The 144,179-nt window shown below is 44.7% G+C and overlaps 1 protein-coding gene across 2 annotated transcripts; it reads right to left on the reverse strand.

The window, feature by feature from the left end:
* Positions 1–10,850: 10,850 nt before the first annotated feature.
* On the reverse strand, positions 10,851–117,889 carry MAP6 (microtubule associated protein 6). Of its 2 annotated transcripts, XM_086933861.1 has the most exons (4): positions 116,051–117,889; positions 18,054–18,267; positions 14,584–14,780; positions 10,851–12,734 (listed from the first exon to the last, which is right to left on the reverse strand). In XM_086933861.1, exons 1-4 carry the CDS (start codon positions 117,451–117,453, stop codon positions 12,644–12,646), a joined length of 1,905 nt encoding a protein of 634 aa, XP_086789987.1. In that variant the 5' UTR covers positions 117,454–117,889; the 3' UTR covers positions 10,851–12,643. The 2 variants fall into 2 exon arrangements, with proteins under 2 accessions (XP_086789987.1, XP_086789988.1); XM_086933862.1 differs by lacking the exon at positions 14,584–14,780.
* Positions 117,890–144,179: the final 26,290 nt, after the last annotated feature.

Here is a 144,179-nt window from a genome sequence, read left to right on the forward strand (position 1 = left end):
AACTATGAATTAGCCGAAGTCCAACGCACTAATGCACTTTGTTGTACGTGGGCACTATTTGCACTTTATCTGTGGTATTAATTTGTCTACTCACTCTTTTAAGAAAAGTGTATGATGTATGAATTATGATTGACTTTGTAAATTTTATGGTGTTTTTATTATGAAATGTGTAATGATTTTGTGCTTTTATGGATTGCAATATATCCGAAATAAAGTCAATTTGAATTTGAAATTTGATGGAGTATACCCCTTGGTATTTTTAATTGAGTTTCCTTGTCTAAATAACAGAAACTAAGACATTGTCATGACAATAGATTTCAAAGAACTCTCAGGGTCAAGAATAGCTGCCGTCGGTTGAGTCCGCTGGAGTGGCACTGTTCCTACCCCAGTGTAAGAGGTCATCAAATGATGAAGCATGACTTGATAAGTTAAGGGTGAGATGACCTCTCAAAAATCTTTTGATGATCCTCACTCGTAGAAAATCAGAACTGCGAGATATCAGCTTGGACCCTTTGCTTTGGGTTGTGCAATTTGTGTCAGGGGGCATATTTGAGTGTATTACCTCCTCCTCTCTTTATTTTTGAAATATAGCATGTGGAACAGCTTAGCTCCGAGAGGTATTAGCGACATTGGTAGTTAATCGACTAGGGACATTGTATCCCAGTTGACAAAAATAGAATCATGGCACTGCAATGTTGATACTGCCATAGATTGTTCGGAATCATATGTGAGAGTGCCCAAAATGAGGTGCTCAGCAGCATTCTAAACATCTTGCAGGTGGTTCATCAAATATCTATCCAGATACAGAGAGTTACCATGAATCAGTCTGGATTCTACCAGGGTTTTGGTGGCTGAGACACCTCTAAATGGAAGAAGACATGGTAGGTAGAGTGCTTTACAAAAGCTTCACTTGAAAAAATACAAGCAGAAGAGATGGACGCAATCTGAGACTCCCATGGGAAACAGGAGGATGGATAAGTGTGTAATGAATGAGTGAGTGCAAAGATTAAAGAATGGGTGAGAGCATGAATAGATGAATGAGTGCATGAATTGATAAATAGATGTTAGAATGACTGCCTTTGTCCTCCCCTGCTGCAGCCCAGGAGTTGCACCCTGTTAGACCTGGCACCATTGGCGTGGGTCTCCCTTCAATTTTTTGCTGTTGCTTCTTATGTTTTGCTGGTTTTAGATGCTTTTGGGCACTGTGCCACTGCTGTTCAGTGCCACAGTGCAAGTGCTCCCTATGGTAAATTGAGGTATGGAATAGTGATTCCATGTTTGGCTTGTTTAGTTTACTGTCAGACCCTGGTACAGTGCACTGCATGTGCCCAGGGCTTGTAAATCAAATGCTTCTGGCGGGCTTGCAGCACGGGTTGTGCCACCCACCGGAGCAGCTTGTAAAGTGTGTCTCAAGCCTGCCATTGCACAGCCTGTGTGCAGTCTGGTACTGCCATGTTGACTGAGCAAGTGCACCCACTTGCCAGTCCCTAAACCTTCCCTTTTATACATATTAGTCACCCTTATGGTAGGCCCAAGGGCAGGATGCATTGTAGGTAAAAGGTAGGATATGCCCTGATGTGTGTGGCATGTCCTAAAAGTGAGTTACAGCCATTTTCATTTATCTCTATTGCAAGGCTACCTGTTCCCCATAGGCCAGAATTGGCAGTTTGATTATAACATCTTATAATCCTAACTGACTCAGGGAACTAGGTAGACATTCGAGTTTAGTATGCCTGAACTCAGAATGATTAAATACATCTTTTAGTGAAGTTGGTTTTAACATTCTGTGCTTGAAAATACCACTTTTAGAAAGTAGGTATTTTCTTACCTAACTATTCAAGCCTGCCTCTGCTAGGTTGTGTATTCCTTGTCTGAAGTATGAGTGACAGATTCCAAGAGACAGGGTGAGTCAGCACAGAGATGAATAGAGAGATCTGCATGCAGATGGGAGGGAGGAGTTGCACCTGGGACCTGCATAGGGCTGTGCCATTCCTCCACAATACTGCTCCACCTCCTGTGGTGTGCCTGATGTCCCTGGCCTGCACTGTCAAATGAAGAGAAGGAAGCCTGTAAACAAAGTGCCCCAGGACTGACCAGAACTGGTTTGGACTAGGCAAAGGCCCTATCTGCCCTCAGAGAACAAAGAGAAAAGTAGTATAAATATTGGGACCCAGACCCAAGAACTTTAGATCACTTCTGGGAATCAAGTCAAACCTTTGCTGAGGAGACGAAACAGGAACCTGAAGGAGGAGACTACCCCTGTGCTGTGTGTTTGGGGGTTGGACTGCAGGGGTTGCTTCATTGCCAAAGAGAGGAGAAAAGGAATGAGTGTACTTTCTATCAACTTGAAGAAGAATCTTCTAGGGCTTGAACTAGAGCTTGCCTCCTGCCTGAAGTCTCAGGGATGCAAGACTTCATCAACCAGCTACCCCTGAGTTCCCTTGCTGGGAATTGAAGTGCCTGCTGTTGTGCTGGGCCTTTTGAGAGACTGAGTGCCCTGGGAGCTGGAAGCGCGTCGCAACAACGAGAAGCGTGTCACCTCTGCAGTAAGCATGGGCGGAAAATCTGTTCCGCTCGTGGATTTTGCGGATTTTCGGTAAATTTGCAATCCGCGAACGCTCGCGAATTTACCGAAAATCCGCAAATTCGCACGCAGCGTTTTTTTTTTTCTTGGCGATACAATTTTGCGGCGTGCGGTGTAAGTTCGCAATTGCGAACATGTAGGTGCGGCGGGCAGCAACAATCTCGCACTCGCGAAATTACAAAAATTGCAATTCTGCACAAGAAATCTACCAGCAAGCAGCATAGACCTTCTGAAAATGATGATTTTTATCAGAATAACTCCTCAGGTTGACATTTGCCTGCACTTTTTTGGATTTGAGGCCTTTTGATTTTCTTTGGATAACTTTTGGATTAGAAATCAACTTTCTCATATAAGCTTGTTTGGGGCATTACAGTTGCTGTAATGCTGTTCTGCAGAAAAACGAGTTTTGCAAAAGTGAAAGCATTCAGCAGGTTCAAAAGTTCAAACTCATCATTAGTAACCATTCCCTGTAGTGCTTCCTGACAAGGGCCCCTCCAGAGTTCAGTTGCTAGTTGCAACAATTGTATGACCCTGCTCTGACCCTCACAGCAGGCTCATAGAATAGCTACAAGTAGGCCACAAAGGTCCTGGAAAAAAAAATTGCACTGCAACAGAAAGCAAATTACAGATAAGGAAGCAGGTGCCAGACTGGAATTTTAAAACAGTGACACATTAATAAATCAACCCCAAATTAATTCATGTCAGTTGAAGCAGGCAGGTGTGCTTGCTTTTTCCCCCCATAATCTACAGTGATGATGAACCAGAGGGTGGCATTGATGTACCAGAGGGTGGCATGGGTGAAACAGAGGGTGGCAGGGGTGAAACAGAGGGTGCTGGGAACCTGTGATGATGAACCAGATGTAGAAACAACATAATCGTGACCGTTGCGAGCCGACATCTAAGTTCGCAATTGCGAACTGGTACAAAACCCTCGCGAACTGGCAGAAATCCATGCGAACTGGCAGAAATCCTTGCGAACACAAAAAAAAAATCCACAAATTCGCGAGAATTCGCGGATTTTGCGGCTTGCGAGTTCGCAAATTCGCAAAATTCGCGAACGCCAGATTCGCAAAATTCGCCCATGCTTACTCTGCAGCCGCTGTCATCGCAATGCAGAGGAAGCGAGCTGCCGCTGTCATCATCGCATCACTGAAGCACGGCGCATCGCCGGAGAAGTGAGACGCTGCCACAGAGGTCACTGTTGCATCCCCGGAGGAGCGCGTTGCAGGGCCTGTCACGGCTCCAAAGATCATCAAGTCGCTGCACTGCCATCGGGCATGCATGCATCCCACCAACATTGTCGCATTGCAACCAAGACGCTATTTTTGTCGCATCGCAACCATTACGCCATTTTTGTAGCATGGCACCAGAGAAGAGTATCGCATTGAGGTGCCATCTTGTTGCTTCGCACCTGAGAGCAGTAAGAAACCGACGCATCAACTCCCCACTCAGTAAGTAAGCGAGCATCAACTCCCCTGCACACATCCACTTCCCTTCGTGTAAGGAACCGACACATCACCTTCCCAGTGACCCTTTTGTTTTCTTTGCATTACGCATCTAAGGTACATTGAGAGTAAAGTGTTGCATTTACATCTTGAGAGAACTGAGCTATTTTACAACATTTAAAGTCTATTTTTGAGTACAGTATTGTGGATTTTTGTCATTTGGTCTTGTGTTAAATCTATATAAACATACTTATTTTTATATTACAACCTGTGTGGTGTACATCTGAAGTGTTGTCACTGTATTATTGTATGTGTTCACAAATGCTTTACACACTGCCTCTGAGATAAGCCAGCCTGCTGTGCCAAGCTACCAAGGGGGTGAGCAGGGGTTATTTTAGGAGTGTAGCCCCTTACCCTGACTAGACGCAAGGGTCCCTATTTTTCACAGGTACCTACCTATGCCAACTAGAGACCCCCAAATCTAACACACCATTCTGCATCCCTTAGTTCATGTTCGGCCTTGTACCATCACTCATTATTCCTAACTACTATTGCAATTTTGCCCCACCACTCATCCTTAATTTAAACCAGATTTACCCCCTCCCTCATCATTCATTACTGTGTGCTCAGACCCTCAATTACTCCTATTAGTACTAAATGCATGCAGATTTGCACCATGCAAGTTTGTCAAGATTTGCACATCACCAGAAAAGCTGTATGTGGCCATGATTTGCACCATCACCAATTAATTCATAGTGAATGTTCAAATTTGCCCAATCACTAAGTAATCCTTAGTGCAGGTTTAAGTTTGCCTCATTACTCAGTAGGCCTTAATGCTTGTTTAGATTTTCACCATCCCTCGCTAATCTATCTATCTATCTATATAAAATTTGTAACGCGCGCAGTTACACAGGGGCATCCCGGCGCTGTGAACACAGGAAAGGAAGGCTCTCACTCAGTCCTACACCGGAAACAAGTGTGTTTTCAATAGTTTCCTAAAGTGCAGGATATTGGGCTCAGCGCGGATCTTAAGGGGCAAGGAGTTCCAGTGTGCCGCCACTTGCACCGAAAAACGTCGGCCCCCAGAGCGAGCTCTTTTTACTCTTGTAGTCTGCATCAGATGTCTTTGATCCGAGCGCAATGGGCGTGTGGGCTTGTAGGGGCGTGCCATAGAGGACAGAATAGAAGGGCCCCTACCGTGCAAAATTTTATGGGCCGTACATAGCGCCTTAAATTTCACCCGCTCCTTAACAGGGAGCCAGTGAAGCGCTTTCAGGGCGGGGGCAGCTGACTGTTTTCGCGGCACTTCCATCAGAACCCTCGTGGCTGCGTTCTGCACCTGCTGAAGGGTTTTAAAAGTCGCTTCGGGTGCGCCCAAAAATAGCGCATTCCCGAAGTCGAGCCGCGACAGAATTAGACCACGGATCAAAAGCTTCCTAGATGGATTAGGGAGCAAAGGTAGCACCTTGCGGGCAGATCGCAGCAAGCCAAAGCTTACCCCTGCGGTTTTCCTAGCATGGGTCCTGAAGGATAAATCTTCCTGTAACCACACCCCCAAGCTCTTGATTTCCTTCTTGGGGGATGGCGGGTCACCCAGGGACCGAGGCCAACAGCTAGTGATGAGAGAGGGACTGGCCTTGCCCAGCACCATCAGCTCAGTCTTGTCACCGTTGAGCTTCAAAGCGGACTGGGACATCCAGCGATGAACATTAGAAAGACAGTCATGAAGGACTTCGGGTTGTTCCTCCAGCTGGGTGAGGCCTACAACCAGCTGAGTATCATCAGCATAGCTGATGATCTTCACTCCTGAAGGGGAGACCACTCTTTCAAGTGGAGCCATATAGGTGTTAAATAAGGTAGGGCTCAAGGATGAGCCCTGCGGGACTCCACATTGAAGAGGGAACAAGGTGGACTGGTCTCCCCCTTCCCATACTTGATAAGACCGGTCTGAGAGGAAAGATTTCAGCCATTTCAGGGCCATCCCTTTAACACCCACCTCTGCCAGCCGTTGGAGGAGCACCTGATGATTAACGGTGTCAAAGGCCGCACTCAAGTCCAGGAGGATCACTGCCACTGACCCCCCTGAATCAAGAATGCTCCTTGCTTCCTCCACCACTGCCAGTAAGGCTGTGTCTGTCCCCTGACCAGGGCGAAAACCCGTCTGGGAGTCCCCTAGCAGATGGTGGTCTTCAAGATGGCGAGAGAGCTGGTAGTTGACCAGCTTCTCTGCGACTTTTGAAAAGCCGGGCAAGAGTGAAATGGGCCTGAAGTTGGCCAGATTTGATGGGTCTAGTCCAGGTTTCTTCAATAGTGCTTTGACAACAGCGGATTTCCACCTTTGAGGCACTGTGCCCTGGGCAAGCGAAAGGTTAATAAGATCCGCAAGCGGAGTGGAGAGAACATTTGCCACCTGTTTAAGGAATTTCATGGGCGCTGGGTCACTTAGAGACCCGCTCTTCATCCTTTTCAGGACTTTTTCGACCTCCTCCTCTGAGAAGGGGCCGAACGAGGGCAGCTCAACGGGGCTTATAGTTGGGCTGACGTCCGTTTCCAAGCTCTGCGACGTCGCAGGCAATGAGGACAAAATCTTCTCGATTTTCAAGTGAAAGAAGTCGGCCAGCTGCTCACATTTCTCCTGCGGGTTGTCATGGACAACTGGGGGGACCGGAGCCTTCAGCAGCTCTTTAAAGATCTTAAAGGATTCCCCTGGAGAATTGCTTGCCTTCTCAATCCTATCACTAAAAAAGTTCTTTTTAGCCTCTTTCAAAGCCACTTTGTACTTCCTCATCCCTGTCTTGTAGTCGTTCCGATTTTCGTCAGTCCGCTCTCTTCTCCATGCACGTTCTAATCTTTTGCATGAAGTTCTAAGAACCCTGAGTTCGGGAGTGTACCATGGGGCGGAGCCAACTCTTCTTTCTCTGAGAGGCCTCCTCTTTTTCGGGATCAGCGAATCCAAAGTATTAGTGAGCCAATTGCCCACCTGCTGATCCGCCATAGTGGGGTCAGTAGCAGGGGGAGGACAGGTTCTTGCCAACTCGGCTGCCCAGCTTTCCACTGGTAACCTCGACCAGAGACGTTCCACTGTGTGCCGTTGAGGTACCGGGTCTCTCTCCTTCACCAACTGCCACCTAAAAGGAACCAAACGGTGGTCAGTCCAGGGAAGAGCCAAGGGATGTAGGGCAAGCAGGTTTTTCGAGTTCGCAAAAACAACATCCAGCTGATGGCCTCTCTCATGGGTGGCGCCGACATTGACAAGGTGAAGATCAAGTGCGCCCAGCGTGCCTTGTAAGTCTTTCGCCCATCCATCGTGAGGGTCATCAAAGTGCACGTTCAGGTCCCCAAGAACTACAAAATTAGAGGATGCAGCGGCTAATGGTATCACCGCTTCAATAAAGGAATCTACAAAGTTTCCCATAGTAGCAGGAGGCCGGTAAAGAAGGAGGCCTGATATGGAAAGAGTAGAGGATAATCGCAGCACAATTTGACAGCTTTCTGAATTATTGATGCCGCAATCTACAGCCTTGCACATGTAATTGTCTCTATACAGGATGGCTACCCCTCCCCCCCTCCCATCTGGCCTGTGCTGATGAAATATGAGGTATCCCGGCGGGAGGGCTTTTACAATATCCAGACCAGAGCTAGGGGTTAGCCAAGTTTCTGTAAGAAACAACACGTCCAAATTATGGTCTGAGATCAGAGAATAGATTTCCGTGGCATGGCAGGGTAAGGACCTGCAGTTGAGCAACGCCATAGATAACTGTGTTTGGTCCCTGGCGCCGCAGGCCGAACAACAGAGAGCACATTTCAAATAGGGGGTACCCTCTACCCAACAATAGCTACAACCTGAGCGTCTGGGGGCATGCAGTGACATCAGAGTATCCCTAGAATACCTGATAATGGGATCCATGTGTCGTACAGGATTGAACAGAGTGACATGCCCTGTGCCCGTCTGGGCACGGACGGGCGCAGATGGGCTGGACTCAGGCGCGACTCCGGCGCAGGTCCGGCGCGTCCGCTGCCCGCGTCCGCTGCGCGGAAGCATAACTGACCGTTTAAGTAGAGCGACTAGAGCGCTCATCCAATAGCGCCCAACCAAAGATGGCCGCCAACTACAGCAACCCGGGACCCGGTGATCTTAGCCCCGAGGACGGCCAAGCCCCACCTGGGAAGCGGGGAAGACTGAGAAAAGAGCTAGCGTGTCAGTGAAATAAATGTCAGCCCCTAAGGTGTGCAAAATCTGGCTCGAGGGGGGGGGGCGGACACAAGGGAAATTCTATAATGACAATAAGTATTATTCAAATAATGAATGCATGCTCAGATTTGCACAATTATACAGCCAAACTCAATGCATGCTGATATTTGCACAATCATAAATCTTGATTGCCTGCCCAGGTTTGCATAATCAGTAATTGTGCTGAGAACAACATACTATGCAGGCATCGCTCAAGTGCTCTCTCATAAATTTGCCCCACAAAGAGCTTGAACGAAGACAAGGGCCCAGTTCCCTTTTTGGGTGAAGTATGTCTGGGACCTATGAGAACAGGAGCATGTTTTGGGATACCTCTATCCTCACATTTGCAGTGACAGCAAACGCTTGGCTTTTGTAAAGTAGAATCTGTCACGCAGATCCCAGAAACCTTGCTGTACAGGTAACCGCCTATTCTAGACACAGCAAAGAGCTGGCCTAGGCTCACATCCACCTTTGACCAGGGCAAACAGAAAAGCAGTGCCCCCAGAACTCATAGGGAACCAGGATAGGACACAGCTAGCTGTGATTTTCCCCCTCCTCCTTTTCCCTTCTGCTCCTACAGAGTGTGCAGCACTCCATTGTATAAAAATAAAAAATTATATTTCTCATGCCGGTTTAGATACCATTTGACGGTTGCAATCACATGATGTCTGATCCAGTGGAGAAGAGGCGCAATGCAGTTTCTTGCAATGAGTCCATTGTACATGATGTTGCCTTGCAGAGAAGAAGGCAGGACATGTGTTGGTGTGAAATGCAGGTGGTTGGCCATGCCAAGTCCCACACATGTTGAAAACAAGAACAAGGGGCAACCTACTCACTAGGAAATAGAGTATGTCATGAGTAACAGAAACAACGGTTCCAGCGGAAAGTTAGGCTAATCTATAATAATAATCAAATGCACAATCGCAATCACAAAATGGGTTAAGGTGATGTCAGAAAGAAAGAGGGCCTTGCAGACTTTACGTTCACAATTATTCTTTTTAGCAGATTTGTCAAATTGAAATTGATATATACACAGACCAAGAAAAAACAATAGTGCTTTTGCGTCCCCAAGTGAAATGGAACCATAAAACAAACAGTGAAAAACATGTCACGTGTACAGCTTGGTTTCCACAATTTTTCTAAAAGGCGACCAAAGATTAACTTAGTAATGATTTCAGCTTCTGTTTACAATAGTCAGAGCTGTTAAACTGGTTCGCTTTCACATACAGTCAATGGCGTTTTGACCCTTTTACAGTGCAGGGTCTCTTCAGGACCAAGGGATATGGGGACAATCTGATAGTGATTGTTCAGCCTCGTGAGACAGTGAAATAAGTGAGACACCGGTAAAGTGAGAGAGGAAAAGGGAATACTCACACTGGGACCTGGTCGGGTGCCCCGTATGAGAGACGAACTGGTGGGCTGACAAACGGTCTTAATCATAGGTTGCTCAATCGGGGTGGGTTGCAGAAGTACATGACCCCCTTTGGAATGAATCTGTCAATTCCAACTGCTCCGGTCGTCTGCCTGGTTACAATGATAGGTCGACTCGACTGTATTTGAAAGCAAACCAGTTTAACAGCTCTGACTATTGTACACAGAAGCTGGAACCATTACTAAGTTAATCTTTGGTTGCCTTTTTAAAAAATTGTGGAAACTAAGCTGTACACCTTACATGTTTTCCACTGTTTGTTTTATGGTTCCATTTCACTTGGGGACACAAAAGAACAATTTCTTTTTCTTGGTCTGTGTATATATCAATGTGAATTTTACAAATCTGATAAAAAGAATTAATGTGAACATAAAGTCTGCAAGGCCCTCTTTCTTTCTGACATCACCTTAATCCGTTTTTGTGATTGGGATTGTGCATTTGATTATTATTATAGATTAGCCTAACTTTCCACTGGAACCGTTGTTTCTGTTAAACAAGTCCCATGCATGTGTCTGCTCCATTAAAGTTTCAGATATGTCATCTATGTTTTTGACTATAGAAGAGTTGGGCAAAACACAGCTGCTGCACGGATATACACCTTGTTCTTCCACAACTCAAATAACGGGGCGGAAGATTACGTGTGCAGCAGGTATACTCCATACGTTGTGAAAGGCAGTATCAATCAGCCAATGATTGATCACTGTCAGCTGATCAATATGTGAATGGCACATACGAACCTCAGTGTCTGAAGGGGGATGATCCTTTCTCTGTATGGAACGTAATAAACACTGTGACAACTAAGCTGGTATTTAACCAGACATAAAATTGATTAGTGCAATGTTTCTTGATAGAGATCTAGGGCCAAATAATTTCCTTCAGGCAGTGTTTCTATGCTATGAAAACAAATTTGAGGGCTTTTGTAAATTTGAACTTTTGTTGCCCATACTGCGAAATAAGGCTATGACTAGTTAGCAGGGAGGTTGACATTTAATATTGTAGTAACTGGAGCACAGTGGCAATCCTGCTGACTCATATGTCAGATTACACGTACACTGAAATATCAAATTATAACAATAATATTATATGGACATAAAAAATAACCTCAATTTTCAATACCGAAAAATGGAAATAAATAGGGTGTGGCAGCTAATGAAATATGGATCAAACATTTTTAATGTTATTAGACAGATGAACGAGGGACATTTCTGGTCATGTCAGTACATTAGTGCAACCATAATTACCACTGCACATTGATCAACTTGATGTGTTTACAATACACATTTGCAAATTATTATTTCAGCTCATCTTAAACTGCCATGCTGCCCTTTTCAGTGCTAAATGCAAAAAGGGCAAACATATCCCAGCCCTAAGCTGCCAGATATTGACCTGGTGTGTGTAGTGTCTTCTCTCAACAAAATACAAATGAAAGTCAGACATTCATCTTCAGCATTTATTTATATTTGAAATTATTTTGGGCAAGCAAATCTCACAAGCACGTCACAATCAGTTGGTTATACATTAGTATCTTTAGTCATTCTCATACTTACAAGAATGAAATAGCACCAAGAGTGGTGTGCCCAACACATTACATAGACAATCTGTGATATGCCACCAAACCTAGGCCACAAAATAACAATTAGATACTTCATATCTGCTGCCAGGATGAACCATGGAGTAAAAAAAGGATTGGGTGTAATTTTTATGTTACGTGGCTTTGGCATGAATAGACATGTGGGAAAACATTGAGTGCTTGCAAATGTAAAAGGTGTAGCATTTCAATAAATAAATAACAATAAAATAAATATAATACATATAAAAATCTTAAATAAGCAGCAACAAGTTTAACATGACATAAATATTAATTACTTGTAACAAGGTGTGGTTACAGTGTAATACAAAAAAAATTCTATACCACAGACATGTAATGAAAAGTAATTGCCTAAGAAATTCTAAAGTAGAAAAAGGGTAACCTTTTGTTTATTGTTTGATGGATAATGTTTTACCGTTAGGTAAACCATGCTACTAACTGCTCAGCATTTACATTTTCATACATGTAATTAATGTGCATTTTATAAATATATGTACAATACTTACAGTACATTGCACTTACACAATTTATTGAGTTACAAAAGGGCATGAATGCTCAAAGTACAAATCTGTGTGAGTAGCTGAATTCAACCATTGTGAAACAGAGAATGGCATATTTAATAATTATACCATTACTAGAACAATCACAGTCAATCTGAATGCCTACAGTGTGTGTCCTCACTTCTATCACATCCAACAAATTAAACAAGCAATTACCAATCAATAAAGCTTGGTACAGAAATTAAAATAGCGTTTTTGCTTCTATGTATGTGAAAACTGTTTCCCCACAGCACAACACATACCTGAGGAGTCCATTGGAGACCTGGCCATCCTCAATGTAAGTTATGTGACTAAATATTTGCGCATGATTATATGGGAAAAATATTTGAACTTCCATTACCAAATATCCCTTTTGTTTTATGCCTGAAATTTGAATCAGTTGGCAATATATTCAGGTTTTATCAATTTCTATAATGAATATTGGATCTGTAGTAGTTGATGGACAACAGGTATATTCTTATAATGATTAATCATTTTACATTAACAGTATTCTTGGATTTTTTTAAATCCACCTGAACCTTGTGTTTCACCTGTTTGAGTTACTCTACACCTTCTTCTGTTTAACAGTCCTCTACCTCAGAGTCCGGAAGCTCTTGAACCTATAATCAGTAAATAGAAGAAATGCCTGTTTAAAGAGACTCTTGAATATGAAGATAAATAAACAAAAATGTGCAGATCTGGGATCTTCCTAAACATTGAAAATGGATTTTGAATAAATTAATGGTGGACACTGGCATCCTAATTCAGAGTATTGGACAAAAAGTGATATTCAGTTTGTAAAATATGCATGAGTCTCAGGGAATTGATTAAAGTAGTTGGGCTTTATCATCAAGTGGCCCATTTAAGTCCTTTTCTTTCAATACTAGATCTGTCGGATTCCGAGGTTCATTGTTTGTTCTGGAAAAGAGAGAATAATTAATATATTTACTGCTGAAATACAATCAAATCAAATTTGCATCCTGATGCGGTATGCAAAGCAGTGTTCATTTACTGCAGACAGGGCACTGCATTTAGGTTTTGACAAATAATTTGGTGGGAAGGGGAATTCAAAATAAAAATGCATGCAATGAACTGATGCTGTAAGGCAGTATAGATACTGTGATCAAATGCATTTAATGGATCTTGGCATGCTTTAGGTAGAAATGACCACTGTTGATATTTCAAACAGGTGTTTCCCAAAAGCATGCATTCCTGGATAAAATATGAAGTGATCCCAAATTTAGTAGAAATATTGGGTATCTATTAGGAAATAGGCAAGACTTACTAGCATACACTGTACAGAGACATTCCTGCTACTTTGTACTATAGTATACAGCTCTACCACAGACACAGTCGACTCTAGGAAACACACCACTAATCTTACATATTCACATTTTAAAACCTGCCATAATTTCCCAGCTTATGGTATAAAAGCACATTACACAACACCACCATGCTTTGGGTGACTCCCTTAGTTAGGTCTGAATCATTTGCTCAAGGTTTCCTCATTAAAGGGGAAGGACTAGATTGTATATCTGTATTCTTTCCCTTCAGAAGCCTTATTATTCAAGTAGAAATCCATTTCTTTCAAAGTACTTTACATTTCTAAATGATTAACCAACGTAAGAGAGAGCACCTGTGTTACCTAAGATCAGACTTGGAATTTGACTTAGGATGAGAAATCCTTTATTAAAGCTACTCAAGTACATCTAATCTCTGCCAACCACAGAAAACAAAGTCTCAAAAGTGTAGACACCACATCGGATACTACATTCTTGCAGAATGGAAACATATTCAAATTGCTATTTTTTGTCAATGGTTCCATAATTAGCATATATCTTGCTTTTGCTACTAAAATTGATGAAGGGCCTCCTGCATTTATGCTGCTTCGGTGTGCTTTTCCTCTATTTAAAATAGACTGTGCAGATGCATGGTAAAAAAGAAAGTATGCCTCTTTCTTTGACCTGTTATCGAAATCATCCAGTTAATAATTCCTACTGTGTTAGTACACTCACTCTATCAACTGGCAAGTATTGTGCCCCCCTATAGGATCGACAGGTCAATTTAGGAAAGGATCACATTTTTATCCCATCAACATTGATTCTGCAATTTTAACAAAAACCTAGAGTGCAATAGGCTACATTTTCATCCTGTCAGCAAAAAGATATTTTGCTTTAAATGCATTGGTTTGCTGAGCTGTAGAAACTCATAGACGTACAAACCTCAATAGAATAACTAGAAAAATGTCTACCATTTTGATGTACAAAAGGAAATTACAGATAAAAAATCCTTGCTAATAAAATCACAAATAATTTTTCTCTTAGAACACCAATTCATTGCCAAGAACAAATCTTTCCTCCAGTTTCAAGAAAATGGAAAGCAACAGGGAAAGTTAGAAAAAGTGGATGATCCGAACAGTGCGAAAAATCTAATTTAACCCACCCACGAGTGATCTTTTTCAATGCCTTGATTTGATTTCAAGTATTCTTTCTTTACACATGCTCTTAATTCACAAAGAATTGTGCCTGCTGCCACGAGACCTTCTCAAGATTCTCTAGACATTCACTTTCCTCTATCATGGGCTATATAGCATGATGCAATCAAATCATTTTACACTATACCTGTCCTCTAAAATGAGGAATTCTATTTCCCCTTTTGGAAAAACAAATCAATACATCAGAATAACAGCAGGTTTGAAGCTTCTAATAGGTTTTGCGGCCTTTGTCAAAAAACAGAACAAAACAAAAAAAAAGTGCAGTGAAATTACTCTTTAGCCTCTGCCAATTTATTGTTAATCTCTTTGCTTTTCTCTTTGTCTTCTGGTTTTGCAGGGGTGGCACCCTCAGCACTCTTTTTCTTGGTAGCACGGCCAGATGGAATCAGCTTTTCTTTGGCCTTTTTCAGAGGTTTATGGCTTGTTGTTGTCTTTTTCAGCTTTGGAGTCTGAACGATAGGCTTCTCTACCTAGACAGACATGCATAAAAAAACACAAACACAGAGAACACACAAGAAAGGGTGGAAAACAGGAAGCAGCATCAGAATACGAGTTCACCACAAGCAAATTATGACAGTAGTCATAAATATCTTTATAAGAAGCCTTATATTTTACTTAGTTTAACATAACCACAAAAGAATATTTAGCACACCAGATCACCATATCCCCAAACATCCCTTTTCCCCAACCCTTCAACCATTTCCTACACATTTCCTCATGTCACTTCAATTAGGGCTGAACTCCACAATGTTGTAATATGAAGTCATTGCTCTATTTAACAGCCATCTATTGATGCTGTGCATCCAGATACCTAAACATCCATCTCCTTACTCCCCTCCCTTGATGGCCACATTGCTGAGAGAAACAGTCACAGAGGAGCAGTTACACTTTTTTGAGGCTTCGGGTTTTCTTGACCCTGCCCTATGTAGGGTTTCAACTATCAAGACAAATATAATTTGTGCTGCAAGACATACTATTGGGATCTTTGATGATGCTGATACTGCTGTAATATAACATGCAGAGTTACTAATCAGTGCATCAATTCCATTACATTGTGATTTTCTATTTATAGATTGGATCTTCTGTATCGCTAATGACACTGAACTGTATTTCTAAAATGTATTATTGGTACAGCTTTATGTCGCTAGAATGAATATCATACAACACAGGTTTTTCATACATTGTTGGACTCTGCTTTGTTGTGTAACTTTTTAGGACCTTTTCACAAGAGATTGTACTTTATGAAGGCCCCTAAGCACTGACTTGCATTGCTTTGCTTCACCTGGTACCCTGGCAGAGACATTTTCATCTTACAGTGCACAAACATTTCTTCTATTTTCAGGAATTTTCTGTTAGGTAATGTCAGCTACAATAAGTACACAACTTTTACTTCTGCCTAAATTGTTATGTTTTTAAATTCAGACAACCTTAATCCTTTTTTGAGAATTTAGAGTTTTGCCTGAGCTGGAGTGCAAGTAATGGCTATATTTTATCTAATCTCCTTAGCTGCTGCATCTTTCCTCTGGTCTGCAAATCTCCTGAGCCTATTCCTCTTTGCTAATGGTGATTTTCATTTCAATGTCCTGCATGGCCTTTCAATTACCCACTTGTCCTTAAAGAACCCAGTGGTTATTATTTGTTACGCTCTCCTTGTAGCTTGGCTTCAATTTCATTCGCATATATTTGGCGTGACATTCCCTCGGGTCCTTTACCAACAATTTTCCATTTTCTAACTAATTCTTATTTGTAGGTCCTCACCCAAAATGACCATCAATAATAACAGCAGTTGCTCAGAAGAAAGTCATTTCTTTTTATTCTTTCACTGTGTTTGCCTACATTTTTCCCCAATTGATGTTAGTCTTTGGGGGACACATCACGATTAAATATTGACTCACTGAAGTAATAATAGGAGTTCTCACACCACTGTTGGATTTACGGCTTGCTAAATTTGTACTTATGCGATGCATGAACTACAATTGTTGGGCTTGGTCCTCAGTAACTCTTTTCATTGGACGTCTATCCTTTTGGTGTAATTGACATGACCCTATATATAAGTGGAATATGTTTCAATATGTTGTCTCATAATTCTCAGTTGTCAAACCCAGAAAGGAATGGCAACGAGTACGATACCTGCTACTGCCTTGAGCCACACCCTGTATCATACTTGATAATAATATAGAAATTACGGAACACACGACCTGACCAAGGTTCAGCACAACCATAACATAAATATAATAAGTGTAAATCCGGTGCAGCACACTTCCCGTGCCCGTCGCCACAAGGCACAAAAAAGGTCAACACATTTCTTCAGATGATTGAAGGCGTCTTCCATCATCTGAAGAAATACTTGATAATAATGTTGAAACATGGATATATTCCACAAACAGATTGTTTGATTTCAGACTATGAGGCTGATTTATATGTCGGTAGTAAAGATCCCCTGTCGCAACGGCAACAGTGGATCCTTACAACCAACATAATGGTCCGCCCACCCGTTCTAGATGCGGGTGGACCACAGGTTTGGAAACAGCAATGACTAGTCCATCACCACGATAACCAAACCTTCCTCTCAGATGGAGCCCAATGGAGGAAGTGCTGTCAAAGAAATGGATTTATGTCCGCCTACCCAAACAGGAAGGTCAGATATATAGCCATTTTGTTTACTGTCTGTCACTGCCAGGGAACCCTGTGGGAGGCTGTTTTTGAGAAATGTAAAACTCAATAAAAATATGATAACCAGCCATCCTGTTTGACAGAGCCGTCGGTCAAACCTTTACAACATTGACAGGAACTGCTATGATGGTGGCTCCTGCTGATGTTAAGAGATGTCCATGGAGCTGGAAGATATCTCCAACTTTGGTGGACGACATGTAACATTATGCCAAAGCATAAATCAGGCCCCAAAAGGCCATTTGTCGACCAGGGAGGCGGAATAAAGTAATACATTGCTCTGATGAACCTGCCATTTACCAAAGACACAGTAGGCTCCTTTGACAACATACTTTCAGTCTGTATGCCTCTAAATTACATTTTGGCTGGGAGGGTGCTTCGTCTGTATTCTGGAGCAGACGAACAGTGGGTATTCCTTTGGCTTTGTTGGGTGAAAATAGTAGGTCGGGTGTTAATTGCATTGTCACCCATATGCTGCCGGACTTTAAAAACTGTTAACTGCCTTTGGTTTTATTTTTCACTGATGCTCCACTTAGGCCCATATTTGCTGGGCGGGCAGCTAAATGTTGACCCTGCCAAGTTTGTTAGCACCATTAATGACCTGAGCAGGGGTCAGTAATGCAGTAATGCTTAATAATAAATGTGTCACTTAGGCCACCAAAATTGCATTCAATAGTCAGTAAACATTCGAGGATTTGCAATAACATGACTGCATGATGCGTTTTAAGGCAAGTACCACAGATGTAGGGCTACCTCTATACCAGCTTTCCCTGGTTGCTGCACTTTAGCAGTCTGTGTATTAAGATTTGCTACTCTGGACTTAGTGTTTGCAAAACCAGCAACTTTACACTGTGCTGGCTTGCTGAATTAAAAACTCTTCATTGATTCTGGCCATGGCCATTCCCAGAGGTAAAACAAGAGAAGTGATTTGCACTGTTAGTTGTTGAGGATTGAAATGTGTTTTCTATCATGATGTTAGAAGAGAAGCAGTCTAGTAGTGGGAGGGGCTTCATGTCTCATGCAGACATGCATCTGTGTTTCCTAAAATGGCTGCTCTGCGCCTACACCCTTACCTTGGATGGTTCTTTGTAGGGCTCGCTGTACAGGCTGCGTATTCTCCTGCGCTCAGTCAGCTTGTTATCCCCCGGAGCAGGCTTGATTAACTCTCCCCTGAAGGTGGCCTTGTAACTGGTTTCAAGTATCACTTTGTCCTCAGGAGGCTTGTACTGAGACTGGGCCTTGATAGGTTTCACTGGCTTCACATCCGTCCAGGCTCTGAACTCATTCCTGTAGAGAAAGTACAGGACGCAGTAAGTACATTGAAACAATCTTTGCATTGCATGCTGCTTGCATGAGTTCAGAATCAATCCATTATCCTGTTAAAAGTACAATATTTTGTACAGGTCCAAAGGGGCAGGAATTGAAACTTAGGGCCACATTATGATGGCGGGCGGACAAACGGAAAATGGGACCGACAGCCAGAGGTGCGGCGGTCCCAAGAGGCCAATTAGGATGCGGCAGCCACACTGGCGGGCGCATTCTGGCCTTTAACATTGCAGACGGTGCTGCTGGGTGCAGATCCGTCCGCATTGTTAAAAGTGCATGGTTTGCATTGCCATGCAAACGTGACAGGCACCGCGCAGTGCCTGCCACCTTGTGTATGGCAATGTAGGGGGGGTACCATAGGTACCCCCATGTGCTGCCCCCCACCCCACCGGGGGCCCGTAACAGGCCCCCAAAGTAATCTCCGCCTGCCTTTCCATGGCTTCCTCACGGTGGAAAGGACTTTAAATATGCACATCAAAATATGGATGGCGGTGCCTGCTCTGCACCGCCACCATATTATGCCCCATATCCGCACCCTGCGGGGAGAAACGCAGCGGACATTCTTTTCGTCTGCCGCGGTACCCCCCGCCATACCAATATGGCGTGGGGTAAACAAGGTACTGATGGCTCTCCGCCCGCCATCATAATAGGCCCCTAAGTTAGTATATAAAGAAATGTCACAATATGCTTTACAGCACTGAACTCCCATCAGCTAAAATTAAATATAATGCATTTATAAATACAGTGTTGCATTAGGCGTTCGAGCCAATTTTTTCTGTTGGATTTATGTACCCCTTACATTTGAAACTGGGCAATAAAATAGATTTTTAGATGGCTGTTTTTTTAAAGGACCCATGTGTTAATAGTAATACATACTTCTTTTGCAACCAGCAACATTGTAGTTGTATATTATTTTTTCAACTTGTGATCTTTCGTCTCCTTGGACTATTATCCTTCTCTTCTTTTGTGTGTATCTTTCGCTTCTCTCTCTCTCTCTCTCTCTCTTTCTCTCTCTTTCTCTCTCTCTCTCTCTCTCTCTCTCTCTCTCTCATATCTTTGGGACTCTTACATTTCCATCCGAGTCCACTTTAACTTCTATCACCTGCTTCCCCATATTTCTGCCTCAGTCCCAGATCAAGGTACCCTAATCATCCCTTATCTGTCAATGCCTATTGCCCCTTGTTCAGTGACACACTAGTTGTCCAGACCTACCCAACTCAGAGGCACACAGGTAATCCTTGTATCATATGGCCATTGTGCCTGGAAACCAAGGACCCAGATACTGCAAGCGCGCTAAAATTCCAGAAGTCTTCTCTTCAGGCTTCGACTCCCAAGGAAAAGAGCCATCGAACAGTGAAGGCTTACTCTAAGAATGTGGTTAAAGGGCAGAACATCTAGTTCAGACTGCACACGTATCACTCTCAATAAATAGTTTGTCCAAGGAGAGTTATACTTTAGTAAGTGCTCCAAGCAAGATAGGGTACAGTGGGTGCACCAACACCGCATTTCCAGGGACTATAGTGCTAGAATGACACACACAATGCTGTAAACTCAGAAAAGTAGTAAAAAGCACCATTTCCACAATAACATCTGCATGATTAACTTCAGATCAAGAACACATCCCACATCTTTGCCATCTAAGTGAGAAGATTTGGTGGGATGGGAGGAAAGAAGAGGAGGGAAACAAGACAATGACCCTACCTCCAATCATAGTTCACAAGGACATTCAAAGATGTCACTTCAGCCTTCTATCAGAGAAGTAAGTTCACACCCTGCCCAACATCAACAAATCCTAGATGTAGATTAAATGGTCATATAGTACCTCATTCAGTCATTCTGATCATGCTCTTACAACTTTTCTGGAGATCAAGATGTTCCGGGCCAACAACACCATTCCCAAATTAGCTTTCTTTCTCCATATTTAGTGGGTACGTGGGTAGTCCTCGGTGCAGTTATTTCAACCACCCTGGCTCCCTCATGAAGCACATGACCTTCATTACTTTAAGGAATTATGAAAAGTAACTCAACAGAATTATTTGACTGTATACCTTCAATTACTCTGTCACTCAACAGTGAACTAGACTTTAACGCGTAAAAGAGTTTGCAGGCATCAACAGTTATACTGTCCACTGGAAAGCAAAGTTCAGAATATCCTTCAAAGTGTTAAAGATTATTACAGAATGCCAACTGATATTTCTGCCAGGATATTGCAGCGATGCCTGAGTGATCGCGATATGGGCAGCGGGCGCATAGGTCTTTGAGAGCTGTATTATGGATCACTCAGGAGGACAGATAAGGGTGGAGTGAGCAGTGGGCACACAATTTCACCTAGAGAGCTAGCCCATCTGAGGATGAAGTGGGCAAGTGGTGGCAGCACAGGGAGGAAGACTGACCTCTCATGCTCCACCATTCTAAAAGTATTAACATACCACCCAATGGTCAAGACACAAGCGTGATGCACAAGTATTAGTTATATAGGAAAAACAGTGGTTCCTGTGGAATGATATATTATGAGGTTATGATACATAAGCACAATCGTAATATAGAGGGTTAGATAATGGCAGAGCGCGAAGGAACTTCTAACACACCGATTCCAGTGTAGTATATTTTATGGATTTTTTTAAACAATAAATTTAGGAGTGAACATTATACATCAAAACAACATTTGCGCATAGTGTCCCAAGTGACAAAGGGAACCTAAACCTAAGTGATAATGTGAATATTATATACAAGGTTTCCACAGTTTGTACAAGTCGACCATTATCAAAATAATTCCATTTGAACAGAAGCTATATACAATGATATGTGCTGGGAACATGCTTTGCTTCTTCTGTTTGTCGATGGCGTTTCGACCCTCAAAACAATGTGGGGTCTCTTCAGGACTATTGATGAAGGGACATCTGAAGTTATCATTGCGCAGCCTTGTGAAAATGATGTGCCACACGTGAAGAATAGAGGAAAAGGGTTTACTCACATGAGGACCAGTCTGGGTACTCAATGTGAGAACAGGCTTTCACTGTCACTGTCAAAGAACAGGCTGTCAATCCAATGGGGTATGTAGGTAGGCCAGAGGGGCTCAATTCATTTTATGCCACAGCCGTAGCGTTGTAGAATCCCTTTGTGGATTAACAGTGACAATGCACTGGGAGTTTCTCTCGGTAGAAGATTGGAAAAGCGGGACAGCGTTCTGCGTGTAGATTCTGAAAAAGCTGCGTCAGTTAGCTTGATCGGGTACAGTGACACAAGTATTAGTGGCTGAAGAAATGGTGCTGTGCATGAAGATGTGGGCACACAGGCAACACGTTGCTAGCACTAAATAAATTATGCAAAGATGCTGAGTTCAGGCATATGGGTGGCTTACTATAATCAGGCGCAGAACAGGATGAAGCATACTGGCTTAGAGATTGGTTGGAAGGGAACAAACATGGTAGCTGAGCAGCATTTCACAACTCCAGGTCTCGGAAGCCTCTGCTTTTTCACCTTCCTCACAGAAAAACGTTCTACCCAAGCTCTTGATGAGCAGGTTGAGTCTCTCGCTACTGGGAAGTCCACTTCTAGGATCCATCAGCAACAGTAGCAACACAGATTCTTTTCAGCAGCAAGGGTATAGGCATTACTCAAAATAAGAGGGATAGCTGCAGATTCTTCCTCTGGTCCCTGCGACAACATAGTGCATCTTAAAACTTTACGCAGTATATACATACAAGTGAGGCCCCAACATGGGTACACAACTTCATGTTACCCAAGCACACACGAACAAGGTTGAGCACACGCCATATGCCAACAGGGGAGTGAAGCAGGATCACGAAAACATGATCTATGGATTCGCCGGAGACAGCCAGATGGCAATCTCTGCGCTGTGTTCAGGTAAAATGGTCTACTAGAATCAGGTAAACATAAGGAGATTTTGGATGGAGTGCTGTAGGTTTTCAGACACTCGTCCCCAGTCACAGATCTGGGTTGAAGCGGTTATCGCCACCCCAGTTCAGACACAGTTATATGCAAATCAGTCTTGACCCTGTGCCTCATGGGAACAGTCCAACTCGAACTGCCAAACCATGTCTTCCCTGAACCGGAAACAAGCATCCTGGGACCCGTTCGGGCTAACACCCTTCATCAGCCAGGCTAGCTTGAATCCAGTGACAAAGTGAGCAAGGGACCTACGTCTGGGCATACCCTGGCAACTTAGGGCGAACAAAGCAAACACAAGGAGATGATGGACGGAGCGCTGGAACTTTTCGGACACTCACCCCCAGTGTCTACTAGAATCAGGTGCCGCCAACTTTTACAATTGCAATGGACTGGTCCTGGAGACAGTAGCCACCCATGCTAAAAGGAGTGCCTCTCTAGGTGTTCCTCAATATCCCCAACAGAGTCTAGCCCTCTGTTATTCTCCAAAATGATATAATAATAGTTCACACTGGTCAAGGGTCTAGTGTCAGTGATCTCTTGCATAAAAAACATATCAAGTTTGGGAAAACCGAAAACTGAGCACTGGGTTGTCACACAGACACTGCCCCAAGAGTCTTTACAACCCATAGTCTCCCAAATGTGGGTTTAGAGCCATTTGCACCATTTAGAGTACTTTAGTTCTTTCCATGTTTTGGATTACTTTGTTTGGATGATGACTAATGACTCTTTGAGAAACTCTCATCCTTTGGGCTTTTCTATCTACTTTCCAGTGTATCAACCTTCTTCAAGCTCAGAGTGGATGCACCATTGTGGTTGGGGGTGTACCCTGGGGTCAAATCCTATAAATAATAGTTGGAGGACAAATTAGCATTTGCTACGATGTCATATTTAGTAAAGTCACAAAAAGTGACATCACACCCTGTATTTACCCCTATGTAAATGGAAACTATTCTTCTTACAGTCAACCCTGAGACACTGTTTTTGCTATTTTTAAGCAGGCAACTATACGTAGATAAGCAATGTATTCATTGCGAAAATAAACATACATGGACTTCAACTTTTTGATTGTGAACACAAAGCAGTGAATGTTTTAGACAGTAAGGGAGACTACTTTGAAAGAATATTCTTTATGTAAAAACATTTACGTAGTATGAAACATTGGACAAATGTATATACACATAACAATATAATAATACTTTTATAGGCCTTTGGTGACCAGGCTATTAGCTATACTGAGCATATAAAAGAAATAACGCAATAAAATAAACATTAAAATAAGTCTGCTGAGTTATCAAATTATATCTTCCACATTAAAAAGTGCGTTACAAATTCACCCAAAAATGTGTGTGAATACAAAATGTGATCCATCCACAGAAAAGATCATTATTAATCACCTCTCTGTATATCAAAACATGTCATATGTAAGATACAAAACTAGAGTTTCAGCACAGCTAGTACAAAGTTTATGACCCTGTAACACTTCTAACTGTTATAATCTATTACACTGACTTAAAGAGCCGTAACACACACTTGTTCATTTGATACATTTTTTAAAATACTGACTTCTTAAATCTTTCAAACAAAGATTTTCAAAATATGAGATCAGTGGTGGCTCGCTTAGGGCGTGCTGAGGGGCGGCGGTCGGAGGAGGGGCAGGGTGGGGGTTAGTGAACTCGGACATGCGATGGAACAGAGGATAGTAATGATTACTATCCTCCGTTCCGTCGTATGTCTGAGTTTTCTACCCCCCACCCTGCCCCTCCCCCCCGCAGCACACCCTATGCGAGCCGCCACTGTATGAGACAGACTTTCATCATCTTATTGTAGGCATTTCCTATTCTGACTATTAGTGCTTCTCCAAGAAGCAGTTATGTCAAGAACATTGATATGTCGAAATTGTATTTTCAGTAAAATGCCTCTTATAACGAGAGAAAGGCCAGAATTGAAGTAGTTCTAAGCCTTTAAGCTGCTAGAATGTTACATTAATAATGAGTCAGATCTTTTGTTTATTAACAGGCCAATTTTATCTGTGGATAAACTATCTTAATTTATTATTTATTCTATTGTTGCCTTTAAAAGAGCGTTTCCCCTTTGCCACAGATATGCGGCTGAAGACTTTATTTTGCCATTTACCAATTACATTTCAAAATCATTTATGTCAAAACTCTGAATTGTAATAGCTTTACTTATGGAAGACCCCAAGGAGTTACTGACCCCAATTTTAAATCTGCTATAAAAACATAAACTTACCTTATATGATCTCTTTTGAAACAGAAACAGAAGTATCTAATATTGTGGTGTTGATGTACTCATGCCAAACAACTTACTTAGTCAGACACACTGTCATCTGTCTTGCTCTTCCTTGGTGTTCAATACAAATACTCACCGTGCCATGTTTATTGTGAACAACTAGCATTTGCATCTAAAATTGAATTTCTGAGATTCATGTTTTATAGTTTTTGCAAAACATGCTGCATTCCATGGCATTAGTACTTCAGCATAGTTATTATACTTCACCCTATCTTGAGTTTGATCTAAGGTTTTAGATTTGCTATCAAGTTCAAAGCACCTTTTACCCCAACCAAATATTCGTAAGTTCCAACTTTGATATGGGCGATCTAGAATGTGTAGTCAACTAGGTTAATTAGATGCTACATGTATCTGGAGTGCCTGACTTTTCTCATATGTAAAGTTAAATTCATGGTATTCCTTGATAAGTGAAACAAATGTTCTGGTTTGTAAACTCGACCCTCAATAACATGCAACATTTAATGGTTTTTGATTAAAGCTTAAGGTGTACATTTTGCTGGTTTATCTGCTTTGAAGATAGTAAAACTTAATTGAAATTTTTAGGAAAGCAGCTGTTTCAATAATTATTCATGTTCCTATACGGGATTTACAAAAAGTGATCCTTATTGCATCTTGGTGAGAATTATCATCATTGCTTCTCAGTGAAAATGTAATAAGATTACAACAACACAAGTTCTTGAGTTCTTGTAATCTTGTTAGATTTTTAAAAGATGTCCCCTACAGAGGTAATCATGCTTCCCAGCTGAGAAGAACATTGGTACAAATTTGATGAATTTAACTACGTCACACGCCTCAAATTACCTAGACATATTATGTAGCAAATGTTCCTTTGATGCCATTCCTAGCCAGGTGATGGACCTTGTCTTCAAAACATAGGTTAATCTGTTCATATCATATCATACTCAGCCTTCTGGGTGGTGAACTCCACATGCTAAAGTATAGGGAAAATAAAAAAGTTTATTTTAACCGAAAATAAGTATTAGACATGTTTTGATATTATATAAGAATGTAAATTAATGGTATGTATTTATTTTAAATGTAGAACAACAAACAAATGCTACAGCACAGTTAAAACTTTGATAGATGTTAATATAAATACACAAATGCTACAGCATCATTACAACTTTAATAAATGGAAATCTATTAACTTAAATTCAAATTATTTTTCTGAAGCTTAAAATAAAAAATAATTTCCACCTATAGAATAAATATTTTTTAGCTTACATTATTAATCATTAAAAATTGTATTTCATTTTCTTAATGACACTACTTTAAAATTGTATAACTAAATAATTAATACAGACTATTGTTTTAAAATATTTTAGCATTACATTTTATTTATTCATATTTTTAACTATTTTACATTATCTAATTTAACATTATTTTATATGGAGTTATCTTTTAATTCTCTACCTCAACTATTTTCTATGGCAGGGTTTTGCTGTGCTAGTGAATGTCCATCTGTGGTGCTGAACTGAGTATTGTTTTTTTTAGTAGCAACCTACTCTTGGATTTTGTGAAAAAGCCAAAAGTAGCAAATCATGTGTTACCTTTTCTGTGTGATAGAGAAGCTTTAATTGGTGCTACTTTATATGTTGTACCTGTTCTGTATTTGTTGGAATCTTGAAAACCTGTTGCCCAAACTTGAAATGTGTTCCCTTTGCTGCAGGTGTTCCAGATGGGCAGGAACGGTGCACTGGTGATGCCTATGATGCAGCTATTTTCTCATGTAGAAGAAGGTGTATACACACACTTTGTGTATGCACTGTCTACATGAGAAAACCTTTTTTTTACAATAAAACAAACATAAGTATTGGCTTTTCAGTACTTGCTGGAGTTTGGTGATGGAGGTAGTTGATAGTCCTACACTGCTAAAAATATTTTGCGCGGTAGCCATCAGATTTGATGGGGTGCAGATGTGTCTATGTGGGTATTTTTGAGGGCAGGGATCTGATGCTGGTGCATGTATCAGTAATTTGGCAATGGGGCTCGTGCTCTGATTCCTTCTGTAATGATATTGTTGACCTTAGATAAAATTTCACCGGTACAGATTCTTTTTTTATTTGAAAAACATGAACAACAATATACTACTAATCATCAATTAAAAAGGAGAGTAAAGAAAGCATGCTATATACATTCCAAATAGATAATTTAATAAAATAGTTTAATTGGCTGCTAGCCCTAACATGAGAACTTGCGCATCTTTCCCTTTTCCAGGCCAATACATAGCTCCCTACACACAAGGGGGGTTATATTTGTGTGTGTGGGGGGGGGGGGTAAGGTCACAGGAGACACCCCTATTCCACTCATACACACAAAATCCCTGGACCGGATACCTTCATATATTGTAGAATGAAAAATGAATGAGATGACAGAGAATCCTAGCGATAGGACGGATACCCCCTACCCACCATGACAGTGGCATGCTTCTTCATTATGCGTCTCTTGCCACTGTTCAAAGAGTTCCAAGTACAACCTTCAACCATAAATGGGAGCTCTGGAGGATTTTTGAAGCCAGAAAGAATCAGGGTACCCGTATAATGTGAAGTCTCAATGGTGGTGCTGGGGCTCGTGATGCAGAGGGGTGTCAGGAATGATGGTAAAATTACCTTTTCCGTTGAAAGACGGGGAAGAGGGAGAAGAACAGGTACCACTCAACAGGTTCACTGGAGAACGCTGCTCTCACCATGCAAGATGAGAAGGCAAATGATGAACAATTACTTTGAATGAAAAACAGCACTTAGGGGCCGATTTGAATGTCGGTCGGAAAGCCTCCAAATGACATCCGCGGTTTGTATTCCAACTGTATACCACGGTCAGAATACAAACCGGTCAGTCATCCGTCTGGATTCCGATAGGCTCAAGGAGTCGGTCAACCAATCAGGGTTAGGCCTGTAATCCCTATGGACGTCGTTTCCGCCATTAGGATTATGTTGTCGGTTTCTGACAGGCTTTCCAATGCGGGCTTTCGGACATTGAAAGCCTTTATGAAAGTGATATTGGGCACTCCTAGCAGGACCCCCTTCACCCTGCTGCCTCCAGTTGGGGACCCGGGGGGGCACCTATTGTTCCTGCCACGTGGTGCCGGGATGAACAGATCCTCCCATTTGTCTATGTGAGCTTGTGCTGCAGCTGGTTTATCGCTGCAGCACAGGCTCTCATAGACAAATGGAAGTATATGAACACACCATGTGCCATTGAAATTGCGGAGTCGGGACCGCCGACCAGAGGTCGGTTGGTCCAAAGACCATGATGGTGTTGGCCGGAGCCAACTCCGATTTACATTAAAATGAGGCCCTTAGGGGTTAATCTCAGCAACTACAACCTCTCGGAACCAGAGAAGAAACTTCAAAATCAGGGCTTGGTTCTATACCTACACACAAAGTAGACTGGTTTACAGCCAGGTCAGAACTTGCAGGATCCACTTGAATCATTTCTTTACCACCTATGGACAACAAAGGCCCAGAGAAAAGAATACTGGGTTAATAACGAAATCCACATTCAATCCACACACAAATTGTGCTCCACTGGAAATTCAAGCCTTTGGGCAGAACATCATCAAGACCATTTAGAATGAGAAGAATGCAGAAAAATAGATTTTCCAGAACATATTTAAATAAGAAAAGACACTAATCAACGAATTGGCAAATAACTCTTCAAACACCAGGAAGCTAGCGGACAAAAGAGGACTCATGATGGTATGAACATTGAAGTATACAGACAGGAGTGCCTTAGACAATTTAATAATAAATCATTCTCCAAGAGGATCTGGATAACCCCCACAAATCGACTAAGAAAGACCATAGACACAATGACTGGCCATAGACATAATGACTGGCCAGGTAGTCAACAACCATTGGATAACCAAAGCAGAAGCCGAATTCCTCAATTCATAAAACTCGTAAATACCATATTTTATATACCACATTTTATATACCACAAAAAATACATAAGACTGTACTAACTCCACCTAGACGGCTTATAGTGCCAGAGATTGGCTCTATTTAGGAGCTTCTTTTGCAATCCACAGATTTTTTTTGATAGAAGAAATACCATCATACACAAAACTCATCAAAAACAACTGTTCATACTTTAGAAGACACACCATTCAATCCAGAAGAGCAATTCCATATTGGATTAGAAGGGGAGTCACTGTGCACCTGCATCCCACGGACCGATACACGGGTAACAATTGAGTGTCTACTAAACAATACATATAGAACATATATGAGCCCAATACAGTTTATAATGTAATGCTCATGAATAACCCTAAGTGAGTATATCTGCAAATTTGAAAACCAACTCTACAACTCTAGTTACAGAAGAACAGGACCTCCATGGGAAGCACGTTCACGCAAAGCATGCAAACGTCTACAGCCACAACTTTAAAACCAAATTCATATATGCAAACAATAATTAATTTCCTCAGAAGGTCTGTTTGTGGAGATGGTACATTGATTACATTATTATTATATGGCAATTGGAGACATATTCTATAGGGGAGTTTGGATTCTTGATAAACAACCTTGACCCCAACTTAAAATGTGTCTGTACCCATACCATCCCTTGACTTCTTGAATTATGCCACAGCAAGGAAACTATATATAGAGGACTTTCATAAGCCCACAGATCTGAACTCCGCTGTGATTTACAGTAGTTTGTATTCCATAGCACTCAGTAACAACTCCCTTTAGGTCAAGTCCTATGATTACAAAGGAACTCTGATTTGTATAGTTTTCAGAAACATGCACATCCTATGTAAGAATCTGCAGGAATGTGCCTACACCAAGAGGATAATCACCCAGGCTAGGAAAAGGGCAAACACAACAATAGATTGGCTCTACTGAAATCCCATGAGAAGATAGCATTGGAACAATGTTTCTGTATAATGACGTTTTCCACACTCACGGACAATATTACAAAAGTAGTCCTAAAGAATTGCCACATTCTAAACTCGAGAAATGTTAACTTTGAACGGTCATTGTTTGCCTTTGAAAGAAGTAAGAGCTTAGAGATTAGTTGGTCCAAACCATCTATGACAGAGAACCTGTGGAACATCCCTAGAGCTGTAGGACATTTCACCTATGGTCCTGTACTGTTTGAATTCAGACTAGACCTATGACACCTATAGACATCGGATTTAGGACACCCTGGAAACAGCAATCATTTACCAATTGCAGTAGTAAAGGTGTAAGATGTATGGTTGCTTGTCCGTGTGGTTTATGCTAAAGAATATTAGAATCAGAATTATGGAACATAGGAGCACAATCAAGTGTCTAATGTAATACTACAAAAAAGACCAATCCCTTTCTTATGAAATGACATCCCAAAGAGATAATACACTGGACAGTGATTGACAAACTTGTACTTGAAGGATCACAAAAAAGAAATCGGACACACTCCTTCTATGGGAACAACGTTGAGTTTTCAGACGGAAAAAGATCAGAATGGTTTGAATGATTACATTACATGGATATCACTGCAACAACTAACCTAACTGTACATAATAACCTTGGAGAGGAGAGAAAAGACCTCTCTACACCCTACTGACGAGGGTGTACTGTCCCACCTCTGAGTGGTGTGGACAAATAATTTCCTACTGCAACAATGCCATGACTTGATGGAGATTCTCTACATTGAAATTATCCAAGTCTGGAAATAGGACTCTTGTCCCCATACAGTAAATGTATGTACTAAAATATGCAACCACAACATGATGATGGAATGAATGATACAATGTATCTCAGCCACTGGCAATTAAGCATGGGCGAATTTTGCGAATCTCGCGTTCGCGAATTTTGCGGATTTGCGAACTCGCAATCCGCAAAATCCGCGAATTCTCGCGAATTTTTTTTTTTTGTGTTTGCGCGGGTTTCTGCCAGTTCGCGAGGGTTTTGTACAATGTCGCAAATTGCGAACTTACCTGTCGGGTCGCAAGTTTCGCGAACTTGTTGTTTCTACGTGTCCAGCCTGTTTGGGACACTCTTCTTCATCACTGCCACTCTCTGTCACCACTGCCACTCTCTGACTACTCATGCCACCCTCTGGCCCACCCATGCCACCCTCTGTTTCATCACAGCACCCTCTGGTTGTCCAGTCAGTGTACATTATTGTGGCAACGCAAGCACACCTTCCCTGCCTCAAGTGACCTGAATTAATTTGGGGCTGATTAATGTGTCACAGAATATTTTTTTAGCTGGCACCTGCTTCCTTAGTGCTTCCTGATTAGTGATCTTTTGCACTTGCTAAGTGCTTTCATTGTTGCAAAATTAGTTACAACACCTGCCCTGCCCCAACTGACAATAATGAATATGGGGCTGATTAATGGATTTGAACTGCCAGCCTGGCTCTGCTTGTCTCCCTTAGCTGTAATTCAGGACCTTTGTGGCATATGTGTAACTATTCTGAGGTTCAGAGCAGGGTCACATAATAGTTGCAACTGGCAACTGAACTCTGGAGGGGCCCCTCAGGAAGCACTACAGGAAATGGCTACTAATGATGAGCCTGAACTTTTGAACCTGGTAAGTAGTTTCAGTTTTGCTAAGATCGTATTTCTGCAATTTTGCACTTATTTGCGGGGCGCGAAGTTGTACTGGGAAGCCGCGAACTCACGCGAACAGTGCGAGCAGTGCGAGCAAAATCCGCTGCTCGCGGATTTGCGGATTTTGCGGGAGATTCGCGAATCTCGCGGATTGCGAATTTACCGAAAATCCGCGAGCGAAACGGATTTTCCGCCCATGCTTACTGGCAATCCTACGGGCTGCACTCCAGTCCTTGGTTTTTAATTCTCCATGCCACGTCTGATTGGACCCAGCCATTTGCTATTAAGACTGGATGCTGCTCCAACAGGAACAGGTAAATGTAAGGCTTCTTATATAGCGCACTAATCACCCCAAAGGGTCTCAAGGCGCTTGCTTTGGGAGTCCGTCCTGGTTTTTCCCTGTGAGATAGCCCCTACTGGGCACCCCCAAGGTAAAAGCCAGGCATCCCGCTGCGGGGGGCCGTAGTGGAGATTGAGCAAGCTATTGCCCAGAGTTGCAGAGTGTGAGCCCCTGATTTGAGTAGACACCGAAGCAAAAATTATCGAGTCCGTGGACATTTTGAGCTCAAGACCCTGCCACGTTGGGAATTGAACCCTGGTACCGGTCTGTCCTCTGGTTCAGGGTCTGCCTCCTCTAACCCGTGAGCCACACTTCTCCACTAGGTCAGCCCTCACACAAGCTAAAACATTCCCTTTATCATTTTACCCTTGTGTCCTTGTGTCCTTGTTGTACTGGAGGTACACACTTTTGGTGGGAACCATGCAGCATCTCAGGTAAGTTCGGTGTGCTTTATTTCAAGAGCTCAGTAGTTTGCCTTAATGTGCTGCCTTGCTAAACACCACTGTAACTGACCCTTTTGACTTCATGCTCAGCTATTTAGCTTTGACAAGGGAGGTCAGACTACTCCTCAAAGGACAATATGCTGCCTATTTCCCATAGTAGTGTGGATCCTACCCTCAGCAAATAGTAGAGGCAGCCTATCCTCAATACGAGGGGTAAGATGCTGTTTACAATATTACACAATGAGTGTGCAGAGCCTGCATGACCCAAATGAATTCACATATGGGGACAGTTATTTTGTGTACCTTGCTTGTGTTTTTGTCCTTTTATAATCATTCCAGTTCGTCAATATTACCAGTGAGATTTGTCTGTCTTTGCTTTTCAGAACTAAGACTCCATTACCGACACATGGAAATACAACACAGTCAGACTGAAGCAGTGGGTTGTTATCACTTTCTTTCGTTGATAAATAACTACCAATTTCACAGCAGACAGGGACTTTGATGGTCCTGATGAATGCCCACACACATCTTGAAAGGGTTAAGAAGGGCAAAAACATGCTGAGCAGAAATAACTGGTCAAATTAGACACACCTCCTATCAGGGACCTGAATAAAGCTTACCCGCCACTCTACTAACAAAGAGGTTTTAGCATCACACCTGACACCCATCTGTATAACGAATCTCTGCCCCACCATTGGAACTTCACATTATATAGGTACCATGATTCTTCCTGGCTTCAAAAAATCTCAAGAGCTATATATTTGAGGTTGTAGCTCGCACTTGAATCTGTTTGACCAGTGCAAGGAGATGCCCGATGATGAAGCATGCCAACATCATGGTGGGCAAAAACATAGCTCCTGCATCTACTCAGTGAACTGGCAAGTTTCAATGTGCAAACTGATCCTTTATTCACTTAATCTGAAGAGACTTGTATCTAATTTATAAACACACAACAACAAATCCAGAATGTTATCAACTATTCCTTCCCAATAAATAAAACAGGGACAGTATAATCAAATAGAGCTAAGTTACCATGTCCTGTAACATCTACAAAAGAGATGCAAAATCACACTAACATCTTGTATTAGGTTGTTTTTAAATTATAGATGCCACTTCAATTATTGAGGCAATGGGGAACTCGATTCATCCTCGTTCCTTGACCCATTCCAATTAGATACTTACCTCCCTACTGGTTACTTTTAATTCTAGCTGAATTAATGCTGTACTGGTTGAGTTGAATAATACTCATTAGGATTGTACCCACAATGCTGGTGTCTCCTTTAATCTTCTGTCCTGATGATGGCCCTTTTTCTGATTTATTTGACATTGCAGGCCGAAACGTATACCATTTTCAAGTGTGGACTGTTTTAAATTTGAGTGTGGATTGTGAGACTCTTAAGACTCGTGTCTTTATTGGCATCATACTATCCTTTTCAGTCACAGGTACATAGTATTGTATATAACACCAGTGCCAGTGCACTACTTATTCACGTTATCACTTTTCACTGCGCCATCACAAGATACGAGCAGCTTGATTCAGTATTAGATATTACTTGATTTTGAAATAATTATTTGTTGAAATGAAATAAAATGCATTACATGTATGAATAATCCTTAATTGTAAGAAGGGTTCTTTAAGAAACGATTGGCATGTAAGTTAAGGGCTACACTTCACCTGTTGGAACCATTTGTGTCTTTAATCTCTGTTTTACCCAGGTCCCTGGGTTACTGTATGTCCCAACTTTTTAGGTCTCGGCTAGAAGCGAGCGAAGCTCGCTCTCGCCAGAGACCTTATTGTTAGCGGCTCAGCTTCCCAGGACGACAGCACTGGCCGCGCGCAAGGCGATTTGCGCCGGCCACGCGCACTCGAACGCGCTGTCCTCCTCGGAAGCTGAGACGCTAGCAATACCTCCCGCTGCTTGCGCATGCGCCGTGCCCAATGGAAGGTTTCGGGCTTACGCATGCGCCGTGCCCATTACTGCAGGACCGGCCGCGGCAGACCCGGGGCTGCGGCCGTCAACGCCGGCTGAACGCGCGGAAGGAACGGGGACTGTAATGCTTGTCATTATTGTTATTGTTATTAAGAGTTCGATACTAAAAGGAGGCAGAAGCAGACGGCCATTACTCCTTCACAGGCTGCGGGTTTGTTTTAAAAGGGACAGAATGACAATGCAGTATATTCTGTTTTGACAAAGATTATTGATTGAAGCCCCCACACAATAGTGCAAAGCTTTACACTCGAGCAGAGCAGGCTTTTCTGTCATGAAGGCATAATGATGTGTTTGCTCTTCCCTGCACTGCGTGGTCTGTATATTTTACAAACACCACAACAGAGATAGATAGAAGCGCCGGCATGCTGGGGAAATGTGTTATTTCGGAAATGGGAGAGGGAAAGTGCTTTGTGTCTGAGATTCCCATGCCGATAGAGAGGCTAAGTATTAAAGCGGCGCAGGGATGCCTCGCCGTGCCCCAGGGGGCTCTCGTTCTGAGGCGAGTGCAGACTGGAGTCTGGGGAGGGTGACAGCAAACAACGACCACAAGACATTTACAGCAGGTCTGTCAGAGAAAGGTCGCAGGGTTTTGGATTCACAATGTTTTCAGTCACAGCCGAGCACTTGGTGAAGCCACTTTCATCCGACAGTGGGCGCTAAAGACCGCTCAAGTCGTGCAGTCCATTTGTGCTACTAACACAAGAACAGGGGGAACTAAAATGTTTATGTTCCTGATGCTAATCACAGGAGGATAGAGAGTATGCCATGCAGCACAGGCACACATTTGCTATAGCATCATTGCTCCATTTCCCGCCAATTTGCTGTTGGATATACTTTAAGACACTACGGCAGATGAGACTTCTTTTTGTTGCACCAACTCCTCCGTTATTAGTGTTTAACAATTTCTTCCAGTAAGGTGGTCGCCTCCACCATCGTAGTGAGTGCAGAGCAGTGAGTTCAGAGCAGTGAGTGCGGAGCAGTGAGTAGTGTGTGCAGAGTAGTGAGTAGTGAGTGCAGAGTAGTGAGTGCAGAGTAGTGAGTAGAGAGTGCAGAGTAGTGAGTGCAGAGTAGTGAGTAGTGAGTGCAGAGTAGTGAGTGCAGAGTGCAGAGTAGTGAGTGCAGAGTAGTGAGTGCAGAGTAGTGAGTACAGAGTGCAGAGTAGTAATTGCAGAGTGCAGAGTAGTGAGTGCAGAGTGCAGAGTAGTGAGTGCAGAGTGCAGAGTAGTGAGTGCAGAGTAGTGAGTGCAGAGTAGTGAGTGCAGAGTAGTGAGTGCAGAGTAGTGAGTAGTGAGTGCAGAGTAGTGAGTAGTGAGTGCAGAGTAGTGAGTAGTGAGTGCAGAGTAGTGAGTGCAGAGTAGTGAGTGCAGAGTAGTGAGTGCAGAGTAGTGAGTAGTGAGTGCAGAGTAGTGAGTGCAGAGTAGTGAGTGCAGAGTAGTGAGTGCAGAGTAGTGAGTAGTGAGTGCAGAGTAGTGAGTGCAGAGTAGTGAGTGCAGAGTAGTGAGTGCAGAGTAGTGAGTGCAGAGTAGTGATTAGTGAGTGCAGAGTAGTGAGTAGTGAGTGCAGAGTAGTGAGTGCAGAGTAGTGACTAGTGAGTGCAGAGTAGTGAGTGCAGAGTAGTGAGTAGTGAGTAGTGAGTGCAGAGTAGTGAGTAGTGAGTGCAGAGTAGTGAGTAGTGAGTGCAGAGTAGTGAGTGCAGAGTAGTGAGTGCAGAGTAGTGAGTGCAGAGTAGTGACTAGTGAGTGCAGAGTAGTGAGTGCAGAGTAGTGAGTGCAGAGTAGTGACTAGTGAGTGCAGAGTAGTGAGTGCAGAGTAGTGAGTAGTGAGTGCAGAGTAGTGAGTAGTGAGTGCAGAGTAGTGAGTGAGTGCAGAGTAGTGAGTAGTGAGTGCAGAGTAGTGAGTAGTGAGTGCAGAGTAGTGAGTAGTGAGTGCAGAGTAGTGAGTGCAGAGTAGTGAGTGCAGAGTAGTGAGTAGTGAGTGCAGAGTAGTGAGTGCAGAGTGCAGAGTAGTGAGTGCAGAGTAGTGAGTGCAGAGTAGTGAGTGCAGAGTGCAGAGTAGTGAGTGCAGAGTAGTGAGTGCAGAGTAGTGAGTGCAGAGTAGTGAGTGCAGAGTAGTGAGTGCAGAGCAGTGAGTGCAGAGTAGTGAGTAGTGAGTGCAGAGTAGTGAGTAGTGAGTGCAGAGTAGTGAGTAGTGAGTGCAGAGTAGTGAGTAGTGAGTGCAGAGTAGTGAGTGCAGAGTAGTGAGTGCAGAGTAGTGAGTGCAGAGTAATGAGTAGTGAGTGCAGAGTAGTGAGTAGTGAGTGCAGAGTAGTGAGTGCAGAGTAGTGAGTAGTGAGTGCAGAGTAGTGACTAGTGAGTGCAGAGTAGTGAGTGCAGAGTAGTGAGTGCAGAGTAGTGAGTAGTGAGTGCAGAGTATTGAGTGCAGAGTAGTGAGTGCTGAGTAGTGACTAGTGAGTGCAGAGTAGTGAGTGCAGAGTAGTGTGTAGTGAGTGCAGAGTAGTGAGTGCAGAGTAGTGAGTGCAGAGTAGTGAGTGCAGAGTAGTGAGTAGTGAGTGCAGAGTAGTGAGTGCAGAGTAGTGACTAGTGAGTGCAGAGTAGTGAGTGCAGAGTAGTGAGTAGTGAGTGCAGAGTAGTGAGTGCAGAGTAGTGAGTGCAGAGTAGTGACTAGTGAGTGCAGAGTAGTGAGTGCAGAGTAGTGAGTGCAGAGTAGTGACTAGTGAGTGCAGAGTAGTGAGTGCAGAGTAGTGAGTAGTGAGTGCAGAGTAGTGAGTAGTGAGTGCAGAGTAGTGAGTGCAGAGTAGTGAGTGCAGAGTAGTGACTAGTGAGTGCAGAGTAGTGAGTGCAGAGTAGTGAGTAGTGAGTGCAGAGTAGTGAGTGCAGAGTAGTGAGTAGTGAGTGCAGAGTAGTGACTAGTGAGTGCAGAGTAGTGAGTGCAGAGTAGTGAGTGCAGAGTAGTGAGTAGTGAGTGCAGAGTAGTGAGTGCAGAGTAGTGAGTGCAGAGTAGTGACTAGTGAGTGCAGAGTAGTGAGTGCAGAGTAGTGAGTAGTGAGTGCAGAGTAGTGAGTGCAGAGTAGTGAGTAGTGAGTGCAGAGTAGTGAGTAGTGAGTGCAGAGTAGTGAGTGCAGAGTAGTGACTAGTGAGTGCAGAGTAGTGAGTGCAGAGTAGTGAGTAGTGAGTGCAGAGTAGTGAGTGCAGAGTAGTGAGTGCAGAGTAGTGACTAGTGAGTGCAGAGTAGTGAGTGCAGAGTAGTGAGTAGTGAGTGCAGAGTAGTGAGTGCAGAGTAGTGAGTAGTGAGTGCAGAGTAGTGAGTAGTGAGTGCAGAGTAGTGAGTGCAGAGTAGTGACTAGTGAGTGCAGAGTAGTGAGTGCAGAGTAGTGAGTAGTGAGTGCAGAGTAGTGAGTGCAGAGTAGTGAGTGCAGAGTAGTGACTAGTGAGTGCAGAGTAGTGAGTGCAGAGTAGTGAGTAGTGAGTGTAGAGTAGTGAGTAGTGAGTGCAGAGTAGTGAGTAGTGAGTGCAGAGTAGTGAGTAGTGAGTGCAGAGTAGTGAGTGCAGAGTAGTGAGTAGTGACTAGTGAGTGCAGAGTAGTGAGTGCAGAGTAGTGAGTGCAGAGTAGTGAGTGCAGAGTAGTGAGTGCAGAGTAGTGAAATGTGAGTGCAGAGTAGTGAGTGCAGAGTAGTGAGTGCAGAGTAGTGAGTGCAGAGTAGTGAGTAGTGAGTGCAGAGTAGTGAGTGCAGAGTAGTGAGTAGTGAGTGCAGAGTAGTGACTAGTGAGTGCAGAGGAGTGAGTGCAGAGTAGTGAGTGCAGAGTAGTGAGTGCAGAGTAGTGAGGGCAGAGTAGTGAGTAGTGAGTGCAGAGTAGTGAGTGCAGAGTAGTGAGTAGTGAGTGCAGAGTAGTGAGTGCAGAGTAGTGAGTGCAGAGTAGTGAGTGCAGAGTAGTGAGCAGTGAGTAGTGAGTGCAGAGCAGTGAGTAGTGAGCAGTGAGTGGTGAGCAGTGAGTAGTGAGTGCAGAGTAGTGAGTGCAGAGTAGTGAGTGCAGATTAGTGAGTGCAGAGTAGTGAGTAGTGAGTGCACATCATCAGAGCTGTATGAATAATAACTGTATCAGCCCCGTGTGTGAGGTGCATCATCCACATTGCTCAGGTCACCCAAATTCCTGCACTCTCTACCACACTGCTTTCAAGAACAGCATACTCTTGCACACACACTAACTGCTCACCAATTCAAAGTTTGCTAAACATTTTATGCAACGCATTGTCATACACAATGCCAATAACTCAAACTTTAATGCTGCGAGCCCTATTGCATTGTAAATGCATGTCTTTCTTCGGCTCCTCCTCACGTCGCTTGGCCATGTTTGTCCCAGTCATATGACCGCAAAGAAGGAATAAAGAGACAGCCCGGGTGAGTCATAAGAAGCCGAGCACGGGCTGCTGTGTGAGCAAAGGGCGGCAGTGAGGCCACCGGAGTTTTCCGGGACAGATTTAATAGCGACTAAAAGTATGGCTTGTTTCATATCTAGGCAATATGAGGAAAAATGTAAAAAAGGGAAAAGTCTAAACAATGCATGACTTGGCTATTTACATATTTGTTTGCACAGAAATGCTGAGAGCACTGATCTGATGGTGTCTAGTCTCATTAAATCAATATAAATCAACATCCATTTGGAGGGAAAATAATTAGCGTGCGCTTTGTGAGCGACGAGATCTTACACCAAAGTGTTTAAAAGGAAAGTTGCACATCCCATGAATCTGGTGCCAGTTTCGCTCCAGCATATTGGCCCGGAATCTAGCACATCCCAAACAATGTAGAAGGGGCAGTTAAACTCACATAATCCAGTAGTAAACAGTAGGCCGTAGTTTAGATCCATTTATTAACCCAAGCCATTCAGAGCTGTAGGGAGGTGTGCGCAGGTCTACCTTTTGACACAACACTGAGCAGACCGAAAAAGCTTTTCTAGCCTCAGCAAATGAGGGCAAATGCACATTTCTAATTATGAGGGCTCCTTTGGCCGTGAAGCCTTTCTCTACTCTCGTTGATTAAATGGTCTTGTATTAACAAGTATTGTGGATTTTACGAGGTCACCATGGTACCAGACTCTTGTGAGTGGAGGGACGACAGCTAAAACCTGGCTTCACGAGATTCCTCATAGTAAAACCATCAGTTACCTAATTGTTTTATTTCGTGCAGAGTGGTGAGTGCAGAGTGGTGAGTGCAGAGTGGTGAGTGCAGAGTGCAGAGTGCAGAGTGGTGAGTGCAGAGTGCAGAGTGGTGAGTGCAGAGTGGTGAGTGCAGAGTGGTGAGTGCAGAGTGGTGAGTGCAGAGTGGTGAGTGCAGAGTGCAGAGTGGTGAGTGCAGAGTGGTGAGTGCAGAGTGGTGAGTGCAGAGTGCAGAGTGCAGAGTGGTGAGGGCAGAGTGCAGAGTGGTGAGGGCAGAGTGCAGAGTGCAGAGTGGTGAGTGCAGAGTGGTGAGTGCAGAGTGGTGAGTGCAGAGTGCAGAGTGGTGAGTGCAGAGTGGTGAGTGCAGAGTGGTGAGTGCAGAGTGGTGAGTGCAGAGTGGTGAGTGGTGAGTGCAGAGTGGTGAGTGCAGAGTGCAGAGTGGTGAGTGCAGAGTGGTGAGTGCAGAGTGGTGAGTGCAGAGTGGTGGTGGTGAGTGCAGAGTGGTGAGTGCAGAGTGGTGAGTGCAGAGTGGTGAGTGCAGAGTGGTGAGTGCAGAGTGGTGAGTGCAGAGTGGTGAGTGCAGAGTGGTGAGTGCAGAGTGGTGAGTGCAGAGTGGTGAGGGCAGAGTGGTGAGTGTGCAGAGTGGTGAGTGTGCAGAGTAGTGAGTGTGCAGAGTAGTGAGTGTGCAGAGCAAGTGTGCATTAGCAATGTTAATGACAATGCCCATTTATTTTTGATTTAAAGAAAAAAAATGTCATGAGCAATGCCAATAGCTCTACCTTTAATGATGCCGAGACCATTGCATTGCAAATGCTTGTTTCTAAAAGTCATAGAATTATTGACACATTTGTCCTCTGCCTGGAGGATGATGGAATAAGCATCCTGAATGTCTGATTCAAAACACATTTCCTTGAGCACTACATCTTTCAAAATAAAACATCTCCCTCCATGAAGGACCCATATTAAAATATATAGGGAAATGAAACAAAGCTATATGTTTTATTTTTACAATTGAAGGAAATGGAGATGCACTCAAACAAATTAGTATGTCTAGTACACTGAACTGGGGGTCTAACGGTGCACTTGCATTAATTAGTCAATTATCTCTTATCATGGCCAAAGATATTGATCCTCAAAGATTCTATATACATCATTGACAATTACATTACTTTTGTATTCCAATGCATCATGGTGAATTTATTTTTTGGGAATGATCAGACATTTACTTTACAGGTGCATGGTTCCTAATGATTGTTTTGTATTTCTTTCCCCAATCACAGAAGAATGATATGTGCATTGTGTGCCAAATGCATGCAGTTATAATCAAAAGCTTAGGGGGTCATTTATGGCCAGGCAACCAGACAGCTAGGTCAGCCTAGACACAGGCTCCCCTTGTGGAAGACCACCCACTGAACTGAGAGATCAGTGAGGTTGTTGGATGACACATCAGACGTTTCTTGACAGATGCCTCACATCCGCCTACCTCTAGTGTCTTAAGTGCCTGCTAAACCAACAGCCTGCTGTGCATGAGGACATTCTCCTCTGTGTTTTCTCACTTGGATCTATTGATTGCTCAGCATAGTTGCAATTATAGAAGTTGTGGCCGTACTCAAATCAATCAGCATGCTAAATGTTCACCATATGTGCTAACATCAGTGAGCCAAACCTTATGTAGTTTCTATACAGTAATGCAGCCACATTTTCTTAAATCAAAGTTATTTTTGAGTCTGAGTTGACAGAACAGCTGTTGCCATACCTTATGTGATCAACAGAAAAATAGCTTGATGAAGCATTGCTCAGAGAGGGACTTTGGCCCCACACAAATGTTGATCACCAAGGGTACAGAATTTGATTGAGCAGTAGTTGTGTGCTTCCACTCTGTGCCTTGTGGATTATGCTTAGCACAGCAGGACTAAGTTGCTTCAAAACATGCAGGTCTGGCTTATTTATTGTGAAAAGTAGTAGGCCTGGGTGGATTGTAATTTTTTTGTGTTAAAGCACATAGGCAGATATTTTGTTACCAAGAATCTCATAGATTGTCACAGAAGGCATGGGTTTCAGTATTAAAATCCTCTATGACAAACATTAGGGAGAAAAGATTTGCACTTTAACAATCCATGCCATGCCATTTTAGGAAGGGTTGTACATTGTTTTGACGATTATAACTTTGCATATATTTGTGATTTCAAGACTACACATATCATTGCCTTTTTGAAACATCTTATATAGAATCAATGGAACCCTGTGTTGATTATTGTGACAAGTCAGTGATTGGTTCATTGGAAACATTATGTCAGAAGCAAGAGGTCAAGTCTTATTATTATAAAACCTGACGACAAATATTTATTTGTTGCAAAGATAATAAGTTAAAGTCAATGGGCCTTTTTGCATGGATTATTATTACGCTGATCTGAAGCTTGTGGACTGATATAGTGTTTCATGTGTTATCACAGATTAAAGTACTAGCCAATGGTTGTTTCCCTCTCTGGTTCCCCTTCTAACAAACCCTTTGGGTCGAAGATATGCACCTTGACAATCTGTATTATGCTGTTTTACCAGCTATAATTGTGTGTATATTTATAATTTTATGACCATGTGCATGAGGGATGCCTTGTAGAAAAGCTTAACCCCTTCGATGCTGATGACGAGCTCAGCTCGTCATCAGCTACGGCGCTCGTATGCTGATGACGAGCTGAGCTCGTCATGTAACGCGGTATTTTTAAAAACGCCGCACACAGCGGGAAAAGCAGAAGCAGCGATGCGGTTAAGTAGAATTCATTAGTCTTGAGTTGGTTAATGTGACAAGCTTATGATAAAGGGTATCGGCCTGATTTGGTATTATATAAGACTTTACGCTGTATTATTATGTTTAAATGCTACAGCACATGAATATACTATTAACGGGGGTAGAACCAACTAGTATAGCCGAATCTCCATCCATCCATCAAATGGTGTTGGGCAGCGAGGCAAAAAAATCGTCTTTTCATAAATCTTGAAAGGAGCTACTATAAGCATACTAGATTCAAAGTTTTGAATGCTGCCTACCGGGTTTGGATAGCTATTAGGAAGAAGTATAATATGGAAAAGGTATCTTGGTATACTCCGGAAAACGCAACAACTCTTTTACCATCGGTATTTTGGGATCGGGTGGTTGACAATTGGTGTGACAAAGGGCGACTTATTTGATAATGAGGGGAGTCCTCTATTGCGACCAGAGCACAGCGCGAGGAGAAGTACACAGGGGCCATTACCTGCAGAGACGCTGCCCAGGAGGAAATCGTTGCGAAGACCGCGAGCACCAGGCACGCCACCGCCGCCTCGGGACTACAGGTCCCGGCAGCCTTTGCGGCGGAGGCGCGTTCCCTGACGCCGATCCTAGGCGCCAGGAGGGGCTACAAAAGCATCTAGCCCTCGGTGAAGCGGGGGGAGTCCTCTATTGCGACCAGAGCACAGCGCGAGGAGAAGTACACAGGGGCCATTACCTGCAGAGACGCTGCCCAGGAGGAAATCGTTGCGAAGACCGCGAGCACCAGGCACGCCACCGCCGCCTCGGGACTACAGGTCCCGGCAGCCTTTGCGGCGGAGGCGCGTTCCCTGACGCCGATCCTAGGCGCCAGGAGGGGCTACAAAAGCATCTAGCCCTCGGTGAAGCGGGGGGAGTCCTCTATTGCGACCAGAGCACAGCGCGAGGAGAAGTACACAGGGGCCATTACCTGCAGAGACGCTGCCCAGGAGGAAATCGTTGCGAAGACCGCGAGCACCAGGCACGCCACCGCCGCCTCGGGACTACAGGTCCCGGCAGCCTTTGCGGCGGAGGCGCGTTCCCTGACGCCGATCCTAGGCGCCAGGAGGGGCTACAAAAGCATCTAGCCCTCGGTGAAGCGGGGGGAGTCCTCTATTGCGACCAGAGCACAGCGCGAGGAGAAGTACACAGGGGCCATTACCTGCAGAGACGCTGCCCAGGAGGAAATCGTTGCGAAGACCGCGAGCACCAGGCACGCCACCGCCGCCTCGGGACTACAGGTCCCGGCAGCCTTTGCGGCGGAGGCGCGTTCCCTGACGCCGATCCTAGGCGCCAGGAGGGGCTACAAAAGCATCTAGCCCTCGGTGAAGCGGGGGGAGTCCTCTATTGCGACCAGAGCACAGCGCGAGGAGAAGTACACAGGGGCCATTACCTGCAGAGACGCTGCCCAGGAGGAAATCGTTGCGAAGACCGCGAGCACCAGGCACGCCACCGCCGCCTCGGGACTACAGGTCCCGGCAGCCTTTGCGGCGGAGGCGCGTTCCCTGACGCCGATCCTAGGCGCCAGGAGGGGCTACAAAAGCATCTAGCCCTCGGTGAAGCGGGGGGAGTCCTCTATTGCGACCAGAGCACAGCGCGATGAGAAGTACACAGGGGCCATTACCTGCAGAAACGCTGCCCAGGAGGAAATCGTTGCGAAGACCGCGAGCACCAGGCACGCCACCGCCGCCTCGGGACTACAGGTCCCGGCAGCCTTTGCGGCGGAGGCGCGTTCCCTGACGCCGATCCTAGGCGCCAGGAGGGGCTACAAAAGCATCTAGCCCTCGGTGAAGCGGGGGGAGTCCTCTATTGCGACCAGAGCACAGCGCGAGGAGAAGTACACAGGGGCCATTACCTGCAGAGACGCTGCCCAGGAGGAAATCGTTGCGAAGACCGCGAGCACCAGGCACGCCACCGCCGCCTCGGGACTACAGGTCCCGGCAGCCTTTGCGGCGGAGGCGCGTTCCCTGACGCCGATCCTAGGCGCCAGGAGGGGCTACAAAAGCATCTAGCCCTCGGTGAAGCGGGTGGAGTCCTCTATTGCGACCAGAGCACAGCGCGAGGAGAAGTACACAGGGGCCATTACCTGCAGAGACGCTGCCCAGGAGGAAATCGTTGCGAAGACCGCGAGCACCAGGCACGCCACCGCCGCCTCGGGACTACAGGTCCCGGCAGCCTTTGCGGCGGAGGCGCGTTCCCTGACGCCGATCCTAGGCGCCAGGAGGGGCTACAAAAGCATCTAGCCCTCGGTGAAGCGGGGGGAGTCCTCTATTGCGACCAGAGCACAGCGCGAGGAGAAGTACACAGGGGCCATTACCTGCAGAGACGCTGCCCAGGAGGAAATCGTTGCGAAGACCGCGAGCACCAGGCACGCCACCGCCGCCTCGGGACTACAGGTCCCGGCAGCCTTTGCGGCGGAGGCGCGTTCCCTGACGCCGATCCTAGGCGCCAGGAGGGGCTACAAAAGCATCTAGCCCTCAGCTCAGCGGGACGCGAGCGGGACGCCCGGGGCGAAGCCCGGGCAAAGGGCGGGCCCTCTGAGGCCCTCCGAGGTGCGACTAGGCCAGGCTAGGCCACCCCCCTGAAGACGACTACGTGGGCTTGAGGTACGGCTGTCTGGTACCTTAATGTGGGAGTAAACTTCGGCCATTAACATAGGTTTTTGTCAATTACTTCGAGTCGGCCACCTTATACAGCATTACCCGTCAAGACCAGCAAGTTATTCAGCTAAAGTTTAGCCGACAGCGTGAGTTTATGACTCTATAAACATTATTTTAAAATATGGGTAAAAAATTGGTTCCTCAACCTTCCGAGGCTGTGAATACCCTTGATTCATACCTAGTTCAAGTGGTAACCAGCATCAACAGCAAGAGAAGGCAATCTCTGGGCCTAAGTCAATCACCAGTGCTGCTTGCAGACAGTCCGTCCACAAGCACAGCTATGTCCGATTCCCTGTTAGGAAACGCACAGTCTATTGCTGTAGATTCTGGCCCTAACTCTCCGATCAATCACATTGAAGCCACTGAAAACTCGACTTCTGATAAGGACAGAGCTGATCTTATAGATTTAGCTGATGACGCCTCCACCGAGACAAGTATCCAGACAGACATCATTGATGAGGTCCCTCAGCTCCAGTCTCCCCCTAATCGTGCTGTAAGAGCATGTAGGAAAATGGCAGCCAAGAGAGGGGGGAAACATCAGGGGAGGAAGAAGCCAGCCACCCCACCCTCCAGAAGGACGGGTAACTTCACAGACCATGAGTTAGATCTCGAGTCTAAGCGCATATCTGATGATGATCTCTTCAACAGGATCCAAGAAATGATGGATATCAAGATCAAAACTATTATAAAGCCCCTGATCGGGAAAGTGGACAAATTGACCGCTGAAGTTAAGAAATTGGGAGGGGTTCACGGTAACTTGGCTAAGGAACTTGAGAACCTTTCAACCCTCGTCGCAGATTTAATATCTACGGATGAGGATGTTCCCTCTACTGACAGTAGTGCGCAGCCCACTCAATCAGACTTGCCACACCCACCCCCACCCTTAACATCAATAGCCCAGATTCAGAGTGCGGCAACTGGGGGCCCTCAAGTCACCACCACTGACGCAACAGTGGCACGTAATCAAGAGACCAGCCCAGTTCAGTTTATAGCGGAAGCCTTACCGCTAGTCTTGGTATTAGCCAACGTACCTGTCTTGTCACAAGATAAAACAGAGTCCAACCAGGATCTCAAGGACAAAGCCCTACACTGGCTTTCTAACAACATTTACATGGCGCAAGAAGGGTTTGATAAATTGGCTGGTGCTATAGTTTCGACCAGGAGGGTACCTTGGATTGGCAACAAGCCGAAAAAGTTTCAGGGAGACTGCGTCATCATAAACTTCACTAACGCAGATGTTCTCCCCGAAATCCTGATCAATCTTTTTCCGCCTCAACGACGTAATGGATCCATAGTCCCGTTAACACTCAGATTTTTTAATAACGAGACCCAATCTGCTACTTTATCTAACACCAACAGGCCAACTAAGCTTAGGAACAATAGCAGCTGGGGAGGGGCAATGGGCTCCCGATTCACTAGCCATCGGCCTCTGCCTGCATCGCAGCAAATGCCAGGAAGAACCAACTACCCATATGAGCGGATCATCCCCCCGGCTCACCCGCAAGTGCTGGGACTTAACGGGTGGGTGAACGGCGAACCCGGTCTTGAATACAGTGCACGGGGTATCAGGCCAACACGGTGGCAGAGAATGGACCCGGCCATGGGCCACCCAATCACACCACATTATCAGTGGAATCTAGCCCATGCTGGTCAGATCCACCCAGGCACCCCTTCTGCTTGGGGCTTCACCACAGGCAATAGGTTTGGCCCCTTATCGGACCTTAACACCTGTGATTGACTTGCATTAAGATCTAACCCAAACAATTCTGGACAAATTAATTCGAACCCACGCAAAGAGGGCCAAAACACCGACGATCTCCAAAGTTCTTATAAGTTTAACGCAGTCATAGAGCCACATATACCCATCACTCGTGGCCAGCAAATACTTTCATTTGGGTCAGATGCTGGTCCTGATATGGGCACTATTAGAGGGATGACACAGCATCGCTGTCATGTGAATTCTACTAGGGCCACATTAGCGCAAGTTTCAGAGGAAGGCGACTCTGAGAGTGGCAGTGAACCTACGACCATTAGGGAGTCATGTAGGATTTTAAGCTGGAATGTGGCAGGCCTAAGCACCAAACGCCAGGACCCAGAATGGTGCAGCTTTATTTCAAAGTATCACATCATTGCACTGCAAGAAACATGGGACACTTCCAGCAATATCTGGTGGGATGGGTACACCAGTTTTGCAAGTTCCGCTATCCCTAGTAGAATGGGCAGAGCCAAAGGTGGCCTGGCGCTCTTATTCTCCGTGGATCTAAAAGGAAGTTATAGACAGATCAGGTCTGAATCTGATAACATATTGATCGTAGAAAGGACTATCAATAAAACCAGCAGGACCTTATATGTCAACTTCTATAATTCAAGTAACTGTGCTTATAATGGTCGAAATATCGCTAATTTAGATAGCATTTTAAACTCAGTCCTACAGAATATCTCTTTTGTATTTGAGTTAGTTTTACTAGGTGATTTTAACATTCATTTATGTAATTTAGCCTGTAAGGGAAGAGTAGCATGTGATGGTGAGGATGATGCCTTGGTTGCGCCCCACTTCGAACATACCACAGAGGGACAGGAGCTTGAAGACCTACTGGCCAATCATAATCTTTATGAACCCAATTTTGGTGCTAGAACACCAACCTTCAATGGCAGTCTGAATGGCTCCGTGATAGACTATATTTTCGTTTCTCTTGGTATTCTATCTTTTATTACGGCATATAGGACGGTGGCAACCCACTTCAGTGACCACAACCCAGTGCTACTTGAAGTGGCGTGGGGCAGCAAGATGGGTACAGCACCATCAATCGTAAACTCAGCCTCCTCTTTGAGGACTACAGATCAAGATAGAAGAATTAAATGGGCAAAGGTGATCCCGGAAAACTTTTATAAAAAATGCTTCCCTAAGATTAAATTGCAGACTGAGTTGTGTCAGAATCCAGATACTCAAGGGAGCCTATTGGTTTCAGCCTACGAGGAAATATGTGCACAGGTCTCGAAAGATCTTATAGCTAAACCTTTTTCGGGAACTCAAGTTCACAAGCGTTGGTTTGACACTGCATGTTCGAAGGCCCACAGAGATCTGTTGGCGGCTCTTAAAATCGTTCCAAGACCAAAAGAGGAAATTGCGAGGCTAAGGAAAATCTATAAGTCAGCAGTAAAGAGCCGCAAGGACTCCATTAAGCGCGAAACATGGGAGGAACTCCTCTCAGCGGCGGTGCTTAAGGACAGCAGAAGATTCTGGGAAATTATCAAGCACCCTCTTTTTTCGGAAGACGACAATCTACCAATGGACTGCGTGATTACTGAGGAAAAATGGTTATCCTTTTTTAAAAACGTGTATGGGGGCAATGCAGCCGTAGAGGACACTAAAAGTCGATTACCTTCTAACGGGAATGTTAACCCTATTGTTTTTAATCCCCAAGAAGTTGAAAAGGCGCTTATGGAAACCTCCAAACATAAGGCTCCGGGCCCGGACGGAGTCCCGGCCGACTTTTTTATGTTCTCTCCTAAAATGTGGTCGAGAGTGTTGTCTAACGTGTTTAATGCAGTAAACTTCAACGCAGCACCCGCCTCATGGGCTAATTCCACTATCGTTCCCATTTATAAAAACAAAGGACAGAGGGACGACCCAGCATTTTATAGGCCTATATCTCTGTTGGACTCCACTGTAAAAATTTTGGGGAAAGTTCTTTTAGTAAGATTGAGGGAGAACGTTGAGGGATGTGGCGGGCTGTGCGATCTACAATACGGCTTTAGAGAGAGTAAAGGTACGATCGAGCAATGCATTAATTTGTATCTACTCATCTCTAAGTATACAATGGCTAAGGAGGGCTCAGTTTTTCTGGCCTTCATGGACCTTTCGTCGGCCTTCGACCTCGTCAATAGGTCTAAATTATGGTCGATTTTGTTAGATATGGGAATTGACGAAGCCCTAGTCATGTATATGGCCTCGTTACATCAGGAGCTTTTCGCAGCTGTCCGAGTGTCCAACAATGGTAGGTGTACCTCCTCATTTAAATCCCTCAAAGGAGTACGCCAAGGCTGCATCCTGGCCCCTACGCTTTTTACCATTTATATTAACGGCTTGGGGGCACACCTGAGGGGCAGGGGCACGGACGTACCGCGCGCAGGAGACACCCACATTCCGGCACTCCTGTACGCGGACGATGCCGTGTTGATAGCCCGCACGGGTGTTGGCCTGCAGATTCTTCTCGATGCCTTTGGTTCCTTCATGGAAAATCTGGACCTAAAAGTCAACGCATCTAAATCCCATACCATGGTCATGGGTATAGAGGGTGCAAAGAGAAGACACAAATCATTCTTCTGCAGTGGGACTCCTGTGTCCGAGGTAACCACATTTCCCTATCTGGGAGTGCTGTTCGATCAAAAATGTACTTGGGGCCCACAGATAAATGCAAAGAGGTTGGCAGTAACTAGATCTTCCTCCGCACTCCTGGGCTTTGCCGGCAAATTGGGTGCCAGGCCCATGGAAGCGATGTTGAAGATATACAAAAGTAAGCCTGTTGCCATCGCATCTTATGGATCATCTGTGTGGGGTTATGTAAACCTCGACCCCATTCAGAGAGCAGAAAATAGATTCATAAGATCTCTTCTCTCTGTCCCCCAATCAACCCCCACCTATTCCATTCACAAGGAGGTTGGGTTGCCATATCTGTCGGACCTATTAAGTGTTGCACCACTGACCTTGTGGTTGAAAATGTGGTTAAATGCTGATTTACCTCTGAATCATAAAATCCTGAGGGACGTCCTATCACTGGACAATCAGAACAAAATTCCTTGGCTGGCCTACCTAAGTAAATCATTCTCAGACCTGGGTCGCCCAGAACTTTTTCGCTCCCCAGAGAAAATTACGACCCGTGACATAGTCCAAACAAAAAAAGCCTTTATAGAAAGGAAGGAAGCAAGCCGTGAGGCAGTCGAGCTTCAGAAGCCGGCAGTAAGGGCTCACTTTCTATTGATGAGCGATTCTCAATTGGCCCCTTACCTCCGTTTCGTAACTATCCCTTACCATAGGTTTTTATTAACTAAACTAAGGTTCAACCTTATTCATTTTCACCTAGGCTCTTTCAAGGGTTGGCAGAAGCCAGAACTAGCCGCCCCTTGCAGCTGCGACCATTTTTCTGTGCAGGACACTATGCATTTCGTCATGTTTTGTAGCCTATTCCATGAGCAGAGGAAAAAACACTTGCTCCCCTTACTCAAAAATGCTGGGTTCACACAGGTGAGACCCGCACTGCTCTACCTACAGCTTATGACCAATCCATGCACAGCATTTGGTCTTGCAAATTTTTTAGTCGCGGCAGCTAGGGCGAAAGTTGCTGGCCAACCCCCGTCCTAAAAGTTTACAAAATGTATGAAATTATATCATAGGCACTGTTTTATATATATACATACCTTTTAATCATGTGTAAATAGTATTTAAAATGTGTATTGAGTTAGATGTTTTTAAATGTCATGATCGCAATGTATACTTTTTAAACGTGCTGTTTTAATGTTTTCTTTCTTTGTATGACTTTAATTAAGTCGAATAAAGATATTCTGACTGACTGACTGACTGACTGATAATGAGGGACTAATGTCCTTTGATACATTGAGGGAGCAATTTCATCTGTCTCGGTCTGATTTTTTAAAAATATTTACAAGTTCGGGACTATGTGCTCAAAGCTCGATGGGAAATCCAAGCTAATCCCCTTATTGAGGCAGTAAGGAAGCAGGCCCGGATTGGTACATTATATACTATGTTGTTGGATATTTGTGAGAATGATCTTGAGGCCCAAAATTGCAAATGGGATATCAGGTTCGGATGTTCTGGCACGAGGTTGGAAACTTCGATCGAATTAGCTGGGAAATTGTTTATGCCATCAAACCTCTCTGCTCAGCACTATAAGACAGTTTTTGATCTATATTACACCCCAGCTAAAATATCTAAATGGAGGAGACCTAACGAGGGGAAGTGCTTTCGCTGTGAGTCTGACGCCGCTGATGTGGTACATGCCTTTTATATGTGCAAGCACCTGAACACTCTTATTAGTCATACTGAAAAGTTTCTAACTGAGATTTTGGGGGACCCTTTACAAATATCTGCAGCGCAGGTATTCCTGGGGATGGAGGAGAGTACGGTAATTAATCAACTAGCTCGAAAATCTCGCTATTTGATTTTTCTAGCCACAGCAGTGGCCAGACTTTGTATTGCTTCAATGTGGTTGCAAAAGGAGGTTCCGTCCTTTGAATTATGGAGAGCAAGATTTTTGTCAATATTTAACTTGGAATATAATCTCTATGCTTTTGAAGGGAGACGCAAAATGAAATTAGGCCGGGAGATCTGGGGCCCAGTTGTGGCCTATATGGATTTATAATTATGTTAATCTTACTTTGTTTGAACGGCCTGCTTTGTTTAGTGTTTTGTTAAGCTGTGTCTCCCTTATATGTGTGTGTAATTCCTCAATTTTTGTTTGTTTTGAATTTATGGTTTAAGTAGCTCAAAGTATTACAACATAAATGTTTGACGTGATCCTCATTGTTTCTTTTTCACTGTATTGTTAGGTGCTTTGCTGTGTCTTCATGGATTTTCAATAAAAAAAATGTGCATATATTTGTGATTTCAAGACTACCCCGATCATTGCCTTTTTGAAGCATCTTATACAGAATAAATGGAGGCCTGTGTTAGTTACTGTGAAAAGCCAGTGATTGGGTAATTGGAAACGTTATGTCAGAAGCAAGAGGTCTATTCTTCTATTATAAAACCTGACAACAAATATGTATTTGTTGCAAAGATAGTAAGTTAAAGACAATGGGACTTTTGCATGGATTATTATTACACTGATTTAAAACTTGTGGACTGATATTGTGTTTCATGTGTTATCACAGATTGAAGTACAAGCCAATGGTCGTTTCCCTCTCTGGTTCCCCTTCTAACAAACCCTTTGGGTAGAAGATATGCACTTTGACAATCTGTAGTATGCTGTTTTACCAGCTATAATTCTGTGTATATTTATAATTTTATGACCATGTGCATGAGGGATGCCTTGTAGAAAAGCTTAAGTAGAATTCAGTTGGCTTGAGTTGGTTAATGTGACAAACTTATGATAAAGGCTATCGGCCTGATTTGGTATTATTTAAGACTGTGGGAACTTACCTTGTTATTAAAATTCTGAGGGATTACCATAGTAGGCCAGGCCAGGAGTTGGTTAAACCCTGTGACAAGCAGTTTCAGAATCGCTGTTATGTCGGTTTAGGATTAGGTGTGCCTGGATAGGTAATCTGCTGACAGGATTGGGGGAGTGGAGCTGAGAACTGCCCCAATTAGAAATGTGCGCTGCCTTCACACAAAGGGCCTAACAACCCTGCATTGTTACTGCATTCAGCTTGGAGTAAGAATAGGCGTGGCAGGGAATTGTATGCACATCAAAGTTACTGTCTGGAAGCTTCTCCCACCTTCCAGAACCATGTCACCAGGGTATAAAAGAAGGACATCAGACATCAACTCTTCTGTACACTCTGTACTGTGACAGGAAGAAGGACTGCTGTGCTACTACAAGGCTTGCCTCTCTGCTGGACTGCTGCTCTGAAGAAAGGGCTGCCCTGCTGTGCTGACTTGCTGCTCTTTTGCCTGACGAGGAAGAACTGGACCTGCAACTCCATCTTGAACCCAGGACCCCAGAGTGACTCAAAGGGATAGTTTGCTGGCCTCCTGATCAGAGCCTTAGGGATATAAAAGGCTCCTCAAACAGCTCCGGGACCCAACTGCAGTGGGTTCCTGGCGACCAAGTGATGCCCTTTCAGGTCCTGAACTCTTGCTGTGGTTCACATGTCCTTAAATCAAGCTTTTGTGCTCTTTGTGACCAGTCACAGGCCCTTGCGCACCAGAACCATGCCACTCGCACCGAAAATCGATGTGAGCTGCCTCCAGTCGATCTGTTCACACAGCAAGCCTTGATTGCCCACCGAGGAATGCCACGCGAAGTTCCCACCCGCCCGTCCTTGCTCCATGCAGCCCTCTCCATTGCAAACAGGGCTCTAAGCACAAAACATGAGGAGGTAAACCTTCAGCTGGGCTAATCTGGGACTGTAGCCGACCTGCACTCCATCGCGGTCGGCCTGAACTTTTGACCCGGTCCTTTGATACATTGAGGGAGCAATTTCATCTGTCTTGGTCTGATTTTTTAAAAATATTTACAAGTTCGGGACTATGTGCTCAAAGCTCGATGGGAAATCCAAGTTAATCCCCTTATTGAGGCAGTAAGGAAGCAGGCCCGGATTGGTACATTATATACTATGTTGTTGGATATTTGTTAGAATGATCTTGAGGCCCAAAATTGCAAATGGGATATCAGGTTGGGATGTTCTGGCACGAGGTTGGAAACTTCAATCGAATTAGCTGGGAAATTCTTTATCTCATCAAACCTCTCTGCTCAGCACTATAAGACAGCTTTTGATCTATATTACACCCCAGCTAAAATATCTAAATGGAGGAGACCTAACGAGGGGAAGTGCTTTCGCTGTGAGTCTGACGCCGCTGATGTGGTACATGTCTTTTATATGTGCGAGCACCTGAACCCTCTTTTTAGTCATATTAAAAAGTTTCTAACTGAGATTTTGGGGGACCCGGTACAATTTATCTGCAGCGCAGGTATTCCTGGGGATGGAGGAGAGTACGGTAATTAATCAAAGAGCTCGCAAATCTCGCTATTTGATTTTTCTAGCAACAGCAGTGGCCAGACTTTGTATTGCTTCAATGTGGTTGCAAAAGGCGGTTCCGTCCTTTGAATTATGGAGAGCAAGATTTTTGTCAATATTTAACTTGGAATACAATCGCTATGCTATTGAAGGGAGACGCAAAATGAAATTAGGCCTGGAGATCTGGGGCCCAGTTGTGGCCTATATGGATTTATAATTATGTTAATCTTACTTTGTTTGAACGGCCTGCTTTGTTTAGTGTTTTGTTAAGCTGTGTCTCCCTTATATGTGTGTGTAATTCCTCAATTTTTGTTTGTTTTGAATTTATGGTTTAAGTAGTTCAAAGTATTACAACATAAATGTTTGACGTGATCCTCATTGTTTCTTTTTCACTGTATTGTTAGGTGCTTTGCTGTGTCTGCGATCAGATAGCCACGGTTGGAGCTCTATGCTTTTAGGTGCCATATAGCAGTTTATTCTTTTACAATACCTAACTTCGGTTCTACTGATTGAATCCTTGTTGTTTTGGTCTTGTTTCATTTATTAGATTAAGCTCTATTTTACTAACCTGGTATGGAATTTGTATGTTGTGTTTCCACTGCTTTACTGTTTGAAGCGTTGCACAAATACTTTACACGCTTCCCCTAAATTAAGCCTGTCTCCTCTGTGGCAGCTACCATGGGGTTAGCACAGGTTACTTTGGGGTTTGCTAGTGCCTTACCCTGACTAGGATTGTGGTTGCCACTTAACGAGGTCTTGCACCCCAGTCAACCCTTAACCAGATTTCTAACAACCATCATGGAGCAGTAAATACAGTGATACAATATGCACAGGAGCATTACAAGGCAGCTGCTAAGTAAACACTGCACTGCATGGCCATGTGTGAATGTTAAATTGTAAAGTGTCTCACAGTGGTACTGAACCAAGAAGTCAGCATAGCACTTCTAAACATGGTGGACATCTTGGAAAGGTAAAATAATGATAAACTAGTGACAATGCCGTTCCAATATGGATGCCCAGTTAAGAAACAATAGTCTCACAGGATGCATGATCCATAAAGGGCAAACGATGGAAGACTAAAGGACATGAAAGCAGACCAGACACTGAAGAGCACTGACTTTTAGGCAGATAGGCTCATGTTATCATAGAAAATACTGCTACAGGGAGGACACTAGAGCCAAAGGCAGAAATGGGTTAACCCACTGCTTTATGTGGTATGCTGTCACAGGGAAAATTTGGAACGCCCTCCTCCTGCACATTATGTCACTCCCTGACCTATTGACCTTTAGAAAGGCCATTAAAACTTGTTTTTTTAAACATTTTGTTTTTAGAAATCTTTTCATTAAACATTTATGTGGTACAGTTACACAGCAGTACCTCACGTTTAGCCCACTTGGGCACAGGTTTAAATTACACCCCATAGGCAAGACATCAATGGCCCACTGTTTCACCTCTTTGTACAGTACTTATATCTTCCCCTCCGTCCATCGTTCCGCCCCGCCGTTGCCTCATGAGCTTATGGAGGGTTACATATGTTTACCCTGACTGCACTACACTTTCTCCAGACTCTGTCTTATTTCTGGGGCATGCTCTTTTTTTATATACTTCCGCTTCTGCATCATACACCAGTCCATATCCTGCTTCCATTCAACCAACGTAGACACACCCGCCACCCCCCCCCACCTCCGAGCTATATTATGTTTCGCGATCATCAATCCCATGGTAGTCCACAGCTGCCCAGCACCGTCAAGATCCGTCAGCTCCCACACATTCAGGAGGGACACTGTGGGAGTCAGGGCAACTGTTTTTCCATATGCTTCTTTCATACATGTAATCATTACATTCCAATATCTCTGGATGGGTGTGCACTCCCAAATGATGTGGAACAAAAGTGCCAATATCACCATATTCTCTTCTACATCCCACATCCTCAAGTCTGCCCATTTTAACCTGTGCAGTGCATGTGATATATGACCTGAGGAGTATTTTTAATTGGACAAGCCATAATCTGGATAAAATCGCCACCTCTCGGGGTGACGCTAGTGCCTCCCGACAGTCTTCCTCCTCCAGCTCCCCAACGTTTGCTTGCCACTTGTCACAGAGGTTTAGCAACGGGTCTGGTTGGTTAATATTGATTGTTTTGCACGTCAGCGGGATGGCTTTGCTCTGCATATACTCCAAAATGAGCCTATCTTCCAGAGGAGATGCCTTCAGCACTACCTCCCCTCCTCTAGTATTGCCCCCATAAGAGCGTATTTTATTTGGCAATATCGAAATAGTTCTCTATCAGCTAGTTCATATTCCCATTGGAGCTATGTAAACGGAATAATTGCCCCCTTCACCCACAGATCCTTTACCTTTGAGATACCAATGATATCCCACTCACAAAATCCCCGGCACCTACCCAGTTTCCCCAGGTTCTCTGCCCACCCTTCCACCCCAACTGTTTTGTTACTTTATGCCAGATTGCGATCGTCCGTGATGTCGGTACTATGAGTTGTTGCTTTTTGGGGTTGGTATATAGTGCATCATTGAACCTCCCAAGTCCCATCAGCCACTCGTCCATATGGCACGCCGGATCCGTCTGTCTCCTGTGGGCCCATCTATTGATGATCACCAGCTGCGCCGCCCAATACTATGCCTGGATATTGGAGAGCGCGATACCTCCATCGTACCATCCCCGAAATAATTTGTCAGTCGCAATGCGGGCGGTTTCCCATTCCACAACAGGCTTCGAATCTACCCATCTATTGCTTTAAAATATGATTCTGGAATCTCATAGGGCGTATTTTGCAGGGGGTATAGAAATCGTGGCAGTGCCATCATTTTGAATAATGCTGCCCTTCCCAATAAAGATAGTGGCAGAGCCCGCCAATGCTGTACATCTCCCTTCAGCCTGGCAAGCGGGGCAAGACCGTTCCTCTCGTAAAAGACCTCCTCACTGGAAGTAACATATATCCCCAAGTAAGTGAACCATTCTATCTCGATTTTTGCTTTGCAACCTCTCGGCAAGGCTGGAGCTGCACCCATAGGGGGAACACCCCTGACTTTGACCAGTTGATGGTGTACCCAGAACACTGTCCAAAGGTGGAACAGATCTGAAGGACCCTGGCAATGGAGGATGTTGGCGGTGCAACATTTAACAATACATCGTCTGCCTACAACAAAATTCTATCCTCTCTCCCCGCTGTCCACCTTAGCCCCCTGATTACTGGGTCCCCCATTGTCCAGCTTGCCAGTGGCTTCAATATCAAGGCAAATAAAAGCGGGGACAGTGGGCAACCCTGCTTGTTCCCCTGTTTATGGAAAGGCACAAGATATATGCCAGTTGAAGACCACTTGGGCCAGAGTAGCGGTATATAGAGAACAAAGCCATGACAGGAAATTTCCCCCCAGACCCATACATTTTAGGACTGCAAAATATATGGCCACTCGACCGCGTCGAAGGCCATACGAGCATCCAACAATAGTATTGCTGCGTATTCCTGTACGGTATCCCTTCGGCCTAGAACTTCATTGAGCTGCCTCAGGTTTAAGGCAGTGTTCCAACAAGGCATAAAGCCGAACTGGCCCGGATGTACGAGCTTAGTCACCACTGGGATCAAACGTCGAGCAAGTACCTCAGCTAAGATTTTAATCTCAACATTCAGGGGGGATATGGGCCTGTATGAAGAGCACTCCTCTGATGGTTTGCCAGTTTTATGAATGGCCACTACTGACGCAAGTCTTTGGTCCTTGGGAAGTTCTCCCACATGCTTACTTTCTTCAAACATCTTTAAAAGTGGGGTGCCACCTTTAAGGATGAAAACTTAAGCAACTATGGCAACTCACTGCTGGTCGAGATGAGGGCTTCCAAATTACAAGTGGTCCAAAACACGGCAGCCCATCTTGCCCTCAACAAGCCTGCACGGACCCCCTCTTTACCCCTCCTGCACCAATTGCATTGGCTCCCCATCAGAAAGAGGTCTATCTTTAAACTGTTATGCCTGGTCTTTAAATCCCTTCATGGGATGGGGCCAGCCTACCCGATGAAGAAGATTGAACGGTATCAACCCACACGACTGCTGGGCGGACGAGCATTTTTGTACCTAGCCCCCTCTCATTGGAATACCCTTCCGGATGAGATCCGCGCCTGCACGAATTTCCGTCAATTTTAAAAGCTTTTAAGACCTGGCTATTTTATTGATTCCTCTGCAATAGTGTGCTCCTCTCTCAGGTGCCGAGAGATCCCCCTGGGGATGATTTGTTGTGCCTTACAGATGAGTAACTAAATAAATAAAATAAAGCAGTTCTATTGGGATGCCATTAGGCACCATGCCCTTACCGTATTGTATAGTCTGTATAGCAGTCCATATTTTCTCCGCTGTAAGATCTTCCCGAACCTGTTCCATGTTCTCCTCTGGGAGAACTGGGATTCGGACATCCTGTACTAGGTTCAGCGACTCCTCTATCGTGCTGGAAGCCTCCGGGGAATAGAGTTGCGTGTAATAGTCGGCAAAGGCTTCTGCGATATCTTGTGGATCTCGTAGCAGCTCTCCCTCCAAGCCTCTTATGGTCATGATCCAACTTCTGTCTTTCTCCCTCTTATCTAACCATGCAAGTAACTTGCCCGCTTTGTCTCTCAGTTCATATACTTTTTGCTGTGTCTTGCGGAGTTTACTATTGGCTGACTCACCTACTAAGTTCTTGTATTCTTGTCTCTTCAGATAAAGTGAGTGTTGGGTATCAACCTCAAGCAAGGAGTCTGAGGACCTCTCCAGGGTAAATATTTCCCTTTTAATTACCTCTAGCGCAGCCTTTTTCACCCTCTCATGTCCGGCCGCCAGGGATAGAGCTTTCCCTTTATGACTGCCTTATATGCTTCCCATATAATCTGGTGAGACTTAACAGTCCCAACATTTTCTTTAAAATAATAATCAGTTGTCTTTTCAATGTCTGCTCTGTGTGAAATGGACAGTTACCATGGGCTGATGGATAAGGATCGTCCCGTGAACTTCTTGGTTAGACTATATTTTGCCCACAGTGGAGTATGGTCCGAGATCCCTCTGGCTAGGTGTTTAACTTCCGAAAAGTGCTGTCAATAATATGTGGTCGATCCGGGACATGCTCTCATGTGCTCCGGAATGGAACAAAAACTGCTGCCCATCAGGGTGAGATTCACACCATACATCTATTAGCCCCATGGCCAACAGAAATACAGCCATGATATTACGGGAGAGTTTATCACTACGGGGCGGGAGTCTATCTAGTTGATCATTAAGGGTCATATTCGGGTCTCCCCCTATTATCATTGTCCCTTCAGGGAAGTCCAGAAACTTTCTGCTAATATCCGGTAGAGCAATACCGTGTAGGGTGGGGGGAATATAGACCGCCAGCACATTTATGTCTGTGCCCTTCCAAGCACAATCAATCCTGCAAATCTTCCCTGAGGATCTGTGTGTATGCTCGTCACTGTGAAGGGAAATCTTTTGCACAATAAAATCCCCACCCCTCTGGAACCAGATGTGAACCCTGAGTGAACCACTAACTTATATCCCCATCTATTAAGTGCCTGGCATGTATTCCCCATCAGGTGGGTCTCCTGGAGAAGAACTATGTCTGGGGCTTGTCGATTGATATATTGGAGCACTATGGCTCTCTTAAGTTTTTCCCCAAGCCCGTTTACATTCCAGGAGAGTAATTGGGAGGATGATACTTTCTCAGTCTCCCCCACAATGGTTCCTACTTCATACGCTAATTCATCCGCCATCTATAATGTCTCGAACGGTGGCAGGCCGAGTGGTTTTGCTCATGCCCTGGGTATATTCCACATTGCGCCGGGGGTTGGTCTGATGTCTCGGAGGAGACCTGCCATGTGTCTGACCCTGAGTGTGCCAACCGTGTTGCGGTACCCTGCTGTGTGTACACATTATAACTAACAATTTCCCAAATTCCCCCTCCCCAGACCCACCCCCTCCCTGCCTCCCTGCATGACGGTGACCATCAGAAAAAGTGAATCAGGAGGCAGTGCCTTTAGCACAGCAGCTTCACACCTCTGGAACAAACTTCCACTTGAGATTAGACAAGTGGATGATATTTTGCAGTTAAAAAAAAGGAGAAAAACATGGCTTTATCCTCGAGTATGTCTTTTGCCATCTTGTTAATTTTTTCTTCTGGTAACTGCATTCCATCTGCATCTACGCTTAGCTAGACATTCGTATTACAGCGCCAGGGTACCCATAGGGCATTAGCTGCGCTTTACAAGTGTTGATAACAATAATGTGCCCTCCTCCCCAACTGTGCAGAGTTCCCGTCGCCCTCCCAACCCTGTATTGGAGGAGTCATGAGCCAGACTACCCCCCTCCCCATGCCCCAACAAACATTTTGCTACCGGGGATACACATATACAGTATTCATTATACTCAGCCGCTCCTTTCTCCTCTCAATGCCGGTCATTGTGTCCGCCTATCCCCAGGCGCACCGCAGCAGTTTCTCGTACAAGGCCGCTAGTCTGTAAGGGTGTCCGGGGTGGCCCCTCTTAGTCCCATTGTAAGGCCGAGGAATATGCATCCCATAGTTCCATTACGAACAAGGTGCTGTATTTAAATTCCGAGGCGCAAATTAGAGTCTATATGCAGCTAGCTGGTCTGTGGTTTCCCTGTTTGCCGTTCTTGCCGGTCTCGGTGTCTTCATTCTCGGACTCGCCTCCAACCCTCTAACCAATCCCAGACTTCTCCAGGCTCTGTAAAGAACCAGCTTTTTCCATCCGCCTCAACTCTCAATTTCGCCAGAAATAGCATGGCATATTTGAGTTCCCTCTCCCTGAGGATTTTCTTGACCTCCAGGAAGGAGCGTTGTTGCCTCTGCACCGTAGCGGTAAAGTCTGGGAAGAACTGTATAGTGCTGTTCTCATACTTGAGAGGGGGCGCATTACATGCCATTTGAAGAATAGTGCCCAGGTCTCTGAAGTTAAACATCCGAGCCAAGATAGGCCTGGGGGGCGCACCTGGCTTAGGCCTGCCTCCTGGCACACGATGTGCTCTTTCTATGGAAAAGCAGTTGGAGAGTGTTTTTAGGCTGCAGGTGCTTTGTTACCAATTCCTCAACAAAGGTCCGTTGCTGGTCCCTCAGTTTCTCTGGCACTCCCAAAATTTGTATATTGTTTCATTTCAAGCTACCTTCATAGTCATCCAACTCCGCTGTTAGAGTGTCCATGCAGGTTTGTAGCTCCGAGATTTGTTTCTTGAGAGTTGCCGTGTCGGCAGCAAGGTCCCGAGAAACGTCCTCTACTTCTTTGACCCTGGAGTCCATCTTTCTGAGATCCGCCCGGAGCAGGGATATGTCCGTACGCACCCGTCCAAGGATGTACGCACACTGGTGATCGCCGCCATTACATCGTGTTGCGTGGGGGATTCCTGGTCCATTTACTTTTTTTGCGCATTTTAACAGTCTACAACACTAAGGTTCGGTAAATAAGGGGTTGTGACCACTATGATACTTTCTGCACTGTACTAAGAAATCCAATTTAAGATTCAGAAAATGTTTTCCAAATCGTTAAATGGGTTAAGCAAACAAAAAGGAATAGGTGTATGAAAGGGGTGTGTTTAGACATCCCTTCCAAATACCAATTCCTTATGGTAAATATTAATGCTTTGCAACCAAAATTCAGTGGCAAAATACTAATATTTTAGCAACAGCCCGTAGGAGGTGGAAAGTGTAAGGAATTGGATAATTGTTGAGTGGAGTGAAGCCCTATTCAAGCAGGAACCATGATCTTTATAAGGGTGAAACTACAATCAACCCCAAATTAACCTGTTCTCAACTCTCTGGTAGTTTGGCACAGAGCAGTCAGGCTTAACTTAGAGGCAACGTGTAAAGTATTTAGGCAACAGTAATAAAGTGAAAACACAACAGAAGAAAAATTCTACACCAATTTAAGTAAATAGAGATGCATCATGCAGCGGCAGTTCCGAGGAGCAGTGAGGCTGCAATGCGGGGTGCTGCGTCATCATCGAGTAGGCGGTCGACGAGTAGGCTTGCAATGCAAAGTTCTGCATCAAGGTTGCTTTAGACATTGGCTAGTTCCGAGGAAGCTGCGGGACTTGCGATTTGGAGTTGTGCGTCTCCGAAGATGCTTGAATGCAAGAGCCTGCGCCGGGGATGCATCACATAGCAGCGGTTTCGATGTGGCTGTGGGCTGCGATGCAGAGTCCTAGCATGGAGGAAATTTCACACAGCAGAGGTGATGCGTCAGCTTGCTCAGGGTTGTGCAGCAGAGGAGATGTGTCTCTTCTGCTGGATACACGGATGGGCTGGCAGAGCACCTTCAGGACTACTTTCAAGGGTCCAGGGCTGTGGTGGCACCACGTGGCAGGGTAGGACTCACAGACTGCAGAGGTCAGGTGCTGTAGTCAAGGTTGTTGGAGCCTTCTGTCCCTGAGGCTCTGGTCGGGAGGCCAGACACTTAGCCCTTGGAATCACTTTGCGTGCTGGGTTCAAGAGATGCAGGTCCAGTACTTCTCACACAGGCAACAGGTCAGCATGTTAAAGTTCTTTATCACGGCTCCAATGCACTTAAAGCTGATGCCATGTCTCTCATGCACTCCTTGATAAGCAAAAACTGCAAACCATACGTTGGCCAGATTATTCAAATACTCCCTGAAGCATGGAGTATTTGTTTAGGTTTGTAGCTCTGCTTAAGAGCATTTGAATAAAATAAGCACTGACAAACCATATAGTTTTGGCTTGTGTATGTTACATGCAATCAGAAACATAACATTAAGACCCATATGCACACATAATACACTAATACTGGTGCCCTGATCAGCATACCCACATTACACATTCACACATACAGACGTTTACACGCTTCCCTAATTTTGTTAATTATCCCAAAGCCATTAATTCCGCATATAGAACAAAGAATGCCACCAACATTGTTAATCTTAGTTAGAAACCTACAATTAAATATTGCTGTGAAACATCTGGGGTTCCTTATCACAGCAATAGAGGATGAAGAGACAGTGATGTTTTAGGAAGGAGAGGTGCAGGGGGAGTTATACAGCATGAAAGGTGGATTACATGAACCACTTCAGACGAGGAAGGATTCAAAGACAATCTCTGATTCAGCCCATCAAGAGTTACCTTTTTTCTAGACCAATAATCTATTTAAAGGGAATTTCTAATATTTAAACATTTTTCTGATCTGTTGAGAACGCTTTCTCATTTTCAAAACGTGGTAGATGGTAAAGCTTTTATTTTGTTTTTATATTATCATAATGTGTCCATTTGTGTATTCAAGTTGCATTTTCTACTTTTTGGCATTTTGTTCAGTGGTTTAATGTGCCAATAGCCTCCATTGAAGGTAGGTCAATCATAATAAATCACCCCAGTCTGACCCTTTTACTTGGTGCAGGCAGAATCACTATTAGAGACACTTCATTTTAATCTCACAGCAGTCCAAGTGCAACAGAGTGGTGCAGTCAGGTGCTTTCTTGTGTCTTTCCGGCTACTTAACACACCCAGAGGCATTAGTCATTTATTGCCTGGCTTAAGTTTTCAATATGGGAATCTCGTGTGCAAGAGTGCACACATGTGGCTCTGCATACAAACAGGTGTTATTTATACACACTTGTGTACATTACACTCATGTTCTAGTACAGTGAATCATTGGCACCCAGGCTTGCCTTACTGCACAATTCTATACTAGTTGCAATTCACTTGTATACCAATCAACTAATCTGTTGTGTCGTTACTGCAGAGACATAATGTTGAACAAAAGTGATGTGAATTCTTCAATGGATATGTTCTTTTATTCTAGTTACTCCAAAACGACTCCAGTACAAGTAGACCACAAATCAGCCCAGTATTCCACTGTCCCTAGCAGGGTTAGCAATACGTCAGGCATTGGTAATTCTCGGGACAGAAATTCTCTTGACTGCATGTTTTTGGGGAATGCAATAATGAATCTCTGTTACTGTACCGAACTTATTACCATTTTTCTCTGGGGTTTCATTGTGACACTTCACCTGAACAGCCGTGTCAGGTTGAAAACTTTGAACCCACAGCATTCCCGCACATCTTGTAATCCCAGTTGGATTATTAACAACCAATAATCCTTCAAAGGGATTTATTGGGCAGGTATAATGAGTCACTGGTGTAAACTTAACCTGCAACATTCCGTCCATCATCTTGTGTGTTTTGCTTTTTGCTCTATCTGGGAAGGGTATGCCCAAACATGGGTCCCGTGCTCACTACGCCACTGGAGTCAAGCTATCCTGGATGAAGACGGCTGATATCCAGAAACCGGTCCTAGGATGCTTGATTCCGGTCCAGGGAAGACATGGCTTGGCAGTTCGGTATGGACTGTTCCCATGAGGCACAGGGTCAAGACTGATTTGCATATGGCCATGTCTGAACTGGAGTGGCTTGGTGAGCAAAATAACTATGGATTAAACCCAGATCTGTGACTGGGGGTGAATGTTTTGCCATTGTGCAACATTCCGTCCATCCTCTTGTGTGTTTTGCTGTTCGCCCTATGTGGGAAGGGTATGCCCAGACGTGGGTCCTGTGCTCAATAGGCCACTGGAGTCAAGCTATCCTGGCTGAAGACGGCTGATATCCAGAAACCGGTCCTAGGATGCTTGATTCCGGTCCAGGGAAGACATTGATTGGCAGTTCGGGCTAGGCTGTTCCCATGAGGCACAGGGGTCAAGACTGATTTGCATATGGCCATACCTGAACTGGGGTGGCTTGGTGAGCAAAATAACGATGGAGTAAACCGAGATCTTTGACTGGGGGTGAATGTTTTGTCATTGTGCAACTTGTGTGGTAAACTTAACCTGCACCTAGATATATCATCTAAGCTGTCTGCTACAACTAAACTCTCTTTTGATTAAAATGTAATGTGTTGCTGGCTTCATGTAAACTCGTCAAGTTTTTGTGGCAATTTGTAGTCGTACCCGATTTTAAATACCCAGATCTTAAAGAAAATTACAAATCAGAAGTGCTCCTCTCATTTAGAGTTTTGTGGGAGACACGTCAACCACAGAGAAGTGAAGGTAATAACCTCTGCTGTCCTGTGGGACAAACTCCCGCCATTTTTCCAGATCTCCGCGTGCCTTGTAGGGAGCTCTTTGCTTTCAGAGGAACGTCTGCCATAGTGGCTCCTCTGAAACCATTAGATGTTTACAGAGTGGCTCATAGGTTCCAGGTGTGGTTCAGCAAACTTTTTTGTTTTAACATGACAGTTTGTTTCTGCAAAACAAGAAAAAAGAATGACTGTGACACATAGGAGGTTTTCTGCCAGGGTGTGGAAATCATTTTTCTTTTCTCTTTTTTCAAAAGAGAGAAAAGAAGTAAATCAGACCATCTGCTCTAAACAGGGTGATCAGTTTGATATACTTTTCCCCCATGCTCCCAAGTTCATTAGGCAATCAGCGTAAGGTTCTGACAATGGAGCCGGCGGGGCTCATAAATATGACGGTCCACCTGACGCTAAATAAAGTGGGTGAACGTTCACTTTGGCGGACAGGGTACGCTGCCACATACAGTGTACCCTGTCGACTAAACTCTAATTCAGCCCCTCAATCATTTTGCCATCATATCTTTTGGAGACATATGGCTACAAGTGCCTAGACGAAGTTTTGTAAGAAAAATATCTTATTTTAAGGTAGTTTGTATGGCACCTAGACTAACCATGGGCAAAGCACTACACTTGAGTAGTTTGCGAAGTTTGCGCAACTTCGCACTACACGAACTGCACGTAGCACAGTGCGAACACGCGTAGCGTAGTGCAGCGGTAATTTTTTGCTTGCTTGCGGTCCTCAACGTCAAGTTGACGACGGCGGGCACGCAAAATGACTCCCTGGCAAGACTTTTCCCTCATTCGCGATCAGCAAAATCAAGTTGCCGATCGCGAGCGTGGAAAATAAACATCCCGGCGAGATTCTCAACGCGGGGAGGTCTGGTTTCTCATTGCGAGTGGTCGCGTATGCTCGCGATCGCTCAGGATGAGAAACTAGCAGTCCGCGTTGAGAAAGCTGCTGCTCGAGTAAAAATCTCCTCGAGCGGCAGAAAACTACAGCTCGCACTGTGCAACATGCCGTTTTCAATTATTGCACAGTGCCGGATGCTTGTCCGCACTGTGCAATCATTAAAAACGGCATCTTGCACAGTGCGAACAGGGTACTACGCAGTTCGCTTAGTGCTACACGTAGTTCGCGTAGTGCGACTTGCACTTCGCGCAGCTACGCGTAGTGCTACTTCACGAACTACGCTCAGCCCTAACCTAGACAAGACATAGAATTAAAGCTATTGTGTCTGAAAAAAAGGAACATGGCTCCTTCTTGTAGCTTTCACGTACACATTACTACACCAATCTCCTGGATATTTGCTAGAATGGCCTATGGATTGAAGAGTAATGGTAATGCTAAAATCAGAAGCTGCAACTATTGCATATTCCCATGAAAAATCACATTTTTAAAGGGTTGTTAATTTCCCAAGTTCCTTTTTATGCTAAATTGGGTGATTTTCTTAACTGTAGCGAGTTGACCCCTAGAGGTGATATCTAATCCAAAAGATAAAGTTTCCCAGCACCAGACTATTTAATCAGGCACCCCAAAACGAATAATCTGGGCATCGACACTGGTAGACTCAGAGTTAATCAAACATTTTGGAGACAAAGGGGGAAGTCCCACAAGGGATGGGTTTTTAGTGATGACAGATATGGTCAGTGGTATGGTCATATATTTTTTGATGCAGTGGTTGCTACCACAATGTTGCAGTTACATAAAGGTGCCCGTATTAGTTAAGGGTTGTGACCTCGTGTTGGGAATTTTCTGGAGAACTACACATAACCAGGGGCGTAACACAGGCCCCCGCAGCCCTCTCGGTGCGGGGGGGTCTGAAGCTCCAAGGGGCCCCCTCGGCACTGCACTCTGGTAAGAGAGCTCATGATTGAGCCCGGATGGGGGCCCCTCTACTTACCGTGCAGGGAGGCCCCCTCAGTTTTCTTTACGCCAGTGCACATAACGAGAAGAGATGAAGACTAGATTCCTTTTTTGGGGCTGAACTGAAGTGAAGCCCCCCAGGGCCAGCAACGGCTCGTCTGAACGGACTGAGGGGCCATGCCCCCAAATTTTTCCAGGCAAGAAGAGTGTCTCTAAGGCTGAACAAAGGTCATCAGGCAGCCAGGAGCTAGACATTTGCAAGTTTGCAGGCGCCTGGCTCCTGAGCTGAATTGTGCCAGGCTGAGGATTTCATATCCCTGTGGGCAGGACCTCCACAGCATGGCAAAAGTGCCGTGAGGCTATCCCCTCGTGATGAAGGGGAGCGTCACTGATTGTTTTGGATCTGGGCTACTCAGTTTAAATCCCTGAAACGCCCAGGGCCAAGTGTCGATCCGTGGCATCTCGTCACAGAGTGGGGTGGGGTCAGCAGTTTCACTGGCCCCCTCCCACTCTGTGACAAGTGAGGGGCTGCTGCCTTCCTTTATTGGCAGCAGTATCAACCCTCCTGGGACCTCTGAGGCTTCCCTGTTGGAAAGCTGCAGTTGAGGTAAGTTGTATGTGTTTTTTTTATGTTTGCTGCATGCGTGCGTGTATGTATGAATGTTTGTGTGTTTGTTAGTGAGGGTTGTGTACAGGTATATGTACGTGTGTGAATGAATGAGTGCGAGTGAGCTGGCCATGTGTAACCACCCCTCCTCCCACCGTGGTAAAATTTGAGGCCACCATGGCTGAAGAAAGTCCACACAGGAGTTGGAGGGTGGTCTAACCAAGGGGAAGAAATAAACTGTTTATACATGCTTGGAACAGGGCCACAACCAGAGAAAGGGTCGGTTCAGCACAAGACATGGATTACTGTATTATTTACAGCAATATCAGGCAGTGGAATGATTAGTGGTGGGGTCTTCTAATGTGGGTTTTACAACACCCCAGCCCCTTTCTCCACAAGACCAAAGGCAGGAAGTTACAACAGCATTGTTTGCCACCAGGATTGGGGATTGCATGGCCATGGACACTGTAGGGCCCTTATATGCCTTGTCATGTCCTACCGCCTCCCACTGCTAAGAGCAACTTGGAGGAGGAGCGCTCACTTTTTAGCAAATAATGCTGAATGCACAGCAATTTATACATGTGGAATACCTTTATCTTGGGCACTGCAAAACATTTTACATATTGTGAAAAAAAGGCATCTGCAATATTTTTGAATTATATGAGAACCTTTTTATAAACTGAGAAAATGTTAAATTAATTCAGCTTAGAGATTGACAACTGTGAAAACATGAACTTTCATGTAACAGCATCTGATCTATTAGCGGATAATTAAGACACAATCTTTCAAAGGCAGGAAAAATCTAATTAGCACCTACTAATTGAAGCTAATGGGAACAGCAGCAAAGGTACATTTTTATAGTGGGATTCTACATCTCAGATACAATAGCTCATGAAAATCATTCGTAGAGATGTACTTAGTATAGGGGCCAAAGATTTGTGAAATCTCTTCTAACCATATCTGTGCCCAGAAAGGCGGGAGGCGTGATGTCTAATGGCCGCCTCCTCCGTAGGTGACAACCTGTTCCTTTCCTCCTCCTACACCCTGAGAAAACAGCAGCGACTGCTGTAATTCTGGTCATTTAAACACTCATCATTTTCCTGGAAGCGTTGAGGTTTCTGCTCAGACCATAAAATGTTTTTGGGGAAAACCTTGCCAGATTTGGCTTCCCCAGTCAATCCTTCATCAAGTCGAATTTGTCCATATCCAACAGAAAATGTTGATTACTTCTAATCCTTTCTAGACAGAACCATACAGATCTCTTAGCACTAAACGTGGGAATTATTCTGTCGGCCCTAAAGCAAGAGTGTTATTGAAGATGACTTTATTTATTTTAATGGAAAGTAGATGAGAGAGGAATAACTTTTTCTTTTTGCAACAATAAGCAGACGCAACAGTAGAGTAGTTAACAACTTCAAAGTATATTTGCAGGCTTTCTAAAAAGGAGCGCCTAGAAATCACACAAAAGCAATCACCAGCTGTACTGGAAAGGCATAGTTGAGTAATACGCTGCAGCAAGAAGGATTGTGAGATTTTATGGGAAAAGACTTTCCCTTCTTTACAATATGGAGTCTCAGTACAGTGATCTTCAGACTATAGGGTTTACTGCTCCAGTGGGGTCTTGAGCCATGTCCAGGGGGAAGTGATTCCCCAAGAAGGAAGACAGGCAACATTTAACTGCAACATGAGGGGAAAAGTGCCTGGTTCTAAGATGGTTCCTAAACAGGAAACTAACTGTGGCAAGGGCCTACGAGCCAGGGCGAGGGTTTATGTTGGTTGGAAATGCAAACAGAATTAAAGTGTAATTTCTTCCACGTGGAACCACTCTCCCTGGCTGTGCATATCAAGATCATCATATGGACAGATTGGGAGGATTAATAGAAGCAGCGTTAAATTAATTAATCACACAGTGCAAGTTTCTCCCATCATTCAAAAACCTTCTAAACGATGTCAACACATAGGACAAAGAGATTGCAGAACCTCTTCTCCCCATCACAGAGGCTGGGCAGCTTATGCCTCCTCCCCAGACTTGTTGCCCACAGTAAATTTTAGTGTGGCAGAGAGGCAAATCAGTCAGCTGAGGTTTGCTTATTCTATAACTGCACGATTCGCATAATGCTTGGGGGATGTGGCATGCCAGAGTGCCCCAATCACATTATCCTTTAGGAGGTGGAGGTCACGAGGCACTAACTTAACCAAATCAACAATGAGCTTTGTCAGCTGAATATACCTGGACATCACCTCTTTCCCTTCCCACAGCTGAGGTTCGGTGGAAGATGGCTGTTGCAGCTAGCTTCTGCCTCATCCCACCACCCAATATACAGGATTTCACAGATGAGGCCCCACTAAACAACATTGCAAAACTGAGTACCTGTACCATATGATCACAACCATGCACCTTTCCCCAACACAACATGAGAGCATGCCACTTGCACCACCACCCACACATAGGACCATGCTGCAGTGCCTGTGTGTGGGAAGCGTGCACTCCTCTAAGTCCTGTAACTATCCCGTATGTATAATGGAGATATGATTTTACAATGTTAAAGCTTTGCTGCATTTTTACTTTCGGTTTGTTACTGTGAAAACAAGTTCATCGCTAACGCCTCTTAAGGAGGAGAGCTCAGACTTAGCTTATTCAGGGAGAACAATATATAAACAAAGCAAAGTGTGTCTTCGTTAGAGAAGAAGCCACTTCAGACATCGAGGGTATTGGAGAAGAACAATTTGTTTGGGGAAAGCAGAGGCCCCAGCTATAACCGAACGGTCTTAGCATGGTATTAGCTATATTGACTGAAGCTCTGCTAACCTTAAATCCCTTGACCACTCTAGAGAAGTACAAAATTACTTGTCGTTTTTTTTGGTTGCTGGAACCAAAGAGATCCCCTGGAGAGGAAAAATCACAACACTCGATATTTCAAAGGTTTTTAACTTTTTACATTTAATATTTCATTTTTTCCTCATAAAAGTGCTGGGTTCTTTGGCTGATTCTTGCAGACAGAGGCATCCGGTAGACTGCTGTAAGTTATCACTAAATAATTACATGTAATACTTATGGGGTCTAACTTGTATTTAAACCCATTAAAGTTAGACTTCGTGACTGCAGTATGCATATAAAATAGAGACATTTTATAGTTTTATAAACACCTTAAATAAACGATTACTTAAATGAATAAACCAGTCCATACGCTCAGCAAACAATATGCCATGATGTATGTATCTTCACTTTAGGTGTGTATCTCTTTTGTTTACTATATAATTAGGCCTATATATTGTTTATCTAGGATACTTGCAACTAACTGTATGTTGAAGTATTACACCTTGTTTTACTTCAGATCATTCTTTCCACTGTCTCCCATTTGACAGGCGGTCTCGTCTCATACCGTTTTATGACATTGTATATCACTGTATATATGCCCTCCTGTGGGCTGGATGGTGCGGTTCCCTGGGGGCTGGATTAAAATTTCTAGCGTTCAGCAGTGATATTTGGACCGATTGGAAGGCCGCGTGTGTTATGTCGTACAAAAGGGGGTGGTGATGGACGGAGCATCTGAATCAATCAAACACTCACACCCAGTCCAAAGGTCTGGGTTTAATCCATCACCGTTCTTTAGCCCACTCTGCCACCCCAGTTCAGACATGGCTATATGCAAATCAGTCTGACGCTGTGCCTCATGGGAGCAGTCCAGCCCGAACTGCCAAGCCATGCCTTCCCTGGACCGGAAACAAGCTTCTGAGGACCGGTTTCTGGCATTCCAGCCGTCTTCAGCCCGGCTTGCTTGAATCCAGTGGCAAAGTGAGCAAGGGACTCAAGTCTGAGCATACCCTGCCACACTTATGGCGGCCAAAAGCGGTAAAAAAGGGGGTGGTGATGGACGGAGCATCTGAATCAATCAAACACTCACACCCAGTGAAAAGATCTGGGTTTAATCCATCACCGTTCTTTAGCCCACTCTGCCACCCGAGTTCAGACATGGCTATATGCAAATCAGTCTGACCCTGTGCCTCATGGGAACAGTCCAGCCCGAACTGCCAAGCCATGTCTTCCCTGGACCGGAAACAAGCTTCCGAGGACCGGTTTCTGGCATTCCAGCCGTCTTCAGCCCGGCTTGCTTGAATCCAGTGGCAAAGTGAGCAAGGGACTCACATCTGAGCATACCCTGCCACACTTATGGCGGTCAAAAGCGGTACAAAAGGGGGTGTTATGTCAGCCATTTGGTCCACCGCCCGACAGCCATTTTATGAGGATCCCTGCACTGCCAATGGAAAATCCCCTCTAAGGTATGTGCTATCTTTAAGCCATTCTGCTATTCGAGCAGATGCTAATTATAACAATAACAATTTTTTATATAGTACTTTATGCCACACTTCTACTGTTCCTAGGTGCCATGGATAAGAGGTATTACTATGGTGCAATCAATGGTACTCAGTTTGCCAAATTCTGAAAAAGGAAAGCTAAGGGGTACTCATGGCCTGCAAATCACACCAGATATATCAGCAGTATATACAATTATAGCTGGGTATCTGTGAATTACAAAGATGTTTTTCACCGAGGGATTCTGTGTGACATCAAACAGACAAGGAGTGCGAAGCTTTAGTTGTCTAGGATGTCACCCAGAACCCAAGGTGAAAAATATCCCTGTGAATCTATTTTTATCCATCTATAATGTTATGTAATGTATGGCCCCAAAATCATATGCCCCTGTTTTCAGTGCTCTGAGGGGGGGGAGAAGTAATTGTGGAGCCACACATAACAAGGGCCCCTCCTTGTCCCAAATTAAAAAGAAATAACAGACCACCTTCTAGCCGTCCTCTCCACTCTCTGTGCCTTCCCTTCCCTCTCCTCCAGATGCTGTTCTCACTGGTTTGCATCTTTGCTCTGATAGGCTCTCAGAGCCCCCTGAAAGAGCAGCCCAGAATTCCTCCTTGACATGGCAACAGTGACTCATAAGTTCTGGTACCCACTAATTGCCATTCTTTCAAACTACTGTCTCTACCAGAGCCATACATAACAAAAGTTGTACTTAATGAGCCATCTTGAAGGTTGCACAACAAAGCTAGCTGAGGATGACAATGGCTTCTTCTGTAGCCTTTGTGGAAGTGAAAGATCAACCACTGTCAGATGCATTTCTGCAGAAGTCTGCTACTAATGATCAAAAGGGAGAGGAGTTGGCCTAACGGCTAGGGCGTTCGACCTCAAATCTGGGGAACTGAGTTCGAGTCTCTGCAATGACGCTGAGCATTCTGGGCAAATCACTCAATCTCCCCGTGCCTAACAAAAATGAATGTGTCCTTATGTAACGCAACTGGTGCTATGTTAAAGCACTCTGATACCCAATATCGGATCAAGTTTACGCTATATAAAACACCGCAAAAAAATCAAGGTTTTCCCATTTGTAATAGTATTATTTGCAGATTCTACATAGCTAGGTTATTGGCAGTAAAGGTTCTGCAAATTTTCATCTGTGAGGCCATTTATTCAGTTAGCGTTTTTACACAGTGCTGCATGGTTCCCTTTGGTTACTTCAGAGGACTAGGTGAAATAGACAAAAACAAAAGAAGAGGTAGTTAGAGGCAATTGGTGAAAGGAGGTTCCCATTTCTGTATTCTTCAATCACTGCCTGGAATTATGACGCTTGATTGATGGCACGCTGGAAATGTTCTGAGTTGACGCCTTTACTGAAAAGAAAAATGTGGTTCTGCACTGAAGCTTGGGTTCATGAGCGCCACATTCTGTGACACTGGACTCCACACTCTGTGACACTAGACTCCACACTCTGTATCATTGGACTCCCAGAGATCTGCCTCCATTTTGTTCCATCTGAAGGCTTACTGAAATAAAAGGTCTGCCACTGTTGAAGGCAGGTTCCTGGTAGGAAGGAAGTGGGTGGCCAGCTTCTGCAGGTACCCTGGACCATAGCCACAGTAAACTGTGTGCACAGTGCAAAATATGTGAACTTCATTGTTGCATATACTGAGAGCTGGTGGAGTGCTTCAAGTGAAGGTTTTTCATGGTGTCGCTCCACAAGTTCAGGCATGTCCCGACTGCTTGGTTCAGGAGGCTTTGCTTTTCAGCCTTATGTAAATGATGTTACAATAGTATAAACAGAGCATCATAACGAGGCTTGCATCAATGCAAACTGGTGGGAGGATAAGAGAACTGGAAGGATGATCTGTAGAAGAGAGAGCTGTGGATAGATGCCCTTGATCTCTGCATTCAACCTGGAAATGAAGGAGATCAGATTTGTATATGGTTCTCAGGTTACTGACTTTTACTGTGGCGGAAGGTGCTGCTCCTATGTTCCAATCACCGCTTGGAACGGCCAGAAGACGGTCCGGGGTACCGACGGAGAGAGCGGTGCCTCACGCCCTGAGCTGTCGCCAGGAGTGATGAGGACTTCACCCGCACAGATACGGGTGAAACAAACAATCCTGCTGATCATTTGCTTGAAGACCACAGGTGATTGTAGGTGGTATCGTTCTGCCTACATTTTTTGCACTTCTTTTCACAGTTTGTACACATCTATTTTGCAGTAGCATTTCTATTCTGGTCCTGAGGAAGGCCGAGATCGGAGCACTGTCGCAATGGCCGAAACATGTAGACCCTCTAACTAGACCTACGCAATCGTAATTTATTCAGATCACGTTTGCACTGGTTTTAATGTTTGCCACCCAGCGATAACCATTAAATAATTTTTTCGCTTGCAAGCCAATTTAAAATCACTATTTTCGAGCACTGCAATAACTTTATTTTACACATGCTTCAGAGATCTTGGGAGATCAGACTCACTGTCCCTCTTATTTAAAACATCTGTGAGCTTCCCCCTCATAGTGAGAGGGTTGCAGCCCTTGGTTGCACTGGGATTTGCAACTAAGAGGAGGTCCCAGATGATTAAGCACGCCACCTCGGTGGGTGATGGGATTCCGTCCTCTTAAATAGGACTTTTTTCATTTTTTTTAATCAGATTTAGGTCAATGCTGTTTATGCTTCTTTGGAACCACACAGACCTGCGGACTTTGTCAATAGATGCTCCTATGTTGGCAGGCCACTCAAAAGTTACAGGCTGAGATTCGTGCTCTACCATAATCAAAATGTCTGCCTTGGATCTGTTCCGGTGAAGGAAACACTCTTACATCCAAAAGAAAACTCATATATAAAATGTGAAAAGTAATGGGCTATCAGATAGGCCAGGGAAGATGGGCCCTTCATGAGTCTTTTGAGGGATACCAGGGTACAAATATTGTATTACAGCCGTGGTAAAGAGAGTCGTAGTCTGAGTTGCTTATGGGTGGTTGGTCTTAGTTGTCTGCAACATTTCTAGGGATGAATGACATTGGTGGCACGATCTGGTGCCTTTTCCTTTATGGGAAGTAAATTGAGGGACTTTAAAAGCAGTATTTTTAGGACACAACATTGTTGCTTAAAGATGAGCTGAGTACCTTGGTTCTGCACTCAGTACTAAGCCCCTTTCATGGAGATCTGTGTAGAGGGTGTTGAAATAGACGAGTCTACAGATCGCCAATGCAAGTTACAACGCTGCAGTCTAACTCTGCAGAAGCTGGCACAAAGTTAGTGTCTCATGTACCCACAGAAGGTGGTATCATCTCACATTTGTTGCCTTTTTGGTGAATTGAGGGAGGGGCAGAAATGTTACTATATAAATAATACTGCCTGCATTGCTTTTCTACAACCTATATGAAGTAATTCCTAATACATTGAATGTATGGTGCATTGTAGTTATGCTTTACGTGTAGTATCTTCTTTTTAAAGTTAACACTTTAAAGCCTCTAGTTTATAAGTAAACAAAGATAACAAATAACATTTTGTGCTGGTTGTTCTATTTTTTCCCCTATCTTTTTGGGCACAGTATTACCATTATAAAAAAGGGAAAACATTTTTTCTAATTCGAAAAACTCAACTGATGATCACATATGAAAGTCAAAAGACATTAGAAACTACATGGAAGCTTTAGTGCAAGAGCAAGACACTTTCTTCATTGTTTTAACCCTTCAATGACTTATTAACGTATATACACTTCATCAAAGGGTGTGCACAAGATGCCATTATGAAGTTAACCGGCATCCATACAGGAAAGTGTCCATCTGCCCATGCTGCCATTTTTAAAATGTTTTTTGTCCCCCCAATAGGTAACAACACTACAAATACTTTCATAGAGCCTATTACACCTCGCCAGGATGCATAAATATGGCATGAGGGTGGATGACAGGTGTCCGCGATTTGGGACACGCGAAGCAAATTTTGTGCATCTGATATGGGAGTGCTCTGGTGTCCTGACATTCTGGGAAAAAGTATTTGCTGGGCTAAGTGATATCATGGGGGAGCATCTCACCAACTCCCCTGTGACTGCACTGCTGGTTTACGATAAAGATATACAAAAAGCAGGCCGGAAACTAGCGGCATTAGGCATTCTCTTTGCGAAAAGGAGAATTTCAATGCGCTGGATACAGGGCCCAGTACCTACCCTGAAAGACTGGCACAAAGATTTGGCGCACTGCTCCACGCAAACATATAATTATAACCCCTTAATACCCATAAGGTGCAGGTCCAAAAATATCTGGGGACCCTGCCAGCAGTTGTAAATTGGCTGCATTGTTTGCACCGTCACTGCGTTCCAAAAGTAACACATCCTCAGTGCAAAATTGGCGCAAGGGGCTTGTAAATCTACCCCTTTATGTGCAGACTCCTTTCTCTAGAAAACCCACACTACTTGGTATTGCCGGACTCTGGAGATACTGGGCACAATATTGTTGTTTAGCGTTCTGGAAGTATGGTTCACTATTTAAGAAATGCAATATAGTTATAAAATGTTAAATATACCCACATTTTTATTATATCGTCAGGCTGCAAGAGATATTGATGAGCGGTATGCACCAAAGCATAGCCCTAATGCACAAAGACACTTAAGAGGTACATGAGTGTGAATAACCTAACATGAATGTTTAGATACAGGGGGGCTTATCTACAAGCCCCTTGCGCCGCCAGTGCTTCACTTTTAATATGGGGGAAAATGGTTTGTAAATAAACCCAGAGACGAACAAACACCCCAGCAGTGGAAGGATTCAAATTACAAAATAGAGGCTAACAATAAATAACATCTACTATCCTTACTATCAGAAATACTTCACTGCGTACAAACTTTGTTTATTGAAATATAAATGTTGTTCCCTTGACGCGTGTGGGATTTGAGGACAAGCCAGCTCTGTGCTGACAAATACAATCCACAGAATAAGCAATGGCGCGGGGTCATGGAGTGCAATGCTTCATTGCAGTGCCCTTTCCAATGGCAGCAGCTCTGATTGGCTATTAAGCCAGCCCATCACAAAGCGACTGAGCACCCGTGGCTCGCCAGAGAAGCCCCCAAGGGAGTCTGAAAGGCTCATCTCGAGACAAGGGGACCAGGTGCGCCCAAGAATGGCCATTCCTAATTTGGGCTGTAGCAATAAACAACAGACAAGTGATCCATGGAAGGCAATTACCGACCCTCACTTTGGCGCCCAGTAACGAGCTACTTACGGGTTCCCCTTCAACCAGCCCCCACGTCAACCTCGCTTGGTAAAAGCCTCATCTCAATTCGCCTCCTAATTGCTGCTCGGACCATTCTATCACAAAGCATAATAAAAAGCGGTGATGACACTCGCTGCACCATTAAGTTGATGGCTTGTCATAAATTAATGCAAATGGGGGGTTTGCTGCCTTGCCCTGCTGTAGCCACAGCTGCTTCCTGCTCCCTGACGTGTGTCGCTCTTTGTTTTTGCGTTTCCGGGTCATTTCAATATTTCTTCTATGTCTAGTGGGCTCTAATGTTCTATCGCCTCACTGAATTGTTTCCCGTGTCTGCTTATAGCACTGTTCTTACCGGAACAAGTTTATTTAATATTCAGTCAAGCAGCCACCTTAATCACATGCGTTTTGTTAGTCTACGCGCCCAGTGCGTTAATATGATTCTGTTGCAAGCCACCCCTTGCCAAAGCTGTCATATTTCATCCTGAAGAATCCCCATCCTGACAGAATCAGGCAGGGGTTCCATTGTCCCGAATTTCATTTTTGAAAATAATGTATCGTTTGAGGAAACCATCACAATCTAAGCCAGTTTGGTAAAAGCTTGCGATGGTTTTGCATATGCGTGGGACAGGGGTGTGACGCAATATGATGGGTTCCATGCAGAATGTGAAGAGTGGCTCCTAAATCTCCCATAGCTCACAGATATTCCTAGGCCTTGGGCTGAACAGGGACCCCCTGAAGGGTTAGCGGGCCCTTGATGGGAGCCCCCGCCTATCAGGGGCGGCTCTAGGCTCATGGTGGCCCTGGGCAGGGAGCATTGGTAGGGGACCCCGGAAGAGGGTGTCCGGGCAGGGCAGGCGGGGGGGGGGGGGGGGGGGGGGGGGTCAGGGTGTTTGGAAGTGGAACAGAGGCCACCAAATCCCTGCCAGGGGCCGCCACGCAAATGTGTATCCATCCTCAGAGGATTATTATATTGAGGATATATATTGGCGTGGGGGCCCCTGGGGGTTGGTGGCCCTGTGCAGGAGCACAGCTTGCACATGCCTAAGGCCGCCCCTGCGCCTATGCCGCAGGAGATGCAGGGGGCCGACGTTACGACTCTGGCAGGCAAGCAGCCCACACCCCTGCAAGCCCCCTTCCTTTTTCTCATTCCTCCACACTCCACTGCCTTCATAGAGAAGACTGTTGTTGATGAACCAGTATCTTTCTACAATTTCAACTGTGCACTTTACACATACTACTTCTATAATGAAATCAACGGTTATTGGTCCATGTTAAGAACTCCATTTGGCCAACTGAGAAGCAGTAGAATTCTGGCTCGATTTAACCCACTGAATGGGGGTAAATTATAAGTTATTATCAAGGAGCATGACCAAGTTGATTGCTTTTCCCATTCGGATTGGGGAAGTGCACAATTGTACTGGCCATGCTAGAGTGAAAGGGACTGGCTTGACAGGCCCCAGCTGCAATATATCAAAATGTTCCCATTACAGCCAATCATTCTGTATTTCCAGATGAGATAGACTTGTAGGCATACATGTACTATTCAGCAGGGCACCAGGTAATCCCCCGGTGCGCCACAAGGGCGGGGGGGGGGGGCGTTTTTGTTACAGGGCGGTTTTTGCAGCGTTGCTGCAAAAACGGCCCTGTAACAAAATCGGCCCTGGCAAAGAGCGCAGTTGCACCCCCAACCACCCTATGCGGCCGAGCACTTTCACAGGGCCGGTTTTGGTTCTCAGTCCGGCCTTGCTATTCAGTCATAAAATAGTTTAAAATAGCACCCAAGGAGGAACATGTAAGCTTTGTAAATGTATTGTGACATATATAGCGCATGTATCACCCGAAGGCATCAAGGCACTTGCCTTGGGAACCCGTCCTGGCTTTTTCCCTGTGAGATAACCCCTACTGGGCATCCCCAAGGTGAAAGCCAAGCATCCCACAGCGGGTGGGCTGCCATAGTGGAGATTAAGCAAGCTATTGCCCAGAGTTGCAGCATGGGACCCCATGATTAGAGCAGGCACCAAGGCAAGAATTATTGAGTCCGTGGACATTTTGGGTTCAGGACTCCCTGCCACGTAGGGAATTGAACCCTGGTCCCGAGCCAGACCTCTGCATCAGGGTTTGCCGCTCTAATCAGTGAGCCACACTCCTCCACTTTCAAAAGCATTGAAAAGCATTTATAACAGAATAAAGGCCAGAGGTACATAATATTTAATAGAGACCCTTATGGAAGGAATGGGCCCAATTTGACTTGATAAGTGCAGGAAGCAATAAAACCCCAACAACTCTGTTCCACTGATGCCATCCAATATAGCCAGTGTTTCGAATATTTCCTAATGATAAATGGTGTCGAAGGGGGTAATATTACTACTATTGACTGAATCTTGAGCATGAAAAGTTGGTGTAAACCAGTGGATCGCGAGCTTCCAGTAGCTTGCAGACACCTTCAGAGCATCTTGCAGTCTTGAGTTAATTCTTAAATAAGCACATGGGCACATTTCCCTTTCAAAGTTAAGGGAAGGCTGTCTTTATTTTACATTATTACCATCAGGTTGCAGATAGCAGGGCCTGATAATCAGCAGTGCATAGTCAAATGCATGACCCAGACTGGGGCACAAAGGTGGAGAACTGACGCACTAAGGTATTTAAATCGGAAGCAAAAGTCCTTGTCAACTCAAATTCAAATTCAAATTCAAAATAAGCTTTATTCGATTTTATCAAGAAAATCATAAAAGCGTACAAGTACAATTTATGCACAAGAATTAATAGACAATTTTTTTAAAAAAACTCACTTGAGCAAAGTTACCAAATAGTTAAAACATATCTCTAAAATTTAAAATCTACAAGCAATCATTGGACAAAGGGCCTCGTATTCCACTGGCCGATATTGACGTGTACTACTTAACACATTGAATTTCTAAATTTCATCACTGACTTCAAAAAGCAAGAAACAGCAAAGATAACATCCACATCTTCTAAGAGCAATAATTTCAAATATGCAGGTTTACATGTTCTTATCCCCCAGCGCTTAAGTAGGGGTAGGAGGAATAGTTTCCTGGGGCTGGTATACAGATTACAAAAGAACATGATGTGAATATTGCTTTGTGTTGAATGGTCGTCACATGGACATATTAATTTCAGCGAGGTCCAATCATTCTGTTTCGGTAGAGTGACCATGCGGAAGAAAATCCCTAGGCGCAGCCTAGTCAGAAGAATGCGAGGATAGGGTGCTATTTCGATCCTAAGATAAGATTGTAAGCCTTCAGTAGGGGTAATTTGCTGATAGCTTAGGATTGTACCTTTAAGTTTCTCTATGTCCCATCTTGCACTTTCCAGGTGTGTAATTAGTGATTTTTTAAGGGCCGGCCTAGTCATGCTTTGTAAAGTCTCTGGATCATCGTAAAATTCAGGGTGTCCAATGTTGGAGAACATCGTTTGTACATGTCGCAGCCATTTGACTTTTGCTGCACCATCCAGAACCATGCAGTCTTTAATGAGGTTTCTATTCAATTTACACTCCTCTGTAGTCCAAATCTTGTGCCAAAGTAAACAGGGTGATATTTTTATGATGTCGCTAAGGTATTTAACACCAGTCTCAATGTGAGTCATAAAAGTCGACGTAGTTTTTGACACGCCCAGTAGGTGACAAATGAAAATGTTCTCACAAGTTTGTAAAAAGGACACATTCTCAAAGCCCCAGAGACCTGCGCCATATGTAGCCGTGGCTATGCACTTTGCCCGGTAGATCTGTATCATTTCTCGAATGGGTTTACCCCCAATTTTGCCTGCAAAGGTTCGTAGGGCACCTATGGCACGACTGAAAGCGAGTTTCCTGGCTGACACTGCATGTTTCCACCTTCCCCACCTATCAAACACAATGCCCAGGTAGCAAAATGTGTCTGTTATGGCAATCTTTTGCTGGTCCAGAAATATTGAGCATGGGGGTCTATTGGTCTTTTGGGAGCAGGACATGGAGAAAGTTTTTGAAATGTTCACCTTCAAGTTTCTTTTGCCCATATAAGATGAGAATTTGTTTACTGCTCTCTGCAAGCCTACTTTTGTCCTTGACATGATTGCCGCGTCATCGGCATATGAAAGAATGGGTACGGGCCTACCATTGACAACCGGATAATCGCTTGACAGAGTTAATAAACTCTCAGCAATAGAATTTATATAAAATGTAAAAAGCAAGGGCGCAAGTATGCAGCCTTGCCTCACTCCTCTATTTATGGCAAATTTTTGTGAACATTCCCCCTGAGTCCCAAACCTTACTCTAGCCCCTGCGTCTCTGTATAATTCCTTAATGAATGTGAGAATAGTTGAATCCACCCCAATGTCCTCCAACGTCGATCAGAGCAGCGCGTGGTCCACGCAGTCGAATGCGGAGCTGAGGTCGACAAAGGTTACAAATAGGTCCCCTTTTTTAGCCTGCGTGTACTTAGAGACTAATAGGGACAAATTTAGACATTGCTCAAGTGTCCCTAGTCCCTTTCGGAACCCATATTGGAACTCCGAGATGACCTTTTTCTCTTCTTCCCAGTGTTGTATTTTCTTGAGAAGTATCCTTCCTGCGACTTTCATAAGTCCGTCCAGTAGCGATATTGGACGGTAACAAGCAGGGTCGTCCCTGTTCCCTTTTTTAAATATGGGGACTACAATCGCGTCCGACCAGGTGGTAATGAACCCGCATTTATTTCCCATATTCAATACATTTGTAAGCAAAGGAACCCAAAAATGCGGCTCTGATTTATAAACATCCACTGGGGTGTAATCAGGGCCGGGGGCTTTGCCTGAGGCACTTTCCCTAAGGGCATCTTCAACTTCTAAGGTAGTAAATACCAGTTCAATCGGGTAAGGGGGTGCTGGGGAGACAGTTAGCTGATTATCCTGAGTTATACTATCTGCAGATGAAATCACCCTACATGGGTTCGGGGCATTCCCCTGGGTATTATTAGAATAAAGGTTACCGTAGTGTTCTGCCCAGAGCTCACCCGTTATAGCTACTTCCACGGAGTTATCTCTATCTCTTAAATTATAGACAGATCTTATAACTTTCCAAAAGGCATTGCTATCCTTGTTCCTAGCGGCTTCCCCCAAAGCTTCCCAGGCCTCCTTCTTCAGTGTCGCCCTCCGCTGTTTGATAGCCAGCTTATATTCTTGTCTCGCCTGACGAATTTGGACCCTATTTTTTGGATCAGCGGACAGAGCTTTCTTTAAATTTTTCAATGTAGATGTACATCTAGAGTCAAACCACCCACGGGTATGCCTCCCATTGTCCTTGTAGTTCCTAGTAAGTGCATTTTTTATGTGACGCTGTATGTTAGAAAATGCAGCCATAATGCTCTTTGGATTAGTATCTTCCTCTAAGCAGGCAAGAATGTCCGTGGAACAAGAGGATAGGAGGTTTTGAAAGAAGGATGTTGGGTTCATTTTCTCCCATTTAATTACATACCCGTTAGTCTTAGTTAGGGTAACCTCATATGGGTATGAAACCCTGCTAGGTTCCTTTGCTTTGTCCCCCAGCAGTTTTACCCCGAAGGTGATGGGATAATGATCGCTCATAGGGTCATCCCCAATTTCCCAGTAGGTTATAAAATCAGGTTGAGTTGGTGATATCAACGCAAAATTAATTGTGGTTTTACAACCTCTTCCATTATACGTTGGGGCAAAGGGAACCGGGGGGGAGCTTGCCTGGTTGATAAAAGTGAGATCAAAGGTAAATATAACGTTGTTGAGGAGAGACCCCATGTTGGTGTGGGAGAAGTGCAAGGGACCATCCTCCCCGAGATCTGACAGGCCGCACAAACCTAGCTCACAAGACGGGCAGATGGTACAATTGAAGTCACCCACCCACAACATTATATGATCCCCTGTACCTTGTTCTCTCAGTTTGTGGATATGATGCATCATAATGTTCATATTTGATTCCACTTCACTAATTGGCAAGTTATTATAGAAGTTCACAAGAACCACCCTTTGCGAAGTGCCCCATTTAAATGATATAATTTGGAAATACTGACTGGAGTGGAAGTTGCAAACTTTTACATCCCCTACATTCGAGATGTATGTGCACAAGCCCCCCTTGTTGCGACCCTGGGCTGATGGGACAGCAGGAGAGTGAAAGGTTCGATAGCCCAACATGTGGGCTTCCTCTGTAAGCCAGGTTTCTTGAAGACACAGGATGCCATACTTCTGCACAATCTCCAGCCAAGGTTTGTGGGTGATCTTACTACCAAGGCCTGCTACATTCCAGGAAAGAAGAGAGTGCATTGGGTTTCTATATCCCTGTGGATGAGGCCCTCCATTCCCCTTTGTGCCTTTCAGATCTTGCAAGTGTGCAGGCTCTACCTGTCGTGTAACCTGGGCAGTGAGATCGTGCTGTTCAGGGGGGTTTAAGTCTAGCCCAATGTGACTAGGAACTTGGGATCTAGGCATTGATTTTTCACTTGAGTCAGTCTCCATTGGGGGATTATGGGCATTGGTAAGGATTGAAGCAACACTCATTCCCAGTCAATCCACCTGATCCAGACACTCAAACCTATTCATAGTGGGCGCTCCTTCCCACCAGTTGTTAATTTGTTGCCAACCATCCCCGTGTCCTTTACATCTGCGATTGTGAACTGTTGACCAAGCCCCAGGTGGCTCGACAATCTGTTTTGGAGGATAGAAAAAAGTAAGGGGTATGATGACAATGGATTGGTCAGTATCACCTGAACCCCATGAGCTGATATATTGGGCTGTGTGGGGGTCTGCAAATGAAACCACTATGTAGTCGCCAGGGATGGATTTATGTGTAGGACCCACCCATGGCACTCTCCTAACCATTAGAACCCTACTCCTAAGAGTGTTAGGAAGCTGCCTATTGACATTAAGCCAGTGAATCACCTTATTCTTTAGGGACCACTGGGTCTCCATGGAATGTGGGTCAGGTGCTGGTACACCAGCCAGTACAACGACATAGGGTCCGGCGTCAGGAGGGAGCTCAATATAACCCCCACGAAAGTTCTGGCGACCATGGTACTGATTGGCTATACGCGCAGTAGGAGGCATGTTAATCTTATTGGGCTTGTGGGCAACCTTAGGGGCTGGTTTGGGTAAAGTCACGTTCTCAGGGCCTTTTGTCACTGGTATTGAGAGTTTTGGTATGAAGGGAACTGGAACATTTGGCTTAGACCGGGGTTTGGGTATTGGGGTAGGTTTAGGTAGGGGTGGAGGCGAGACAGGGGGCACCATTGCAGGGGCAGGGGGACTAACGTCAGTTACTGGAGCCGGATGGATACCATCATCACCATCCTGGGGAGTACCTTCAGCAATACGAGGAAAACTCGCTTCCAGTTGCTTTAGGCTAAAAGTGGCCAGGGAGACTAAGGTCTTATCCATCTCTAAAAGATTGTTCTCAATACGTGAAAGTCTGAGTTCCAAAGGCGACAGTAACTGTTTTAATGTGACCCAAACTGTTTTAAGAAAATCTTCGTCATCACCCCTCTTGTCTCTGTCCCTCCCTGGCTCACTTTGCCCTCCCTCTATAAGTTTCTCGTCGTGTGTGGAAAAAGGCCCTAAAGTAGGGTCAGGGACCACGTTAAGGTTGCTGTGTTCATTGCCCCCCCCCCTATTAGGTGGCTATCCAAATTTGGCGCTTCTATGATCTCCCTCGTGGTGGGTAGTGTTCGCCTATTATTAAAGAACTGCAACCTTGCGATTTTGGCTTTCTTGCGAGCGTAGGCAGACCTCGCGTTGCTTTTCTTTTTTAGAGTTGGCCCATCTTTATTTTTATTTTTCGCTGCAGGGGGGGGGTCGGGTCTGTCAGGCAAAATAATGGCAGTCCCAGGCCCAATGGGCACGATTCCCTCGGGAGTTTTAGGGGGCACAGCAGTTGGGATGGGTATAGGCTCTAGTGGAAGAGAAAGGGGAACATGGTGAACATCAGCATGAATTAACAGTGAGGGTGGGCAAGAAGCATGTTGTGGTGATACAGCAGACGCAATATTCCCCAAAGAAGATTTTTTGGAATGGGCAAAGGTCTGTGAAAGCCTACGTGCAGCGTCAAGCTCTAATGACACCCTCTTCTGCATTTTCGTGATTTCAACGTCAATTGCCAAGTTAGTCTTCACAATAAAATCATCCAATGTCCCGCTGGGCTTACTCAGCCCCATTGCAGTTTTACTGCGACTACCCCGTGTGCTCATAATAAGTATGAATCACAGTACCAACAATGTGCTTAATAATAACAGTAGGCAAGCCAGCAAACACGAACCAAGGGGGGTGGGCCAGGCCAGTCCTCTTTGTCCTCGAACAGCCTCAAACGGCCCGCTCTTAGCCCGGTTTTCGCCCGCTTCTTCGTCCGCGCGCGTCCCGCGTTCGCGTTCGGGGCGGAGTTAAGATGGAGGAGGAGAGGAGGGGGCGGGAAGAGGAACCAGGTGCGCGCAGTGGACGGCGCAAGCACTTCTGGTCCTCGCTGTCCCGCTCCCTAGGCAGGTGACGATTAAGGCTCTCCCCCAGCAACAAAACAACGATGGTGACCGAGCTGGTGTACTCCCAGGTCACAGGAAAGGCTCCACAAAGGGCTCCGCTGAGCAAAGTGCCCCAGATACGGCCAAAGACAAAGTCCACACTGTGTTTCAATTCACGAGCGGCTCCCGCGCCAGCGGGGGCCGCGAGGAGTCTTTAAGCCCACAGAAAGGTCGGAGGGAGGAGGGGGCGGGAAGAGGAACCAGGTGCGCGCAGTGGACGGCGCAAGCACTTCTGGTCCTCGCTGTCCCGCTCCCTAGGCAGGTGACGATTAAGGCTCTCCCCCAGCAACAAAACAACGATGGTGGCCGAGCTTGTGTACTCCCAGGTCACAGGAAAGGCTCCACAAAGGACTCCGCTGAGCAAAGTGCCCCAGATACGGCCAAAGACAAAGTCCACACTGTGTTTCAATTCACGAGCGGCACCCGCGCCAGCGGGGGCCGCTAGGAGTCTTTAAGCCCACAGAAAGGTCGGAGGGAGGAGGGGGCGGGAAGAGGAACCAGGTGCGCGCGGTGGACGGCGCAAGCACTTCTGGTCCTCGCAGTCCCGCTCCCTAGGCAGGTGACGATTAAGGCTCTCCCCCAGCAACAAAACAACGATGGTGACCGAGCTGGTGTACTCCCAGGTCACAGGAAAGGCTCCACAAAGGGCTCCGCTGAGCAAAGTGCCCCAGATACGGCCAAAGACAAAGTCCACACTGTGTTTCAATTCACGAGCGGCTCCCGCGCCAGCGGGGGCCGCGAGGAGTCTTTAAGCCCACAGAAAGGTCGGAGGGAGGAGGGGGCGGGAAGAGGAACCAGGAGCGCGCGGTGGACGGCGCACGCACTTCTGGTCCTCGCAGTCCCGCTCCCTAGGCAGGTGACGATTAAGGCTCTCCCCCAGCAACAAAACAACGATGGTGACCGAGCTGGTGTACTCCCAGGTCACAGGAAAGGCTCCACAAAGGGCTCCGCTGAGCAAAGTGCCCCAGATACGGCCAAAGACAAAGTCCACACTGTGTTTCAATTCACGAGCGGCTCCCGCGCCAGCGGGGGCCGCGAGGAGTCTTTAAGCCCACAGAAAGGTCGGAGGGAGGAGGGGGCGGGAAGAGGAACCAGGTGCGCGCGGTGGACGGCGCAAGCACTTCTGGTCCTCGCAGTCCCGCTCCCTAGGCAGGTGACGATTAAGGCTCTCCCCCAGCAACAAAACAACGATGGTGACCGAGCTGGTGTACTCCCAGGTCACAGGAAAGGCTCCACAAAGGGCTCCGCTGAGCAAAGTGCCCCAGATACGGCCAAAGACAAAGTCCACACTGTGTTTCAATTCACGAGCGGCACCCCCCTTGTCAACTCAATACTGGAGCGTGAGAACAAAAGTATGTTTCTGAATGCTTGTAAATGGGAGAAAATGAAAATCAAAAGTTACTTTAATGATTAAGTGAACTCTTACTTTTAATGTTCTCCTATTTCAGAATGTCACATTACAAACAGGAGGCCAGTAGACATTAATACATATTTATAACAGAAAAATACAGTCTTTTTTTAAATGGGAGGAATTAAAGTGAAGAATAACATTTCTATGAAACAATAAATCTTAATTAATTTCTCCACTTTCTACTGACCCAAATATGCCTTAATGTTTTATGAATCAAGTTACTTCACTTTAAATTCCTCCCATTTAAACAAATAGCTATATTTTTTGTTATAAATATGTCACCTTGTCTACAGGCCACTGGGAGCAAGATGCCTGGTGTTTGTAAATGTGGAATTTGGAAATGGGAGAAAATGTAAATGATGAGTTTAAAGTAGTCCATATAAAAGTTAACTCTTCAATTTAATTTTATCCCACTTCAAATTCTCGCCCTTGCACACAGTAGGCATCTTGCTCCCAGAAGCTGGTAGACAAGGTGAGTGCCATATTTATAACTGAAAAATACAGCCATTATTTCAAGTGCGAGAAATTTAAGGCGCAGAAAAATCTTTCTTATTATGATAATTTTCAAATGTGTTTTCAAAGTTTGAGTTAGCCAACCTTTATGGAAAAACTGACTGGAAAAACCTTGGTTTTGCTATGATTTTGTCAAGGTTTTCTTGGAGAGGATGTGACTCAGCGCCAGTGCTTAATTTGAGCAGGTGGTTTTCTGTGCTCAGCTTCAGCACTTAATCATCAACACTGGCACTTTTCATGAGCCCCAGTTAAGGCCACATTCATTTATGGGAAGATTAAGTGATTTGCCTGGAATCACAGGATGTTGAGCTGACGCTGCGACTCAAACCTTATTCCCTAGCTCTGAAGTCTGCAGCTCTGGCCAGTATGCCACATCTTCTCCCAATTGTCAAGGTTAGTAGTTGGTTCTGTTTAAGGCGGCGCTAACAGGAGAAATGGGCTGGTGCAAGCTGCCTCTTGATAAGAGCCCCGGCACTTATGATATTTTTTACAAATTAACCACTGGTTAGAGCCCATGAGGAGAGTATGGCTTGCCTGGCACACCACAAATGCATTGCAATGTTTAATTAGTGTTCCTTCAGATCTTCTAAATTTTAGCCGATGTATGTGAACATTGAGTTTTCAAATGCACAAGTTTGCCCCGCTTTAAAAAAAAAATTATGGAATAAAAAATCCCATCGAAACTTACTATTGGTTGCTTTCTTTGCTCCCTGCAGGTAATTCAATACTGTATTTATGCCCCATTGCCTTCAAAGTTCAGCAGCCCCAATTATTGCTGTCCTTTCTCTGCATCTGCAGCCATTGGCAAGGTTTCACTGATGAAATCCTGTACTATGGGTATTAATGAGTCAGGATTTCCATGCATCGTATGAATAGCCTCTTTGAGCTGTGTGTCGGATGTCACGTTGCACACAACTCTGCTAGTTGCAAGCAAACTCTGCTAATACAACCACTAGAATATGTGGGCCATTACGTTGAAATCTTTGCAACAGTGGTAACCAAAATATGCAAATCTTTAACCCCTTCACTGCGGCGGCAATTCCGCCGCAGTGCTAGGGGGTGGGGGGGGGGGCGCGCGGCTCACCTGCGCTTGTGACGGAACCGCTCCGTCACGCGCCTCGGGTGAGCTGTACTAGTGACGGAACCGTTCCGTCACGAACGTGCCCGCTCAATAGAACGCGCCGCGCAGGTGCGAAATCAGCGCCGCGCAGGCGCAGCGAGCGGGCCGTGACGGAACGGTTCCGTCATAAGCGCCGAACGGGTTAAGTTGTCCTGAACAGGTTCAAGCAGTAGAAAGGAACTGTGCTGCTTCGGCACAACAACAAAAAAGTGCAATTTGGATTATAGAACAGGCCGGCACAGGTAAGAGTGGTGAGGCGATGGGGTGGGGGCAGGGGGGGGGGAGTCGACAGACGACGGGATAGGTAAATTTAAATAAAATATTTAATAATACCACTTACCTTGCACTTGCGGCATTACTGACCTGGCGATGCGGCAAAGTATGTGGTTTTATTTAATTTTATTTAATTTTACCTATCCCATCGTCTGTCGACTTAACGCCCTGGGCCCCACCCAGCCTCACCACTCTTACCTGAACAGACACACCCATATGCGGTTGTAAGCACATGCACACAGAGGTCCTGTTACCTAGATAACTTGCATCCAACTCGGGGGGGGAAGCTCCCAGGGGTTATTGGGGTCTCACACCTCCCCTAATAACTTTATTTTCTGGTAAATAGTTGGGGGCAGGTGCTTTCGGTCGAGGCGTCTGTCAGATTTCACCAGGAATTTTTGCAAACACAGAGAAAAACGCGCACACACTGTTTTCCTGGACTCCGTTTTAACCTCATCAGCGTGGCGCAGATTCCTGCGCTGTGCTGAACGTTCTAATGAGCCAACAGGCCAACCGACGCTCATGACGGAACCGTTCCGTCAATAGCATCGAAAGGGTTAAAAGCCGTCATAAATTCAGGCTATTTTACAAAAAAAAAAAATGTCTCACTTAGTACCCCTAACAATCATTCGTGTCCCTTCTCACGGCTCCTTTAGCCCCTCTCCTGCATCTTGCTTGTCGTATTATGTAATATAACATTATATGCCAGCATGATTGTCGGATAATCTGAAGCCCCCCCCCCACACCCCCAATCCTACTGGCCAAACTGCGCCCCTGATCCAACTATCTACATGGATTACAGAGCAGCCCTCAGAGATATATTAATCCTGAGCAGGAAAGATCACATGAGGACACAGAGAATCAGATCCAGCGAAGGATTAATCATGTAACAGCGATTACAGAATCACCAAGTGGGACAAGTGAGTGGAAAACAGGCCAGGGGCAGAACTGCACTGAAAGTCACATGGTTACCGCCAAACATGAAGAGAACACCCTTTCGCATCCAAGCAATCTCTGCAAAAATGGGGCAAGAAAATAAACACTTCTGGAGATACACCTAAACCACATGCACTACCTGTGGGGAGAGCTAAATGTGACGCAAGACTAAGAGCGTGATCACCAGCCCGTGCACCTAAAACCAAACACTTAACGATTTACAACAACAGCTGACAGGTCTACAAGGTTGTGAAAACCGAATGCATGGGTGTAATGCAAAAGTAAAAAATATATATATAAATGTTTTTGTACTTGTATAGCGCACAGCTACCCGCAGTGGGTTTCCTGGCGCTTGCACAAATACCGCAAGGGAACCCATCCTGGCTTTCCCTGTGAAGTGTCCACTCCTGGGCACACCCATGGTGCAGACCAGGCATCCCTCGCGTTGTGGGAGCCAAGCAAGCTATTGCCCAGAGTTGCAGCGTGGGACCCATGATCGGAATAGGCACTGAGGCGAGAATATCCGATCAGGGTAATTTACGAGCCCGAGACCCGCCGGGGCAGGAATCGAACCCTGGTCACTGGCCAGAGCTCTGCATCAAGGTCTGCCTGCTCTAACCATTGAGCCACACTTCTCCATATATATATATACACCAGAGCCTTCTTCCAGGTAAGGATCAGCATGACACACTCCAGGGGCTGTTGAAAAGCTTTATTCAAATCTTGACAAGGCAGGCAATCCATGAAACGCTATGGGCAGCCGCGTTTCAGCCTACCTGGCTTTCTTCAATGCCGGTTTCACGGTAACCACAATCTTTCTGGGGGTCAGGCACAACTGCCGATGATAATGAGACCGCTCCCAATCAGGTGATGTTCGGCCCCTCCTCCAATTAACTGGTGTACCTGCATCGTGACGACACCTTCCTAGGCAGATGCATGCTGGATAATGTAGTCCGGATGGGAGTCTACACAGTGGCAGAAACACTCCAAGCACCAAGTGATGCCCCAACCTTGTCGGTTCCGAACTGCAGTCCAGCTCTATATATTTGAGTGAAATAAATTAATAATTAAACAGCATTACATGGGACACAGGTACAGCATCAAGCACACCTGATGCACATGTGGACACCCTCAACTGCAAAGACCCAAGTTCCCCCGGACATTTTGTAAATATTTGTCATTTTAAGTATAGTAGTTAGTTGTGTGTACATTAACGTGCTTTTCCATTTCAATAGAAAAACATTGGTTGGTTGGACATGCATTGAAACTTCATTTTTAACGGATGTTGTTTCTTCCTCCTTGCCTTGTTTAGTGGGTGAGGTAAATAATAACACATTAGCAGTCAGTTATTGGCTGCAGACCGCGGTCAGTTAGTTTGCCCCACTGAAAACTCTGGTCAAAAATAAGCAAGTCCCTTCTGCCCTGTGGTTCTCGTCCTCGCTTGCAGAAAAGAAACAACACTAAAATCAAGCATTGGCACAGCCAATTGGCCTCTGCAATCCGAGGCTATAGGTGTTGGCAATGTTAATGCATTTATATACAGTGCTGGGACAGTTTTTTTTTATATATGTGGGTTCTCAGCCGAAGAACGGTCCCTTAGCTGGTGTTGGCTGTTACGCCAACACTGTGCGTTGCATATCGTTCGTCAGTGTTATTGGTATAAAGTCAGCACTCTAGATATTTTGGCAACCCTGCTTTGGAGTCTTTCTTCCATGTGCATGACCCAGCTAAATATACGGTACACATGAAGTGGTTAATTTTTGCGTTGCAGGAATCGTTCTAGTGCACCCGCTGCAGGACCATCTCTAGCACTTGAAGAGTTTGTAGCAAAGCATGCATAGACATTGTTATCCAAGTCGCACGTTAGTGACCATGCGCTAATCCTGCATGCATCCTGCCATCCAAAATCCATTAGCATTCTCTTCGTTTACGGTTTGCGTAATTCAAAAGGCTTAGAAAAGAGATCAGTCCACACGTTCCAGAATGTTAGTCATTTTGATGCCCAGCCTTTCTTATGTGGTGCACTTTCTTCACAGGGTACCTTCAAGTAAATGAAGGTGTGCGCAAGGACCATGACAGCCATCGAGATATGAGTGCCACATTCATACAACGATTTGGTAAATGATGTAATCGATTGACTAGCTTCCCCTTGCCCATTATGTGTTCTACTAAATTAATGCTAGGAAACCTTTGTAACAAGTGTTTGTGAACAAAGTAAGCCACAGAGAGGGAGGAGCTGTGGGGATAGGTCAAGCTGCGAACCGGGAGGGGGTTAGATGACGGGCAAGTAACACTGGAATGCACAGCAATGTGATGAGATAAGAACAAGATTTACAGGCCTGTTCAGAGGATCACTTGGAGCAAATTTAAACACAAGGATTTGTGAAAAGCGCTGTTAACCATAGAAACAAGATTTACTGGCCTGTTTAGAAAAACTCTCGAAGCAAATGTAAACACAAGTGCTCATGAAAAGCACTGTTAACCAAAGAAAAAACTGAAAACGTTTCCTAAAATGGCTGCTGTATACGGCTATTAGAAATGAGTCCCTACTCTCAGGGAAGGCTAAACATAGGAAGAGACATGACGCATGCATGCCATGGAAGATGGGGATAAAGAATACAAGAGCGACGATGGAGCCAGCAAATGGGAAGCCGATGGGCGGGATGAAGGCCACAAAGTAGATACAACATGTCCCTTTTGAGATAGCGTATGCGCTGTTTAGAGCCAAGACCTAAATACTGGAAAGGATTTGGCAAAAAACGAATTCCCTACAGATAAAATCAACTATATGGACAACTTAAAAAAATATCACACAGCAATAATGTTAGCTTACAGTAGGTATTTTACTAAGAAAGCTTCTTATGTGGCTAATATGTCGCTGGACGTTTTTTTTAAATTGCCACCAATTTCCTCCAATCCAAATCCGTTGATTTCCCCCATTAGCCGTGTACTAAGTTAGCTGACTTTTTTGAGGATAAAGTTGAAAAAAATGTAATTCATCTGTCATCTTTGCCAGCATTAGTGGTAGAATTGGACACTTCTATTGGGAGGTCATTGCGATTAGACTGTGAACTATCTCAGTTTAGGCTGTCCAATCATGAGGATTTAAGAAAAGACCACTATCCACCTTCTATTATAATGCAGATAGTCAATATTATCAATCCTATCTATTTTAAATGTTTTAATATTTCTCCTCGACAGGCCAGGTTCCCTCTATTTGTAAACAAGCAAAAGTGATCCCTCTTTTAAAAAAGCCATCAGCCAATAAGTCTTTGTGAGCTAATTTCAAACCAAGTTTTTCGCTGCCTGAGGGCTCAAAAATACTGAAAAAATCAATAACACCCAGCTTTCTGAGTACTTGGAGAAGGACAGACTGTAATATTTTCCTCAGTTGGACTTCTGCCCCCTGCATAGCTCAGAAACTTCTCTGATAGAAACCTCTGATTCCATTTAATCAAGCCTCGATTAGGGACATAACACCACCCTGATATTATCGGATATTTCTGCGTCATTTGATACTGTCTCTCATCCCATTTTCGCCTGTCAAATATAGAAGTGAGAAGACTGGCATTGAAGTGAACCTGTTTTTTCTGGATCATAGAGGACAGTCTGTTTGGATGGCCCCTTACTCATCAGATACCACGATCCTCAATCAGGGCATACCCCACCTCAGGACTCATCTTTGAGCACAATGCTGTTCAACATGTATATCTCCCATCCTGTTGCATTAGTGGAATCATTTGGTATGAAGACAACTTCTTATGTGGATGACACTCAGCTTCTCCTTTCACTGGACAATAGCGGTTCAACTGCACAGGAAGCTTTCTCTGCATGCATGAGGGCATTTATGAATTGGATGAAGGCTAATAATTTGCAATGCAATCCAGACAAAACAAAAGTTCTCCTGTCAGGTCCAGCCCCTGCCCTTCTATGAGATGGTTGCTGGCCAGGAAAGTTACCCCAACTACCCCTGCCAGCCGTTGCAGCCAAGAATCGGGAATTCGATTTGATCATCAACTCTCATTTCACTCCAGATATATTCAGTAGTTAAATATTCCTTTGCGATTATGAAGACATAAATAAATGTCTACATCCACTCCCACTGGAAACCCAGACAATGGTAGATCATGCCATACTTGCACCTCGACTGTCTGACGCTTTATATCGGCCTACCTGAGTACCTCATTAAGCGTTTGGAAGTAGTCATAGAGCACAGTAGCACTTCTTTTACTTAAGGTGCCATGGCATGCCTCTATCACCGCCTGTTTGAGCTACATTGGCTTCCTATTATAATATTTTTATTCTGTTTAAGTCAATGGCATTGGCTCATTGGGCTTTCTTTTGGACAGGACCACGTTACCTCTCTGAGAGGCTCTAGCCCCATCCTTGACAAGAACTCCTCACTCCACCAATTCTCTTTTTTTAAAAATATTTATTTTCCAATTTTTACTAAATACACAAAGTCGACATTTACATAGTGGAACAATTGAATCAATTGCACCAAGTTCAACAATTTTCCCATTGCAAATCCTACTGTACCACCATTTCCGGAGTTTCCTCTCACCCCACCTGCCCCATCTGGATCCCTCTCTAGCTGTCTCTTCCTACCCAGCCGACCTACACATGGTATGGCCAGTTCTGTCTTAGGATTCCCAGTCATCAAGGCATCCTGGGTATGTGGTGTGCCTTCCCTAACCAAGGCCATAGTGATCTCTCCAGACACCCCAAATTCTACCAATCTTTTTGAGGCATCCCTTTGCACTGTAGACTGCACTTTCTGCTTCAATTTAGGAGTCAATGCCTGCTATCCATAATTAGTTTTGTTTGCAGTTGTGGCTTATCCCAGTGCATAGCAATGTCTGTCTTTGCCAATATGAAGCCTAAATTACAGAATAGTAGCTGGGCTCTTGTAAGTTCAACGTCGCAAGGGATCCCCAGGAGGAGGTACTGTGGTGTGGTAGGAATGGTCACTTCCAGGATAATTTCCAGTTCCCGGATTATGGCTATCCAGTAATTAGCCACTCCAGGGCATTCTCAAATGGTAAGCAAAATGGTGCCTTTGCCCATCCTGCCCATTTTGTACAATCTGGTTAGGTTACAATTAATTGTGTGGAGGATTTTTAGTTGGGCTAGCCTCAGCCTAGATTTTATGGCAACTTCTATGGGGTGCATTTGTGCAGCCTCCTCAGACCACTTCTTCCATAGGGCTAAAACAATCCCTTTGACATGCAGCCCTGATGTTCCACAGAGTATCAAGCTTGTTCTTCATCATGATGCAGTATATGTAGGACAACACTCTATTTCCTTTTCCTATTACTTCAACAATTACCCTCCTTTCTAGCGGACTGGTATTAGGGATTGAGGACCAAACTATTTGTTTGCTTGCAAGGCGTGTCATAGTTGCATGTATTTATAGTACTGTATGGGGCCTAATTTGTGTCCGTTCTGCAGGATATAAAACAATTTCAACTCCCCTGTATCTAGTATATCCCAAACTGTGGAGATAAAAATAAAGTCCCATCTATGGAACCTGGAACATTTTCTCAGTTCTGTTACCATATGGCCCTTCCACAGTGGTGTGAGCATGGTCACCCAACTGTAGCAGCCCAAACCTCTAGTGGCCTTATCCCAAACCTGTAGGGTGGTCTGAGTTTAATACAATAGTCGCTGTCTGCTCTTTTTACTATACAGAGAGTGGAGCTGATGCTCTCTTGATGGTGGTCACTCGATTCGGCGTTGTAGTAAAGATGGTTCCTCTTTTGCTTACCTCACTACACAAGCTTGGAATGGTCTTGCATTCAAGCTCCGTGACATCCAAAATGAATCCTAGTTTCGAAAAGCTTTTTGTTTGCTCTACACTAACTCTGTCGGTTTGGCATCTCTTACTCAGTCTATTAATGGGCACATGTCTTCTTTGGCTACACCTCAAGCTGGAAGAGAATAAAATGTATATGATGTGTATAATTATTTGCACTACTGTGGATTAACTATAGGAAATGATCGCGCCACTTCGACTGCTGGCTGCAGTGCTCTCCTTGCTCCTCACAACCATCTCCAATGCGAACGGGACTCTTTGCACAAAACTTGAGATGGTAAAACCTCAGCGGGCCTAATCTGGGACTGTATCGACCACATTGCCGCAGTTAGCACTTTATGCTTTTGCACTTTATTCTTTAAAAATTCAACACTCAGGTTCTACTGATTGGATTTTTGTTGTTTTGGTCTTATTTTATTTATTAAAATATAAATTAAGCTATAATTTTCTAACCTGGTGTGAGATCTTTTTGTGTGGTGTTTTCACTGTTTTACTGTTTGAGGTATTGCACAAATACTTTACACATTGTCTCTAAGTTAAGCCTGACTACTCTGTGCCAAGCTACCAGGGGGTTGAGCACAGGTTAATTAGGGGTTTGCTTGTGCCTTATCCTGCCTAGGATTATGGTTGCTGCTTGACCAAGGCTCACATCCCAGTCAACTAGTAACCCAATCTCAACAATTTGTTATAGGCCAATCCATACTTTAGTGACAGCAGTAAAGTGAAGTGGGAGGAATGAGAGTCAAAGTGTCCTGTGATTAATGTAGTCTTACACACTGGACATTCCACAGACAGAATAATGTTGTTACGTTGGAGGGTTGGTGATTTGGTCAACAATGAATTAACTGTCTACCACCCAGCTTCCTCTTTCGTTGACTTTATGCATGTCTTTGACCTTGTACAGTGCTTTGCTGTCTTTACCTAGGTTTGTGCTGCAGAAAAGCCATATATGTACATACATACAGGGTTGATTCAGGAATTGATTGAGATGAAGAAGGGTGTGCTCGGGTGCCTGTGGAGAGCTTGAAGTGAATCCTTGCCTTGATCAGGAGTCAAATTCAAATTCTTCATCTTTAGTCGATCAAAAATATATTAGACCATAAAAGCACATTTGGCAATGACAAGCACATATAGTAGTAAGACTGTACATTTTCAATCCTACTTCATTAATATTTCATTCAGGAGTCAGTGGTCCTCCGCAAGATCCTGCAATTTATACTACTGAGGTCCCTCAAAATACAATCCAGGAACCCCTAAATGGAGAACAATATGGTAGTCTAACCTTACACTAGCCAAGGTTTTGAAACCAAGGCTGACTTAATGGATTACAGACTTAGTAATGTGGATATGTATTGAATGTTAAATTAAAATACAGAATTGCAAATACTTGACCCTATGGAAAACCTTTGTGACTTATACATATAAATAAAGTCTTTAAAAACTTAGTATTACAAGATGACTGTGTTGTCTTTAAAGTCATCAATCAAACCTGAAGGAACTGAGTAACATTTTGGAACACAGTAGGTCTCAAACAATGGATTTTTATTAATAAAATAAGCACGAAATCACTCAATTAAACCTGGCATTGCAGAATAAGGCACAGATATCTTACGTACGTACACACAAGTACATTTTCATGTAAACCCATTGTACACTAATTAATGTACATGATATTGATATGCATTCAATTAACAGCTAGCTCTTTAGAAATGCTTTGATTAATTTTCCATGATTCTCAACTTACCATGATTCTAGATTTCTAGCAAGATCATAAAATATAATCAACTGACAGAAAAGTCCCTTTACTTGAATATCTATGGATCTTGAAATAGTCTTAGTTTGGGTAAAATTGTCCATTCTCATTCGTCCAGTTGTCATCACACCGTACTCATGGATACGGAATAGAATTGATGACTCCCGGCTGCTGATATTAAATGTATGTGCTCTTCCATGTGGTGAGGTTTGGTACCATGCCCCACAGTGGAGGGCAAGTTACTGTCTTCAGAAACACCTTCAGACTCTCCTTCTCTTTCAGGTAACAATGCAGTAGATACAAATTAACATCCACAACTCAAATTCTATTATTTTAATATAGCAAACACAGTTGTATTAAAACTGAGTGAGCTGCAATATTAGCCATGAAATTCAAACTGCTGGAAAGTATCACAGAGAACTCTCCTGAGGATATGAGGCTCTTTTTCACACCTGTCTGCACACTGCTTAGCTTTCCTATGTTTAGCCTTCTGTGGCTATGTTTGAACATTCAGTCATTCGGATGATCTAAAAACTCTCGCAAAAGGTTTGTGCTGTCAGTGGGAGACCAAACAAATCAATGGAGTTGATTAGGATGCTCACTGAAAGCGACGCTCATGGGCATAATGGCAACAGAAGATTAGCACTTAAAAATACAGAAATGACAGCAACAGGTGCACACAAAAGCAAAGAGAAGCAGGTAAGACATTCAGTAGGGCAAGCATACACATAGAAAACAATACTGTTACATTTAGAAATCAATGAAATTAAACATTGTTTGCATGTCAGTGATAGGAGCAAATATATTTCTTGTTTTATGAGGCTGAAAGGAGAAAGGCCAAACACGCTGAACACAAATAGGAGACTTCTGAATTATTCAAAAATACTATTCTGCTCAATTTATTACAGACACATCTGAAAAGGGTTCTTAAATAAGCTTCAGAAAAGCCATGAAAGGGAGGAAAAGAGTATAGGAGACCCCTGCTGAGACCAGGTGTAAGCAGTGGTTGAAGCAATGTTCCAGATATTAAACAGACTAGAAAATTCAAAGATCTCAGAAAGGTGGTGGTACTAAACATACTTGATAAATTATATACTAGAGACAGAAGATGCTGCCTAACACTAGAAAAGAGCAACTGCTGTAGGTCAGTCAGCCGATCATCAGTAAATCTGGTTGAAAGTAAACATTAGTGCAAAACCAGGATGCACAATTATTTCTTCAAACCAAGCATCAATCAAAAGAGGAGTAGCTGAAGGCATAAAGTTCTTGTCATCATCTTTAGAAACCTCAAATGACAGCTGCCACAAACTAAGGGAGGTGGCCCGGGTGGAGGGAGAATGGGAGGGGGAGCATGGGTGTGTGTGTTAAGTGTATTGCATTGTAATTGCATTTATATAGAGCTTACTACCCCTGATGAGGCGTCAAAGCGCTGTATAATAATTACAACAAAAAAGAACATACCTAAAGCTGCGGCCGCCACCCGCGTCGGGCCTCCTGTGCTCTTCCTGCTCCCAGCAGATACTGGGATAGACTTCCTGGGCAATCCCTGTGCTGCTTTCATGCTATGAGAGCAGGGCAGGGATTGGCCTGAGCAGGCTGAAAAGACGCTCCGCTCAGGACAGTGAGTCTGTGGCGTTTCCCCAGCCCACTGTACAATACAGCCAGGTTGGATAAACCTAAGTGCACATGTGCGTTTGGCCGGCTTGAGACGGCCGGCCAAACACACGTGCCCACTTAGAAGTGCACATAGCACTCCTCCTCCCCGCTCCTATGCCCCAGCCCACCCCTCCCTGCATACATTGGCTCAGAACCAGCAAATGAAAGTAAAGCGATGATAGACATTGTTTTATTTTTCACCTGCTGGCTCTGAGCCAGTGGGGTGACGCTCCTCCGCCATAGAGGAGGACCAGCCCCTGGCCCTCTGCCAATATCTGATGTGTTGTTTTTCCCAATATGTGCCTCATCTTGTTTGCCTCCTCTCTCAATATTTTCAACAAATGCTGAATTAACTCTTACTGATCCATATGAAAAGCTACTGAAGTACAGTTAGTGTTATCACTTTATAAATAACTCATCATTTATAATATTACTTTTTGTTTCCTAGTGCAATTTGTGGGCTATCAAATTATAGAAATAAACACACGTATCTATCTTTTATTTCATAGTTTTAGATCCATTTATTGTGCCATAGTGTTAAATATGTGTGTTATGTAGAACAGTTTTTAACATAGACATCTCTCCGAAATATATTTAAACTGTCTGAGAGAGTTAAGTAAAAATCATGTCAGTGTAATGTGCCTAGTACAAGTTCCTTTATATGTAATTACTTAACTTTATGTTGTGAAGCAGACTAGTGCTTGTCCTGTGTAAGATGGAGGCTGGTTCTAACTTTTCTCCAATTATCTGTGGTTGATATGCAGGTACCATCAGTATGAGGGCAAACAAGCTGGAGCGATAGTTTATTTCTGTCCATGGGTGCTGTATTTGTGTGGGTGCATTTGCCCTTTGCCACAGCTAAACTATCTACGCAGCGCTAAACTAGAGAGGCATTTTTTGTCTAGAGAAAATTTAATATGTGGTAGTGGTGATGACTATTACAGTACACGGAGTTGTTCCAAAGCACCTGCCAAATTAAACTGAAGTGGTCCGGCATAAAGGTGGAGCAATGGCTTCCCACAGAAACCCTTAATCTCTGGCTGGTAGAAGTCTAAGGGATTCCTTTAAAGGTGTACTGTAATGGGGCCAAAATCAGTGGATATTTTATATGTCCACAATTTGGCTCTCCCACCTCAAATAAAAGTGGTAGAAGTATTGTTGTCACCAAAGTCAAAGGTGTTGATGGCTCATCCATCAGGAAATCCTTAACCACCGGCACATTGCAGTTGGAAATTTAGGGTCGGTCTTTGCCACCATGGCCTCAATGTTTTATGCCAACTCAAGACCGAAATCCATGATGTTCACAGGAATGAAACACATATTTTCTATTACAAGGAAGAAAACTTCCAGCATGTCAGCGACATTGTCTTAAAAAAGCAATCCTCCACAAATGTATCTAATTTAGTAATTTTGAGCAGAGGAAGATACAGCAATAAATGGACCTACCGAAACTGTCGCTAAAACGGATTATTACCATGTAGGGGAGAAACCAGGGCCAATTGCAAGGGCAGATCACTTTTATCACCTCAGGAATGATCTAAACTAGAAGTGCCGTCTAGAGGGGAAAAATCTGCCCTGATCTCAAGAGAATTGTGGGGCTTGGATCAGTCTTCTTCACTGGTACATGGTGTCTGGATTCACAGCATCAGACCTGGCTGATAAACAAATATGGTCCATTCTGAGGAGTTCGTTCTGATTGAAGTGGCTAGTAGATTGCGTGATGGAGGGAGGAGTTTAAGGACTGGTGCTTTTCAAAGGATTCATGGGTAAAAACGAGAGAAACAAATATGATATCATAAAGAAAAGCTGGATGAGATCTAGGAGGTGGTAGCCAATTATGAAATAGAGGCAAATGCAAAGAGATGCACGCCTGCACCTGTACACCTGTCTATGAAACGTGGGAAACAAACAGATCAGGAGTTTGTGAAATCCATATGATGCCTCATTCACAAGATCTCAGGTGTTGGAAAAGAAAGGGAAGAATGAGCACAGTCACAAGGGGAGTTATCCATGCGGTGAGAGGATGGGGTCAGCCAGGTTTAATACAAGGATAAAGTCTAAGTGATCAACCAGACAATGAGTGGAATAGAATGTATGTTGAAAGGGCTGTGGGCAGAAACAAATTAGAAAAAGAGAGTACTTTGTGGAGCTTGCTATTTTCGATTTTGTAATTTGGTTGATTCAAATTGAGGTTTCTGGCTATCATAAGAGGGTAATTAAGAGTCTGTGAGTCCTGTGAGTCCATAAATAGATCTTTGAAGAAGAGTGCAGTGATTACAGGGGACTGCAAAGTACTGTAATATGTAGCCTACTATGCTTAAGGATTGGGATAGCAATATGTTCCAGGAAGGAGGGGGAGGGGTCAAAGGAGTTGGAATGGGATAGAGGTAAATTGACCTGGAGGTCCACTCTGTGACTTCTGAAATACAAATGAGGTGAGTAGTTAGAGATAGCTTGGTCTGCTTCAAGGGAAGCAGATATTAGATTATTGTTGGAACTGGCCCTCTCTGCATGATCATACCCAAACGGGTTGCCTTCACTCCTCCTATTTTTTATGGATTGATTTTTGTTTGCCATAGGACTTTGTGCACTATACCACTGCTAACCAATGCTAAAGTGATTGGCATATTTGATTTACTTATAGGTCCCTAGTAAAATGGCACTACATGGGCCCAGGACCTGTAAATAAATAGCACTAGTGGATCTGCAGCACTGACTGTACCACCCATTCAAGCCTGTGTGTGCAGCTTTACACTGTCATTTCGACCTAGCAAAATAAACCTTTGCCAGGCCATACCCTCCTTCTTAATACATATACGTAAATCCTAGGGGAGGCCCTGGACAGGCCAGAAGGCAGGGTGCCATGTATTTAAAAAGCTGGATGTGTACTTTTAGGTTTTACATGTTCTGGTAGCGAAACACTCTTAAATTGATTTTTCACTACTCAAGGCCTATCTATCCCATGGAATAACATTGGAATTGCCTTACTATGTTTTATAAGTGTAATTTCCAAATGGGAAGAGATAGCCATTTCATATTTAGTGTCTCTGGAAACCTCATTTAAAATCTTAACTGATGGTGAAGTTGGATTTTAACTTACAATTCTGAAAATGCCACTTTAGAAAGTTGCTGCGGCAACAAATGATAATGACATATTCTTGCCGTAGCTATTTGGTGCCTGCAGTCTGTCTCTGGTCACATGATTTGATGTAGTTGGCAGTTAGGATTTGTGTACTCCTCCTAGAAAGCCACACACAATGGGAGCTTAAGTGTGACTGGATGGACCATCACTGACAGGATGGGAGAGAGGACCTTGGCTCAGTCTCCTTTACACCTGAATAGGCTGTGTCCTGTACCACACAAAGGGCTGCATACCTCCTGTAGTTAGTCAGGAGCCAGGGCCAGGAAGGCAGGGCAGCTGTACACATTGAATCCATGCACCTAGAAGCTTCTTCTCACTTCAAAGGACCAACTGTGTATCAATGAAGGGCCACAGACACCACCAGTCCATTACACTTCTGGATCTGTGTTTACTCTTGGCAGAGGTGGCAGGAAATTCCATGAACTTCAAAGCCACTGTCTAGAAGCTTCTCCCACCTTCAGATCCAGGGCACCTGGGTCTAAAAGAAGAACCTCAGACACCAACTCTTCTGTACACTTCTGGACCTGTGGATTCTCTGCCAGGAAGAAGAACTGCTGTGTTGCTACAAGGACTGCCACTCTGCTGGACTGCTGCTCTGAAGAAACCTCTGCCATGCTGTGCTGACCTGCTGTCTGCTGCCCTCTTGCCTGGGGAAGAAGAACTGTACCTGCAACTTCATCTTGAACCCATGACCCCAAAATGACCTAGAGGGCTAGTCTGCTGGCCTTCTGATCTGAGCCTCAGGGACATAAAAGGCTCCCCACAGCTTATGCTCTTGTCTTCAGCTATTTCCTGACCCCCAAGTGGTGCCTCTCAGGTCCTGGATCCTTGGTGTGGCTCCCGAGCTCTTGAAATTAAGCTTTTGGGAATGAATGGGCCAGTTCGCACTGGAACCATGATGCTCGCTCCGGAAATCAGTGCTAGCTGCCGCCAACCCCGTCTCATCACACGGCAGCATTGACAGCCACAAGGGACCACCAACACGAATCTCCAGCCTGCCCGTCAGCGACGCCGGGCCTGCTGTTCGCACCACTTCGACTGCTGGCTGCAGTGCTCTCCTTGCTCCTCACAACCATCTCCAATGCGAACGGGACTCTTTGCACAAAACTTGAGATGGTGAAACCTCAGCGGGCCTAATCTGGGATTGTATCGACCACATTGCCGCAGTAAGCACGTTATGTTTTTGCACTTTATTCTTTAAAAATTCAACACTCCGGTTCTACTGATTGGATTTTTGTTGTTTTGGTCTTATTTTATTTATTAAAATATAAATGAAGCTATATTTTTCTAACCTGGTGTGAGATCTTTTTGTGTGGTGTTTTCACTGTTTTACTGTTTGAGGTGTTGCACAAATACTTTACACATTGTCTCTAAGTTAAGCCTGACTAATCTGTGCCAAGCTACCAGGGGGTTGAACACAGGTTAATTAGGGGTTTGCTTGTGCCTTACCCTGCCTAGGATTATGGTTGCTGATTGACCAAGGCTCACATCCCAGTCAACTAGTAACCCAATCTCAACAATTTTTTATAGGCCAATCCATACTTTAGTGACAGCAGTAAAGTGAAGTGGGAGGAATGAGAGTCAAAGTGTCCTGTGATGAATGTGGTCTTACACACTGGGCATTCTACCGACAGAATAATGTTGTTACGTTGGAGGGTTGGTGATCTGGTCATCAACAATGAATTAACCGTCTACCACCCAGCTTCCTCTTTCGTTGACTATATGCTTGTCTTTGACCCTGTACAGTGCTTCGGTGTCTTTGCCTAGGTTGTACATACATACAGGGTTGATTCAGGGATTGATTAAGATGAAGAAGGGCATGCTGGGGTGCCTGTGGAGAGCTTAAAATGAATCCTTGCCTTGATCAGGAGCCAAATTCAAATTTTTCATCTTTATTCGATCAAAAATATATTAGACCATAAAAGCACATTTGGCAAAGACAAGCACATATAGTAGTAAGACTGTACATTTTCAATCCTACTTCATTAATATTTCATTCAGGAGTCAGTGGTCCTCTGCAAGATCCTGCTTTTTATACAACTTGAGGTCCCTCAAAATACAATCCAGGAACCCCTGAATGGAGAACAGTATGGTAGTCTAATCTTACACTAATCAAGGCAGTGACTAGCCTCTCTTTTTGGGCAGCAGGAATGGATGAAGGCTTTCAGGAAGCAATGCCAGAAATATTTTTGTTACATGGGTAATTTGCAGGCAAATGGAAATATCAACACATTTTTTAAAGTATGTATCCAACAGAATACTGCAAAATGTATTAGCTATAATGTGTGCCTATTAATAAGAAAGTTCCAGTGTTTCAGGCTGGTTTATCTATAGCATGTGTCAAGTGTTTGGACCCAGTTCAAATCCATACATCTCTGGCTATTTGTAGCCTGAAACTATCTGATCACATGTCTTCTGTCCTTGAAAGGTCGTCCTTTGCTTCCTTTGAAGCACAGATGAGATTTAAAGTAACTGGGGCCTATTCACAAAGACATTTTGGAGTGATCACTCCAGTGGTACTCTTTTACATACTCTTGTATACCTCTGTGAATTGGCACCAAAACATCTAAAACGGGAATATTCATATACAATTAGTAAAAACAGAAAGGACTGTGTCGTCTTTGCCCTTTTACTCATAGGTATTTCAGAGTTTTGATTCTGATATTCAAATGTGTGTATGAATATGTAACAGAATACCTCTGTAGGATTGCATCCCATACTTATGAAAGCTTGTGTGAATCAGCCCCATTATATTTAGTGTATAAATCGTTCTGTGTCTGGCTCGTAAATACACATCACCATATCAAAATCCTTAGGTCACATTAAGAGAAACATTCCTCGTGTTATCAAATGTCAGATTATCAGGCTTCAAAGAAAAAACTGTGGACAAGGACCCTTCTCTCTGTACTTGGAAACAGGTAATGAATTATATCCTAGTTTAAGAAAGGAAAGACAGCTCTCTCTGAACTCTGGAAGTGGAAGTTCCTTTTGCTCTTTGAGGTGAGGTCTGTGAATCAGGGCACAACACATAAATGAAAAGCAGAATAGGCTCTCGAGGCCTCAGAGTGTGAGCCCTTGAAATACTGTGGCAATATTTCATCACCCGCACGGCCACTCGAGACAGAGCTGAGTACCATCCTTGTCATAGGTGCCTACCTGCAGTTTATCAAGAGACACAATAAAGCCTTTAAGGGGGGGCCCATGTTGAATATCAGCTTCAGGATTACATCCTCTGGCCTCTACAGAGTGTTAACCAGTGAGAGGAGAGAAGGGGGCGGTGAATGGATGGGGTCTGGCAGCAAATACGATGGTGTCACTCCTGTGGCATAACGCAACATGATGGAGCTCCCGTTGCAGAAAAACACACAAGATGATGGAGGGAATGTTGCACAATGGCAAAACATTCACCCCCAGTCACAGATCTGGGTTTAATCCATCGTTATTTTGCTCACCAAGCCAACCCAGTCATATGCAAATCAGTCTTGACCCTGTGCCTCATGGGAACAGTCCAGCCCGAACTGCCAAACCATGTCTTCCCTGGACAGGAATAAAGCATCCTAGGATCGGTTTCTGGCTATCAGTCATCATCAACCAGGATAGCTTGACTCCAGTGGCTTAGTGAGCACGGGACTCACTTCTGTGCATACCCTTCCCACATATCGTGAACAGCAATGCAATGAGAGGCCTCTGAGTCTTTATTAAACAAAGAGAATCCAACTCAGAAGAGGAAAAAGTGTTCAACACGTGGTGTTGGAGCACTTAGTGTTTTGTAAAATACTCCTCACACACCAAAAGGCCCCTTGGTGTCATGCCTCATCATCGGGGTCTTCGCACCCCTCTAACGAGATGCGGCGTTCTGCGACCTACGACTACGTGGGAGCACTTATAGTTAACTACTATATGTGGTGCATGTGTATTGGGTGTATTTACAAGTGAGTGGTGGGATGTGGTGAAGGTTTAAAAAGTACCTGGCACATGAGTTTACTCGAAAAAAATGTATTCCTAACTCCGGCTGGTACTACTAAAAAAAGTGCAGTGTGAGGTAAAACCTGTCGTGTTAATGGACAGAACCTCTGGTGTGCTCCAACACCACTTGTTGAACACTTTTTCCTCCTCTGAGTTGGATTCTCTTTGTTTAATAAAGTAGTCTGTGGAGCAAGAATCCTTCTCTATTTTGCTCTACCTCCCCATCCTGTTGTTTGTAGGCCTCTGAGTCTCCCATATCTCATAGATATTCATTGACTAATAGAGTCCCCCTGGAGAATTGGGCGTCCTCTGAAGAATTGGGAGCCCCCTGCACCACAAGGTGCCCAGGAACCTGCGTTACGCCCATGTGTCACTCTAGAGCAGTGGTCAAAGTGGGCAGGATCTGAGGGGCATGACGTGCCCATACTTTTTTAATTTAAGAAAAACATTAACCCTACTTTTTACAAGACAGCTGACCCGGACCGTTAATTCTGACGGCTAAAGAGCTTCCGCTGAAGTGTAAGGCAGCAAGCCTCCTATGCTGTGAAACTAAGGGAGAGGCAGGAAGCTAAGCAAGCCGTCTTGCCAGGGTTTCTGTTGCTTGAACGAAATGTAAAAGTGTGCAACTGGTTAATCCGCCATTTTAAAGGGTGCTTGAAAGCCGGTATTGGCTACAATTAACAGAATCACTTGAAGCTTCCTGATGACACAGATTTATTTTTTGGGGAGTGGTAGTGCAAGGGATTTACCATCTGAGCTGTGAAATCTGTCATTTAAAAGACAGTTACTAAAAAAAATGCACTAAATAGAATCTGGGTCAGGCTTTTCCAACGAGTAGCAGGTGAGTCACTGGTAGCTCTCCAGCGTGTAGAACAGCCTACTAAATAAGAACATTTGGCTTGGCTGAATCAATGTATGCCAAAACTGTGAATTCAAGACTAAAATGTGTGTATTGTCAGAACTCAGACACTGATGTTTGCAGAAAAACACCAGAATTTAAAAAATATAATTAAAGCTGATTTTTGAGAGATAAATAATGTTGTGTTAAACAGACTTATTACTAATATTATTACAACAGTGCCAAGGGCATTACATCTATGGCTGTTATGTATTAACCATGCTGAGGCATTTTAAAGTGACAAAGCCTTTTTTTACATTACTGCCTGCAACCATATCTGATGGACTGTCCTGATCATGGTCAGTAATATTGCATATGGTGGCCTCCAACGTAATCTTGTCTGATGTGATCACCATTACAACATTAATAATAACAGTAGCTCGCAATGATTTTCATTGAACATAAGTAGCTCTTATTACAGAAAAGGTTGGAGACCCCTGGTCTGGGTATTTCTAAAGTGTATTATTTCTGAAGTACTTTTTTATCTGAAACCCTTTGTGCATTTTGTAGCAGCCTATCTTGTGCTGCATGTAATGCAAGTTTAAAATAAAGAGTAACTAAACATAGCCAAGTCACTATTCTCCACTGCACCAACCAGGTTTCAATTCTGTGGCTCTCTAGTTACACACACATACCTCTTCAGTGCATTAAACTAAGAGAGATTTAATAATGTACAATAGTGCACTTCCCACTGATCAAATTTAGTTTTCATTTAAGATGTGCATTATTTTATAGGCAGTTACCTCAATGTGAAAGACAGAAAAAAGTTAAAGAATATGTTGGTTTCAGCCACGCCTCTGATCCTGCCCCATGCTCACTCGCCCCGTCCCCATTGCCTCCAGCATCACAGTTCACATTCATTTTTTAATGCACTTCGATTCCTGCTTTAGAGTCTTATTTGCAAACTGATCTAGTGGGTTATTTAAAAGTATGCATTTTATTTGAGTGCCATGTACAAATCTTTTTTGAAAGTTGCGAAATCAGGCCGCTTGTGACTTCAAAAAAACGCATTTTGAAATGCAAAAACTCCAAATTGGGATTTGGTAGCTTGTTACCAAATCCCAGTTTGGTTCTGCGATTCTGTATTTGGTATAAGAGTGCATAGGGCATCCGTTCCAAATACTGAATCGCAGTGATACGCATTAATGTTTTGCAACTGAATTATGGTTGCAAAAGATGAATTTTTTACCGACTACGTAAAGGTAGTGATAACTATTCACAAATGGGAAGGTGCCCCAACGGGACCCCCTCCCCCTTTAAAATGTTTAATAAAACAATTTTTAGAACAGGCAGTGGTCTCATGGACTACTGCCGTCTCTTAAACAAATGAAACTTTTAAGTTTCATATTTTGTTTTCGAAACACATCCTGTTTTCCTTTAAGGTAAACAGCTGCATTTAAAAAGCAATGGCTTTATTTAAAAGCAATAACAGACATGGTGGTCTGCTGACCCCAGCAGGCCACCATCACGGTGATGGCTATCATTCCTACTGGGTCGCAATCTGCGACCTACCTCATTAATAACCATGAGGCAGGTCTATTTCCAACCCACTAGGAATCGCTAATTAAAAGTTCTCAGGTGTCTTACATTCAGAATTTTGATTTCCTAATTGTGATGCGGTAAGAATCACACAATTTGGAAATCGCAGTTCCTAATTTTTGGACATCTGTCGCTTATTTACTTGGGCGGAAGTGTTGTGGGTCTGAAAATTAGTAGTAATTGCTGACAAACGAGTGACCGAGAAGTTATGATTACATTTATATACACTTTAGCTGGTCGGGGGACTGGGATTCGACTGTACTCAGTGCGCTATAACTGCATTCTATTCCCTGCGTGAGTTTTTTTTTATTGATTGACAGCAAGCACAGGCTGCCAAGACCAGTCAAGTGTCATCTTGATAAAGGAAGCCAGGATGTAGGCCCCACCCCCTTATCTGAAATATCAAGCAGAACCCACTTACATAGAAAGATAGGGCTGCGGGGTCCTGCCTGAGAACGTCACTTGGGGCCAGATGTATCAAGGCTTTTGCGACTCGCAAAGGCCGAAATTCGCAGAATTTCGGCCTTTGCGACTCGCAAACGGCCTTTTAGCATGATTTGGTATGTATTAAAAAATCGCAATTTAAGGAATCGCAAAAAATTGCGATTCCTTATTTTGCCATAGCATTTAAGGAATCGCAATTTTTGCAATTCCTTAAATGATATATGTATGTAACATTTTGAAATTGCGAATTTGTGTTAAGAAATCGCAAATTACCACTAACTTGTAGTTGGTGGTAATTTGCGATTTCTTTTCAAAATGCCCTATTTGGCATTTGTGAGGGTGGCATGTGACAAACATACATGCCCATAGGGCATGTATGTGTGCCACATGCACACACATGTAAATTTCAGGGGTGCAGCAGGGTGTCTTTGAGACACCCCTGCACCCTTGAAATAATTCTCAAATTGCGATTAGCAAATTGCGAATTCGCAATTTGAGAATTATTGCACTATCATTCCTATGGGCCTCCTGGCCCATAGGAATGCATTGGAAATTATTCTTTATTTGCGAATTCGCAAAATGTGAATTCGCAAATAAAGAATATTAAGGAATCGCTAAAAAATAGCGATTTTGTACATACATTCCATTTTGCGAATTCTAAATAGTGATTCCTTAAAAATCGCTATTTAGAATTCGCAAAACGGAATCTTGATACATCTGCCCCTTGGTGTTTTCAAGTGCGGGCTGGCCAAGGGAAAGGCGCCTAGCTCACAACGATACTGTTTCACAGCACATGTGATAATATCCAGCGCTGTCAACTGAGATTTCAGCCTCAGACGTGGCACACAGACTCGGGCTCGCTCCAGTAGACAGTAAGCAGGTCGCGCATGAGCCGTCAGCGTCAATGAGGGGGCGGGGCCGATTTCATGCGTGAGGGGACATTCACACACACACACACAGCTAATGACCCGCCGACGGGATTGTGGGATCACCTTCCACAAGGCCATTCTATCCAAACAAATCACCAGCCGCAGTTCAATGACAGCCTGGAAGGTTCCCGACTAAATCAGACTGCTGTCGACACGTTCCATGCCCTAGAGAGGCCTGTCAGCTGCACGAGACGCCTGCGAAATCACCAACAAATACAATAAGTAAATGAATATTTGCACCAAACTATAGTTCTGCAATATTTTATCGTTAAAAAAAGGGATGTAACAAGGTAGTGTGACCCTGAGGTCACCTCTAACCTTTCTTCCACTCTCTGTGCAGCACATTCAGCCTGTGTTGTGTGTGGCACGTGAAAACCGCAGTTGTGTGTTCTTTGTTGCAAGATGCTTGATAGGAATCCCACAAATTGGCATAACAAATACTACCAAGCACAAAACTGAAAGAATTAACTGGCATGTCATATGACTTGACAGTTTTGACAACCGAGCTGAATGTCAGGGAAAAGATTTATTAAAATAGCCTACTCACAGAAAATATGTAAATGTATTCACTGGAGGCGAACACATATGAACTAAAAGATTTACACATTTGTTGGCATTCAAAATGATACTAAAATATACATCAATAGTGGATTTTCTGGCGTACTTATGGCCAGATAAGTATACTTAAGTGGATTGCAGACTTGGCAGGACAGTCACTGGAGTGCATATGGCATGAAGGTATAAAACCATACTTTATTTTTTTTTTTCCTCACAAAGGTGAAACATTTTCTTAGTGATGAAACCTCTTCCTGTGCATCTCAATGAAATATATAGAAACAAACCCAATCCTTTTCCAAACTGGACAGGGACTAACTTTCACGAATGGGAAAGACCCTGCAAAATGCTAGTGAACATTCACACATTTACTAGTTTGAGGATTTTCACAATATTTCTGCTGGACCACAGGCTGAAAATACCCTGTTCCTCACTCCCTTAGACTTTTTCCAATGACAAACCACAACATTTTCAGTAAGTTGTTGGTACAAATCCGAGCTACCATCTACTAAACCTACTGGTTCTGATTCTGTGAATCCGGATCAGGGAATTTCTGGCTGCAGATCATGTTTTTTTTATATTTTTAATTATGTTTGAATGTATAGATTGGTATTTATTTAGGGAGTACCTTAGTGGGGAGCAACGTAGCACTGTACATTAAGGAGGCAGGGTGAAGTAGGTGATTCAAGATCCTGTATCTACATCAAGTGGGCGTAGGTGGCGGGCAACATTTTTGTTATGCTGGCCCTATCGCCTGTAATTGTAGTAATTTTGCATTACTCATGTTACGTGAAATTACCAAAACGACGCTATTATGTCTGCTTGTAAAATGTAGACACGGTTGTGAGAAAAATCCTATCAAGGGAACACAAGAACAAACAAAAAAGCAAAGTACAAGCTCTGCTGTACGTGTTCGGTTGCACATAGCGCTATTTTCTTGGCAAAAAATTTATCCCTGCGCCCATTTTGAATGCTCAACTCTAAATGTCAGATATGCCTCTTGGATAATTTGGTGTCATTTCCCGTAATTTTGCACTAATTTCATGTAATTTCCAAAACAAAATTACACAAATTTAACAGAGCCTTAGTAGGGATTTAAATTTTCGAATTATTACACAATTACATTACATGCCACATATTAACAATTGCATTTCACATATTTATATTTAAGAACCACTTCGGGTGCAAACAATTATGGAGCTGACTCAACCAAAGCATTTATGAGTATGTGAAACTTCACTATATGAGCACGACTGGTAATAACATAAATGCCTTTCTGAGTTGGCCTCTTTGTGAGTTAGGCCTAAATGCTGTTTTGATTTCTTAGAATTATCGATGTGGGAATTAACATAAATAAATCCCACAAACATTACACAAATGGCTCTACTTAGAAACAAAATTGATTGAAATATTGTACGTGACATGCATATCAGTTGATAATAAACCGAGATAGATCAATTTGCCTTATTTTCTTCAAAAGAAGGGTAGTAGATCTGCATATGCATAATAACATGCAGCTAGTCCTCATGGGACTCCTGCACCTCCCCTGCAGCTACTAGAAAAGAAATTACCGAAAAAAATTACTGCTTAAAAAAATAATTCTTGTTTTTATTTCACAAAGGCACAGGCCAGTAAAAAATAAAAAGGAACATATATTCTAGGAAATTGTCTATTACCAAAAAAACACAAGTTACAACATTTTATGAAACAAGTTCAAACCATGAAGTGACCTTTTATGCTACTTCTATGACACCTCGAAGCAGTGGTATAGAGGAAGTCATCCGAAAGCATTGTTGCATAGTGATTTGTTCCCTCGCTCTCCTGTAAAATCTAAAAGTGACACTTCTGACTAGGTGGGGCCCTGGTGAGCTGTGTGGTCCCAAGAGCAAGAAACCACACAAGTAAATGACTCGAGACTGTGCCTGTTTTGGTTTTGAGAATTATTCTCAGTTTGCATTTATTATATTACATCAAAGTGATCAAATTAAACTAATCATTAACCTTTTTTTGAGCAATTCAAAAATAAATGTTGACAGAAAATATACACTGATAGAACAACATAAAGTACAAAGCAAGCTAGCCGTAGAATTCCACTCACATAACATTTCCAGATTCTATCTAGTAGTCTCATGAGAGACTTTCGAACTGGCCCCACCTTCATCACACAACTGGGGCACCATGCCAAAACCAAAGGGCCCTGACAAATTTGTAAACGAGAACATTCCGTTCCCAAAACAATGGAGCAAGACCAGCTCAGATGCTGACGCGGACACCATGGCAGATGCATCCCTGCAGGGACCGCCTGCCAACCTTCTGGGAAATGTGTGTAAGGAACTAGGCCATAACATGGTCCCGTGGTGCAAGCCACCCCCCCTCCCTTCCCCCGTTCCCAGGGCATTAATATGGAGGATCTACTGAGTGCTATGAACAGTAGTGTAACCGCCCACCACCCCACAACACTTTCTGTTACCTTTAGTGTGCCAAAGCCCACGCTTTGCATAAAACAACATTTTTTGAAGAATTGCACTAACTTTCTGATGCAGGACGCCAAGGGCTATACTTGATACCAACCACGAGGCTACACTGCTCAGACAAAAATGATACAATATGACAACACCATCCTCCATTCCCCCATGCCCTTACATGACCGTACCCCCACCGCCAATGCAAAGAAGACAACCCTGCATGATTTAGAGTTGGATGCGTGGGGCAAATGAACGCTCACAGGGCCATGGGTGGATGGAGGTCCAAGGGAACAAAGAAGTCACTTGACCTTCAGCCGGCCCATTTGTACTTGCGCAGGACATGTCACCCCAACCCAAGGCCAACTGAAGCCTCCTTCCACAACATGTGAAACAACACCATGTTGGTGGGCCTCGACCTCAACCCATCTCCCAATATGCCCCGAGATGACCATCGCCATTGGACCTCTACCGCCACTTGCAGGCCTCCTACTAAGGCGAAAACTCCACACTGAGGGTGTCATGGCTGCCAAGCGGCAACACTTCAAGCGTGACAGGTTTAGCCAAATCAAGCTTTTTATCCAACAGCACTTGGATACTATGACTTTTTAGCCTATACTTACAATGTTAAAAGCAAAACGACATTTCCCAGAATGCAACATGCTACTGGTATATAAAGCCAGGAATGATTACAGTGTTACCCTTGCTCAGGAGCCGTTTTGCAGTTAAGAAATTTCCATTTGGAAAGATAATAACTGTAGTGCATTTTTAAGAAAGGAAGAGACACTTACTGAAATATGCACGGACAAAATAAAGACACATGAAATATTCTTCCAGTAATAATGTCCCCATTTACATGCAAACCTTTGTTTAACAAGCAACACCTCAATGTATGGTTCGAAAAAAAGGCAATTTTTTTCAAGTTGCTTTGCTCCCACACACACATATATTCATAGGCAAGACAAAAGAGAGACTTATGGTAACTATCATTTTTCCTGTATGGGAGTCCTCTACAACATGGCTGCACAACATGTAAGAAAGCAAATATTATTAAGGATAATAAACTATCTCCACTTCCATGGTCTTTAATATGAAAACACCACCAGCATAGGCAGCATTAGGTTATATTATCTTGGCTTCTAATATATATGGCTGCCTCGAGGATGGGACCAAGTAAGATGAAAATAAAAGACCAGGAAAAAAGAATGATGAGAAAGGTTGTGAACAGAATGATCATCTTCAAGCCGGACGACAGGGAGCATTTTGGGTAGTCGAGCATAGGTATCTGGTTGGTGCAGGGAAAGGAGGGATCAGGTGCTTTATTTATGTGGGTGGTCGCAGCGCCAAGCACATTTTTGGGGATAGTACTTACTGTGAATTTCAGGCTTTGACCCAGAGAAAAATAAAGTCAGAAAATAGAGAACAAAGGACGAAATGAAAGGTAAGAAAAGAGTGACCAAGGGAGAAAGCGGGGTTAAAAAAAGATAACACAAGAGCAAGATATAGAAAGGAAAGTGTAGACTGGTGAAAGAAAGAAAGAGGAAGAAGTTGAAATCAAGAGCAGGGAAACTTATCAGCAACCTCGTCATTCGAATAGGAGGAGGGAAGCGCATAAGGAAAAACATGGGGCTCCCACCCTTATTTCATTAGGCACTGGATGGAGCTGGTGATGTACTGATGAAATAGGAAAAAAACACAGAGTGTGTTGGAATCAGGAGACCGGCTCCTATCACACCTCTTCCTCGCTGATATATTCAGCTGCAGAGTCACTGCTGAAGAGTCTTAGGCCAAGAATTAAAAAAGACTTTGTGTTGGGTTTGTGTTCTATTGTTTTTTTTTGTGATTTGTTTTTATTGGCATTTTACTTTAACAATGACATGGTATATTGGAGAATATTGTTTATTGGTATATTGGGTTTGTGTTCTATTGTTAATGCAAACGTGAGACAAAGAGTAGTGTGGTATTTAAAATCCAACTTAAATAGCGATCTGTAATGAATTTTAATCAAAAGTAACAATAAGCTGCAGAATGCTCTGACTTGCTTTACATGGCATCAAGGGGGTGTTCCATAGGGGTGGAACATGCGTTCCATTGTAACTATAAATTGTAGACCGAGTTTTGCACCAAAATTCTGTGCCTCCTTGAGTGAAGACATATTTTCATTTCTCCTCGTTTTTCCCTCTTTGCAAGTGTGCTGCATTCTACAGCAAGCATACAAGGTGAGAAAAGTAATAACGCATAGTTTTTGCACTGGATGTGACCCCTTGCAGTACAGAAACTATGCATACCGCAATATAGACACCCTTGCACTATGGCGCAAGGGTGTCTGCGCTGGCACATGGCAGCCAAAACTGCGCCAGCATAGGGAGAGAGCAGAACAGCACCACATATTAGTAGATATGGCTCTGTTCCGCTCTCCCATTCATGCAAGGCAGTGCAGCAACATTACTTGCTGTGTCCTATGACTTTTTAGTAAATCTGGTCCTTAGAGTGGAGGGTGAAGTTGGGCGCTAATAGGCACATTCCCCATCAGATGTCTACGCGCCAAGACTTCTGCGAGACCAGAGCCAGCAGAGCTCGAGCCGAGGTTGTGCACAGTCTTCTGAAGACACGCCCCTGGATGTCCATGGAGCTTTGCCTCTCTAGTGCAGTCTTTTCACATTGTCCCTCCAGTGTCCACCTTTTGTTTCTATGTTTTATAGATGCTGCAGCATGGCAGCCAGCAGGAACCTCAATGAAACATGGCGGACTGCACAATGTGTCTTGCACAATGCACAATGCTACACATTTCAGAATGCAATTTATAATTAAGAGCAAATCCACAGCTAGATCATAAGCTCCCTGCTTACACACTGTTCTTTATTGGGTGTTCATTTATGGTCAACATGCTGCATTTCGACGCTTGTATTGTGGTGCACAAGGTGTGCGGTTGCCCTGCTGCTGTGAAGGTGGAAGGGTGTTGAAAAGATCCTTCCCTCTGACTGAAAATGTAAAACTATAAAGAGAGAGAGCTACCCCAAAGCACATAGAGCTCAGAAGCATCCTTCCTGGCACCTTCAAAATGAGAGGATGGACCTAGGAACAGAAAGAACATTCCCTTTAAGGAACCACTGTGTTTGGAAAAGATGCATGCAACCCTGGAGAAACCACGTTGCTTTCTCAATGGAGAAGCAGAAGAAGCGAGATGTGCATCAAGCTTAGGGCAACCAGTACCCATAATGTGTATCGGGTCCTCCTTATCCAGAAAACCCCTTAATTAAAGGGGTGATCCTGCGTAAGATGTAGACAGTCTAGAAATGTAGCATGCATTAACATAGGACTGTGCAGGAAGGAGAATACCACATTCTGCAAAAATGTCCAATTAAGATCCAGGAAGGCCAGACCATGCCAGATTTTCACTATAACCACATAAAAAAGTTACATTCAATAAAACTGGGTGGAACACAGCTATTTAGAGATTATTGGAAAAAACAGCCATGCATCCAGCCCTCCCGGAGCTACATTGGACACCGTTGATTTAATGTCCCCTCAAACCAATCCCTGCAAAAACGTTGGGACTGTAACAAATGATACAGTAGTTCAATTGGAGATAAAATAAGATGCTTACAAACCAAATCAGTTTACTTAAACACTCAAAGTTATGATTTATTGCATTGGAAATTGAACAGGACCATTTATTTTTAATCCCAATTTACGCCTCTGTGTGGCCTCATTTATCAGGAAGTTAGATGTCCCACTCAAATGACCCAGCTGTAGCCTGTGAGGCTCAACTCTTTAAGGTCCAGATCAAAATTGAAACATACTGGTAAATGTATTTTCTAAGCAATTTATTGAAGGGTGGATCCAAAGTGAATGATCATATGAAACGGAACAGTTTTTGCAACCAAGTGTAAAGCCAAATACATAGAAAAGAAGACTAAAAACACATTTTACCTGTAAGATGTGCCGGGGCCACATTCCTCTTTGATCTGCCTATTGAGGGCATCGACGACCGCTCGGCCCCTTCTCTCAAGGGAGCCGGTTGTTCTCTCGACCACGGTTGGGTTCTTCTCTGTTGACTCTCCTCCAGGTGTTGCAGTGCCACCCTTGCCCCTTGTTGGTATTAAAGGTTCCTTATCACTTGGCACTGTCCTCTCGCCTGCTGCTGCCTTGTCCTGACCCTTGCTTTCAATGGGCCCTCCTTTGCCTTTGGTTGGGATGTCTGGTTCCTTCTCATCCAAGGTGGCCCGCTCGCCAGCCGGAGCCCTTTCTAAACTCCCGATTTCTCGCAGATGACTCTTCCCCTTCGAGGACATCTGAGGGTCCTTGTCCCCAGCAGGGCCTCTATCTCCGGCCGCAGCCCTTTCCTGCCCTTTAATCTCCTCCGGTCCAACTTTACCCTTGGTGGCTATCTGGGGTTCCCGAACTTCTAAAGCCACGGCTCTCTCTTGCCCTTTGGAGTCGGCTGGTCCACCCTTCCCCTTGTGAGACATATGAAGCTCCTTGTCGCCCACTGTCATCCTTTCCCCGGCTGCCACCTTCTCTTGCCCTTTGGAGTCAGCTGGTCCACCCTTCCCCTTGTGAGACATATGAAGCTCGTTGTCGCCCACTGTCATCCTTTCCCCGGCTGCCACCTTTTCTTGGCCTTTGATCTCAGCTGGGCCACCTTTGCCCTTTGTGGGCATCTGAGGATCCCTGTCTTCTGCCTTCGCCCGCTCCCCCTTCTCACCTGCCGCCGGCCTCTCAAGCCCTTTGCCCTCCTCGACGGCCTTCCTCTCCAGAGCCACGCCTTTCTTCTTGGCCTCGGGGGTGCCACGTTCCCCCGCAGTGGACGGCGTTGGAGATGGTTTGTGTATCCATGGGTGGTCTCCGCGGCGGGGGATGGGCCAGGCTTTAAAATCCTTCTGGTACTGGGTCTCCCTCTCGAAGGGTGTTTCTGAGGGCAGGTACTCGCTCTTGGGTTTGCAGCTGGGCTCGGGTCTCACCCTCCAGGCTTTGTAGTCCTGGCGCATCACCGAGCCAGGGGTGGCCGGGGCAAGGCCAGTGCCCGCCCCTCCTCCTGCTCGCACTGCCGCCTGGCTGCTGCAGAACTCAGTGGGGAGCCCCGCAGCCGCAACGTCGGCGTCGCCCCCTCCCACCACTGCCAGGGATGGCTGCGTCTCTATGGCGCTCGAGGAGAAGGCGGCAGCACGTGGCCCCTGCTGGACGGGCAGCTGGTGGTGGTGATGAGCCGGTGGCTGCGCATCGGTGGCCTCGGAGTACCTGGTGAAGACCAGGGGGACCGCAATGTCTGCCTTGTCCAGCTGGTTCCAGAAGCGGGCAATGCAGCAGGCCCTGGTGATGCAGGGCCATGCCATACTCTCCAGGGTGAGGGTGGGGTATCCGGCAGCCACGCTATGAAACGGATCGGGGTGCAGGCTACAACATACAGAAATCACAAGCAAACCTCGGGCTTCCTTCTGCACAAGACAAAAAAACGGAAAACGAAATCAGATGATGGGATTGGTTGCGCTCCTACTGTCCTTGAAAAGGCTCCAGTTCAATAAAGCCGGAAGGCGAGCGGATGCTTCCGTTTTCCCCGCTGGCAGAAGGGGGATACTGGTTTAAGTCATGGTGGGGGCTGCAGACGCGGCCGCTCCTTTCTCCTCGCTGAACGGGATCAGGCGCTGTGAGACGGGCTGAACCAGCTGAGCGGATGCGATCCGAGCATCACCGTCGCCGTCGCTGCAGGAAGGGACCCCACCCACTCTGCCGCTACACCAGCAGCAGCATCAGCATCCCAGGAGCAGGGAGGGGAGGATGCTGAGGAGCGGTACCCAGCACCTGCCTGCGTCACCGCGCCCCGACGTGCCCGGGAGGCGGGGCAGAGGAAGGGGGCGGTAGTGGAGTGAAACGAGTGTCCTTCTTCTGTCTCTATGGTCGACAGGGTGTGTGCTGTAGAGTGATGTTCTTACACCTGGGTGCGTCGACCCGCGCGCGGGTGCAAGCAACCGGTGCTTTTGGGCGCTCCTCTCTGATGACAAGGGACTTAATATGGATTCGCTCATACATAGCCCGCTAGAGGCAGAAGAAGGGCTTGGTGCCTCCTTCCATACCCCCCAAACATAAGGATAACGATACCCCCCCACCCACCCTCTCCACCCCCTCCCTGCGCTAAATTGCATGGGGGAGGGGTCTGCAGCAACAGTTCGATTCTGTATTATTCAAACGAGAGCAAGTTGGAAATAGGCTGCAAGCGCTGTAACTGCAATTATAATCATTGGAACGTATCGTATCAGTCACTGATTATCCGATAGCGAAAAAGAACTATCAGATAAAACGCTGCGAGTGGGCGTGCGCCGGAGCGGGATGTGGTGTGATGTTTCATTGATTGCCTGTCCACGAACCCCTCGCCGTGCAGCCAATGGCAGATGGCAGCTCTGAGAGCGCCTGGCACAGTTGGACGCCTTAGACGCCTTTCAACCAGGGTGTGTCTAACAGAGCAACGGGGGTGAGGCGGTGACCGTTCCGCCTTCAATGCATAGACTGTGGATGTCTCGTGTGACATCTTTCAGCACCACACCCGATGGACAGCTCACGCATCTACCGGGAGGCAGAGGGGGTTCACAGCGAGGGAGGTGTGACTGGCAGCTTCTCCGTAGAGGAGGGCGAGGTAACAAACTAACAGGGAGAGCCGAGCCAAGAGTCGGCTGTGGCTCTAAGAAGCTGTGCACAAGCCGAGCCTTAAACATATTTGGCGTGTAAATCATGCAACAAAGACCACGTTAGAATATGATCATGTGTCTTCAGCAATGTTCCCTCTAATTTTTTCCCTCTGTGTGCCACACTGTAAGGTCTCTGTGCGCTCCACCCAAGGTTACGTGCGCCAGTAACCCGACCGCGTGTGTGGTTGCAGCGACAAATATCCGAATATCCGTGCAGATTGTGTGAGTATTCATGTTAATCTCAGCACCAGTCATGTGCTGCAATTACCATGAATACTTTCTCAGAGGCACACAATATGCCCCGCACACAGGCGGCCGTAGCACTGGTGGCGCCCTGTGTGACAACGTCTGAAGGTCTCCATTACCACTCTCTCTGAGATGCATTTAATTTGTTTTATAACGTCTCTCATACCAGTGCGGGGTGTACTTTATATTGCACACATACTAAACAGAGACAATCAATCATATGTATGTAAATCAGTGCATAAGAAATGTTACATAAAGACCACTGACTCATTGTCAGTGAAATTGCTCTCCCACCCTCGCAGCTCCACCATTAAGTGAGGTGCCCCTGCCCCTGCACTCTTCAGTGTTGGTGATCGGGGCCCTCCTCCACCCGCAGGTTTCCCTGCGCCTCATCCCTGGTGGTCCAGTGGACCTCTGTCTCCTTTCTTTCTTTCTGCTCCTTCACTCGTTTTTCTCCCTTTCTATCTTTCACCTTTCTGCACCTCTGCTCTTTTGCGCCTTATTTCTGCCCATTCTCCCTTTCTCTCCCTCTGCTCCTTTACTCGTTTTCACTCGTTTTTTCCCCTTTCTATCTTTCACCTTTCTGCACCTCTGCTCTTTTGTGCCTTATTTCTGCCCATTTTCCCTTTCTCTCCCTCTGCTCCTTCACTCGTTTTCACTCGTTTTTTACCCTTATTATCTTTCACCTTTCTGCTCTTTTCTGCATCTCTGCTCTTTTGTGCCTTATTTCTGCTTATTTTCCCTTTTTTCTTTATCCCTTCTTTCCTCCCTTTACCTTTCCCTGCCGCTGCTGCCCCCGCGGCCCCTCCCCCCCCAGCACGACCGGCCCAATCCAGCTCCCCTCCCCGCCTCCCAGCTGTCCAGCCCTCCCCGACCCCTACTTAATGGCGGCCACTGCGCGGCCGCGGGCTGCGGGCGCGCCGCTGGTGCACCGAAGGCGCGTCAAAGGCAAGCACGTCTGCACCCGTCTGGGACCCGTCCGCAACCAGCACCAGGAACCCTGGACCTCTGCCCCGCCAACGTTACGACCCAGCAGCACTCCACGCACTCAACCCAGGCTGCAACAACAACTGCAAGCTAGCATCACCAGCCGACACCCATGGACCCTTCAGCTGTCACCGCTGCCGGCACACCTGCAGCACCGCCAAGAACACGGATCCAGCACAACCCGCCCACAAGAACACAACCGAACCGAAGACCCTGCAATGCATCCTCCTCAACGTCCGATCCCTCCACAAACACGCAACAGAAATCTGGGACCTCCTCGACAGCACCACCCCAGACGTAGCATTCTTCACCGAAACCTGGACCAACACCACCTCGGGACCGGACATCGCCATCGCCATCCCCCAAGGATACAAGATCTCCAGGAAGGACCGCCCCATCCACCCAGGAGGAGGAATCGCCATCGTCCACAAATCCAGCCTCCGCCTGAGCACACTCCCTGACAAGTCCACAGAACTGATGGAACCAGGGCCGGCTCTAGGCTCATGGTGGCCCTGTGCAGGGAGCGTAGGTGAGGGCCCCGGAAGAGGGGGTCCGGACGGGGCGGAGCTCAGGAAGGTGTTTTAATAATACGTCCAGAAAAGTCGTTAGATGATTGACCTCACTGTGTCTGTCACTCACTATCCTCCCTGCGTGTCTCCATCAGACAATCTCCATCACTTCGCCCAATCACTCACTCGCTTCTGTTTGTGTCTCCATCACACAATATCCTGTCTCTCTTCTCCATCACTCATTCGCTATCACTCACTCTACTCCCTGTGGGTCTCTATCACACAATAACTGGTCTCTCTCCCTCCTTCACTCTGTTGCTCTATCACTCACTCTCCTCCCTGTATGTCTCCATCAGATTATCTTCAAGTCTCTCTCCAGATCTTCCTCTCTATCACTCACTCTCTGTGTCTCTCCATCACACAATATTGTCGTTGTCTCTCTATTCATCACTCCCTCTCGTTACTCAGTCTCCTCACTGTGTCTCCATCATATAATATCTTCTTTGTCTCGCTCATCACTCATTCTCTATCACTCACTCTACTCTCTATGAGTCTCCATTAGATGATGCCCTTCGAGTCTCTCCATCACTTCCACCCTATCACTCACTCTCCTGTGTGTCTCCATCACAAAATATCCTCGCTGTCTCTCCATCAATCATTATCTATCACTCACTCTCCTCTGTGCGTGTCTCCATCAGACAATATTGTTGTTGTTTCTAGCACTCTCCTCCCTGTGTCTCCATCATATATTATCCTCTTTGTCTCTCTCATTGCTCACTCTTTATCACTCACTCTCCGCCCTGTGTGTCTCCATCAGATCATCTCCTTGAGTCTCTCCATCACTTCCTTTTTATCACGCACTCACTCTTCCCTGTTTCTCGCTTTGTCATTTCCTTCCATCTTTATCTCTCGCACTCTTTTCTTTCCGTTCTTGACCACACAAAGGTCTCTTCTCCATCACTTATGTCCACTCCTGTCCCCATCATTCTCTTTCTCTGTTGCTGCCTCTCTCTGTTCATCACTCCCTCTAGTCCGTCTCCTCCACCCAACCTGTACTCACTCGTCTTTTTCTCAATCACTTCCTCTCACACTCCCTGTTTGTCTCCATCCATCCTCTCCGTCTCTCTTTCAGAGTCCCTCACTTCTCCTTGTTTTCTCCCAGTCCCAATTCTTCGGTGCCCTCGCCCCTGCAGCTTTTTATGTAATTCCCTCTATCTGTAGTCATATTCCCTCATCTCTTTCTTCGTCCTGTACACTCTCTCATCAGTGCCAACTCTTCTATCTGTTTCTCCTTTATCAGCTCTTGAGTGTCGACCTTTATTTCTCTCTCTGTCCTTTCTACAACACTCTCTTCACTTTCTCAGCACATCTTTCCTGAGTATCTTTTTTTATTCACTCTTCCCTGATCTCCTTATTCGGCGCCTCGTCAGGGGTAGTAAGCGCTATATAAATACAATTACAGTGACTTCTGTAATGGGCGGCCACTCCCTCTCTCTCTGTGTTGCTGTCTCCTCTCCATCCACCTTTCTCTCCTCGCCTCTCTTACCCTTCTCGTTCTATGTCAATCAGCTCCTTCATGCTCTTCGGGACCTCTGTGACCTGCCTTCTGTTCACTGATCACCCTTCCCAGTCTGTCTCTTTCACCATCACCTCCTCTCCCCTCTCAGACTTTCCTATCCTTTTCTCCCCCTCCAAGGCTTCGCCCCCGATCTGTCTCTGCCCCTCGTCCTCTCCACCTGCTCATTTCAGGACACGTCCACCTGCTCTCTACCCTCCGCGCAGCCCCCAGCTCGAGCTCTCGGAAGAGAGTACTGTGCTGAGGGGCCCCCTTCAGCTCGGGGCCACCCGAAATGCGGGGGCCTGTGTTACACCCTGCCTGGAACAAAACCATCAGGAGGTGGGGGCCGCCACTGCCACGATTATCAGATCCTTCCGATCCGATCCTCGTCGTGGCGGCCCCTGGGGTTTGGCGGCCCTGTGCAGGTGCACACTTTGCACATGCCTAGGGCCGGCCCTGATGGAACACCTTCACTTCAAGATACTAGCCAGCCCCACCGCCGCCCTCCGAGGAACCCTCATCTACCGACCCCCTGGACCCCGCGGACCCTTCGCCAACTCCATCACGGACATTATCTCCCCGCAGGCCATCGCATCCACCAACTACACCCTGCTGGGAGACCTCAACTTCCACCTCGACAATCAACTGGACCCCAACACCACATCCCTCCTGGACAACCTCCACAACATTGGACTCCGCCAGATCGTGACCGAGCCCACGCACTCAGCAGGACACACCCTCGACCCCCTCTTCACTACAGGAAACTCCATCACCTTCAGCCACACCACCAAACTCCCATGGACCGACCATCGTTGCTTCCACTTCACCTTCAGAACACCCACCATCCACAGACACCAGCACCTGCTTCCACAAAGAAACTGGACCAAAATCACTGATGACCAGCTCACCTCCTCACTCAACAACTCCACCCCAACCATCGCGGAAAACGACGACCCCAACACCGCAGCCCGAACCCTGCATAGATGGATCTCGGACAGCACCAACACCATAGCCCCCCTCAAGAAAAACAATACCCGTGCCAAGAAAGCCAGATGGTTTACCACCGAACTTCGAGAGTCCAGGCGCACATGCCGCCGCTTTGAAAAGGCCTGGAGAAACATCAAATCCACAGACGCCCACAACAACTTCAGAGCCGCCACCAACGCCCACCATCAACTCATCAGAGAAACGAGGAAAAAAGCGATTGAAGACAGAATCTCCATCCACGCACACAACAGCAAGGAACTCTTCAGCATCATCAAGGCGTTCGCCCAACCCACCAGCGAGTCTACCGACATCCCTCCCTCACAAGACCTCTGCGACAAACTCAGCATCTTTTTCCACCACAAAATCAAGAGCATCTACGACAACTTCGATGAAGACAACCAACACACTGAACCCTCACCAACCACCCCGACACCCGGAAACCAGCGATTGATGACTGGACAGCCCTCACCACCGAAGACACACTGAAGACAATGAAGTCAATCCACTCAGGGGCCCCCACGGACCCCTGCCCCCACCACATCTTCAACAGAGCCGCCAACACCATCGCACCCATGCTCCGCCAAACCATCGACCGCTCCCTGGCGACCGCCTCGTTCCCCGACGACTGGAAACACGCCGAGGTCAACCCCCTCCTAAAGAAACCCTCAGCGGACCCCACCGACCTCAAAAACTACAGACCCATCTCCCTGCTCCCGTTCCCAGCGAAAGTCATCGAGAAAGCCATCAACAGCCAACTCGCCACATTCATTGAAGAACACAACATCCTCGACTCCTCCCAATCCGGCTTCAGAAAAAACCACAGTACGGAAACCGCCCTCCTCGCCGCAACAGACGACATCCGCACCTTACTGGACAAAGGAGAAACAGTAGCCCTCATCCTCCTCGACCTATCAGCGGCGTTCGACACAGTCTCCCACCGCACCCTAATACGCAGACTCTACGATGCAGGAATCCAGGACAAAGCCCTCGACTGGATCTGCTCCTTCCTCTCCGGCAGGATGCAGCGGGTCAGACTCCCCCCTTTCCTCTCGGACCCCACACCGATCACCTGCGGAGTCCCCCAGGTCTCCTCCCTCAGCCCGACGCTCTTCAACGTCTACATGGCTCCACTTGCCCCCATCGTCAGAACCTACGGACTCAACATCGTGTCATATGCAGACGACACCCAGCTCATCCTCTCCCTATCCAACGAGCCCAACTCCGCCAGACGCAACTTTCGAGAAGGCATGGAAGCCGTCGCCAAATGGATGAAAAACAGCTGCCTTCAACTAAACACCAACAAAACAGAAGTACTCATCATGGGCCCAAACCCCGACGCCTGGAGCGACACCTGGTGGCCCACCGCCCTCGGAAACCCGCCAACCCCCACAGACCACGCATGCAACCTGGGAATCATCCTGGACTCCAAGCTCAAAATGGACCGCCAGATCAACTCTGTCTCATCTTCCTGATTCCACACCCTCCGCCTCCTTCGTAAGACCTTCAAATGGATCCCCCTCGAACACCGAAAGACAATCACTCACGCCCTGGTCACCAGCAGACTCGACTACGGCAACGCACTCTACGCCGGAATAAACAAAAACCTCATCCGCAAGCTACAGAACATCCAGAACGCCGCCGCAAGACTGGTCCTCAACCTGCCAAAACACTGCCACATCTCCCAGCACCTGCGCACACTCCACTGGCTCCCCGTCGAGGCGAGAATCACCTTTAAGATGCTCACCCACGCACACAAGGCCCTCCACGGCACCGGACCAGCATACCTGAACAGCTGACTCAAATTCCACGCACCCCAAAGGACCCTACGATCAGCCCAGATTTCCTACGCCGTGGTCCCCCGCACCAGAAAGACCAGATCGGGAGGCCGCTCCTTCTCCTTCCTCGCGGCCAAAGCATGGAACGCCCTTCGGCTCCACCTCAGACAGACAACATCGCTCCCCATCTTCGCAAGAAACCTCAAAACCTGGCTCTTCGACAGACCCCCTCCTTGATGGAATAGAACCTGCACCCCCCCACCCCCCCCACCCCTAGCGCCTTGAGACCCTTACGGGTGAGTAGTTGCGCTTTAACAAACTCCTGATTGATTGATTGATTTACATATGGCAGAGGACTTCAAGGTATAGGAGTGACATGTCATTCATACTAGTAGGCAGTATAGTTTGAGTGCTTTGTCTGGAGCATCACAAACTCAGAATTTAAAATGGAACACCATGGTTAGGATTTCTTTTTCATAAGAATCACTTTGTACCTAAATGAACCCTATTTACAAAATTAGGATAATGAATGGCTGGGGTAAAAAAATCATAACACTCTAATCTATACCTTGCAGTATGCATGAAGTTCTTTGATGACCTTTAATAGATTACTGTTCTATGTTAGGTTTTTAAATTATAAATTGCAAGTAGCAAAATGACCTATCTGACAGAAGTAGTAACCCGCTAACTAATTTTCATTCTTTGTACTTTGTGATCTGCATGGAACATGTTCTTTGCAGCAGGCATATTAACCCTCTGCGCTACCTTAAAACTTCCACTAGAGAAAATTCCAATCTCTAATACAACAAGTAATATTACACCTACAACAAGCTAGGACTGTTGGCTTTGTCATTGGTTCTTATTTGCATATGACAAGCAAGGTGGCTGTTTATTTTTGTACAGTCTGGGACATCAAAACAATGAGCTGGCAACCCTAATCATAAGAGTGAAAGTTTGTTGCAGGATCACCACATTATTTATTTCCTCCACCCTCGATCCCTGATTAATGCCATAATAGCAACAGTTTAACTTGTATCTGAAACCCTAGGCTGCCGTCAATACCATGCTGAGTTACTTCAAGTGTCTGGTAATCAACCCTGCATTCAGACAACTCACTCCTCATTCTCGCCCTTCACTTTCACACTCACAGCAATCACAATTCACTCACACTGTTCATCATGCTCTCACACCATTCACCCGCCCACCCTGCACTCACAGTGATTGCACTGCGCTCACAATGCATGTATGCTGTTCACCCTGTACCTACCCTGCAGTCCCAGAGCACACTACTCACCCTGCACTCATGTGACACTTCACTCACTTGTCCCCCTCACTGATCAATCTGCAATCTCACTCAAATAAGCCCATCACTAATCATGCATTCATTCGCCCTACTCTGCACTTACAGCCGCACCCAAGTTCAAATGGTCACCTCACTCACCCTGCAGTCACTCCTCTAACCCTACTCTCACACTGTTGCATCGCTCACTGTGCACTCACATGGGCACTCCTGCCACCCACACAGCGCAGAGAGGTAATGTGCCTGCTACAAAGAATGTGTACCATGCAGATCACAGAACTGAGTGTGAGTAAACTATGAGTAGCTCAATAAAAAAATTAATGTTGGTCAGAAAGGTGCTATAGAGAGAGGAGGTGCATAGTTGGTGAGTGGTACTGAGGAAATTCATGGAGGAGGAAATGGGGGAGGGGCGCCAAAAAAGACTGTTGCACTGTGTGCGACCAGTGCTAGGGCCAGCCCTGACTGTGAGTGATAGCCCTCCTCCCCCCAAAGTTCAGGTCTAGATGCGCCCCGTGTCTTGGCACCTACTGAGCATCGCCGGCAGGACTTGGCCCACTTAAAGCCTTGGGTTTGAGGTTACTTTCTGTGTCTGTCTGCTCTCTGGCGCCGTGAGTCACAGGCATGAAGTAAGTCTGTTGACACCATGGGATGGCAGATCAAAGCACGTCATACTTGTAGTCAGGGTTTTAAGTGGCATAAAAAAAAATGGGGGGTCTCTCATAGGGGCTTGACTAATGTAATTAAGGGAGTGGTTGGAAACAATTAAGCTAAAAATCTGTACTTAGCATAGTGTGGTGCCCCACTGGCACACAACAAGTAACATTACACTTACAACAAGCCAGGGCTATTGGCTTTGTCAGTGGTTGTAAATTGCATAAGATAAATAAGAAATAGCTATGACTTTGTTGTATATAATATTGGAAATGCTTCTGTACTTGAGGGTGAGGTTGTGGATAAGGTTAGAGCTGCCGTCTTTCGAGCTGAGAAAGCAGCTTCTTGCTTCACGTCGCTCAACATCCTAAGAATCAAAGCTTGTAGTCTTGTTCATTTAGGGGAATATTATCAAGAACTGCGTTAAAAATGATCACCGGTTTAGCAGCAGAAAACTGCTGCTAAAGCGGCGATAATGGGCTTGATAATATGCCGTTGTGAATTCCGATAGAAGCCCATGTTCTGGAATTCTCCAGGGCATATTATCAAGCCCATTATCGCCGCTTTAGCAACAGTTTTCTGCCACTAGACCGGCGATAATGTTCATGCCGTTCTTGATAATATGCCCCTCAATTTGCTAATAGAGCTCTGCACACAATCTGCACCCCTCTATTAGCAAAAGAAATGGAGCAAGTCTACAAGCACGGCGTGTACCTTCAGGTAATTCTGAAAGCAAAAATCCTGATTGTAGACTTCCAAAGCTGCCAAGGTTTCAGATTGCTATGGGTATCATTGTCATCATTTCATTGTAAATATGAGTGGCATTTCAACCACTATGAGTGACACTTTCTGGCAAGCAAAATCAAGCAATAAAGACGAAGGAAACATATAAGTATAAGCAATTACACCCATCTCAGCAATGAGAAACTCCAAGAAGAGTCGCATCATGTGCCACTGGCTGTATTATTGCAAGAGGAAAGAAACTCATCAAGAAAATCATTAGCTGACAGAGCGGTCTGCCTAGGTCCAGCGTGCCACCCAGTACCTGCCAAGCCCCGCTGGCAGCAGTCGCCTTCACATCAGCCACAGCCTGTCCCTACAGGCTCTACTGACTTATTGACACTCTGCATGCTGAGAAGTTAAGTTGACAGGCACCAGTTAGTGGGGGTGACTCCTAACGTAGCTTAAAACTGTCAGGAAGCAGTTCCCCGCTGTAACAGGACTGGCAGACGGCAGCTCAGAAGGTGATCAAGACTGTCCCCATGCGTGCCACTAAAGTACATTTTTATTAGCATGAAAGGTAAGACCGCCTGGTCATGTTAGGCAGTGGTAATAACACCGTGCAGCGCTTCACAGTGAAAGTGTAATAAAACTTTGCACACACGTCACCAGTGTGGTCAATCGGAATGTACTGAGGTGCTGGTGACCAGACATGTGTGTAAAACAGCGTACACAAACATGAAGGTCACATAGGGGCCATCTCAACTGGGGATTATACATGCACACATTCATATACAATAATATCATAAAAATATGCAAAGTGATCACTGGTCGCGGGACCACTTTACTGTGATGCAAGCACAGCAGCTCTGCGCTGCCATGATAAAGAGCACTCACTGAAAGTTCACATCAGCCTCATTTCATTGCATTTCTTTTGTTGAAAGGACAAAGCTGCGGGACAGATTGTAAGCCTTTGTTAAAGTAATCATGTTAATTGCAGCACATGATGGGCGCTACGATTAACATGAATACTTTTGCAAAGGCTTACAATCTGTTCTGCAGCCGTGCCCTTTCAACAAAAGAAATGCAGCAAGTGCATGAGACACTTGCTGCCGAACTAACCTGCTGTAGTGCGCGCTTGAAATGCCACACTGCGCGCTCGAGAAGAGACCAGTGGGCGCGTGCCCTCGCGCGCAGCTTACTGGGAACAATGGTCTTCAGCATTAAAAAAGTGATATTCTTCATGCAGAAGTGTTTTAACCTTAACATGTAGATTATATCAGTGCATTGATAAGTATTTATTACAACGGAGAGTTTATAAACGTGAACTGAGAAACATTCCTGCCCCTGACCATGGGATTAGTGAGGTAAGAAACAAGTTAGGGGTCATGTGTAACCTATATGTAGGCTATATTCTTATTATATATGGAGCCAAATTATACATGGGATAAGGGATCCCCATCTGTACATTACAATGATATTGCAAGTCACTGAGGAGTTCTGTGATCAAGGTGACTTTCAGTACCCTTGCAGTGTATGTCAGTGAGTACTTTATTTCTTCTAATACATGGCCACGCCATCACCCTTCCCACAAAACACTTAAATCCTTGGTGTGTTGTTCATTCATGTGAAAGAGACAGCATGTTTGAGAATATGAAGAATACAATTTGAATTTGTAGCGCTAAATGAAACACTATGAATATCTCATATCTGGTTATCACAGTTCATCTAGAGAAAGAAGGCAGAAGACAGAAAAAGCCACATTCTGTGTTTGTTTTTGATATTGCTGTTTTCATTACGCTCTGTGACCTGCCTTTCACTCCGCTGCTGGCTCTGACAGCAGGCATTGTGATGTTAGGATGCCACTGTAATAGGTTAATACAGTATAAAGGACAATGTTATTTCTTTATTTCCTGTGACTAGTTGTGTCACAATTTGATTGTAATAAGGAAAGTATAGAGGGGCTTTTATACATGGTTTGCAGGCTCACATCTATTATAGTCTACTAAATCATACACAAGAGAGATTTTTGAACAGCAGATCCTGAACTCACATATTTCAAGGTGCTCTCACGTGATAAAGAACAAAAAGGAGGCTCACAAAAAATAATTGGCTACGTGCACAGAATTTATTAAACCAGGAAAGCCGAGATTCATGCCAGGTTTCCCAGTTTCACATGGTGCACTTCAACCACTAGGCGGGTATCTCTTTCTGACATCAAATGTTAATGCTTTTTCCTTAATTCTTGGAGAGTGTGTAAGGCAGAATCCACATTTTAGTTTTGGCAGTTCTACTTAGCACAAACCTTGCCCAAGAACACAAGAGGGTTTCGTAATAGAGACACAGACTATGTTACACTTTCTTTTTTGGCAAAGGGATTCACAGGATGGTGAGCCAAGGGCAGGAGTTGAACCTGGTTCCCCATGTTATCATAAGCAGCTGCATCCACTAGGCTACGTCGCCTCGTGTGAAGCACAGCTCATTTTGGGCTCAATGTTCCAAAAGGACATTGAGCTGAGCCGAAGCCAAGTATGTGGCTTGAGGCTGGCTCAAGCTTTCAGTGGCTCGCCCTCTTCAACAACCACCACACAAGATAACATTGCCTCTGTACCTGTTATGGAAGGCACAGGCAGTGATGTGTATAATGTCCAGCTACACTTAAAATCTTTGCCCGCATCACCCACACACAGCTTCACAGTGTCTGGGGACCAGACCACATCAATGCATGACTGAGAAAGCACGACACACCTATGGGACAGCTAGGAGATGTTGTAAGTAGTGTTCAAAGCTGAAGTCCATTGCCAGCAGCAGTTATTTGGGGTGTATCATTAGGTGAGAAGCTGCAGGGAGATTGCCTGTGTGACTTAGTGAGCCTGCTGTGGTGTTTTCAGGCAGTTCTATGAAGAGTTGCTAGAGAATTAACCCATGGTACAGGCTTCGGTTATGTGCCCACTGAGGTGGGTGGAAGTGAAAGTGGCATGTTCCTCCAAGAAGTCCAAGCCTGGAATATGTTCTCACAGGAAGTGGGTGTGTAACCCACAGGGGCCCAATGGCTAGGCAAGTCAGTACAGCCATTGGGCCCCTGGCTGGCAGATTAATGACAGATTTGCCAGGTTTATCATGGTATCAGTCCTTCTCTGCTGGGCAGGACAGAGCTGGAGATGAGGAGTCACAGGTGTGTGCAAGCATGAAAGCCAAACAAGCATTGGCAGTGCCTATAGGACTGGCCTTGTATACCTGCAGTTTCTTTTTCAATTTCAAATTCTTTGCATTCATACACTGTAGACATTAAAAGTTGAAAAGTAGCAAAAAGTAAATATACCACCATATGTTTAAAAATGAGTAAAAAAAGTAAGCCGTCACCAAAATAAATAAAACTAAACTTCTAATGAAAGCAAAGATTGCCCCACCAGCCTTGGCACTGAAGCCATCACCCGTTGAGCCGATGTTCGCAGCAAAATGTCATCATTCACACTGAAGACATCCAATGGCCAAATACCCCATTGCTCTACGCTTTATGCTGTGGTGGGAGTAAGCAAAATGTGAATGAAATGAGACCATTGGATGAATTGTGTTGGTTGAAAGCCCCTCTTTGTAAATATGTATTTTCATTGTGATGTTTTTGTTGTTGATTACATGAGGTTGTTTTTCCCAAATTTATCGAGCGCAGTTACAAAAAAAACACACAACAAGCTGCAGTGCCAGAAGCAGAGTGTAAATACACACCAGGTCCTGGGTGAGCTCTCTGAGGCATATATCTGCAAGTCAGTGCATCCAGTCCTGGCTCTTTTATGGCCACATAAACAGTTTTTGTTTAAAAAAAGAATGAGGCCTAATACTATAGGACAGGTCACTATATTTAGAGAGAATCAATGAGTAGCATTGACTAGCCTAATAGCTTCATCATTACTTTTGATATTTGTTATCAGCAACCAGTTCAGACTAGAAATGCATAAGTAAAAAACCAAAAACAAATGAAAGATGCAAAATAGCTGAGTTTCTACTGCTAAGCACCCACAGCTGGTGTATATGTTTTATGGCTGCTCGCTGCATATAACAGCCTTTCTGCAAACCAATCAATAGAAAAATAAAAAACCTCCTGACACTCGTTTTTGAAACATCCACTGATATTGTTGCATTTATGCCAAAGACCCTGCCTTTTCGCGAGCTCTGACTTTAAACCCATCTTGTTGCATATCTGTCTCATGAGCCCTTCTTTCCTACATGTCAAACTTTCTTTATTGATTTTATAAGGTACAGACATTTTCATGGGACTGTCGATATGACTGCAAGCCAACAGAAATGTAACAGCAATTGGAAGCTAATGACAGTTAAAGTGTAGTCAAAATCATTGGCTGACAGAATGCAAAGTATACATGTAAAGTAGAGGCAATATAAATCATCCAGTGTTGCTATCTTAAGTAATAGAGGTACCTTTCCTGTAAAATAAAAACAAAACAACACCCAGTCTTGGAAAAAATGTAAAAAGAGGTTACAAATACAAATTTATCAACCAACATAACTTACATGGAGGGTGTAGTGAAAGAATAGGACCCATGAGTGGGTTCTCTAGTATGGGTAGGGATTAATCTTGTGTGTCAGTGTATAATTTATCATTTTGGAGGGATGAGTTGATGTTATTATGTTTGGAATAGATGAAGCGCCTGTATTCGGGTGGGACAGGAGAAGAGCATGAGTTCCTGTGAGAGAAAGCGTACCAAGGGTCCCTATATATAATCAAAACCTATCCGAGTGTCAGATAGAATATCGGTCTTTTGCTCCTGTGAAGGCCTGCTGGAGTTGAGTGTGCCATTGGTACATGGTTGGGGGTTCTTGTTTCTTCCACGCTGCAGCCAAGACCATCTTAGCCACCCTCAAACAAAGCCATAGAATGGAGTGGTCCTCTAAATGTGGCATTTAAGAGAAGGGTCTTGGAGGCCTAAAAGTACAATTTCTGGCCTGACTGGAATTGGGTAGCCCAATATCTCTTTTATCTGTGCTAGTTTCATTCCAATTTGACTGAATAGTTGGGCAATCCCTCCAGACATGCTGAAGGTCTACCAGCATCCCGCAGCCCCTCCTACAACTATCCAATGTATTTGAGAAACTTTTCTGGAGTTTTTCCGGATAAAGGTACCAATCACAAAGTAGTTTGTAATGTGCCACCCGTAGCCCCATAGAGCCATTACATTCCACCTTGCCCCTCTGTACCGCAGCCAGTGGCCACTGGGGTCCCGCAAGGTTCGTTCCTTTGCCCCTTCCTCTTTAACATCTATGTCACCCCGCTGATATACTTAGTGGAGGAGCTTGGAGCTAGGGTGATTGCCTATGCGGACGACACTCAGCTTTTGTTTACTTGGGATGGGAATGATGTCCCGGTCTCCTCTGCCCAACATTGCCTACTCTCTGTCTTTCGCTGGCTGGCTCAGGCCCAGCTGAAGTGTAATGAGGAGAAATCTGAGATACTTCTGTATGGCAAATTCCCGACCAATTTCAGGGAGCTACTGTGGCCTGCAGGGTTACCCTTGCCATGCTTGTTGTGCATCGCCGTAAAGAATCTGGGTGTATGGTTTGAGGAGAACTTAACCTTTGCAACCCAGATTAAGAAGTTGGCGGGTTCCTGCTTTGGCATTTTAAAACTCTGAGGAAGTTTCTCCCTCTTCTTCCAAAGACTGCAAAGGAAACAGTGGTTCGGGCTTTGATCCTTTCCCGCCTGGACTACGCTAATGCGCTGTATGTTGGGACCCCTGGCTATCTGTTGAACAAGCTTCAGGTAGTGCAGAACTCTGCAGCCGGCCTCCTGTTGGACCTCCCCAGAAGGAGAAGTGTGCGCATTCATCTGTGCTACCTGCATTGGCTTCCTGTGGAGTTGTGGCTTACATTTAAAATCCTGTCAATTGCCCATAGAGCCCTGTATGGCCGGGGCCCAGTTATCTACAAAAGAGGTTCTCCTTTTATGTCCCTGTGAGACAGCTGTGTTCCTCCTTTCAATTACTGGCTCAGATTCCCCGGTTCTTTCGTCAAAGGCTTGGCGGATGCTCCCTTGTCTGGAAAGCCGCTCTGGCATGGAACGCATTGCCATTGGCTCTTTGCAGCATCCAAGATTCACGGACCTTTAAGAAAAAAGCTGAAACCTTCTTGTTTTAAACTCTGGCACATGATCCTCTCAGGTTTTGCGCCGGGACACTCTTTGGAGTAGACGAGCGCGCTACAAATGCATATAAACAATAACAATAACATTTAGAAATATCACTGTAAAGTGTGTGCCATTGATTGGGCTTGATGTTGATCTCTAGTCTTTGTTCTCAGAAGGATACATGTCATGGAGCAGGGTTACACTTGTGGACAGCAAAAGTGCATATAGAAAGGAAGTGCATCCCATGGTGTCCCCGGCAGTCCGGGTGAAAGGCTCTATGGGGAGTGGGTCTCTAGTAGCAGCAAGTCGTACATGTGGCTGGATCACCCAATGTGTCTGTTGAATATAGTGACACATTTTCCATGGAGGTAGGTTGAAGTTGCAACAGCAGTTTTCAAATGTAAAAATGTCGGAGATCTGTCTGTGACGAACGGGGAGAAGTAACAGCCAGCAGGACATCATCTGCAAATAGAGATATCTTGTGTAGTACAGAGCCAAAACAAAGCCCCTGAATAGTGGGATAAGCTTGTATCTTTGCAGCTAGGAGTTCATCGCAGAGATCAAAGAGAACACACCTGTCTTGTCCCCCTAGTTAGTTCAAAGAACTCAGAGACTGTGCTGTTTATTAAGACTCGAACTTGAGGATGAGAATAATTAGTCCATTTCATAGTAACTAAACCCCTTCCAAACCCAAAGCGATGTAGAGTATTAACAAGGAATGACCAATCCACTAGGTCAAAGGCCTTCTCAGCATCAAGCGCCACCAAGACTGCCCGGATCTGTTTCTTAGTGGCTTTGTCCACCAAATGTATTACCCGCCGTAAGTTGTTATGGGTCTGTCGGCCCTTGATAAATACTGACTGATAGGGCTGAATCACCTCAGGCATAATCTCCTCTAATCTATTGGCCCAAACCTCTGTATATACGTCAAGATTAAGTAGGGCAATTGGCCTATAAGATGCATATTGTTGAGTGCTTTCTGAGGCTTAGGAATGACTGTAATTAGGGCTTCTCCCATTGATGGAGACACCACTTGTGAATAAGGCATGTGATTAAAGAGATCAGTTAAATATGGGGTAAGGTCTGCACTAAAGGTCTTGTAGAAATGAGCATTAAGTCCATCAGGGCCAGGTGTTATATGGAGCTTGAGAGAATCAATTGCAAACTGTACTTCCTCTCTTGTAATGGGTCTAACCAAGCTGTCTGTCAGGTCCTGGGGCATTTATGGTCAACTAAATTTAGGAAGGTTGATTGTTCCCCTGAGTCTAAAGAGTCAGAAGTATAGAGGTGTTTATAAAAATCTTGAAAAAATTGTGCTTTCCTTCTTCAGATTGCTGAACAGTCCCTCTCTCATCCTGTATCAGACCAATATAGTCCTTTTCCAGCTTAATTCTTAACTGCCTCACCAGAAGGGAGCCTATTTTATTACTGCGCTCTTAAGTAGTCTTTTTCAAGTGTAGGAGAGTGATCTCGGATCTTTTGGCATATATAGATTGAATCTTACCACTCAGGGCCATCACTTTCCTCTGAAGGCTAAGAGTTGGAGCGTTCTCTTCTAAAAGAAGTTTCTCTTCTAATACCTGTCTTTCTTTTCTTTTTTTGTTGGTGTAGTGTGGACATTAGAGAAATGCACTTGCCATGTAAAACCGATTTCAACGCTTCCCAGGTTGTGGAGTATGAGGTATCTCTGGAATCATTTGTCTGAAAAAAATCTCAAATTGTTTTCTGAAGTTTGTCCTGGAAGAGACGATCATGCAGTAGTACATTGAGGAAGTACCCCTACGATACTCAGTTCTCGACATGGGTCATACAAAAATAGCCTCCAGTGTGACGTGGTCTGAAATAGTAATTGAATGTATCACTGAAGATTTGGCAGTATGGTGTAGCTGTTGACTGAGAAAAATATGATCAATCCTAGAGTATGTTCTATGGGAATGTGAGAAAAAGATGTAACCAAATCCGATAGGATTGAGCTCCCTCCACAGATCTAATAAGCCCAATTGGTGGATTGCTGGTTTTGCTGCTTTGGTAAAAACACCGGTCTGAGATCTATGGGGGTGCTGGTATCTATTTTAGGGTCCCAAATCAAATTAAAATCTCCCAGCACTACTATGTCTCCTTCAGCAAATCCGCCCAACAAAGAGAGGAAGGAGAAGAGAAATTCAGATTGACCAGCAGTAGGGGCATAGATTGTAGCTATAGAACATAAGCGCCCCCAGTTATTATTTTTATGTGAGAATTCAAAAGTAACATACTAACATCACTAGTAATTTTTCAACATGAGCTACCACAGGTCTTCTATTATTATGTATTGTATTTTTGGAAGGGAACACACATATGATGCCTCAACCTCTCAATCTTTTCTTATTTTAGTTCGCACATGGGAGCATCTTTCACATTTACTTTTGGCCTGACTCTCCACTCCAATATGGCACCTACACCTCACATACATAGGCAAGCCTTTTTGCACAAGTCTACTTCCGGGTTGAACGACTACTCGTTACACACACCATGCTTTATGAGCGTCCCCGCAGAGGCATCTTAGAGATGACTTTACAATACTAGATTGCTGAGCCTGAGACTCAACGTATGGCTATTTGCTCTAAGCCTTTGAGATGGTTTAAATTTCCTTTACTTATTGCCTGTTATTATCCACCCTCCATTTTTAATGTCCAGCATCATATATATGCCTTCTTACAACTTTCCAGGACTACTGAACCCGCACATTTCTCCTAAGGGCGATTACCCATTTGCACCCACAGTAAGTACTACCTGACCTCTTGAACCTCGTACTATTGCCACTGGGGATGGTGACTCACCATACCAATGTCAATTGCACCTATTTCAGGGCATTTACGCTGTAACCTCTACAATTGTTCCTCAGAACGGAACCTCAACTCTACTGTGCTTCCTTATATTTATTAGATGCATGCATATGGTGTCCCTAGGCTTATACGTTGATGTTCTTAGATGCATGCTGTACTAGGTCACATTAGCACTTCTATATAATCATGAAGCTTACGGGCTTACACCAAGTTCCCTAATATAATCATGAAGCTCACAGGCTCTTTATTTGACTACTCTCTCGGACACTCGTCTAACTGCATGGGACTTCCAGGAGCATGCTAGGCCTTAACATAAACAGTAATGGGCACTAGGTTCAGGGTGCACAAGCCATATGGACTCCAACTGAAACACTTTACAATATAGGCTTTTGCATTACGAGCAAACTAATATTGGCTTTCTTTTTCAATTTTTCTCACCTATTACCTCCAATTCTCTTCTACCTGATCTATTGGAAACTTGACACTCATTTGGAATTTAGATTGGATCACCTGTACACAATCTGATCTGTAAATATGGCATATGCTTACTTACTACATCCATTTGATATATTGTGGGAACATCTATGATACTCTATGGCCGCTCACCAATGAGCTCTTACAATATGTTTGTTTTACACAGTGTGCCTTCCTGCTTGCAACCAATGTATTAATTGATCTACCATAATTATACATTTTTATCTATGATGCTGACCTATGTTTGTATTTAGATTCTTTAATTTCTCCCTTATATTTTAATGTCATATGGATGCGACTCTGTTGACAACTGTCAATGATAATTAGGTCTCTCAATTTTATGGTATTTAATTTTTAACATTTTCGTCTGTAAATATCCATATTTCGTTTTTGTTACTTTTATCTGCATTTATCCATACATATTTTGGTTTTACTGAAACAAATGAAGCTGAGAATAGTATATTTTCACATTTATTTAACTGATATATTTGCACACATGCTTGAGTGCCTGCAAAGTTTCAATGCTATGAACATCTACAGAAGATAAATCAATGCACTTATATGAAAATGTGCAATTTTCAGTATCAATCTTGTGCATATCTACTGCTGTTTAAGCCTCTTTAATAAAATTATTTTCTTTGTTTTTTAACCCCCTTACCTACCAATCCACACAGCTATTGGCCTGGTAGTTATGGCAGACAGTATTTGGAATCACTCAAAAAGCAACTCAATTTCTGTTTGTATCCACATTTAAAAATTAATACAGACAAGAATATACATGTTTTTCTGTCTGTATTTGTTTCTAAAAATCAGTAGAAACAGAAAAAAGGAGCCATAATGTTAAATGTATTTGGCTTTTTTGCCAACTCACTGACCATTAACGTTAAGTATAGGTTAACCCCTTTGCTTCTTTGATACCTACTGAACCTTGAATTTAGTTACATGGATTGTTTTTGTTACGTACCACTTTAACTTCTTTTATTTTTTTCACACTTTTCGCTTGTTTTTCACCCCTGATTTATAATAAATGCATGAATGTTCAGCCTTAAAAAAAAATATGTCCTGGCTGTCTCACCTTTGTTCTTCACTGTGGCTTACCAGAAAAACTTGGAGCAAAAATAAAAAAGTCTGTAAAAGCCACGCTTTCATCCAGTGGCGTAGCTAGAGTTTCTTGCGTCTGGGGCTACCCCTCAAATGCTCCACAGTTCCAAAAAAAGGTAAAAGAATTTACAGCAACAGAAGCTGCATGTACACCAGCCAAATTAAGCGAGTATTTTGTACATGCAACAAATTCTGCTTTTCCATTAATTTCCTTGATGCGTCTCTGAACGCCAGTATGTTGATCGGCCATCATAGCAGCATTATCATATGCTTGTCCTCTACATTTTTGAATATCATTTCCGTTGTTTTCTAAATTCTACAAAATTATAGTTGAAATATTCTCAGCTTTTTTACCTTTTGTTTCAGTGAAATTGACAAATGATTCCACAACCGTCACTTTATTTCCATAGATTATAACGTAGTATAAAACTTGGCTCGTCTGATCCTTATGAGAAATATAAGGGGTGCTGTTGAATATCATAGAAAAAAACTTTCCTTCTTTCTCTTGCTCAATAACTTTGCTTCTTACTTTTTCTCCCAAAATTTCTATAAACTCATTCTGAATAGTAGGCGACATATAGGATTTAGCAAACTTTTTCCCCAGCTTAATTCTTACATTATGCTCACGTAGCACTAGATTGTATTTCGTCAGCAAATGAACTAATTCTAGAAAATTCCTCTATTTCCTGTTGATTCAGGTTCATCATCAGTCTTGTAATGAATTCCTTCTCGTTTACCCCGTAAAGACAAATTTTGTTTAGCTAGGAATCTAATGATATCTAACAATCTTAAAAGGTATCTCCCTTCACTTCTTTACTTCATTTTCAACTTGTTCTTGTGCCTTTTTATCATTTGTTGCTCCACATGAGATTCTAATTTCCAACTCCTTCCATTGTGTGAAACATCGAACATGGGCCACACTAGATTCATGGATGAAAATTTTAGGATTAACGGCCAGATTCATCAAGCTTAATTGCGCTCGCAAAGGGCCAGATTCTGAGAATCTGGCCTTCTGCGAGTGCAATTTTTGTATTTGGGATTCATCATCCCGAATGCAAAATTCGCTAATAAAGAATTCGCACATTTGCGAGGAATTGCATTTAAGGAATCTCTATTTGAGATTCCTTAAATGCAATTCATGAACCATTTTTAAATTGCGAAATCGCAATTTTGGGCCGCTATTTACCGCGAGGTCAAACCTCGTGGTAAATAGCGAAAACTTAGAAAAATGCATTTAAATGCATTTTTCTAAGTTGCATGTTACACACACACATGTCCTTTGGACATGTGTGTGCGCAACACCAATGTAGATTACATTTCAGGGGTGCTACAGGGTGTCCTTTGGACACCCCTGGCACCCTTGAAATCGCATCCTTATTTGCGATTAGCAAATTGCTAATCGCAAATAAGGAATGTGTAGGAATCGCAATTTATTTAGCGATTCCTACATGAATCCCGTTTTGCAAATCCTTAATAGCGATTCCTTAATAATCGCTATTAAGGACTCGCAAAACGGGACTATGATGAATCTAGCTGTAAGTTTCCACCACATGTTAAATACATCTGCAGAATCAACATTTGGATGACCTCTGTCTGCAAATAGTTTGCATCAAAAGCAGTAAAGAGGTATCTTGGAAGGAGAGTACACCAACCACAACCTCAACATTTTTTCATTATTTAGTTTAGTTTGAAAAAACTACTCGCATGTAAGCTTTCAGTTTCGTTCTTTGGTTGAAGCACACTCCCAAATCACTACACCAAAATCAGAATCTAGATGTTGAACCACAGATGCACCTTGTCATACCAGTAAGATATGTGTGTCATCCTTAATCTTACTCGGCCAAAGACTAATATCTTTTAAGTCAACAGCTGGAATGTTTTGGTCGTTACACTCCTTATCACTTGTGGAAGTTGAAGAATCACTTGACTTTGATGATGGTTTGAATTCGGAATCGGAAATTGCTTCAGTAGCAGTAGTAGTACTAGTAGTTTTGCAACTGATGGGTTTAAATAGTGCACCTTCATACTTTTTAAATTCTTCCTCTCTAGCCTTTTTCTTTTTTCTAAAGGCTGCACCACTTTCTTTTATTTGCTTCATCTTAACTAAGACTGAAAGAATAATAAGAAAAAGATAGTTTCATAATAAAAAGAATAACAGGGATAAATACATCCCTTTTGAAAAGTTAGTTTTGTAGTCTGCACCCCTAAAAAACTGTGATACTCTAACTCACCTGACACCTCAGAAATACAAAGAAGAACGACAATGTAAAATCACAAAGAGGGTACACGCACTTAGTCACACCAGGGACAAGCCTGACTACGAGAGGAAGGTGTCAGACATCCTTGCACATCAGCGAAACTAACAGGGCCTAGAGACCAGGTTCATGTGTCACACCGGCATGCCCATGTGTACAACAAAGGGAGTAGTCAGGTGCCCATATTATATATCTGAATGGCCTTCCACACTCACCACACTTGAATCTCGATCTCGCTCCCGGCCCCAGCAGGGGTGCGGGCTGTGTTGTTGTAGAGTGAGCTCCGAGGCTGTGCTGATGCTATCACCTGCAATGGGAGGGGCAGGAATGTGCGGGGGTAAATGAGTAGATGGGGCAGCAGCAGTACATTGATAGTCAAAGTACGGTCTTGATCCGCATGCGGCCCTCCTGACCTTTACATGTGCTTACGTATGCTGTAGCCCCCGGGCCCACTAAAGCACTGGGCTGCTGTGTACTCGCATCCACCAAACCTTAATAAAATGTTAAATAATGAGGCAAGTATTCATTTAAATGTTAATTGATGTGAAAGAAACAAGTAACTACGGAGTCCTGCACCTCCTAACTTTAGCAAAACCTTTAAGAGATCTTGCAGCAAAAAGGGTAAAAATATGAGTCTCTTCCGATAAAATTGTATTTCATTAACATGCAGAACCATTTCACTTTAGTACAGCAGAATATAACAGTGCATTGAGATTTTTTTTTTAAAATGGTAGTTTTCAAACATGAATTTATAAACATGAATGCCCCACCATCACCCTTACAACAGTGCCAATAGGGATATACGAGTCAAGTCAGTTGTTCTGTGCACTCATTGGGTGGCCTGGGTTATTACTATACATGAACAACATTATACTTTATTTATTTATTAATTTATTTATTTAAAAACACACAGTAAAAGGCTTTGTACAGTAACAGCACACATCCTTAAGTCATGTATTTTGAGGTGCTCTTACATATGATCACAAAGAAAAAGAAGGGAAAGTGAAATAAAACACTGGGTGACACAATTTGGTAGAGTGGGGAAGACGGAATTAATCCCGGGTTTTATTGTTTTGAATCGTGCAATTCAGCCACCAGATGCATATGCTCCACTTCCCCTTCACTCACCTTACCTCTAAATTACCACCTTCCACGCCACTGCAATCAGTGCGGCTCTCAGTCACAACACAGACCAAACTTCTTGGCCCCAGAGAAAATGTTTGCAAGTACCCATGCAGCCATAGAACTAGTTCTTTTACCTGGATACATTAATAAGGGGGTGCTATGAGAGTCACCCCCGCTCCCAGGACTCACCCCCTCTGATCTAGAACTTTCCACTTCACTCCAGTGAGACTGTATGCTTGATCCTTCCTTCAGGTTTTAATTTTTTTTTTTTTTATTTATTTTTATTTATTTATTTATTTGAGTTTTATATAGCGCTGGCTAGACCCGGAGGTATCAGAGCGCTTTACATGAGGATCAGAGATACAGGCAAAACATGTTACATTTGTTCAAGCGTGATCAAAACATAGGAGGCAAGGAAAAAGCAGAGTTACAGAAATTAGATGAGGGGGGATGGGCGAGACGGGGAGACAGGGAGAAACTGTGCCCAAAGTCTGGCTGGGTAGGTGACGGTCAAGGGTTTTAACCAAGGCCGATCTCCTCAATAGCTGAACAGAGCAGCTCCAACGGGAGTCAGACATAATGATCAGTTTTCAGGTGTATTCAGCAAGTGATAGATTAGCGCAGGGGGGGGTGGGAAACCATAGTCCGAATAAAATCCAGACTCCATCTTGAGGTCAGGCACAGTCCTGGTAGGGTTATGTAAGGGAAAGTTCAGCTCGGGGAAAAAAAGTCACCACTGGCTGCCATGTTAGGGTCAGGCACCCATCAGCCTCAGCTTAGATTAAATAGTGGCCCAAGGCACCCCTCTCCACACCACACACATGCCAGGTACTAACAGTACTTTTCAGGGAAGGATGGGCCATTCTCCCATTCTCTTAAAAGGTCACAAGATCTCCCAGGCATCCACAGGAGATCGGGAGTAGCCCCTATAAGCCCACTTGGATGCATCTCTCCTCACGGTAGGCCAGCGCGGTAGGAACCACCATTTTGCCTCGCGCGGGGGGGGGGGGGGGGGTCGGGCCACACAAGCAGATGGAGCAAAAGGGGGTGGTGATGGACGGAGCATCTGAATCAATCAAACACTCACACCCAGTCAAAAGATCTGGGTTTAATCCATCACCGTTCTTTAGCCCACTCTGCCACCCCAGTTCAGACATGGCTATGTGCAAATCAGTCTGACCCTGTGCCTCATGGGAACAGTCCAGCCCGAACTGCCAAGCCATGTCTTCCCTGGACCGGAAACAAGCTTCCGAGGGCAGGTTTCTGGCATTCCAGCCGTCTTCAGCCTGGCTTGCTTGAATCCAGTGGCAAAGTGAGCAAGGGACTCACATCGGAGCATACCCTGCCACACTTATGGCGGTCAAAAGCGGTACAAAAGGGGGTGGTGATGGACGGAGCATCTGAATCAATCAAACACTCACACCCAGTCAAAAGATCTGGGTTTAATCCATCACCGTTCTTTTGCCCACTCTGCCACCCCAGTTCAGACATGGCTATATGCAAATCAGTCTGACCCTGTGCCTAATGGGAACAGTCCAGCCCGAACTGCCAAGCCATGTCTTCCCTGGACCGGAAACAATTTTCCGAGGACTGGTTTCTGGCATTCCAGCCGTCTTCAGCCCTGCTTGCTTGAATCCAGTGGCAAAGTGAGCAAGGGACTCATGTCGGAGCATACCCTGCCACACTTATGGCGGCCAAAAGCGGTACAAAAGGGGGTGGTGATGGACGGAGCATCTGAATCAATCAAACACTCACACCCAGTCAAAAGATCTGGGTTTAATCCATCACCGTTCTTTAGCCCACTCTGCCACCCCAGTTCAGACATGCCTATATGCAAATCAGTCTGACCCTGTGCCTCATGGGAACAGTCCAGCCCCAACTGCCAAGCCATGTCTTCCCTGGACCGGAAACAATTTTCCGAGGACTGATTTCTGGCATTCCAGCCGTCTTCAGCCCTGCTTGCTTGAATCCAGTGGCAAAGTGAGCAAGGGACTCACGTCTGAGCATACCCTGCCACACTTATGGCGGCCAAAAGCGGTACAAAAGGGGGTGGTGATGAACGGAGCATCTGAATCAATCAAACACTCACACCCAGTCAAAAGACCTGGGTTTAATCCATCACCGTTCTTTAGCCCACTCTGCCACCCCAGTTCAGACATGGCTATATGCAAATCAGTCTGACCCTGTGCCTCATGGGAACAGTCCAGCCCGAACTGCCAAGCCATGTCTTCCCTGGACCGGAAACAAGCTTCCGAGGACCGGTTTCTGACATTCCAGCCGTCTTCAGCCCGGCTTGCTTGAATCCAGTGGGCTAAAGAACGGTGATTTTACGAAGGAAATTATTGGAATCTTGAACAAAAGATGGTAGATTTTGCACATGTTCTTGTAGAAATGAGTCTACATAGATGGTTGCATTTTCCAATAATCCCCCACACGCTGCAATAATGGGTCTACCAGGAGGGTTAGCTGGATTCTTACGAATTTTTGGGATCAGGTATAGAACAGGCATGATGGGATTGTCATTTTTCAGAAATTTCAGTTCATCCATACTGATGAGTCCATATGACCGCCATCCCATCAACAAAGAATAGAAGTCTGTCTGGGCTTTTCTCACCGCCCCAACATCACAATGTCTATAGCAGTCTGGGTTGTTAAGTTGAGAGAGGGCTTCTTCCAAATATAGTTGTCTCGGCCACAATACTATATTGCACCCTTTATCTGACTGCCTGA

Source organism: Lissotriton vulgaris, chromosome 8 (assembly GCF_964263255.1).
Source record: "Lissotriton vulgaris chromosome 8, aLisVul1.2, whole genome shotgun sequence".
In the NCBI taxonomy this organism is placed as follows: Eukaryota; Metazoa; Chordata; class Amphibia; order Caudata; family Salamandridae; genus Lissotriton; species Lissotriton vulgaris.

Bases quoted from the DNA above. Each gene is read 5' to 3' on its own strand.
- MAP6 (XM_086933861.1), bottom strand. From the start codon at position 117,453: ATGGCATGGCCCTGCATCACCAGGGCCTGCTGCATTGCCCGCTTCTGG. The intron at 14,781-18,053 runs GTAAGGGTGTAG...ATGTCTGTCTAG, and splicing joins CCTACAAAGAACCATCCAAG to GTAGAGAAGCCTATCGTTCA. The intron at 12,735-14,583 runs GTAATTTCACTG...TCTCTTTTCCAG, and splicing joins AAATTGGCAGAGGCTAAAGA to AACAAACAATGAACCTCGGA.